The sequence below is a fragment of the Mixophyes fleayi genome, chromosome 4, assembly GCF_038048845.1.
Source record: "Mixophyes fleayi isolate aMixFle1 chromosome 4, aMixFle1.hap1, whole genome shotgun sequence".
Taxonomy (NCBI): Eukaryota; Metazoa; Chordata; class Amphibia; order Anura; family Limnodynastidae; genus Mixophyes; species Mixophyes fleayi.
The window spans coordinates 19,438,273-19,540,845 of record NC_134405.1 but is presented as its reverse complement, the minus strand read 5'-3'; the positions used below and the strand labels follow the sequence as shown (position 1 = coordinate 19,540,845).

Here is a 102,573-nt window from a genome sequence, read left to right as displayed (position 1 = left end):
GGGGCAGATACACAAAAGGGCCTCTGTGGTAAAAAGAGTAGTGGTTAATGGTACAGGGTAAGAAAGAAGGATCAGAGGAGAGATTACATAAGAGGTTAACAGAGGTAGTAATAGGGGATTGTTTAGGATAGTAAGGAGAAGAGAGTAGTGAAGGTAAAGAGAACAGAGACCATAGCATCAGTTATCTACAAAAGGCAGCATCACTGTAATAGCACCAGGATTACTGAAGAAGGTCAAAGTCCAGTACATGGACACTCAAAGCAACATTTGATAGAAAGTTCTGGGACACTCAAGGCCTTCAACCCAGATTCCGGCCAGCCTGTCGGATATGTGACAGCACAAAAATACTTGCTGGTGATTATCCAACCAACTTTGTAGCCAATAATAAGTATCTGCCAGATGAACAGTGCTATTTCATCTGTAATTTATTAACTAAATTGACATTGGAGAAGAGTAACCCAATTAAACAAACTCATGTAGAACTGACAAAGGGTTCAGTGGCTCTAAACTAAAAGGAACCTGGGACCCCTTTTGATTCAAAAATATAGTTTTGCTAGTAAATTATTCACTTTTGTCTTTATAATTTAAGAATACATAACTGATTAGGAATGATAATGAGTAATGTTAATGAAAGTATTGGTAAGTCTGTAAATTACTAGGTAATGATAATCTTTGTAGGATATATTGACATTCTTTTAAAAATATTTAGTTAGTAATCAATAAGTGTAATCCTGCTCTATTCAAACAAAATCACCTTCCCATACTTGTCCCAACTTCTTTCCCAGTAATGTAATAAAAGTCACACTCTTACCATGAAGAGATAAAAGAAAATACCCAACTAGAATACCATATTCATGGAAGTGTGCAGGGAATACAGGTCTTGAAAGACAGGATCTGCCCTCACAAAAGTAATCAATGATCTACTTACAACAGAGTCTAATGGTAACTTCTTCATACTCATCCTCCTGGTCCTCTCTGCTGTTTTCTAGACTGTTGATCAGACATTTCCCCTGCACACCCTTCGCTCTATTGGCCTTCTTGATACAGCTCTTTCCTGGTTCAGTTCCTACCTATAGAACCGCTCCTTCAGTGTCTTTACTTCTGGCACATCCTCCACTCCCACTATCTGTTTGGGTTCCACAAGACAATGTTCTTGGCCCTCTGGTTTTATCACAGTACTCATCTTCAGTCCATACAGTATCCCCTTTATGCTGATGAGACCCAATTCTCCTACCATGACTTCTGCCATTCTATACTATCTTGTGTAACCAATTGTCTCTCTGATATCTCCATATAAAACTCCCAATTCTACCAACATTTCAACTTATCCAATACATAGATTATCACCTTCCCTCAAATCTCCCTCACTGTCAATAACATCACAATTTCCTCAGTCCTCCAAGCCTTGGTGTCACACTTGACTCCACCCTCTGCTTTATTCCTCACTTCCAGACTCTCTCCCAGTCCTGACGCCAACTTCAAAATATTGCCAGAATACTCCTATCCATTCTCTCATAGTCTCAACTACAGAAACCTCCTATCTATTCCCTCTTCAAACCATTTATCCTGCTTCAATCCATCTTAAATGCCATACCACTCTGAAAATCCCTACACTGACTTTCCATTTCCTACAGAATCCAATTCATATTCCTTTCACTACCAGCCAATCGTACGTGTCAAATCTTATCTTGAAATAATTCACCTCATGTCCTCTTACATCTGCCTCTGACCAATATCTTGCCATGCTTATGTTAAATTCATTCTAGACTGTGGTTGGGCTTGACTTCCGTGTGGAACTCAAAAGGCCAAATTCAGTTGGAGAGATTAGAGCCAAATCCAAATATTCCAGTTTTAGATTTTTTTTACTAATTTACTTTATTTTTTTTAAAAAACCACCAGGTAGAGGCAATCAGGATGGCTTTTTTATGCTGCTTGGTGTGGCATATTGTGAACACTATTTATAACTAATATTATTTTTTATACACCATATCACAACTCATGAAAGAACCAGTTTATACAGGTCTAGATGTGGAAGCCTGAAGAAGGACACCTGGCCACCTTAATGAACAATGACCAGAGGAATCGACCAATGGGGCGTTGAGTTCTTGGGAGGTCATAACCCATTGACCTATGAATGTGGACCTTAATACTGTAACTGTGTATCTTTGTGATGTCACTGCATTTTATGACTGTAAAGTGTATAAAATGTTCAATTCTAGCTTTGGAAACCAGAGCGTTCTGATAGAAGCTTGTTGTTGGTGCTAACTACGCAGGCGTCTGCACGCGAATCTTTGCTTGTAATCTATTTTGCAAATAAAACTTTTGTGCTTTGGAACCACAGCGATCGCATCAGAGAAACTTAATTATATATGATACATATGGACGTAGCAGTAAATAAATGCCTTTACAGATATTGATATAGTACTTGAAATAAACCACTGGTAAAACAAAAAAATTGACAGCAGCAAGAAATTAAAATGAAAACTAATAACCAAAAATAAACAAACAGCAGTGTTCAAAATTCAATTCTTGTATGATGAATATTCAACAATCCCACGTGAAGAGAAGCTGCATTCCCAAAATGGGGTGAACCCTTATGGTAAGACACTTAAGGCTCATTCCAAAGATCACTTCCATTAAGTGAGATCTTTAGGAGTTGATGTGTTCTCCAAAATATATCTTCCCTTTCTTTAGCAAATGTTCTCATAGAATGAGTGTATATGAAAATGAAAAATGAAAATGAAAATCTAGTATGATATTGCTTAGAAATTTAACAAAATGACAAATTTGTAAGCAATATCACACTAGGGGGTAAATGTATCAAGCTGAGAGTTTTCCGGCGGGTTTGAAAAGTGGAGATGTTGCCTATAGCAACCAATCAGATTCTAGCTTTCATTTTGAAAAAAGGCACTAAATAAATGATAGCTAGAATCTGATTGTTTTTTCAAACCCGCCGGAAAACTCTCAGCTTGATACATTTACCCCCAGATGTGCCTTTCTTTTTCATTGGGAAACTAAATGAGTAAATGAGAAATACAAAACATTCCCAAAAGCAAAAAGCATATAATGTATCTTCATTGAAAATGACTTTATATTTCTTACCTGGTATAATAATATGACTTCTAGAATCAATGTAGAGAGCTACAATATCAGTTAATATACTTTATATCCCAGCCTCACACACTCCAGGGCATAATATCCCCATCTAAAGACACTAATCATTGCCAATTGTCAGTAGACTGATTAGTAAATGTTATTGTTTTTAAGACTATAATTAAAAGGACGTTTTGCTGTGTGCCTATAGAGAAATATTTGGGATTTTACTGTTTGTATAGGAAGAAAATGGCTCAATGCTCAATGCAAAGGCAGGATCCTGGTCTAACCCGAGTGCTGAGTATCAAACAGTGTATCCAGTATGAACCCATGTGTTTTAAACTTGCAACTCTGTTCAAACTTAAATAAGATCATTCATTCATTTCACCAAGATCATCATCATCATCATTTATTTATATAGCGCCACTAATTCCTCAGCGGTGTTCAGAGAACTCGCTCACATCAGTCGCTGCCCCATTGGAGCTTACAGTCTAAATTCCCTAATATAGCCACAAACACTGACAGACAGAGAGAGAGGGTCAATTTTGATAGCAGCCAATTAACCTACCAGTGTGTTTTGTTTTTTTTGAGTGTGGGAGGAAACCGGAGCACCCGGAGGAAACCCACGCAAACACAGGGAGAACATACAAACTCCACACAGATAAGGCCATGGTCGGGAATCGAACTCATGACCCCAGTGCTGTGAGGCAGAAGTGCTAACCACTAGGCCACTGTGCTGCCCAAGATATAGCACAGCAGAGTATAACAGGCAATTCAATCAGCATGAAGTCATTATAGTTGCTTGATGGAATGCTGAACTTCTACAGCTTCTACTCACTTGCTATAGTAAAATCAGTGTATATGTATGCAATTCTCCAAAGTATATGTCTGGTCAAACTATTATCTCTAAAAGGTAGATTTTATTAGCCTTAAGCAATTGTCTCTAATATTTTTGAATGCATGCAAGCACTGTAATAGTTTATGGTGTCTTATTTATTATATATTTCAGTTGATTCTTTCTTTCCTTTAAGTAACTATGCCAAACTCTTCCAAGTCGTCTCCTTTTCTGAATCCCTTACAAAACACACAAAACTGTGACTTTTTACAGACATCCTTCTGATGTAAACAAAAGTAGAAAATAAAAATGTCTTCAAAAACAAATGGAGAATTCTAACCTATCAATATGTTTGGCCAAATAAAATAAGTCTGACCTTCAATGCCCTGGACTAACAAATGGTTCTCATGAAGCATAACCAGAGCAGTTGGACGATGATCATTGGTTGACCATATTTTCCACTGGTCTGTAAGATACATACATACCATGTATATGTAAGCTCCAATGGGGCAGTGGCTGTTGTGAATGATTGCATAGTCTCTGTACAGTGCTACATAATTTGGTGGTGCCACATAAAGAATTCAGAGTCTGACATTTGTAGTCAGTACTGACAATACAATCCTTATAGTAAAACCATACTTGCTAACATTTGTTTTTCTTTTTCAGGGAGATGCCGGCTGGGACGTGGGCGTGCAGGGGGCGGGGCGCCGAAATCGCGTCATGTTGGCCCCGCCCCCGTGATGGAATGACGCAAATCGCGTCATTTTACAGTGGGGGCGGGGCTAAACGCCGCAATTCCGGGTGAATCGCGGCGTTTAAACCGAATTCTGCCAACTTCCTATCAGGGAGATTGCCACACTCGTCCGGGAGAGTCTCGCAAAATGCGGGAGTCTCCCGGACATTCCGGGAGAGTTGGCAAGTATGAGTAAAACATAACAAGCGATATGAGTGTGGCTAGGTACATGGAAGTATGGACACCTAGTTATGCCAGGGCCGGTGAAGAGTGATGTAAAATCTGTAGAGAAAATGGTCACACTCTTCCTGCTGAAAGGAACACTCAACTATTTACCAATTCATTCACTGAAATCCAGAGTGTCAACACCACCTATAAGGAATTCTCTTCCTTTAATCCAAAATATCCAGATCTCTTGACAGCTGAAAATAAGATATTTAACTGAAACCTAAAGTATGTAAAACTGAAATCAGGAAGTCCCTCTACACACTCATAGGTGATGGGAATTATATATATTTAGGTGTGGGGGAGAGCCTGTCTGTGTTTGCTCTAGACAAGGGTAGTCAGACCAGACCCATCTGCAGTGAGAGGATGGTGCATGTTCTGGTCAGATCTGCAGACCGGTATCTGTCAAGAGACTTCTTCAAATACTGACATAGAAGAATTTTGACTGCTCTAATTAGTGACATGTCGCAAATAAGACTTCTTTGATAAGTGACACAGAAGAATTCCGATGCAGGAACATACAGGCACTGCGATTGACGTCACTTGAAATGGGCGCAGTTACATTGGTGCTATTAAGGGGGCAATGCGAAGACCCGGCGATTGTATAATGTTTTTTACAAAGGCTTGTACATTATAGAAGCGCCAGACCTCGCATTGGGTTGGAATTCTTCTATGTCACGTATCAAAGAATTCTGATTTGCGGCACGTCACTAATTAGAGCAGTCAAAATTATTCTAAGTCAGTGTTTGAAGAATTCTGACTTTCTAAATGTTGGTAATGCCAGCAGTCGGCATGTTCATGTCGTTAACACTATTGTCGGAAATTAGTCATTCGGAATAATGACAACCACCGCCCTTAGTATGTCTTCTGGGATCCAATGTTAACAGTCTGTGAAGTTTTCCTCCAAATCCATCCAGTGGATGGCTCAGAAGAGGCTCCCAGGGTCAAAGTTCTGCCCAGTGTACACCAACGTGAAGTCCGACTGGGACCCTAACCCCCCTAAAACCTGGCCAGGATCCAACTGGACCACTTTGCATTGGTTTCATCCCAATTGGTGCAGGGGTGTCAAAGATATTTGCCAACAAACAAACAAACTTCTTTTATATATAGAGAGATGTTACGTTATTTTGTAGCTCAATTTACGGTTGTGTGTGTTATTCTGTGGTTGTGTCTAATTTATATTGCACATTTAAAAAAAACAAAAAAAACCCAAAACATTTTCATTGTGCACATCACCATCAGAAATGTTACTTGCGCATTTTCTAGTATGTTTTTAGAAAGGAGTTTAGTATAAATAGCATTTTTTTTTATCTCAGTTTTGCGTGTGTATAGATAGTAGGCAAAATGTATAAAACAAGCAGAGCTAACTAAATTGCGTGTTTTCTGATATCTTATTTTTTTTTTATAAATTATTGTAACATTTTTAAGAACCAAGCAAAGTGCTATGAAAATGTTACACAAACACAGAATAAATAAGTGAATTCAAAAGAAGGATGGAAACAAGGATGAAGTTTTGCCGGACTCAGAACTCAAAAGACGGTATCACAGAATATTTCTGCTTTCAAACAATTGTTTGTTTTTTCTTTGTTTGCATAAAAAAGAGAAGGATGATATAAGACTTTGCTCAAACCACCTGGGGACACCCATAGTAATTAAATAATAAGTATGTCAAAACATTTTGGGAGGGGGAGACAATTTTGGGACATTCAATCCCTAAATTGCCCTCAAATGACACTCTGGTTAGGACTGAATACATACTATTTGGGCATATTAGAAAACTCATTTGGCCAGCAAGCACTGTCTGCCTTTCTAAGTTTATGTGCATTAATAGACCCCCCCCCCCTGTTACTTGGTTGTTTGACCTCCGCTTAAAACAGCCGGACTTCTCGCTTTGGTCAATCATGTTTGTGGTCAGACTGAACATGTCATTTACGTCTAAGGCCGGTGCATGGACATCTTAGGACCATCTCAGGACATCTTCACCATCTCAGACAAAAATATTTCATCTCAAGGAAAGTCCCATAAACCAAGAAAAGTAAAAGCTCCCTAACTAATAAGACATATATTAGAAAAGCCGAAATTCATCAACTAATAGAGAAAACTATAATCTTCCCTAGTGCTAAGAAAAACAGTATACAGAAGCTTTATTGACGTGAGAATGATCCAGGTTTGTACCTAGACAGCATACACTACATATATTCACCACAACAGTTACAGGAACCTCCTCCCAATAATGGTATTTATGACGTTAAATAATTAAAAACAGTTAAAACATAGTACATGTGAAGTACACAATAAGAATATGCTCAGAAGATTTTTATTCTTGTCAGTACAGTACAAATTCCCTTCTTGCACAAGTTTCACAATTCTCACATAAGCAGGCTCTTAATGTCACCCTTACACATTGCTTTAACGCGCTAAGATCTGGCCCTTACAGCCTTCTGTAAACTAGAAAATATTTATTATTGAGACCATAAATTGCTTTGAAATGTAATATTAATTCAGAGAATGTCAATAATATTTACAGCTCCTTCTAAGGTGCTTACAGTGTCCCCAAAAATTTAGCAATGGTGCGTCTAATATCGTGGTTTCTTAGACTGTAGATGAGCGGATTGACTAATGGGGTCACCAGGGTGTAAAGTAAAGACAGACCTTTATTTGCATCAACTGAATTGTTGCTTGGTGGGAATATGTAAATAGATGTTAAGGTCCCATAGTACATACACACGACGGTTAGGTGGGAGCTGCAGGTGGAGAAGGCTTTCTGTCTCCCAATGGTGGAGGGGATCTTCAGGATGGTTCGAAGGATGGAGATGTAAGTGCCAATTATGAGCATAAATGGAATAAGTACAACAGGAAAAGATTCCAGAAAAGTTGCCAGTTCCACAGATGAGGTATCGGAACACGAAAGTTCTAATACAGGAGCGATATCACAATAGAAATGATTAATAATGTTTGGGCCACAAAAATCTAATTCATCTAAGAAAATATATACAATAAGTGACAACATGAAACCCATCAGCCAACAGAAGATGACTATCTGAAGTTGTCGTGTGAAGGTCATAATGATGGCATAATGTAATGGTCTACAGATGGCCACATATCGATCATAGGACATGGCTGCCAACAACAAACATTGGGTGATTGTTGCAGCAGCTAATAAATAGAACTGCCGAATACATAGGTCGACTGATACTTTTCCTCCTTCCACCAGTATAAGCCAAAGCATATTGGGCACAATATTACTAGCAAACAGGATTTCTGACAAGGACAACTGGCTGAGAAAGAAGTACATGGGGGAATGGAGACTCTGGTTGAACACAACCAAGACAACAACAAGGACATTTCCCGTTAAAGCCATGATATGAATGAACAGAAAGACAATGAAAAGTAAAATCCTGAGGTTGTGGAGTTTTCCGAATCCCAGAAGGAGAAATTCTGTGACTACTGTCCGATTCCTCTCATTCATTTCCTGAAGTCCAGAAGATAACTTATCATCAAAACATTCTACATGAGTCACATCAAACACTATTTTGTCAGAAAATTGATACCAGCTTGGATGACTTCTTGTAGCCAGAAACAAGTCTGCATGTCTCTCCAGACTATACACTAAATATTCTAGTGGTCTCCCATCTCACCCTAAACCGAGGAAATAAACATGATTGCAATTGCATAAAAATAAATTATTAGGACTCATAACAAATTTGATAGATTTCCCAATCATCGAAGGTACTCCTTAGCTCTGTCTACCAAGATCTGCTCATACCAAAACAATACTGGATACTGAAATGGAAAAAATATCATATTTAACAATCAAACAGTGACTTAAACACACAATTCTTTTCATATAAGTCTACTGAATGTGTAAGTATATTCCCAGACATATTGGCCCTCTATAGCAGTAGCATAGACTGTTCGGGACATTGGGACGGCTGCATTTCTGTCAGTGGTGGATTACCATACCAAGAGTGGAGTTATGCTGCATTTGGTTATGTGTTGTCAGCAATGTAAAGCTTAACAACATGTAAATAGGACATGTGGATTCCAGAAAAGCTGAAGAAACCTTGGGAGTCATAACTGTAGCAAAGATATAAAGATGAGACACCATCCTGAACTCTGTTATATAAGTATTTTACATTCAGGAAAAATCAGATTAACTCTGGGACAGATAGTGAAAGGGATGGTAGAAATCAGCGAGAAGAAGGCCAAGGCTTAAGAAAACAGGTAAAACAGGGCTAGCAAAGCAGGCCAAGAAGTACAGAGGGTGAAGGAACAGTAGAAGGAGCACACAAGGAAAGAGGGCCCTGCTCATGAGAGCTTACATCCTAAAGGGAAGGGGGAGACACAAAAAGGGTGGTACTAATTGGGGGAGAGAGCCAGGACAAGGAAGTTAGGAGGAGGACTGATAGACTTGAATAAAAAAATGAGTCATAAGGGCACACTTGAAGCCTTTGAGAGTATATGCTAACCTGATGGACTGTGGAAGATTGTTCCACAGCAGGGGAGCAACCCGGGCAAAGTCCTGAAGATGAGAGTGAGACGTGACTTATCGGGCATGGGGGTTGTCTTGGACCGTTCAAACTGATCAATTCACCAATACCACAGCATGTTTGGCCAGTGTTATTCATTGTCAAACTTCAACTTTCTGTAGTTAAAATAAACCTTAACATACTACACAGTGGGGAAAAATATCCTTCTATCTCTCCCTGAAAGATATTGAGTAAAAATTTTCCATATTTTCATATATATCAGACAAGACCATTACTCGAGCCTCTGATTTTTGTAAGAAATATCCAAGAAATGCGTTGGGCTGGACAGGAACAAATGAATTAAAAGAGACAGAGCCACAGCATAGAGAAAATAGAAAATCCCATAACATGGAAATATAACAAAACAGCATTTGTGTAGCACCCTACTGAGTTTTTGCTTTTTGTATGTGTGTCTGGAAATTTAGGAACATTTAGATGTGTTAACATGTAGTGTATAGCAAGTCCCTATGGAGAGTGGCACAGGCTATGACTTTAAATATAACTGTACCTCCACAATATTGATCGCAGGCACAAGAATCAACCAGCTGCTCATGGAGTGGACCTTGATCTCATGATGGAACCAATCTCCTATCATCCTCCTTATCTGCCACTATGAACTTAACATGAACCATGTTAGGTTCAAGCACAGGGAAACATTTGTTCTGAAACAGCTGATTCTGCTTCGAATCATTCAGTCTGAGGAGCTGCGGTGCAAAGAAAGAGCTACCTAAGCTACACTTTTTAAAACAGTTTAACTAAGTACAACTCAGAGCTTATCATCTTCCCTCCTTCAAGAGTCAGCAACTCGCTCAAATCTCCCTCATCATGAACAACACCACAATTTCCTCAGTCTTCTAGGGCTGCAAGGCTCAGTGCTAGGTCCTCTGCTGTTCTCTATCTATACCGCTTCTCCTGGAAATCTAATAAGTTCCTTTGGATTTCAGTATCATCTCTATGCGGATGATACCTAAATTTATCTATCCTCTCCTGATCTCTCGATATCTGTGTTGTCTCGTATAACTGACTGTCTTTCTGCCATATCATCTTGGATGTCCTCTCGCCAACTCAAACTCAATCTTTCTAAAACAGAGTTAATAATATTTCCATCCACCAACAAGAGCATACCTGACATTTCTATCTCTGTTGATAACATGACCATAAATCCAACCCCACAAGCTCGCTGCCTAGGTGTAATCCTCGACTCACACCTATCATTTGTTCCCCACATTGACTCTATATCTAAATCATGTTATATACATCTAAAAAACATTTCCAGAATTCGCACATATCTCACACAAGACACTGCAAAAACCTTAATTCATGCACTGATCATCTCCCACATTGACTATTGCAATTCCCTCCTTACTGGCAAAACAGACTCAAAACCCAGCAATCTCTTTTGCACGCAGTGGCAAATCGTTATTCCTCTGCTGAATCACTCTGTATGTCTCTACTCTGGTTGCCTGTTTTCTACAGAATCCAATATAAAATACTTTTACTAGCCTACAAGGCCATCAAAAAAGAGGCACCAACATACATTTCCTCTCTTGTCTCAAAATATCTCCCAACTCGGCAACTCCGTTCGGCACGAGATCTGCGTCTCTCATACATCCTCCCATTCCCGGTTATATAACTTTTTTTAGTCTGCAACCACTCTATGGAATTCTCTCCCTCGCACAATAAGACTCTCCTCTGGTCTACAAACTTTCAAGTGTTCTCTGAAAACCCACCTCTTCAGACAAGCTTATAATATTCCTCAACCACCCTCTTAACCTCGCTACATTACCCTATTACCGTCTGTTGCACAATTTCACACAAGACAACTACCCCCTTACCAACATTGTTGTGTGACAGGATCATTTAGCTTATGAGTCACTTTTACCTTTGCAGTCTGGCTGGACCGAAATGCAAAATGTAGACTTAACCTCATGTATCAAACTCCCATTGTCTCACAGATTGTGAGTTTGCGAGCAGGGTCTTCTCACCTCTTTGTCTTTTTACTCAGTTTGTTTATTAGATTACTGTGTTTGTCCCCAATTGTAAAGGGCTGTGGAATATGTTGGCGCTATAAATAAACAATGATGATGATGATGATGCTGTCACATTGACCCTTCCCTTTGCTCTATTCAACACATCCAATCTCCCACTGTTCTGACGTCACCTTCAAAATATTGCCAGAATACACCCTTTTCTTACCCAAGATGCAACCAAAACGTTTATCCATTCTTCTTATCTCACATAACAGTAATCATGTGGACTACAAAAATTAAAGCATTGTGTAACTGTAACGATAAATAAATGCCTTTACAGATGTTAATACAGTGCTGGAATCCAAACCAGGGGTAAAACAAAAAATCGACAGAAACAAGAAATAAAAAAAAAACTAAACCCAATATAAACAAAGAGCAAAGTCCAAAATTCAAATTGTGTGTGCTTAATATTCAACAATTTCACATGAAGAGAAGCTGCCTTCCCAAAATGCTACTAACCCCTTATGGTAAGACACTTACTGCAAGTGCTGTTTGGAATGAGACATATTTAGGACTCAATGTATTCTCCAAAATATATCTTCCCTTTCTTTATCAAATATTCTCATAGAAAACGTGTATATAAGAAAGAAAATGAAAATTAAAATCTAGTGTGATATTGTTTAAAATTTTTCAATAACAAAAAGTATATACTGTATCTGCATTTAAAATGACTATACATGTCATACCTGGCATAATAATGTGACTTCTAGAATCAATGTAGAGAGGTACAATATCAGTTAATATATTTTATATCCCAGCCTCACATACTCCAGGGAATAATATCCACATCTATACAGAAAGACACTAATCATTGCCAATTGTCAGTAGACTGATTAGCAAATGTTATTGTTTTTAAGACTATAATTAAAAGGATGTTTTCTTGTGTTTGACTACAGAGAAATAGTTGTGATTTTACTGTTTGTAGGAAGAAAATGTCTAATATGCTCAATGCAGAGGCAGGATCCTCGTTCAACCTGAGTGCTGAGTATCCAACAGTACAACCAATATGGACCCCATGTGCTGGAAACTTGCAACTCTGTTCAAACTTCAATAAGATCTTTTATGAAGCTGCATTTCACCAAGATATAGCACAGCAGAGTATAGCACGCAATTCAATCAGCACAAAGTCATCATAGTTAGTTGATGGAGCTCTGAACTCATAACAATTTTTACTAAGTTCTTATAGTAAAACCAATGTATATCAATGCAATCCTCCAAAGTATATGATTGGTCAAACTATTATCTCTAATAGGTTTATTTTACTAGTCTTAATAATGCCCTGTAATATTTTTGAATGCATGCTAACCTTGTAAGTGTTTATGGTGTCCTATATATTTTTTAATTCAATTGATTTTTTCTTTCCTTTATGTAAGTATCCCAAACTCCTCCTGCAAGTCGTCTCCTTCTCTAAGTCCCTTACAAAACACACTAAACTGTGACTTTTTACAGACATCCTGATGACTTAATCAAAAGTAGAACATAAAAATGAAGTGTTGCAATACAAATGGAGGATGGAGGTTTGTCATCTATCAGTGTGTTTGGCCAAATAAAAGTCTAACATTCAATGCCCTGGACATTCAAATGGCTCTCATGAAGCACAACAAGAGCAGTTGAGCAATAATCATTTGACCAAAATTTCCACTAGCCTGAAAGACATATAAAAGTGTTTGTGTTGCCCCTGTGTTTAAGTGGGGTCAACTCCAGTTTCTCAGGTTTCCTCCCACAATTAAAAAATATACTATGAGGTTAATTGACTGCTGACTAACAAAATATCTCTAATATGTATATGTAAGCTCCAATGGGGGCAGTGGCTGTTGTGAATGATTGCATAGTCTCTGTACAATGATACATAATATGGTGGTGCCACATAAAGAAACAACAATAATGACCTCATGAATTCATAGAGTGACATTTGTAGTCAGTACTGATAATACAACCCCAACAGTAAAACATGAAAAGTGATATGAGTGTGATTAGGTACATGGACGTATCTACACCTAGATATGCCGGGGTCAGTGAAGAGTGATGTAAAATCTGTAGAGTAAGTGTTCACTCTTGTCCCGCTTAAGGGAACACGCAACCATTTATCAATTCATTCACTGTAAACTAGAGTGCCAACCAACGCCATCTATAAGGAATTCTCCTTCTTTCATCCCAAATACCCAGACCCCTTGGCAGCTGAAAATAAGATATTGCAACTGGAACCTAGTATGTAAAACTGAAATCAGGAAGTCCCTCTACACACTCATAACTGAGGGGAATTATATATATTTAGGCATGGGGGAAAGCCTGCCAGTGCTTGCTCTAGACACTGTTAGCCAGACCCATCTACAGTGAGAGGATGGTGTATGTTCTATGTGTAATTGAAGTTCCTATTTCCCTGTTAATGGATAGAGCCCAGAAGGAAATATTATCCAAAATATGACTTATTTTATAAATGGTATATTTACAAGGGATCCACAGGAGACAGGAGATACGACTATTGGGGGTGTCTTATTGGCTAACATGTTCATGTTCTGTTCTCCTCAGACTTCTGGTGGAATTTGGGCTTTCACCTAAACTGCGGAGACAGCCAATCTGAGGGTTGAACTAAGAATGTATCATAATACATCCAGTTCATTGGGAACCAATAACATAACTGAGGTACTTCTTGTCCAATATTCATGAGGCACTAGTTTCTAGTAAAGAGATGTGTTACCAAACCATGTATTTCTGAAACATAATGGTTTTTAGTTTAGTGGAAGCTGATATGTCAACATTAGATGGTGCTGTTACTACCATGGTAAGATCAGGGATAGGTATCAAACTAAGGCCTTAGACCTTTTTGTATACTTGAAATTCTGGCAACATATGGGCTGATCCTGCCAGGACCAGTGTCCACACATGTAGGTGGCCTAGTTAGATGTTATCCATCTATAGGGTGGATAACTTCCGGGCCAGTTAGTGTGGCCAGGAGATAACAATGACTTGATCTTGCATCTACGTAATGCTGATAATTATCCAATCCTGCTGTTTTGGGTCTATGCTGTGTTTAGGTCAATTACTGGATATTATTGCAGGTTTCACGGTGTGCCTGGAGTGACTATATTACTCCTTCACTAGGGCAGTATCACAACCTCTGCATGATTGGTTTTCAACCTGTCAGATACCATGTTGACCCAAGAACGGAGAGATTTCTATGTTTTTTTTATTCACCTACAGTCTGTGCATTAGCCCAGTCTCTTAAAGACATGTTTTACAATCAGAATACAACAGCCAGCTAAAACAACCAGAGTTACAGAAACAATGGTCACCAACACCCACAGTTATTATTAATCTTTATTTATAGGGCGCCACAAGGCTTCTGCAGCGCCGTACAAAATACAGACAGTGGACCATACAGGGTGAAACATACAGAATAAACAAAAAGTACCAGGACTTCAAAGCTCCAAACATAGCATACACATTGAAGATGGAGCAGAAGAATAGGTAGAGACATGAGAGAAGAAGGCCCTGCTCGTAAGAGCTTACATCCTAAAGGGAGGGCGAACGGACAGGAGGCACAATGGGAGTCAGAGGGGAACAATCGCAAGAAAAGCGAGCGGCGGGACAGGGGATGAGAGGTGAGGAAAACAGGCATGGAGAGCAGGTTAGGAGGATGGTTGGTAGGCTTTGAGGAAGAAGTGACTTTTAAGTGAACATTTAAATGTGCACAAATTAGGGGATGGAGCATGGGAGGTCATTCCAGTGGAGGGGGTCAGTCTGGGATAAATCTTGGACTCTGGAGTGGGATGAGGTGATCAAAGTGGAGGCAAGGGTCATTGGGCAAGACGAGATGGGGTGTGGGTAGAGAGGAGGTTGGAGATGTAGGGGGCAGTGGAGTGGGAGAGGGCCTTGTAGGTGAGGGTGAGGAATTTGAAGAGGATTCTGTAGGGGAAAGGAAGCCAGTGAAAGGCAAGGAAACAGTTCTAAGTGTCCAGACTATGCTGTCATTCCGGAAGCCTTGACATGTTCTTCTCCAACCACAGGTAGAGGATCTATTGTTCCTCTGCAGATAGATGGGGTTGGACACAAATAGTGTAGCAAATAAAACATTAATTGTTCAATGTGGAGGCCAAAAACATGCATAAACCTAATCAAGAACCTGGAAATTCCTTGTGGTACAGGAGGACCATAACTGGCCTATATGTGTCATTACTTTCCAACCACACCAGAGGGTAGTCCTGCCAGAAATCATCCATCCACAGCAAGTGTGCCGAACAGCAAGATTGGCTTATGTATGGTTAGGTTTATACAGTCTATGGGGCATTGGAAGAGATCCCAAAGACAACCAGGTTTCTTATAAGATACAGAAGAGCAGACCTTCTAGTACATTTTAAGGGTTCATTCGTTAATTCAGCCCCTCAAGTTAAACTGCTTAGAGCCACTTAGACTGTCCACCCTTCCTACTCCCACACAAACTGGGCAGTGTCTTACTGGTAACATTGAAGTTCATGCCTTCACAATAATGGTTAATCCCTTTACATCAACATTGTATGTATTAAACTAATTCATCCCTTAGGATATCCCCTAGATGTGCCAAAAGATCCCTACTCCTGAATACCCCTATAAAAAAGAATAATCAAAGGCATTTGTACTATCTTCTAGTGAGCAGCTTAGCCCATTTAAATAACTTGCTGTAAGCATGTAACGCCCCCTGCGGGGAAAGACAGGGACAGACGCAACACAAAAGAACTCACCTTGAAAACGATGGTCACCTCCAGTCCGCTTCCGATTTCCCAGCTGCGATCCAACCCCAGCAGATCCGCAGCCACAGTCACCTCCAATCACGTCCCTCTAAGATAGAGACAGGGATTACGGCCGTGCCTACCAGGTAAGGGCTGTCCGAGACTACGGCAAAGAACAAGGACACGGTCAGTCCAAGCTCACTTGCCGCCTTCTCACTTTGTTCTTGCCAAGACGCGGGGGACTACAGGCACTGAAGGCCAAGACCAGTTCGAGGACTAATCCCGCCTCAAGTACCTCACACACCTGCCGGTGAGGGCCTAACCGAAGGGGGAAATCGAGCTTAATACTCACCGGGACACTCCCACTTCCGATCCGGTTCTCCTGCACCTCCCCGATACCTGCGGATGACAAGGACACACAGCCTCCCTCTGCACTCTCCGTGAGACTAAGATGGCACCCACCAAAACTGGACTAACTACAACAGCGACCCGACCCTAACAACGTTCTAATGGTCGGCAATGCAACTAAGTCAAAACACTAGGACTAACTAGGTGTGGTGCACTAACAGAACTGCTCACTTACACGCTACGGGGAACACCAGCCGGTGTTCACAGCCTAAACCGGAGGGCGGTTCCTAACCCCCTCACCCAGGTCGTACCAAGAAGCTGCCTTCTTGCTATGGGGTCACCCACGGACCCTAAGGACCGGTTCTTTAAGCCCGGCTGAGGCTCCGTAGAACAGCACACTAACCCGCGGGCCGACTGCTGCACGGAACAGCCGATCGAACTGAACCGCCCGACTGCCTGTACTCGGGTATCTCACACGTGTCCCTACGTCCGGAACCACAGGTCCACCTGCACGGAACCGGTCTTGAGGACCCTTGATCAGAACCACGGCCGCCCCTGGAACTGCCTCAAGGTGTGCTGCACTGCCACCGACTCACTCAGCCACCCCCTCTGGGTACCAGTGTGACCCCGGGGACCTAAGGGACAGGGAAACTATGTGTGTTCTCCCCTGACTATGTGTATGCTGGTAACTACACTTGTCCCCACAACACGGGTTAGCACAGGAAAACCACAGGAACAAGAGCCTACCTTTAATGGGGGCCTGACGTCTTGCCCCTGGACACAGTTATGTAGCACACCCAAAATACCGTAATGTAAACTATACTCGCCGCACAGACAGAATAAATACAGTATACAGTACTTTGCACGCTACTTACCCGAGCACACCGCTGTTAGCCAACCAGCAGGTTGCTACAGCACCACAGGAGCCTACGCTCTACTGTACCTCCTAACCACGTGTGCTCACCTCACACAGGACCGCGCCTACACTCACGAGGCTCCCACGCCTCTACCACACACCACCAGGGCCTTATGCCCTACACACCATGGGTCTCTGCCCAGCTACACACAGAGCCTTGTGCTCTGATTAATGGGCCTCAGCCCCCTCTCTACCTCAGGGCTCTGAGCCCACTCACTAGGGCCTTGTGCCCTGCTACCTAGGGGTCCTAGCCCCTGCGTGAGGCCTGTGGCCTCCCTAACTGACTGAGGGCCTTGTGCCCTTAATAGCCTACGGGCTACCAGCCCCTAACCAGGCCCTGCGGCCTTCCTATGGCCTCTAGGCCACTAACTACCTAAGGGCCTTGTGCCCTTGTACCTGGGCTCTCACGCCCCTGTCTAACTAATAGGGGCTTGTCCCCTTTATCATATTTACTAATGGCCTACTGGCCCACTAACTTCGTTGGGGCCTAGTGCCCAGGTCCCTGGGCCTTGTGCCCCTACTTCAGTGCCAACGGGCCTGGTGCCCGACTGTGCCCACGGGCCTAGTGCCCGAATTAAAGCTGAGTCACTTACCTGCTCTGCGCAGGAATCTCAGCTTGCCACGCCGTCTTCTGCTTCCTTCTCCGGGTTTTCCAGACCCTCCAGCCGGCGGCGCCTCTTCTCCTCTTCGGCGCTGTTGAGGGCTGCTTGGCGGGGGCGCTCTCAGCCCTTACAAGGGCTCCCCGCCGACGATCTCCGCTTGATTGGAGTCTTCGGGCGGCAGGGTAGCTCACGGCCCTTACAAGGGCCCCCTGCCGCCGCTGCCACTGGTCCTGTTGCTGGACGTCTTGCAGAGACGTCCTCCTTCTTCTCCGCCGACGGACTTCTGGCAAAATGGCGCCACCCGGCGACTTATATAGTCGCCGGCGTGACGTCATTAGCCGACGCGAGCGCTGATTGGCTCGCGTCGGCGCCAATCTTTTGAATGGCCGGGCGCGAGCCGCGATTGGCTCGCGCATCCGGCCGCTGATTGGCCAGCGGGGAAAGATGAGCCCTGATTGGCTCATCCTTCCCCCGCGCACAGGACCTGCAAGAAAGAAGCCACGATACTCACCACTGGATCGCTGGACGGGTGAGTACTTCTTCTCTTCTTTCTTCCTGCTGGGCACCATCGGGGACCTCTTCAGCCCCTCCAGGGGCACAGCGCAGCCGGACATCTTCGCCCTCTTCACGGGCACCGGCTCCAGCATCTTCTGTCCCTCCAGGGACACATCGCTGGCGGGGGTCTTCACCAGAGACACCCCCACAAGCAGCCATTTTATTATCCCAATCAAATGCTTTGGCGCTCACTGACTGAAATTTCGATTTTGCCAAATCCTCTTGGTCTCCTGACAGATGCCAGTCTGCTGCCCTGACCAGCACAGTTCCCAGTGTCACAGCATTGTCACTGCAGATCAGCTAGGGTTAAAAATGAGATCTCAAATTATTATAGTGGGAACAGCCTCAAAATTCCTTCCAACAAGTTCCTGGACCAAGTAGTATGTTAAAATGAAACAGTTCCTATATACAGTTATTTTATTGGCTGAACCAAATATTTGTGAATACATTCATCCAAAACCCCTGAGACACTTATGACATCAAAGTCTGTATATTGGTTCTGCTCACAAAATATCTGCCTCTGTTGATATCCACCTTAACAGGTTTTCCCAGCCTGGGATATTCTCTCCTTATAAAACATTACACAGGCTAATAAGGGGCACAGGTAATGGAAACAGCAAGCAGTAAAGGTAAATAGAGCGACAAGTGGACACCTCTCTGTTGGGTGATCTGGTACAACATCTTTGGCTAGCATCCCTCAGTCAAGCAGGTTGGCTGCTTGATCAATTTCTTTCGGTTTGATCAGCTTTGCCTGGTCAACCCCTGCTGAGTGAGACATGAGGGTGAGAGGGAGACAGACAGCTACGACAGATTCAGCATGAGATAGAACCTCTTCCTTCTCCTGTCCAGCAGCCCAGAAGGTAAATCTCCCAGCAGGGAACTAGCTCACGCCAACAGTTTGCTACATTCAACCCGATCCCTCAGCAATAATGAGGCCCCACCATTGCCAATGTGCATCTAGGAGTCAAGAAGAAGCGGAGATAGGCCAAGAAGGACTTCAGCATCTGCACGGCCTCTAGCAAGTATTTAAATGGAATGTGAGGTCTTCTTGCGACATCCTGATCAGTGTGTTTACCCAGTATTGACACCAATAGATCTCAATGACCAAGACCCTAGTCAGTGTATACATAAACATACAGACATCTTAAACACCATGTGAGAGGGCAGTGGCTATGAAAAATGTATTGTAGGGAGGTTACTTGGATGTTCTCCATATGGTATATCAGTGCCTGGAATGACCTGTGCTATATGGAAGTCATTTCAATTTACTAACATTTATTTTATGCTCTGTATTGCATAGAGTTTCTTAAGATGCCTACCATTGCATGTGGCATTGACCTTGCCTACCACCAATGTGGCTAGAAACAAAAGTTTGCCAACCATGCCCAATTGTGCATTGGCCCACCTGTAGTCATTTTATTTCCACCTACATGAGGCCACTTTAACTTCCAAATCCACCCCTGTACTCAAGCCTGCAGAACGATTGGTTAAACTATTCTCTTAAAAAAGGTATAGTTTACTTGCCTTAAGCAATGACCTGCAAGACACTTGCATGCGCGCTACTCTTGCAAGATTCTATGCAACGGATTTTCCTTTCCAAGCTTTCACCTTCTCCAAATCCCTTATAAAGAACTAACATGACAGACATTGTACAAAATTTAGAATTAGAATATAAAAATAAACCCCTATTTTGTTTTGGAATAATTTATTAATGTGTTTGGCCAAATACTATAAATCTTACATTTTAAACAGACAAGCAATTGGATCTTGTAGCATAACCAGAGCATGTGGCTGATGGTCACCGCCTGACCACAATTTCCAGTAGTCCAAATGACATCTAAACCACTCAGATATTACCCTTGTGTACACATGCTACACTAAGTTCCAATGGGGGAGGAACTTACCAATTACATATTTACTGTACAGTGCTGCTACATAAAGAGAAAGTTACATCCTGGATTCAGTCTGCCATTTGAAGTCACTATAGCGCATTTCTACTCAAATATCCATACCCCTTGGCATCTGAAAATGAGGTGCTTAAATTGAAATGCAGTGGGTAGCTGGTGTCTTTTCTATGTATATTTCAGGTTCCTACTACATTATGTAGGAGCAGGACCAAATAGAGATGTCCCCCACCATCTTGTGGTTGTATGTTGGCTTTAAGTGTAACCACAACAGCCATTCTGCAGGGTACGTTTCTTATAATGCATTCTATTCATGGGGAATGAGTGACATCATTGAGGTAGTGTCCAGTGAACAGATTCATGACCAGCAGTTTATCCCATAAGACATCCACCAATAGTGATGTGCACCTGTCCAACATCTTTAGGGTCTTTGCATATTTAGACATTTCTAGTGTGGGGTACATGGGGTAAGTCATTTGTTATTAAGTTATGACTCTCTGTAACATACCATGGTAATGAAAGCACCATCTAATGTTGGCTTATCAGCTTCCAGTAAATAAAAATGCAAGATCAGGGATTAGATATTTAGCCAAGGGCCTTCGACACATTGTATGCTTCACAAGCTGGCTAGATGTAGGCTGATACTTTTGGAAGCAATGCCAGGATTAGTGTCCACACATGTAGGTGGATAAGCTAGATGTAGGTGGATATGCATATATAGGGCTGGCTCACATTGGATTTCCAGGATACAGTTAATGTGGTCAGAAGACCACAGGTAGTCAACTACATTTACAAATGTTGATCATTTTAAAATCATTGTTTTGGTTTAATCAGCTTTTTTGACCAATTGCTGGATACTGTTGCAGTGATTAAATTAACCATGCACAAGAGCAGTACGACAACCCCTGTGTAGCTGGTTTTGAACCTGTCAGATAACATATGGACCCAAGAACAGAGTTTATATAAAGCTTTTTATTTCTCTACAACCAGTACATTAGCCCGTCTCTTGAGCACATGTTTTACAGTCAGAATAAAACATCCAGCTACAACAACCAGACTGACAGACACAATGGTCACCAGCACCCACAGTTCTATGTGTCCAGACTCAGCCGTTGCTCTGGAAGCCTGGACAGGTTCTGCTCCAACCACCAGTAGAGGACCCAAGGTTGCCAATCCATGTTCTTCTGTAGATGAGCCTACAGGGAAGAATAGCATTTTGTAAACTACACACTTTTAGTAGTGTCTGTAGTTGACATTATAGAGGAATGTGACAGATCACAATTTGTGTAGCAATTAAACAGTTGGACAGTGTTGAGGCCACAGGAACATGCATAAGTTCTAGCTAAACCCAGATTTAATTCCTGGAATGAAAGTCTTGTGCTGACAGTTAAAAAGCCTTGAAGATGTCAAAAGTATTCTTACTTTCTAAAAGTAAACATTTCAGACCCCCACCCAAATGTGCCAAAACCCTGCTAACTTACATAGCCACCCAGCCTCTTACTGCAAACCTAGTGAATGTCCTGCAATGCTGGACTGTCAAGGATTACATAGACCCAAGCCACACATTGCTTCTCAAAAAGCTACTAGTCAGAAATTTTAGGGTACATCCAGAGATGCTTTATTGAACCTAAGAAAGTATGTCGTGTTAAATTTAGGGAACATCTAAAGACATTTTCAATTACAAGGGCAATTACTGTGCAGTGAACACATGTTGATTCAACAGCCATATAACAGTTTCCTACTGTTGACTTCTAGCTGAAATCAGGTAACAGGCCCTAAAAGCAGCCTTAGCTATACAATAAATCTCATCCTTATAGATTAGGTGTTACCCAATATGAGGTATAATATCCCTACTCCTGACCACTGCCCAGTGCCAAGAGCAATCAGAGGGATGTAGGATCTTCTAGTAAGGTTAGCATATTTACACTACTTGAGGTAAGCAGCCATTTTTGCTTTGATCTCAAGCATAAGGTTCAGAACTCACCGGCTGCAGTTTCTCTCTTGCCAATTCTTGGTCTCCCACCAGATACCAGTCTCCTGCTCTGACCAGCGGCACAGTTCCCAGAGTCACAGCATTGGCAAATCGCACTGGAGCCCTCCACAGCAGACCAACTATGGGGGAGGGTTTGTAGATAGAGATCTCAAGTTATAGTGAGAACATTCCCAATACTCCAAAGCCCTGCACCAAATAGTGCTTTAAAGTGAACCAGTTCCTAGATATATTGGAGATATTTGTCCTGCCAGCAAAACCGAGAACACAGACAACATTCACCAGAAATAGAGACATCCTGACGCATAAGCACTTCTTGTGATAGGCTGTGTATTGGTTATGCTCGGAAAAAATTGCTGGCTCCAGTGATATTCACATTAACAAGTCCTTCCTAATGGTTACAGTTTCCCTACTCCCGACCCCCTGATGGTCTAGTGCAGAGAAACACATGGTTTCTTTGCTGTATACCTAGATTTCTGTACCATTACAGAGCATTCAGTTTTACCTGTGGCACAGCTTTTACCTCTTCAAGGACAAGGCCAGATTAACCAGAGGTCTAACTGGGCTACAATCACTGTAGTCTTTCCCCGGTGCTCAGTGATCGCCTTACTGAAGAGATCTCGCGAATCTCACCCTCACGAGATCTCCTCAGTAAGGAGCATACGGCATGCCGTGGAAGGACTACAGTGGCAGAAGAACAGAGGTAAGCGCTTGGGGGGGTGGTGGGCAGCTCACAAGGGGGGCCTCACTGGGGGGCCTTAAGCCCAGGGGCCTCTATTCCCTTAATCTGGCCCTGCTCAAGGATCAAATAATTTTACTGCTCTAAAGTATAAAGCTAGAGAAGCTGGAGGACATCCTCACCTGCTAGAAGTTTTCCTGTAGGAACAGGCTTTGTTCATGGGATCAGGGGTCTGGTTGACAGCAGCAGCTTTTAGATAACAAGTGATGTAGACCTAGGAGATTTGAATTGGAACAAAGGGAAAAATGCATAATATCTAGATATAAGGCCACTACAATGGAAGGAGCACCATCTCAGGTGTACAGTTATAAGCTAAATAAAGTCAATTCTCACCACAGGGACATCTGTCCCAATGAAGCGGAAAGCATCAACTGTAAACTGGAGCTTGTCTGACTGGGGTCTTGGGGATATGAAGGCAGAAGAGGAATCTTCTTGCTTACCATCCATCAGGCACCTGTAGAACAAGTTGGTTAGGCTCCTGGCTTAATCTATTGCATCAACCTGAACATTACCCTACATGACATACCCATTGGAAGTAATGATCTCATAGCGAGGGTTGGAGTTCACATCAGGAGACACAGTGGCCACACAGCGATCAATAAAGAGAATCATAGGGACATGATTCTGAGTGTCCACAGAGGCCTCTATAGAGAACATGTCCCCCAGCTGGAAGACAGATGAGAATCTGGGAGCACTCCAGTCATCTGTAAAGTAAACAGAAGACTGAAAGATCAAACCAAAACCAGCACCATCAAAACCCCTGACCCTCCCCCAACTCCACTTACCTGTCATCAACCGCAGGGAGAAGGACAACCTCTCTTCTGAGGACACTGTGGTACTGAACGGAATCCATGTTGGCTTGATGGCGTTACTGCTCACATTACCATGTCTGCATAAAAGAATTAGCCCCGACAACAGGGTTAAAGTATTATAGGCAAATTAGAGCAGAATTAACACAACACTAATTCTTTAAGCCACATAAGATAAACAAAAGTTATACAAATCAGATCTGTTTTAGCAAGATTTTTTGAAATACATCATGTGTATAAAGGTGAAGTCTATACACAGATTCTAGAAGTCACTATATGTATAGTAAGACAGCATTTTATTCTACAGGATTTGTTGGCAATACTTGGCAGACGAACCAAAAAAATGCTGTTTTGATAGACCATATTGTGGACCTTACATGGTAAGGCATTTCCTTCAAAAAGAGGCATGTTCTGCCAGGATATGCCTTCATAATTCCCTTTCTTTCCTGCTTTAAGTGTTTAGGGCGGTGGATGACGGAGGGAACAAAACCTCAACTCATGATTGGTAGTAGATCTGCACCCTATACTGCCAGCTGAGCATAGCTACTAGGTGGCAGGTACTTGCTCTCCTAATAAGCACAGTGCAGACATTTATTCTGGAGAACTTTGATAGACAGCCACATTACCAGTGACTAATATTGTCACATGGAGTCAGCACACCAGACAGCTCTCCACCTTCAGAGCAATAGGTTATAGCTCCATTTTATAAGTAAAAGGACTAACAAAAACAGTGGACAGGTACTAAAGTGATAAAGGTAATATATACCCAATGTAGCTACAGCTGGAAATGGGAATTGGTGAACCCACACTAGATAGGAGACAAAAAGGTAAAGGACCAGCGCAGCTTTGTTTATATTTATTTAATATATACATGCAATAAATTGTGTTTTATTTCCATATGCTGGTTTTTCATATTATTTTTAACACTCATTTCTTGATTGTATTCTTGTGCTGGTCCTTTACCTTTTTATAGCTCCATTTTTCCAGCATAAGAAAAACAGTGGGTATTCATAGGCTGGTAAAGGAGAGTGGTGTATAATTCTTGGAGGAGAAATCCTTTTAATTCTAGAAGACTAGTATCACTATACTGGTCTCACTTTTGTAGACAATGCAATTCTCTGGATTCTTAATGCATCAGAGCTTCAGGAGCTCTAATAACTATTTTGACACCTTTGTGACCAGATGTTTGCCAAGGCCAGAATACCTGCTCCATGCTTTGTTTCTGGACCCTCTTATCCTGCTCATCTCAGGAGTTTGAAATACAGAAAACTAACCCCCAGATGCAAGGTCTCTAGTTGCAAAGTCAGGATGCATGGGAGCCCCATATGAAAGATAGGGTCTCAAAATCAACCTATGGGATGGTTTCAGCCAAGAATCCAGTATATCCCGCAGTGATTTAAAAAAAAAGTTTATTCCAATAATGCAAGATTAGGTATGGTGGCCGAATACCAGTTAGATATACCCCTTAGTGTAAACTCACCGGGGGTAGAAACACTGGATGGGAACCACAGCAGGGTTGGTCCTGGTGATGGGGACACCCCTGGGAGATGTTGGACTGTATATCAGGTTGGTTATATAGATCAGCCAGTCTGGAGTCATCTGTAGATAAAGTAAAGATATTTCTTCATCATCAAGTCTACAAACACTTACAAAGCCAAAGTTATTGTAATGTGTCATCCATTTACAGTGACAAAGGCTTTGAAGAGTGTATTCATACATATCTATTGTTATGACAGACTTTTAAGGGGCAGGGGTACAGATAAGAGCCTGTTAGTTGGTATGATTAAATATTAAGTGGTGAATGAATTTAAGGGCCAATTAAATGGGTTATTCTCATACACCTAGAAGAGGGACTGGTGAAGGTCTTCTCCCCCTCAATGGAAAAGATAGACAATGACAAATGAGGAATTTGACATCTGAATGTCAGCGTTTCACTTGCTGGTTGAAGCGTATATCAAACATTACAAGCACAGAGGTGCAGCCTACTCTTGCTTTAGGCCATTAACCCATAACAGATAGTGGGATATGGCAACATATGTTCCTGGGGAAAGGACAAGTAGGTGGTGTAAAGGGGTTTATAGTCCTAGACATCACTGTAGTATTTGTAAACAGAGGCAGGGAGTATCAGTGTAATTACCAGGACTATAAATAAAAAACCACCTAGTTGGTAGGAAATATATAGAGCAATACATACCTGTAAGCTGTTCCCACATTCTTGGAGACCATTTTCAAAGACCACACTGGTAACTGTGCTCTGGGGGCCAGGCTTGCAGGACTGGGGACCTAGGGTTAGATCAGAGGCTTTCACCAGCTTCCCATTCCCATAGAGGTCTCTGGCCACAGTCACCACCATCTTGTCCTCTCCACACTGCACACTGATAGGAGAGTCCTGGGGTGGCTGCAGCTGTCTAGACTGAGCAGCTCCCCCATCATACCTAACAGAGGGGCCCCATCCTGACACAGGCCGAGCAGCCCCCACATGAGACCCTCTAGGAGAGCCCCACTGAGGTACAGAGGGCTGGTAATCCCTCCACCAAGCATCTGACTGGCGCCTAACCAAGGAATGCTCCCCGGCACCGCCAAATCCTGATCCATAAACCAGAGCCACCAACAGCAGCCAACTCCACCTCACCCACAGCCCCATTCTGACTGCAGGACAAACAGCACAAGGACAGGAGGGGTGAGATCAGCCCTTTATACCCCTCCCATCAGCTGCTAATACCTCCACCTGGGGCAGATAATGATCACACTCACCTGAGCACTTCTCTGACCACACACAGCCATCTAATGAGGACACCATAACAATACAGATATGACACAAGGGCAGGTAACATTCAGCTGACATTATGGGACTTTTAGTTCCACAACAGCTGCTGAGCTAACTATTGCCTATATCTGCTCTATAGCAAAGAAATAACCCTAAATATTTAAATCTTCAACTTCCCAAGTAACATTTCTCTCTGTAGTGTTATAGGATGAATAATATAAAACATGACACACATGTAAGACACAGGTTACATGTATGTATTACAAGTAGGCGACATACATTCTGCATGCTGGCACTAACAATGTTACATCATCTGATCTAATAGGAACTAAGCAGCTTGTGTATTGTACTTGTCTGGTGTAAGTGCTGACCTGTCTCTCCATCTATAGGTTGTCCTCTCCGGCCACATCCGCACTGACTCTGTCCTCAGGTGTGCAGGAAGGAAGGAGCAGGTGGGGGGTGACATATGATGTCTTCATGTTACCACGTCTAGGAGTGTGGAAAATGTATAATGTACTGGGAGATTTATAAAGATAAAGGCTCATAGTGATTTGTATATAGGACGCTGTTCTATTGGATGAAGTTGCATTATATAAATGTCTTAAGAACTTATAAGAAGTTTCAATGGGCTTCAAATATGCTCCAACAATACCAGTCTGGATGTATTCTTAGAGGGGTTATTATTATTGTCCTAGTCCACCCTTCATTATAATATTCCTTCGGGGGGGGGGGGGGGGGGAATCTCCCCATTGATCCCAACCATACAACATATTCATCCTGGTCTGTTATTCCCAACAGGGCTCCGCTAGGGGCAGTATGCATCATCTACATGTTTGTGGGGGGAAGGGGGAGTTTCTCATAGATTAAACCTGGAAGGCAGAAGTGTAACCCACCACGGATTTAGGTGAATAATAAATTGGTGATAGAGGGTTTTGTAGGGCCTTTAGTTCAAAAAATGTAGACACAGTGAAAAAAATCTTAAACTGTATTTTTTATGTTGCACTACAGGTCCTAGGGCATGCTGGTGCTTGTAGTTCTTCAAGCACATGCAAATCCAAGCAGTTTATAGCTGCTGGAAGCAGTAGTGTCATATATATATATATAAATACTGATGTATTACATTAATTACCACATCACCCACTGGCAGGGGTGTTGGGAAGGGCCCCAGTGCTTTGCCCCTTGCTGAACAGGCTGGGGCTATGCCACATTTTAACAAGGGGACCCCGCGCCGGCTGTCATAGCCTGGTGCTGATTGTGGATTGTGATGAGAGCAGGGTTTCTGGCTCATTATTAAAGGTTACACTCAGTGGACACTGCTCTAACACCAGACATGTAAGGGGGAAGGGGGGGGGGGGGGACATACTTATGTGTGTGCTCAACTTACCCCATGTGTTACATTTTCTATTTTGATACTTGCATTGCATTATTGTTGCATAGTAATTATTTACTTTTAAATGTTGCCAGGCGGGTTCTAGGTAGGGATGAGCGGGCTCGGATATCTGAAATCCGAGCCCACCCGACCCTTGCCGATCCGAGACAGATCCGGGTATTCCCGCCGATTGCAAAACTGAAAGCGAGGCTCCGAGTCATAATCCCGTTGTCGGATCTCGCGATACTCGGATTCTATAAATTCCCCGCTGGCCGCCGCCGTCTTCACTCAGGCATTGATCAGGGTAGAGCAGTGGTCAGGTAACAGGAGTAAATTACCCCAAATGGGGTAAAAATAAAAATCCTGGGGGTAATGCTGCCGATTCACATGCTGTCAGTTGGATTGTAGACCCCTTTAAATGCGAAATTGCTGTTGTACCAGAAGAGCTTCAAGGGTTGGCAGAGGTACTTCTTGAGCAACCTACCTTTGTGAACAAGGATTTTCCACTCTAATGAACATAAAAACAAAGCAGATAAATCGATTGGACGCTGAAGACTGTATTTAAATTGCTCTGACATCAAAATGTCCCAATATTGATGCTCTCGTATCAAGAATGAAACATTATTTCTCCAAAACCTGAAGTTTTGAAGTTGAAGCTTTCAAAGAAATTTTGAATAGATTCAATAAAAATTTGAATTCCAATAATTAATATATGATTTCCTTCCATTCAAATCAAGGGGGAAACGTTGGCGTATCTAAATATATTTGGGGGTAAAAGGTAAAAAAGTTCCCTGACCCCTGGGGTAGAGGGAGGTTGTGTTAGGTGGTCCTCTGCCCTGCTATATCCTGTGCTGTGCTCAGTCCTTCTGAGTTCAGTGGTGCTGCTGGGTCCTGTGCTGTGTCCTGTTCAGTCCAGTGGTGCTGTGTTACTTGGTGAGCCTTCTGGGGAATAGACTTTGGGCTTGATTCTTACCATATTGGTAGATGTTAGATTATAGGACCAGGTAGCTAGTACGAAGAGGCAAGAAAACCAAGCTGACTGCAGTACTTGGGCTAGTGAGCAGAGCCAAAGTGACTATTGACCCTACTGGGAATTCGCCCTGTAGGCAGATCGCTTGATGAGGCTGTGAAGCAGTGAAAGACTGTACAAATGGAGCTGCAGCAGGCCCTGCTCGGCTTATATGCAGGTCCTGTAATTGATTGCCTAGTCTTTTTTTCCATTTATTGGTAATGTGGAGGAGGAATGCTTGGTGCTTGATCAATTTCTCTGTGTTTGACCAGCTATGCCTGGGCAACACCTGTTGAGTGATTTGTAGGGAGAGACAGCTATGACACAGTCAGCTTGAGGTAGAACCTCTTCATTCTCCTGTCCAGCAGCCCATAAGGGAAATCCCCCAGCAGGAAACTAGCTCACGCCAACAAGTTGCTACATTAGACCCGGATCCCTCAGCAATCACAAGGCCCCACCATTGCCATTGTGCATCTAGGAGTCAAGAATAGGCCGAGATAGGCCAACAAGGACTTCAGCATCTGTACGGCCTCAAGCATGTATTTAAATGGAATGTGATGTCTTCTTGTTACATCCTGATCAGTGTGTTTCCCAAGTATTGACACCAATAGATATCGCAATGACCAAGACCCTAATCAGTATATACATAAAACAGACATCTCAGCCATTGACCTCTCACAAAGTGTATATGTAAGATGTATTGTACGGAGGTCACTTGGATGCTCTCCATATGGTCTATCAGACACTAGAATGATCTGTGTTATATGGAAGTCATAGATTTACTAACATTTTATATTCTATGCAATACAGAGTTCCTTAAAATGCCTACCATTGCATGTGGCATTGGCCCTGCCTACCACCAATGCAGCTAGACACAATGGTTTGCTAACCATGCCTGCAGTTTTATTTTCACCTACATGAGGCCACTAAGTTCCCAATCAACCCTGTACTCAAACCTGCAGAGTATATGATTGGTTAAACTATTCACTTAGAGGTATGTTTTGCTAGCCTTAAGAAATGACCTGTAAGACACTTGCATGTGTGCTACTATTGTAAGATTATATGTAATGGATTTACCTTTCACAAGTCCCTTATAAAGAAGCAAATTTAGAAGTAGGATATAGAAATGAACCTCCCATTTTCTTTTGGAATAATTTAATGTGTTGTCTGTTATGTAAGATTTATAGTATTTGGCCAAGCATATAGTTCTTGTAGCATAACCAGAGCATGTGGATGATGGTCACCACGATTTCCAGTAGCCCAAATGACATCTAAACCATTCTTCAGATATTACCTTTGTGCCCGCATGCTACACTAAGTCCCAATGGGGGAGGAACTTGACAATTACATATTTCCTGTACAGTGGTGCTACATGGAGACAATTGCCTCCTGGATTCAGAGTCTGCCATTTGAAGTCAGTACTGACATTATAAGCCAACCAGTGAATGATAAAGAGTGCAATGTACAACTAGTCTATAAAGTAGAAGTACAACAAAATGCCAGTCAAACATCTAGCCAATCCATACCGGCAGCAGTGGCCACTCACTACCTCCTGAAATGAATACCGTGCCATTTTTCAATTCATCCACTAAACTAGACAGCCCAAGTCTGGTAATGGAGATTTGGCCACACAAAATTAATTTCTACACAAATATCCATACCCCTTGTCATCTGAAAATGAGGTGCTTGAATTGAAACTAATCTGCAGTGGGTAGCTGGTATCTTATCCATGTATATTTCAAGTTCCTACTACATTGTGTAGGCGTAGGCCCAAATCGAGATGTCCCCACCATCTTGTGGTTGTAGGTTGGCTGTCAGTGTACCACAACAGCCATTCTGCAGGAGGTGTTTATAATAATGTATTCCATTCATTGGGAATGAGTGACATGGAGGTATTTTCTAGTGAACAGATTTATGACCAACAGTTTATCCCATAAGACACCATCAATAGTGATGTGCACCTCTCCAACATCTTTAGGGTCTTTACATATTTAGACATTTCTAGTTTGTGATTCTCTGCAACATACCATGGTAACGAAAGCACCATCTAATGTTGGCTTATCAGCTGCCAGCAAATTAAAATTAAAATGCAAGATCAGGGATTAGATATTTAGCCAAGGCCTTAGATCCATTGTATGGGTGACAAGCTGGCTACATGTAGGCCGATTCTTTTGGAAGCAATGCCAGGATTAGTGTCCACACATGTAGGTGAAGCTAGATTCTACGCATATATAGGGCTGGCTCACATTGGATTTCCAGGATCCAGTTAGTGTGGTCAGAAGAAGACTACATTTAGAAAATGTTGATCATTTTAAAATCATTGTTTTGGTTTAATCAGCTTTTTTGATCAGTTGCTGGATACTGCTGCAAGGATTAAATTATCCCTGCACAAGAGCAGTACGACAACCCCTGTGTAGCTGGTTTTGAACCCGTCAGATGCCACATGGACCCAAGAACAGAGTTTATATAAAGCTTTTTATTTTTCTACAACCAGTACATTAGCCCGTCTCTTGAGCACATGTTTTACAGTCAGAATAAAACAGCCAGCTACAACAACCAGACTGACAGACACAATGGTCACCAGCACCCACAGTTCTATGTGTCCAGACTCAGCTGTTGCTCTGGAAGCCTGGACAGGTTCTGCTCCAACCACCAGTAGAGGACCCAATGTTGCCAATCCATGTTCTTCTGTAGATGGGCCTACAGGGAAGAATAGAATTTTGTAAGCCACAGTTATGTCTGTAGTTGACATTATAGAGGAATGAGACAGAGCACAATTCATGTAGCAATTAAAAGCAGTTGGACAGTGTGGAGGCCACAGGAACATGCATAAGCTATAGCTAAACCCAGATTAAATTCCTGGAATGAAAGTCTTGTGCAGACAAATAAAAACCCTTGAAGATAAAGAGCATTCCTACTTTCTAAAGTAGACATTTCAACCCCCCCACCCAATTGTGCCAAGACCCTGCCAAGTTACATAGTAATCCAGCCTCCTACTGCAAACCTAGTGAATGTTCTACAATGCTGTACTGCCAAGAATTACATAGACCAAAGCCAAACATCACTCCTCAAAAAGCTACTAGTTAGAAAATTTAGGGTACATCCAGAGATGCTTTTTCGAACCTATGCAAATCTTTGTCATGTTAAATTTAGGGAACATCTAAAAACATTTTCAATTACAAGGGCAATTAATGTGCAGTGAACACATTGATCAAACCACCACATAACAGTTTCCTACTGTTGACTTCTAGCTGAAATCAGGCAACAGACCCTAAAAGCAGCCTTAACACTGCAATATTTTTCTGTAATTGTTGTAAGTGGCAGGAGAACCATTACTGGCCTTGCATGTACCAAAACTTTCCAAATACCAGAGCCCAGCCATGCTGGAAGTGATCCCGCCACAGCACTTATGCCAAGCCATAGGATTGTTTGGTGTGTGGTCAGCTTTAGATAGTCTGCAGGTTAGAGGAAGATCTCCCAGTGACTGCCAGGTTTCTAATAGGATACTGAATAACTGACCTTCTAGAACAGTTTATAGGTTCATCCTTTGAATTGAGGAATTAGTTTAAACTGCTTGAACCACACATTAGTCCATCTTCTACAGAGTCTTCACTTGTGGTGCTTCTTGTCTTATGGTTACAGGGGCAGCCAACTGCCACATCGTGCACATTGCATTGAGTTCATGTGGCATACCTTGAGGAAACACCCTGTACCCTCCCTCTGAAGCCCTCCATAGCATATTTACACTACTTGAGGTAGGCAGCCATTGTTGCTTTGATCTCAAGCATAAGGTTCATAACTCACCGGCTGCAGTTTCTCTCTTGCCAATTCTTGGTCTCCCACCAGATACGATTCTCCTGCTCTGACCAGCAGCACAGTTCCCAGAGTCACAGCATTGGCAGATCGCATTAGAGCCCTCCACAGCAGACCAGCTATGGGGGAGGGTTTGTAGATAGAGATCTCAAGTTATAGTGAGAACATTTCCAATACGCCAAACAAAGCCCTGCACCAAATAGCGTTTTAATATGAACCAGTTCCTAGATATATTGGAGATGTCTGTTCTGCCAGCAAAATAACTGAGAACACAAACCAACATTCACCAAAAACAGAAACACCCCGACCCAAGTACTTTTATTGTGATAGGCTGTGTATTGGTTATGCTACCTCCAGTGATATTCACATTAACAAGTCCTTCCTAATGGTTACAGCGTCCCTCCCCCACTGATGGTATAAAGCAGAGAAACCATTTGTTTTTCTGCTGTGTACCTAGATTTCTGTACAATTATAAAACATTTAGTTTTACCTGGGGCACAACTGTCTCCTCCTCAAGGATCAAATCATTTTACTGCTCTAAAGTATAAAGCTAGAGAAGCTACTGGAGGACATCCTCACCTGCTAGTGGTTTTCCTGTAGGAACAGGCTTTGTTCATGGGATCAGGGGTCTGGCTGACAGCAGCAGCTTTTAGATAACAAGTGATGTAGACCTAGGATTTGAATTGTGACAAAAAGATATAAAGCCTCTAGATTGGAAGGGGCACCATCTCAGGTGTACAGTTATAAGCTAAATAAAGCCAATTCTCACCACAGAAACATCTGTCCCAATGAAGCGGAAAGCATCAACCGTAAACTGGAGCTTGTCTGACTGGGGTCTTGGGGATATGAAGGCAGAAGAGGAATCTTCTTGCTTACCATCCATCAGGCACCTGTAGAACAAGTTGGTTAGGCTCCTGGCTAAATCTATTGCATCAACCTGAACATTACCCTACATGACATACCCATTGGAAGTAATGATCTCATAACGAGGGTTGGAGTTCACATCAGGAGAAACAGTGGCCACACAGCGATCAATAAAGAGAACCATAGGGACATGATTCTGAGTGTCCACAGAGGCCTCTATAGAGAACATGTCCCCCAGCTGGAAGACAGATGAAGATCTGGGAGCACTCCAGTCATCTGTAAAGTAAACAGAAGATTAGGATAACTAGACACAACACTATCTACCCCCAACTCCACTTACCAGTCATTAGTTGCAAGGAGAAGGACAACCTCTCTTCTGAGGACACTGTAGTACTGAATGGAACCCATGTTGGCTTGATGGCGTTACTGCTCACATTACCGTGTCTACATAAAAGAATTAAACCCAACAGGGGTAAAGTAATATAGGCAAATTAGAGCAGAATTACCACCACACTAAGGGCTAGATTTACTAAGCTGCGGGTTTGAAAAAGTGGGGATGTTGCCTATAGCAACCAATCAGATTCTAGCTGTCATTTTGTAGAAGGTACTAAATAAATGAAAGCTAGAATCTGATTGGTTGCTATAGGCAACATCCCCACTTTTTCAAACCCGCAGCTTAGTAAATCTAGCCCTAAGTCTTTAAGCCACATAAGAAAGTCACACACTATCAGATATGTTTTAGCAAGTTTTTATGAAGTATGAAATCATGTGCATAAAGGTAAAGTCTATACACAAATTCTAGAAGGCTGTATATGTATCTTAAGACAACATTTTATTCTACAGGATTTGTTGGCAATACTTGGCAGACGAACCAAAGAAAATGCTGTTTTGAAAGACCATATTATGGACCTTACATGGCAAGGTATTTTCTTCAAAAAGAGGCATGTTCTGCCCAGGATAGGCCTACATAATTACATTACTTTCCTGCCTTGAGTGTTTTGGGCGGTGGACGACGAGGGAACAAACATTCAAAGATTTATAGTAGATCTGCACCCTATACTGCCAGCTGAGTGTTGCCAGCATAGCTACATGATACTTGCTCTCCTAATAGGGTACAGACATTTATTCTGGAGAACTTTGTTAGATAGCCTGCCACATTACCAGTGACTAATATTGTCACAAGGAGTCAGAACACCAGACAGTTCTCCATCTTCAGATCAATAGGTCATAGCTCCATATGGCCAGCATAAGATAGCCAGTGAGGATTCATAGGCTGGTAAAGGAGAGTTATGTACAATTCTTGGAGGACAGTCATTTTTATTCTAGAAGACTACCATCACTGGTCAGTAGATATGTTATTCCAGCAAGACCACTATACTTTTTTCACTCCAGACAAGGCAATTCTCTGGATTCTTAATGCATCAGATCTGCAGGAGCTCCAATAACCATTTGACACCTTTGTGACCTGATGTTTGTTAAGACCAGAACACCTGCTCCATGCTTTGTTTCTGAACCCTCTTATCCTGCTCATCTCAGGAGTTTGAAATACAGAAAACTAACCCCTTAGACAGTAGATTTCTAGTTGCAAAACCAGGTTGCATGGGAGCCCCATATGAAAGTTATGGTCTCAAAAACAACCCAAAGGATGGTTTCAGCCAAGACTCCTGTGTATCCGGCAGTGATTTTAAAATGTTTATTTCAAAATACAAGGTTAGGTATGGTAGCCGAACACCAGTTAGATATACCCTGCAATTAGTGTAAACTCACCGGGGGTAGAAACACTGGATGGGAACCACAGCAGGGTTGGTCCTGGTGATGGGGACACCCCTGGGAGATGTTGGACTGTATATCAGGTTGGTTATGTAGATCAGCCAGTCTGGAGTAATCTGTAGATAAAGTAAAGATATTTCTTCATCATCAAGTCTACAAACAGTTACAAAACCAAAGTTATTGTAATGTGTCATCCATTTACAGGGACAAAGACAAGTATTCATACGTATCTATTGTTATGACAGACTATTAAGGGGATAGGGGGTATGGATAAATGCCTGTTGCCTGTTGGCTGGTATGATTGAATATTAAAGGGTGAATGAATTTAAGGGCCAATTGAATGGGTAATTCCCATACACCTAGGAGAGGGACTAGTGAAGTTCTTCTCCCCCTCAATGGAAAAGTTAGAGAACAACAAATGAGGAATTTGACATCTGGTTGTCAGCGCTTCAATTGTATATCAAACATTACAAGCACAGAGGTGCATCCTACTCTTACTTTAGGCCATTTCCCCATAACAGATAGTGGGGTATGGCAACATTATGTTCCTGGGGCAAGGAGAAGTAGGTGGTGTAAAGCTCAATCTCACCACCCCTACATAGGACATTCACTTATGGAAAGACCAGTGGGGCCCACTCAGGGCCACAGTTCTCAGGCAACCATGAGTAATAACCTATGAACCATCATGAGGGCAGATGGCAACCAGCATCTATAATTATATAAAGGAGCAGTATACTGCCGAGTGCCTAGAACTTCCTTATTGTGAACTGACTGTACTGCCAGTGATGTCCACCATTCAGTCACAACAGGCTATATACATAAACTGTTCCTCAGGGGCAGATCCAGAAATTTCTTACCAGTGGCGATTTAGTCCCCACCCCTTTTGAAAACTCTTGCTGCACACTCTATGTGCAGGTCCGTTCGGCAGAGAGGCAGGGAGAACACAATTAGAGCAGCACACTCTCCCTGCCTGTCTCTTACGACGGACCTGCACATAGTATGCAGCCGTCGGCCACAAGCCCCTGCCAGGTGGGGGCGATCCCCCCTCCTGGATCCGCCACTGCTGTACTTAGTACACCATCTTATTGTCTGCCCATGTCAAGGTGCCTTCCCTCCCCTGAGGATATTGGGCCTGTGGGGCAATTGAGCATATGCCCTTTGCCAGACTACCCCTGCAGACTTGGAGTTTAGAATTAAATTAAGGCATTGCAAGTATCGCATATGAGAGACAAACTAAGATTGATGAAGATAGTAATTTGTGTTTCCAATGATTTTTACTCTATAATGGTCATTTGTTTTTAAAGAAAACATAATCCAGTACACAGTGGTAGGGACAAGCCTGGCACACTGACAGATGTCATACATGTTACCAAGACTGGATTCTTTCCTGGTGGTACATTACACTGGCCAGTAGGAGGTGCAGGTAATGGAAACCACAAAGTGGGAACAGTAAAGAGACCTCAGGCAGGTTTGTGGACAAGTGTCATCAGTGGACACCTCTGTAGGGTTATCTGCAGCACATCCTTTGGGAACCTTCAATATTCTATCCTATACTGTCCACTGATAATGAGCACCTCTCAGCCAGTGCAGGACCCTTCACTTATTAAATAGCACAACAAGGGCACTTGTAACATTTCTGGACTAAGATTCCCTTCTGAGAGCATTGATAAGAGGACACATTCCTCAAGCACACAGATGTTATACCCACTGGGGTTTAACTTGCAGTGAATACCACCTGCAAAGAGGTTATAGAACATTTTATACATTCATCTGGGTGGTCATTGTTTGCTGTGCACTTAGCACATTGAATGGAACAAGCAGCATTTTGAATACTGCAAGAACTAACACAAGTAAATGCACAATTGTGTTTGCAGACATTATAAGCAGCTAGTGTAGAGAATACCAAGTATTTTATCCCATGGGCTGTATGAGAAAAACAAGCCCTGTTACAAAGCAAGAGGATAACACACACAGCTATGTTTTGTTGTAGCAAACAGAGGAGTACCAGAAGTTTAAGTGAAGCCCTAAGCTGAGGGCAATTAAAATTTTGTGCTATATTTCATCAGCACTGCATTAGGGGTTAAACATGTGGTGTCAGCCAGCCTATCACTCCTGGGGGAGTGGTTTGTCCAGGAGGGCTGGCTCTCTCTTTGTCCTGGATGTCAGATACCTCCCTCCCGCCCGGCATAAGCTGGTTATACTAAATTTAAGTCCTTGTCTTAGGACAAGGCGCAGTGTGTAGGAGAGCAATGCAGTCAGCGACTAATCAAAGGTACTACCGTTTAATTGGCCGCACGTCACTGCCCCTTTCGCAGTAACCTGACTCTTGGCCTCTGGGGCAGAGGATATCCGGTCGTATGCGACAATGTGAGTCCAGAAGGGGGGCAGTCACGATGACACCAAGTTTAGTACCGACCAATCGTAAAGACTTGGGATCCGTAAAGTCTTGGGACAGCGGTATTGTTTCACCTTACTCTGTATTGGTTTAAAGTTTAGTCGTTAGCTGACTGCTTCGCTCTCGTCGCCATTCAGAGTTTTAAAATAAAATTCTTCCACAAAATACGCCCCTTTTTGCCAAACTTATATCTGTTGTCCGTGTCGTTATTTTTAGATAAGAAGGTATTAAGTGTTTAATCATTAAGGTATAAGTGCAAGGATAAAAGGTATTAGCACTGAACATTTTAATGCAATAAATGGGGGGGGGGGGTGGTGTGTGCAGTGGGAGGGTCAAGGGTTTATAGTCCTAGACATCTCTAGTATTTATAAACAGAGGCAGGGAGTATCAGTGTAATTACCAAGACTATAAATAAAAGAACCACTTAGTTGGTAGGAAATATATATACAGAGTGATCTTGTTTCTTACAATGTAGGCAGATGCATTGGAAGTGATCCAAGAGTCATGAGAATGCAGCCTATAAATCAATTAAAATCCAGTGCCTCATGCTTTAAGGATTTCACCAATTACTGGGGAATTGACAGGCTGTATATTGGCTCAGCTCATCCCATTATGGTTTTAGGGAAATCTTCATAGGGCAAGTGTGTAACATGTCATACACACATACACTTCAACATACCTGTAAGCTGTTACCACATTCCTGGAGACCATTTTCAAAGACCACACTGGTAACTATGCTCTGGGGGCCAGGCTTGCAGGACTGGGGACCTAGGGTTAGATCAGAGGCTTTCACCAGCTTCCCATTCCCATAGAGGTCTCTTACCACAGTCACCACCATCTTGTCCTCTCCACACTGCACACTGATAGGAGAGTCCTGGGATGGCTGCAGCTGTCTAGACTGAGCAGCTCCCCCATCATACCTAACAGAGGGGCCCCATCCTGACACAGGCCGAGCAGCCCCCACATGAGACCCTCTAGGAGACCCCCACTGAGGTGCAGAGGGCTGGTAATTCCTCCACCAAGCATCTGACTGGCGCCTAACCAAGGAATGCTCCCCGGCACTGCCAAATCCTGATCCATAAACCAGAGCCACCAACAGCAGCCAACTCCACCTCACCCACAGCCCCATTCTGACTGCAGGACAAACAGCACAAGGACAGAAGTGGTGAGATCAGCCCTTTATACCCCTCCCATCAGCTGCTAATACCTCCACCTGGGGCAGATAATGATCACACTCACCTGAGCACTTCTCTGACCACACACAGCCATCTAATGAGGACACCATAGCAATACAGATATGACACAAGGGCAGGTAACATTCAGCTGACATTATGGGACTTTTAGTTCCACAACAGCTGCTGAGCAAACTATTGCCTATATCTGCTCTATAGCAAAGAAATAACTCTAAATATTTAAATCTTCAACTTCCCAAGTAACATTTCTCTCTGTAGTGTTATAGGATGAATAATATAAGACTTGACACACATGTAAGACACAGGTTACATGTATGTATTACAATTAGGTGACATTCATTCTGCATGCTGGCTGCTGGTACTAACAATGTTGCAGCATCTGATCTACTAGGAACTAAGCAGCTTGTGTGTTGTACTTGTCTGGTGTAAGTGCTGACCTGTCTCCCCATCTATAGGTTGTCCTCTCCGGCCACATCCGCACTGACGCTGTCCTCAGGTGTGCAGGAAGGAAGGAGCAGGTGGGGGGTGACATATGATGTCTTCATGTTACCACGTCTCATAAGACTTAGTTTATAGTACACTGTTCTATTGGATGAAGTTGCATTATATAAATGTCTTAGGAACTTATCAGAAGTTTCAATGGGCTTCAAATATGCTCCTACAATACCAGTCTGGATGTATTCTTAGAGGGGTTTCCTCATTAAATCTTAATATTGCCCTAATCCACCCTTCATTCTACTATTACTATGGGGGGAGGGGCTCTCCCCTTGGATCCCAACCATACAACATAATCATCCTGCTCTGCTATTCGAGGAGGTGCTCCGCTAGGAGCAGTAGGCGTCATCTACAAGTTTGTTTGTTTGTTTTCTTCCTCCTAGATTAAAAACTAGAAGGCAGAATTGGACCCCTCCACGGATTTAGGTGATTAATAAATTGGTAATAGAAGATTTTGTAGAGCCTTTATTTTAAGATCTTTTGTCACAGTGTCTGTGTTTCTTAAACAGTATTTTTTTATGTTGCACTACAGGTCCTAGGGCATGCTGGGGCTTGTAGTCCTTCAATCACCAGCATGTCCCAGCAGTTTATGGCTGCTGGGACCAGTAGTGTCCCATATATAAATACTGATGTATTACATTTATTACTGCAACACCCACTGGCATGGGATTTAGGAAAGGCCCAGTGCTTTGTCCCTTGCTGTGCAGGCTGGGGTTGTGTCACATCTTAACAGGGGACCCCGCGCTGTCTGTCATAGCCTGGTGCTGGCTGTGGATTGTGGTGAGAGGAGGGTTTCTGGCTCATTATTAAAGGTTATACTAACTAGACACCTGCTCTAACACCAGACTTGTATGGGGGGCATATACATATGTGTGTGCTCAACTTACCCCATATGTTACATTTTCTATTTTGATACTTGCACTGCATTATGACTTAGTAATAGTTTATTCTTAAATGTTGCCAGTTGGGTTCTGGGTAATTATTGGTATGGTCTCGATCACATATCCTGCAGAGGGACTGCTGTACAATGTCCCATACTCAGACAGGATCCCCTGATCATCTGGCAGCCAGATATTGGGGAAAAAATAAAGGACGGGTTTAAATTGTGAGTTTTCCTAGCTCTTATCTATACCGAGCCCCTTAGTTACCATAAGTGAAGCCCTATTGTTTCAGGCTGTGCCCAGCTAGATAGCTCAGAGTCAGACTGGAGGGGCACATGGTAACAAGCCCTGTATGACAACTTCCAATAGAATGGTTACTTCTCAATCTAAGATTCCCCCGGCCCAGCCCCATGAACATGGAAACCAAACTGTCCTTTAAAGGAGGTGGCTGCACCCACTTCTGGTGTGTGCTGTTTAGGACAGTCTATATAGTAATGTTTAGGCTTCTGATTATTCTGTTATTGCTGTTGGAGGTCACAAACTCTGAGAGTCCTGTTACTTTGTGAGCCTGCTGGAGAAGGGAGAACTTGGTCTCTACTAACAAAGATAAATGGTTGTGGGAGAAGCTGCGCTTCCATCTAGATGTATGTGCAGCCACTAGGTAGTACCTATGTAATGATGGAGGGAGTCCCCACCCTCCAGATGTAAATGCAATAAATACAGTGAAGCAGGTTCTAGGGCGCATGAAGGTGTATGGTATCTGGGTAAAGTATGTAGCAGATAATAAAGACTCCTCTCAGATAGTCACAATAAGATAAAGTCCAAGTATAAACAATAGTATCCAGACAAAAGTAAGTACTTCATCTTATTGTGACTATTTGACTTGAACTTCCTAGTCCTTAACAAGCAGCCTATCTTTATGTGTACCACCATTTATTCTTTATTTAGTGCTGCCTAGCATACTTGCTATCATTTAATGTGTCATTCTGGCCAGAACTGTGTTCCATGTTTGTCTCATTAATACTCATATATTAAAGTCTTTTTTATCTGCTACATACTTGTTCACCCTGATACCATACACCTTCATGCACCCTAGAACCTGCTATAGGGCCAGGGCTGGGACGAAGGGGCAAGAGAACTTAGGTGACTGCTGTACTTGGGCTAGTGAACAGAGGTGAATTGACCATTGACCTTACCGTGAATTTTCCCGGTAGACCGAAGACTCATGAGGCTGCGAACCAGTGAAAGACTGTGGCACATAGTGAGCTGCAGCAGACCGTGCTCGCCTATATGGAGGTCCTGTAATCAATTGCTGAGCCATTTTTTTTTCTTCATTTATTGGTAATGTGTCTGAGGAAGGGTGATTGTTAGATTGATTTCTCTGAGTTTGACCAGCTATGCCTGGCCAACCCCTGCTGAGTGAGACATGGGCTGAGGGGGGGGGGGGGGGGACAGACAGCTATGGAACAGTCGGAGTGGGGCAGATATGAGAGAGACAGACAGAGGTAGAACCTCTTCCTTCTCCTTTCCAGCAGCCCAGAAGAGAAATCCCCCAGCAGGGAACCAGCTCACTCCAACAGGTTGCTATGATTAAACCCAATCCCTCAGCATTAGGCCCCGCCATCGCCACTGTGCATCTATGAGTCAAGAAGAGGCTGCTATAGGCCAACAAGGACTTCAGCATCTGCACAGCCTCAAGCAAGTATTTGAATGGAACATGATGTCTTCTTGAGACATCCCGATAAGTATGTTTTCTAAGTTTTGACCCATTGACACCAATAGACATCTCAATGACCAAGACCCTAATCAGTGTATATATAAATATACAGACATGTTAGCCACTGATCTCTCACAAGGTGTATATGTAAAATGTATTGTAGGGAGGTTACAATACAGAGAGCTTGGATGCTCTTCATTTGGTAAATCAGTTACTGGAATGATCTGTGTTATATAGTAGTCATTTAGATTTATTTTTTGCTCTTTATTGCATAGAGTTCCTTGAAATGCCTACCATTGTCTGGTGCATTTGCCTTGCCTACCACCAATGTGGCTAGAGACAATGGTTTGCCAACCATGCATAGTTGTGCATTGGCCCACCTGTAGTTTTATTTCCAAGCGTCTAAAATATATGATGGGCTAAACTATTCTGTATATTTTACTGGCCTTAAGCAATGACCTGTAAGACACTTGCATGTTTGCTACTATTGTAAGATTTTATGTAATGGATTTTATTAATGTGTTTGTTCAAATACTACAAATCTGACTTTTAACACAGACAAACAAATGGATCTTGGAACATAACCAGAGCCTGTGGATGATGGCCATCACCTGACAACATTTCTCCAGTAGCCCAAATGATATCTAAACATTCATCAGATGTTGCCCTTGTGCCCACGTGATACACTAAGTTCCAAAGGGGGAGGAACCTACCAATTACATATTAATTGTACATTGCTGCACATTATGTTAGTACTACATAAAAATACAATTGCCTCCTGGATTCAGTCTGCCATTTGAAGTCACTACTGACATTACAATCCTAAGAGTGAATGATAGAGGGGGCAGTATACAACTAGTCTATAAAATAAAAATACAATGAAATGCCAGATGTGTAGCCGATCCATACAGGCAGTGACCACTCTACTTCCTAAGAGGAGTCCTGAACCATATCCCAATTTATCCACTGTAAACTAGACAGCCAAAGTCTGGTAGTTGAGATTTGGCCACCCAAAATGAATTTCTTCCAAAATATTCATACCCCTTGGCATCTCAAAATTAGGTGTTTAAATTGAAACTCATCTGCAGTGTGTAGCTGGTCTCTGATCTATGTATATTTCAAGTTCCTACTACCTTGTACAGGAGCAGGTCCCAATAGAAATGTCCCCCACCGTCTTGTGGTTGTATGTGGGCTTTCAGTGTAACCCGACAGCCATTCTGCAGGGTGAGTTTATTATAATGCGCTCTATACATTGGGAAACAATCATATATTTGAGGTATTGTCTAGTGAACAGATTCTCATGGCCATCAGTTTATCCCATAAGACATCCGTCATTAGAGATGCACACCTGCCCAATGTCTTTAGGGTCTTCGCATATTCAGACATTTCTAGGGGTACATACACAAGTTATTTGTTATTAAGTTATAACTCTGCAACATAGCTTTTAATTTACAGGAAACTGATAAACCAACATTAGATGGTGCTTCCAATACCATGTTCTATCATACCATCAGTGATTAGATATTTAACCATTGTATAGGTACCATGCTGGCTACACATAGGCTGATACTTTTGCAAGCAATCCCAGGATTAGTGTCCACATATGTAGGTGGCCTAGCTAGATTCTATACATATATAGGGCTGGATCATATTGAATTTCCAGGAGTCAGTTAGTGTGTTGTTGATCATGCAAAAACCATTGTTTTGTTTTTGTCAGTCAATTGGACTAGAGATGTTCACTGACCCCAGAATTCTGGTTTTGGCTTTGTTTTTGGATCCCTATTTTTTTCTAAAATCCCAATGTTTTTTGTTAAAATCACATAATCTTGCTTTTTTTTCCCCCTACAATTTTTAAATTTTACATTAACCTCAATATCACCAATTTCAAGTCATTTGCAAGTCAATTTTGACCATCTCACAGATCACAATGTTATTTTCATACACTTTCAACAAAAACTGCAGCGATCTGGCTGGATGCTAAGCGACAGAGCAACGACTGAAAAACACGGCAGTTCCTAGCACATCTAGCAAACATTGCCACACAGCAGTGGCAGAAAAGAAAATTGGTGCAAGATGGAATTGTACTTGGATAATAAAATCAGTTATGGTTCATTTGATCGCTCCACCCGTTCATTAGATAACTGTGGTAATTCTACAGCTAATACATGGCGACGAGCGCTGAACCCCCCCCTCCCACCGGAATGCATGGTTTTATCAGACTCAGACCAATCCAGGGTGCCAGACAATGCACTAAAAGAGCCATTGTAATTCACAGCAAAAAGCAAGTTCATCACTGAACTTCGAATCAGCCCCAATTCCCATAACAATATAATATAGTTAGGTACCTTTGACGTAAAGTGCAGATTACAAACACTTTGTGCAATACTGATGAAACAGCAACAAAGTGGAAGGTAATACATATACACGTCTATTTAGACATCCATGCTTACATTACTTCTGCAAGCAACGTTGTTCTTTGTTAATAAAACTGTTGTCTTTATGCCATTCAAAAAACATAAAAATAATTCTCCACCAGTCTTTGGATGTTGATAGTAGGATCAGATGGAGTTATAGCAGAGGTGTCACTATTTCTAGTCAGTTCATTTACAGTAGACAAGACCAGATGTCCAAATGTTGTGCTGAGCCATCTGCATCATCAATGGGTGTCTAAGATTTTTGCAAAGCACAGAACAGTATATAGCACATCTAGGTAACAGTGCTACACAGCGGTAGCTGAAAGGAAAAGTGGTGAAACATGGAATTGTCCTTGGGCCCGCCCACCCACCCACTCTTATGTTGGATCTTAAAAAGGACATGAACACTTTAACAAACCAAGCACTTCAGCCACAAGGAGTGCCAATATTGAGGTTGCAGTGCTCGGTTTGTTTGGGCCCCCACAAAACAAGCTAACAATGGCCTTAAGGCACCTAAGGTAACAGTGCTGTTAATGAACTCTACTGTGGCAAGATGTTGTTGTCATCATCCTCAGCCTCATCCTCACCAGTTTGTACATCATCCTCACATATTATTAATCCATCACCGCTGGAATCCACCATTACAAAAGTCTCAGTATTTTGATGTAATTGGCAGGAAAGGCCTTCCTCGTGGAAATTGAAGTTCATTTTTATGATCATCTTTTCCACATTTTGAGGAAGTAGCCTCCTATGCCGATCGCTGACAAGGTTCCCGGCTGTGCTGATAACTCTTTCTGTGTACACACTGAATGGTGGGCAGCTTAGGCAGTGCAAAACAAGTTGGTATATGGGTCTCCAAATTTCCATTTTTCCTCCCAGTATGTAAAGGGACTGTCTGATGTGTCTATTTCTATGCTGTCGTGAAAATAATCCTCCACCATCCTTTGGATGTTGATAGTAGGATCAGGTGGAGTTACGGCAGAGGTGTCACATTTTTTAGTCAATTCTTTTAGACCAGACCAGGTGTTAAAATGTCATGCTGAGTCATCTGCATCATCCCTGGGTCTCCTGGGAAAGCTAAGTTTTTTCCTAGCAGCAGTTAACTGAGAAACTGAAGGAGGAGACACCGTCCTGTCACGTAACACTTGAGCTGTTATCTTGTTTACCAGGAGCTCTTTGCATCTCTTCAGGTCTGGGTCAGTTGGAAACAAAGAGAAGACATAGTTCTTAAACCTGTGATCCGATTTCAAGATTTTGATAACTCTTGGATCCTGGCGAAGCAAATAAAGTACTTGATCTACAAGTCCAACACACTTAGCGCAATTGTTTTGTTTAATCTCCTCCTTCAGTTTTTCAAGCTGCTTTTCCAAAAGTCTAATTAAGGTAACTACTTGACTCAAGCTAGCAGTGTCTGAACTCACTTCACAGATGACTACTTCGAATGGTTTCAGCACCTTGCACAACACGGAAAGTATTCTCCACTGTGCATGAGTAATATACATCCCCCCTCCTTTCCCAATATCATGGCTTGTGGAGTAAGCGAGGATGGTTTTTCACTGTTCCGCCATCCGCAGAAGCACATACAGGGTGGAATTCCACCTTGTCACCATCTCTTGCATCAATTAGTGGTAGGGCAAATTAAATTGCTCTTGTAGCTGCTGCAATCTTCTACATGCTGTTGCCGAATGCCGGAAATGTCCAGATATTTTACGGGCCACAGACAGCATCTCCTGCACGTCCCTGTCATTATATAAAAAGCTCTGCACCACCAAGTTTATTGTGTGAGCAAAACAGGGAATGTGATGAAAATTACCCAGCCGTAATTCTCTTACAATATTGGTGTCATTATCAGAATTGAGATATCCTGAGGAGAGTCCAAGCAGGATAAGCCATGTTACGATGATATCCCTTAGTTTTTGTAACAGATTGTCAACTGTATGCCTCTTAGCGAAGCCGGTGATACACAGAGTAGCCTGCCTCTGACAAATAATATGTACTTGGGTACATGCTGCTGCTGTTGTTCCTGCTGGTAAAGGCAAATCATCAACCCAGTGGACTGTCAGTCATATAATCTTTCGTTTGCCCAGATCCACTTGGCCACATATCTGTGGTTAAGAGTACAGTGGGTAGAATGGCATTTTGTAGTCCAATAATTACATTTTTATGAACCTTCTGGTAGAGGTGAGGAATTGCTTTTCTAGTAAAATGGTGTTGTGATGGAATTTGGTAATGGGGACACAAGACCTCAAGTAACGGTCTAAAACCAGCTGCATTAATAATGAATATTGGATGCAGATCTAATACTGACATAGTTGCCATGGTGTTTGTGATCCACTTTGCGACTGGGTGACAGCTTTCATACTTTCTCTTGCAAAGGATTGTATAACTTACAATTGATGTAAACTACTAGTAGTCTTCTTGGTCTGCTTCTGGGATGAAGATCAACCCCCAGCAGCAGGTCTAACACTCAAAAATTCTTGAGGAATTCAGGATAGTGGAGGAGTCATCTAGCCTTACCACCTTGGATGCAGGACTAACTCCGATCTCTACTAGAGGACGATGTTGTGGGTGTAGATTGCAGGTGTTGGGATCTAGCCGAAAGGAACCTAGCTGAAGATTGACTCCGTTAATTATTTCGCATAAAAGTTTTATTTTCCCAACAGCTTGCCATGAACTCTCTTCAAATGGCATAACATGGATGAGGTTCCTAGATGGTTACGGTCCCTACCCCTACTGACTGGCTTTACAAATGGCTAGATAACTATTGTTGGGATTCGGGTAAAAATAATTCCACACAAGGTGGATTTTTTTGGTCTTATGCCTAGGCATAACAATGGTCTTTTCACTGGCAAGAACCGCTTCCACTAGGGCAGGACTTATAAACCGTCACCCTCATTAGTGCCTTCATCAGCTACACAAATATCCCCCTCATCCTGTTGCAATTCCAAAGTGGCCTCCTCAATTTGTGTGTCACCAGCTACGCTTGGGCTGTTCAGGTACACATCTGCATAAATGCTGAAAGGGGCCTTCTTTATGGTTACAATATGAGAAGTGTCAGGATTACACATAGTACTTGTGGATACTCTCCTCAGGGATTTGTGTCATTTCTGACTACATATTTTCCTCTAATGCCTTAGTTTTCTTCCAGCTCGGCTTTCATACGTAAAAGTATTTGGGCACCATTTGGAATCAGAATCACAAGGTCTTGCTTGGTCATGACTGACCTTATAAGAAGATGCCTCACCGACAGTTGCAGAACTAGCACTCAGAAAGGCAAAGGCCTCATTCTCTCTTTGCCACTGTGTGTAGAATGGCATGTTGGCAATTTTACATTTTTCTGCAGATAACTGCCTGGATTACAGGTCTTTTTTTCTTGACCAAGGTAAAAAGGTCTTTACATTTTGTTTCCCCGACTTCACACTATGCACTTTAATATAGGCTTTAGCAGATGACAGAGGGATCACCACCACGACTGGTGCCAGCAGCTGCTTGGTGCTCCTGGTCTTCTGTGAATCCATGTTGATAACAGTACAATGTGACTGCAGATTATGAACATTGCCAGTTCAATTTGTATTTCAACAATGACAATTAGCAATGGACCTCTCCTCTTTGTGTGTTACCTATATAACACTGTACAATTTGACTGCAGCTTTAGAGGACCAACCCATTTCTATTTTGGCATTGACGCTCTCCTGAATTTCACTGAAGACGAACATTGCTACCCCTCTTTTCTACCTGCACTAGAGACTACCAAGAACTGTGCTACCCCTTCTGTGTCCCTCTGAAATGGCGCTGGATCGCCATTGAGGGCGATACTTCTAGAATCCAAAACTCTAGAGATCCAACGTAATAATGACGTTTTGCCTCATTTTCAATTACGAGGGTGCGCAAAAGTGCCAAACCAGCTAGGCACTTGGATCCTAATAACTTTGAGTGTGTTCAGTTCTTGGGGAACCAAGTCTGAGCATCTCTAGTTTGAACCAACTACTGCAGTGATCAAATTAAACCTGCACAAGAGCAGTATAACAACCCCTGTGTAGCCGGATTGAACCTCCGATACCATAATGACTCAAGAATGGAGAGGTTTTTATAAAGCTTTTTATTCATTGACAGCCAGTAAATTAGCCCGTCTCTTCAGGGCATGTTTTACAGTCAGAATAAAGCAGCCAGCTACAACAACCAGACTGACTGAAACAATGGTCACCAACACCCACAGTTCTATGTGTCCAGACTCAGCTGTTGCTCTGGAAGCCTGGACATGTTCTGCTCCAGTCACCAGTAGAGGACCCAATGTTGCCAAACCGTGTTCTTCTGTAGATGGGTCTACAGGAAATAGAATTTTGAAAGATACATTATTTGTCAGTTATGTCTGCAGTTGACAATATGGAGGAATAGGACAGAGCAAAATTAGTGTTGCAAATAACAGACAGACAGTGTTCAGGCCAGAGGACCATGAATACACTAGAGCTTAACCCAGGTTAAGACCCTGGAAGGAAAGTCTCTTGATAGTAAGATGAAACTAAAAACCCTTGAGGGGGCGGGGGGGGGGGGGGGGGGGGATTAAGTATTCCCACTCTCTAAAGTAAACATTTCAACCCCCCCACCTAAATGTGCCAAAACTCAGCCATAAGTTATAGTCACCCAGTCTTACTGTAAGCCTGAGTGTCCAGCAATACTGGACTGACGAGGGATACATAAACCTAAGCCCCACATTGCTTCTCAAAAAGCTACTTGTCGGAAATTAAGGTACTCTAGACATGCTTTTTTGAACCTATGTGAAGTTCTGTCATATTAAATTTAGGGAACATCAATGTTGGCTGCTATTAAATTGACCTTAGTCTGTGTATGTTAGGGAATTTAGACCAAGTTCCAATGAGGCAGGGACAGATGAGTTTTGTACAGTGCTGCAGAATTATTGGTACTATATAGTCATCTAAAGGCATTTTTAATTATGAGGGAAGTTACTGTGCAGTGAGCACACAGTCATAATAGTTTCTTACTGTGGATTTCTATCTGAAGTTAAGCAACAGGCCTAAAAGCAGCCTTAAAGCTGCATTATTTTTCTGTAATTGTAGAAGATGTCAGACCATTACTGGTGTTGCATGCACCACTTTCCAAACACCAGAGCCCAGTCATACAGGAATCATCCAGCCCAGCACTTATGCCAAGCAAGTAGGATTGATTGACATGTGGTCAGCTTTAGACATTCTGCAAGACAGAGGAGGAGCTCCCAATGACTTCCAGGTTTCTAAGATACTAGAACTGACCTAGGACAGTTTATTGGTTCATTCTTCAATCTAATCAGTCAATTCAAACAGCTTGAACCACACATTGTCCACCCCTCCCCCTTATGGTTACAGCGCCAGCTGACTGGCACATCTTGACCTGTACACAGTGCAGAGAGGTCATGTGACATACCTGGAGGAAATGCCCTGTACCCTCCCTCTGAAGCTCTCGACCTTGTTCATGCTACCCCTCCCAATTGTTATATGCAATGTGAAGTCATTTTATTATCACATTTGTTTGATAGCCATACAATTACTCTCATCCCTTATAGTTGTGTTAACCAATGTGAGGCATAATATCATTACTCCTGACCACTCCCCAATGCCAAGAGTGATGTAGGATCTAGAGAGGGCAACAGTTCAACTTGAGGTTGGCAGCCATTTTATTTTTATGTCAACCTTAACATTCAGAACTCACCGGCGGCAACTTCTCTCTTGCCAATTCTTGGTCTCCCACCAGATACCAGTCTCCTGCTCTGACCAGCGGCACAGTTCCCAGAGTCACAGCATTGGCAGATTGCACTTGAGCCCTCCACAGGAAACCAGCTATAGGGGATAGAGAGATCTCAGGTTATGATTAGGGATGTTCACTGACCCCACGTTTAGGTTTTGGATTAACTTCATCTTTTGGTTTTGGCAAGACCACCCTAGCATGTTTTGGATCCCTATATTTTGCCAAACACATTTGGCTCTTTGTTCCTACATTATTGACCTCAACATTAGTTTCCAGTCAATTTTTGTCAAGTGACAAGACTACTGCTACCCCTGTTTGTGTGAGCAATGGCGCTGGATCTCCTGGGGAGGGAGATACTTGTGAAATCCAAAACCCGCAAGATCCAACGCAACAACGACGTTTTGCCTCCATTCAGATCAGATGCGTGAATGTACAAGCCAGCTTGTGCACCTACTTGATTCCCTAAGTTCAGGTGGGTTTGGTTATGATAGCGAGAATATTCCCAATACTCCAAACAAAGACCTGCATCAAACAGTGTTTTATAATGAACCAGTTCCTATATACAGTGAAGATAGATACTTAATCAGCCAAAAAAATAACACAACCGATCATTCAACCAAAACCAGAAACACCACTGAGACATAAGCACTTTATTATAAAAGGCTGTGTATTGGTTATGCTCACAAAATGGCTTCCTCCAGCGATATTCACCTAAAGTCCTTCCCAATGGTATAGTGCAGAGAAACTGATGGTTTCTCTGCTGTATACTTAGATTTCTGTACAATTACAGAACATTCTGTTTTACCTGGGGCACAACTGTCTCCTCCTCAAAAGAAGGACATTCCTATACTGTCCCAAAGTATAACGCTAGAGAAGCTACTCTAGGACATCCTCACCTGCTAGAAGTCTTCTTATAGGAACAGGCTTTGTTCATGGGATCAGGGGTCTGATTGACAGCAGCAGCTTTTAGATAACAAGTGATGTAGACCTAGGAGATTTGAATTGGAACAAAAGGAGAGCTGAATAAGGTCTAGCATTAAGCTACTACAATGGAAGGGGCAGTTTCAGGTGTACAATTATAAGCTGAATAAAGTCAATTCTCACCACAGAAACATCTGCCTCAATGAAGCGGAAAGCATCGACTGTAAACTGGAGCTTGTCTGACTGGGGTCTTGGGGATATGAAGGCAGAAGAAGAATCTTCTTGCTTACCATCCATCAGGCACCTGTAGAACAAGTTGGTTAGAATCCTCACGAAAATATAATAGATCAGCCTGAACATTACCCTACATGACATACCCATTGTAAGTAATGATCTCATAACGAGGGTTGGAGTTCACATCAGGAGACACAGTGGCCACACAGCGATCAATAAAGAGAATCATAGGGACATGATTCTGAGTGTCCACAGAGGCCTCTATAGAGAACATGTCCCCCAGCTGGAAGACAGATGAAGATCTGGGAGCACTCCAGTCATCTGTAAAGTAAACAGAAGATTAGGAGAACTAGACACAACACCATCTACCCCCAACTCCACTTACCAGTCATTAGTTGCAAGGAGAAGGACAACCTCTCTTCTGAGGACACTGTGGTTCTGAACGGAACCCATGTTGGCTTGATGGCGTTACTGCTCACATTACCATGTCTACATAAGAGAATCAAGCCCACCAACAAGGGTAGAATATTAGTGGCAAATTAGAGCAGAATAACCACTTAAATCTTTAAGCCAAATAAGCCAAGCAAAAAAAATCACCAACACTGTATCAGATCCATTTTAGCAAGTATGACATGTATAAAGGTTAAATCAATATACTCAGATTCTAGAAGTCACTATATGTATCTTAAGTATTTTATTCTACAGGATTTGTCGTCAATACTTGGCAGACCAACCAAAACCCCATTTTGAAAGACCATATTATGGACCTAATGGAAAGGTATTTTCTGCAAGAGGCATGGTTCTGCCCAGGATATGCTTTCAAAATTAAATTTCTTTCCAGCTTTGACTGCTTAGGGAGGCAGAAGATGAGGAGTGAACCCTCAACTCATGATTGGTAGTAGATCTGCACCCTATACTGCCAGCTGAGTGTTGCCAGCATAGCTACCAGGTACTTGCTCTTCTAATAAGCAGGATACAGGCATTTACTGTGGAGAACTTTGTGTGACAATATTGGTCACTGGGTACGTGACAAGCAGTCACTCTAACAGAGTCAAAACACCTGACAGCTCTCCACCTTCAGATCAATAGGTTATAGCTCCATTTTGCCTGCATAAGATAACCAGTGAGGATTCATAGGCTGGTAAAGGAGAGTTGTGTACAATTCCTGGAGGAGATAGTCCTTTTTATTCTAGAAGACTAGTATCACTGGAAAGTAGATATGGTATTCCATCAAGACCACTATTGCCCCCTTAAAGAGATAGCCCACTATACTTGTCACTCTTGTAGTGAAGGTAATTCCCTGGATTCTTAATGCATTGGAGATTCAGGAGCTATTTGACACCTTTGTGACCCAATGTTTGTTAAGGCCAGAAAACCTGCTCCATGCTTTGTTTCTGGACCATCTAATTCTGCTCATCTCAGGAGTTTGAAATACAGAAAACTAACCCTCAGACAGAAGATTTCTAGTTTCAAAACCAGGATGCATGGGAGCCCCATATGAAAGTTAGGGTCTCAAAAACAAACCCAAGAGTTGGTTTCGGCTAAGAATCCTGTGTATCACGCAGCGATTTTAAGAGTTTTTCAAAATACAAGGTTAGGTATGGCGCCCGGATACCAATTAGATATGCTCTGCACTTAGTGTAAACTCACCGGGGGTAGAAACACTGGATGGGAACCACAGCAGGGTTGGTCCTGGTGATGGGGACACCCCTGGGAGATGTTGGACTGTATATCAGGTTGGTTATGTAGATCAGCCAGTCTGGAGTCATCTGTAGATAAAGTAAAGATATTTCTTCATCATCAAGTCTACAAACACTTACAAAGCCAAAGTTATTGTAATGTGTCATCCATTTACAGGGACAAAGGCTTTGAAGAGTATTCATACATATCCATTGTTATGACAGACTATTAAGGGGCAGGGGGGTACAGATAAGAGCCTGTTGGCTGTATGATTGAATATTAAATGGTGACTGAATTTAAGGGCCAATTGAACAGGTTATTCCCCTACACCTAAAAGAGGGACTGGTGAAGTTCTTCTCCCCCCTCAATGGGAAAGTCGTTATTAGACAATGACAAATGAGGAATTTGACATCTGAATGTCAGCGCACTTCACTTGCTGGTTGAAGCGTATATCAAACATTACAAGCACAGAGGTGCATCAAACTCTTGCTTTAGGCCATTACCCTATAACAGATAGTGGGGTATGGCAATATATGTTCCTGGGGCAAGGACAAGTTGGTGGCGTAAAGCGCAATCTCCCCACCACTTACATAGGACATTCACTTATGGAAAGACCAATGTCTTTACATACCAATGAATTTACTTATTTGTTTTTGCAATGCATTTTTACTACTGTCTATAAAGGTCATTTGTTTTTGAACATAATCCACCATACAGTGGTAGGGACAATCCTGGCACACGTCACATGTAACCAAGCCTAGATTCTTTCCTGGTGGTACATTACACTGCCCAGTAGGAGGTGCAGGTATTGGAAACCACAAAGTGGGAACAGTAAAGAGACTTCAGGCAGGTTTGTGGACAAGTGTCATCAGTGGACACCTCTGTAGTGTGATCTGCAGCACATCCTTGGGAATCTTCAATATTCTATCCTATACTGTCCACAGATAATGAGCACCTCTCAGCCAGTGCAGGACCCTTCACTTACTAAATAGCACAACAAGGGCACCTGTAACATTTCTGGACTAAGATTCCCTTCTGAGAGCATTGATAAGAGGACACATTCCTCAAGCACACAGATGTTATACCCACTGGGGTTTAACTTGCAGTGAATACCACCTGCAAAGAGGTTATAGAACATTTTACACATTCATCTGGGTGGTCATTCCATTGTTTGCTGTGCACTTAGTACATTGAATAAAACAAGTAGCATTTTGAACACTGCAAGAACTGGACACAAGTAGATGCACAACTGTGTTTGCAGACATTATAAGCAGCTAGTGTAGAAAATAGCAAGAATTTTATCACCACCGAGCTACATGAGGATAAAAAATAAGCCCCATTACTTTCTAGAATGGAGAAACATTGAGACAAGGGGGAAAAAAAGTGAGTAATAAACAGAAGGGGGCTAGAAATGCAATAAAGTGGAGAGAGGTATTCCAGACATCTAGTATTTATAAACATAGGCAGGGAGTAAGCATTTACCAGGACTAATAGAACCACCTAGAGGTTATGAAATATATAGGGGTATATTCAGTTAGGTCCCAGGATCACAGTAATGCACTGGAACAGAGCACAGATGTAATACACAGAAATAAGGCTTATTTTCCTTCACATCCATAGGTTTGGGAAGGAAGATCCACATTACTGTGATACCTTATTCAGTAATACACACACTCCACACATTAGCATGATCCAGAACCTAATTGACTATGCCCCATAGAGTGAACTTGTTTCTTACAATGTAGGCAAATAAATGTTTTGGGAGTGATCCAAGACTCATGAGAATGCAGCCTATGGATTAGAATCCAACACCTCATGCATTAATGACTTCACTAGCTACTGGGGATTTGGCAGGCTGTATATTGTTCAGCCCATAAGAGGGACACCCCCATTGTGGTGTGAGAGTGATCTTCATAGGGCAAATGTGGAACATGTCACACACATATACACTTCAACATACCTGTAAGCTGTTCCCACATTCCTGGAGGCCATTTTCAAAGACCACACTGGTAACTGTGCTCTGGGGGCCAGGCTTGCAGGACTGGGGACCTAGGGTTAGATCAGAGGCTTTCACCAGCTTCCCATTCCCATAGAGGTCTCTGTCCACAGTCACCACCATCTTGTCCTCTCCACACTGCACACTGATAGGAGAGTCCTGGGGTGGCTGCAGCTGTCTAGACTGAGCAGCTCCCCCATCATACCTAACAGAGGGGCCCCATCCTGACACAGGCCGAGCAGCCCCCACATGAGACCCTCTAGGAGAGCCCCACTGAGGTGCAGAGGGCTGGTAATCCCTCCACCAAGTGTCAGACTGGCGCCTAACCAAGGAATGCTTCCTGGCAGTGCCAAATCCTGAGCCATAAACCAGAGCCACCAACAGCAGCCAACTCCACCTCACCCACAGCCCCATTCTGACTGCAGGACAAACAGCACAAGGACAGGAATGGTGAGATCAGCCCTTTATACCCCTCCCATCAGCTGCTAATACCTCCACCTGGGGCAGATAATGATCACACTCACCTGAGCACTTCTCTGACCACACACAGCCATCTAATGAGGACACCATAACAATATAGATATGACACAAGGGCAGGTAACATTCAGCTGACATTATGGGACTTTTAGTTCCACAACAAGCTGCTTAGACAACTATTGCCAATATCTGCTTTACAGCAAAGAAATAACCATTAATATTTAAGTCTTCAACTTCCCAAGTAACATATCTATCTGTAGTGTTATAGGATGAATAATATAAAACCTGACACACATGTAAGACACAGGTTACATGTATGTATTACAAGTAGGTGACATACATTCTGCATGCTGGCTGCTGGTACTAACAATGTTGCAGCATCTGATCTAATAGGAACTAAGCAGCTTGTGTATTGTACTTGTCTGGTGTCAGTACTGACCTGTCTCCCCATCTATAGGTTGTCCTCTCCAGCCACATCCGCACTGACGCTGTCCTCAGGTGTGCAGGAAGGAGCAGGTGGGGGGGTGACATATGATGTATGCATTATGGCCTTTAATCTCAAATGGTTCCTATGTGACCCTAAAGATTTATCAGTCACAGTCATTACAGAAGCAGTGCTTTATAATCCCTTTACAATTGTACCTGGTGTTTTCTATAGTGAATAGAGATGTATTATTTGTGCATTTCAGGAAAATAGTTTCAAAGGCCTTTAAATATCTTCCAAAATTGCCCATCTGAATGTATCCTTCAAGGGGTTTTCCTCCATATGTCTAATTTTGCCCTTTTCAGCCCATAACTAGGGTCACCTGGGACACTCACATATAACTGGGACCTCTGACAAGAGTATTAATAAAGGTAAAGCTCGCATGGGACCATCTCTCATTGGGAATAACTTTTGTGGCACTTCCCCAAGGTTCTTAAATGTATTATAAATTATAAACGTTAAACTGTGAGCATTGTCGTGGAAAGAGATTGTCGTACCTGGGGTAGGCCATTATGGCCATAGCTGTCCAGTGTGCACACAGTTCTTACCGACCATGAGTCACCAGGAATATAAGCTAAGTTGGCCGGGCCGGTCAGGGGTCACCATAAGCGCTGGTCAGCTGGAATGTTTCAAAGGCTTGAAAAAAGGATGGCACTGTGCCATGGTGTGTTTGGGAATGATTAAGCACCTCTGATTTGAAATGTTGACGACCCCATTATCTCAAGGCGTGTGTCGTAATATAATGTGTCAGCGAAGGGAAAAGGGGATCCTAATATAATGTGAAAGGGAAGGGGGAAGGTATTAATAGAATGTGTGAGAGAAGTGAGGGAGGGACTTTATATAATGTGTGATGGAAGTGAGTGGGGGTTCTTACTATAATGTAGGTTAGAGGTAGGCTATTCATTTAATGGTGGAATGTAGGCGGGGGCTATTTATTTAATGGGTGCTATTTTATTTCTTGGTTGATGGTGGGACAATTCAATTTATTGGAGGGGCTATTTAATTTAATAGTGGGGCCTCTTAATTTAATGCTGGGGTTATTTTGAGGGCTATTAATTGAATATGGGGCTGTTTAGGGAGAATGAGTTTTATTTATTAAATGAGAATATGAATTATTTAATGACGCTGTGGGTTGCCGGATATAGGTATATTTATTAAATGTAAATATGATTAATTTATTGCCGGGGGAGGGGGGAGACTCTTCTGTAGTTTGGATGAAAGGCAGGATATTAATTTGAGGTGGACTGTGAGTCAGAGTTAATTATTTATTGCTGTGTGCTATTAATTTATTTGTAGGGTGATGGTAGAGCTATATAATTTAATAATGGGGACTGTTACTTAAGGTGAAGTGATGGAGGAGGGCCATTTATTAAATGGGAAAATGAATTTATTTTGGGGATGGTTGTGGAAAATTGTTATATTTTTTAAATGTAAATGCTATTCATTTATTGCTGGGGCTTTTTGGAGGGAGGTAATACTATTATTAATTAATTTTGGGGCTGGAGGGAAGGAAATGGGTCTATTTTTTAAATGTGTATGCTATTAATATAATGTATGGGCTAGTTGGATGGATATAGATCTATATAGCAAATGTGAATACTATTATTTTAATTTTGGGGCTAGAGGAAAGCTTAATTATTAAACATGGCTGCTATTGATTTAATGCCTGAGCTGGTTGCAGTTTTTTAGATTTCATGAACTCATTTTTTCCCCAAATAGGGCCTCCAACATTCCAGGATCCAGAGAAGCAGCAACTGAACTAAAGACACCAGCAGCCACAGGGAGTGAAAGTGACAAGAACAGGTAGGAGAGAGCAGGACAGTCTGCCAACTGTCCTGAATCTGGTGGGGCAGTCCCGAATTTGGGTGACTGTCTCGCATTGTCAGGATTTGGTCCATATTCAAGGACTGTTGGGAGGTATGACCCTCTTCACACTTTACTGGTCATACAGAGCTGTGTGTACCTAACTGTAGTACACAAAGAATAGCCAATGTATTTGTCCAAAATATATCTAAAATGATAACCATTTTACATTATAGGGGACCTCTCTCTTAAGGGTATGGCAGGTAACCCGTGGGCATCCCAGCATTGTGGCACCGCTCAGTTTTGCCACGGCTGGGGTTTCTCCAGAGCAGGAGAGATCTGACGCAACAGTTGGCGATTGGAACAGACTATTATAGGTAAGCGGGGAAATGGGATATAAAAGATCTTAAGAGAAACAACCCTTCAGTGGTTTAGCCTCAGGTCAGACCTTTGTGTATCCAATACATATTTAAATTACTTTTTTTACTGTTTTTTAACTAAATCTGCTTGAAGTTGGTTCCAATGCTCCTCCAGTAACATAATATTTCTCATTAACTTTCCCAACTAATTTAAGACTGCATCTCCACATTCTTGGGCTTATTTTACTTTGAATGTACCCTCTACTTGATGGTATTAAGAGATGTGCACAGACCACAGTGTTTTGGTTTTCCTTCTAAAATCATCTTCGTTTTCTTCTTTTGCCCAAAAATCCTTATGTGTTTTGGTTCACAACTGTCAAAATTTTCATCAATTTTGGCAATATGCTGCAGCAATCTGGCTGGCTAAAATTTGTGACATGGCATTTTAATAAAAGATAGAATCCCTTTGATTCTATATTGATTAAACAGCAGCGTTAAAATAGAGTGCTTAGGTGGACAGCGCTCAAACTTAAAATAAACGCTAGTTTGGTGCAGCAGCATGCATATTTCAAGGTATCACTTATTATTATTATTATTAATATTTATTTATAAGGCGCTACAAGGCATCCGCAGCGCCGTACAGAGACAAACAAAATCACAATACAATGGGAGACAGCACAGTACAGTAAACACAGCAACTCAGTACGCTCAATGCACAGCTAGAGAGGGCGGGGAAGGGGGAGGGAGGATCCGAAAACGACGGGGCACTTCTTGATATTGTAAACATAAACAGATAGAAAACTGCGCTGACCCCAAACATACCAAGTGGAGGTATTCTACTGGGTTTGTATTAATGAATGTAATATCAAATTAGCCAGCAGTGGGAATAAAAAAAGACAAATTTATTGCTAAACTTATAAAACCTAAAATACACAGTACAGAATAAAATATTGCACAACCACAATGTGGATCATAGTTATAAATGCATCTTTTTGAAACATCTATAAACAACTGAAGGTAACCACATAAAAATAAAAACAGAAATAACAATTAAAATGAAATAGGTCTATGCCAAGAGCTAAAGGATCCAATAATGTGTCTTCCAATGAAGTTGTGTAAAATATGTTTGAAAGCAGTGTGCATAAAGTGTGGAATTCCACCTTGTTACTACCTCTTGCTTCAGTTGGTGGTATGGTAGGTAATTATTTTTTAAGCTGCTGCAATGATCTACATGCAGAAAATGCCCAGAAATTTTATTGGCAACAGATAGCATCTCCTGCATGGACCTCTAATTTTTTAAGACATTCTGAACAAATCACGTTTTGTGTGCAAAGCATTATACAATTCCTATGAAACACAGAGCACTGGCTGATAGGACTGTCATTTTAGACAAGTAGATAAACGAAGGTGGACTGCACCCAGAAGAAAAATGGTAAGAGTAAGAACATGCACTCTTTTTTACGTTAGACAGCATGCATCACGGAAGGTGAAGAGGCAGTGATCAGAGTACATTAGATGGACAGGAGCATCAGTAGACATTTAGACAAGTAGATAGATTAAGGTAGGCTGCACCCAGAAAAGAAATGGTGAGTATAAGACCATGCACGCTTTTTAACATTAGACAGCATGCCTCATGGAAGCGTGAAAAGGCAGTAATCAGTGCTCGTCAGAAGGATAGCAGTGGCATCAGTAGACCTTTTACACAAAATGACAGACCAATTGTTCTTGGTCCACCCACCCACCAATATGTTAAAAAGGTTGAATTGCTTTTCGGGAGACATGGAATTGAGAAGGAGTTTGGTAGCATGGCCTCATGACCTCAACTAATTGTACGCACATACAATGCTAACATAGCTGGCTTTATTGATCCGCTGTGCATCAGGATGCTGACTGTAATACTTGGTTCCTCTGTCAAATGATTGCCTCATAGACGATTGTGAAAAACTATGCTTATTCTTCTTGGTCCCCTGCTGTATAGGGATCGAGGATGTCTCTTAGGAATCAGGGATTGCAATAGGGAAGTCAGTTGGAATTTGAAAATTGGATGCTGGATTATATACTAATAATGAGGAGGTTGAAGATGAAGGTCTTGACAGTGAGGAATGCATGTGGTGTCTATAGATTTGGCTGCTACCTGATGCTGGGCTGCTTGTTACTATATACAATTATCTACCTTATGAAAAACTAATTGAAGGAAATTGCTGCAAGTGATGTAACAGGGAGGAGGTGCCTAGATGATCAACATCAACACTTCTAGTTATAGTGGCATCACAAAAGCTATTTCCAAACACAAGAGGTGCTTTTCTTGGTCACATGCCCTGACATTACAAATTTTAGCACTCTTTCTTACACTTTCTTCCCGCATGACCTTTTTTTTTACTAGTAGAGGTCGACCAATTACTACTACGGCCAATAATGGAACTGGGGTGCTCCTGATCTGTAGACTGATCCATGGTTGACAGGATGAGTGATGCTTCTCGAACAGATTGGAGCTACTTGTAGCTGCCACCAGGTGAAGGCCCAATGAGATAGGGAAAGGGGTCTTAAAAAATAAATATTGCTTTTTTTGGGGTGGGTGTGCTGATCGGAGACAAAGAACACCTTGTTTTTTGCCCGCTCACTAAAGATGTGACAGATACTGCCCTTAACAAAATAACTTTCAGCTCAAAATAATTTGGATTTTAAAATAAAGAAATATAATTGTTTTTGGGATGTGCTACTCAGAGTCTTACAGCACCCTGTTTTTCTTCACTAAATAGTTTAGAGGTCTATACTATATATTACATTAATAACAACCAATAACCACTACTCTTCACTCTCTGACACCCAAATGATCAGCACACAATTCCAGCAGACTGATCCATAAACTGCTGTAAAATCACAACCAATGCTATATACATTGCGTCTTTCACCCTGTCTTACCCTCTACAAGTGATTTTCTGAGCACAGCATTGCAGCTCCCCTCCTCCCCACATGCTGCCACTTCTAAGATGGCAGATGAGAATAGAAGGGACGGCTATACATAAAAGCATACTTGCCTACTCTCCCAGAATTCCCGGGAGGCTCCCAAATTTTCAAGGAGTTTTCCTGGACTCCTGTAAGAGTAGGCAAAGCTCCCGCATGTGTCGAAATTCACGGCATTGAATGGAGGGGGCGGGGCTTAATCACGTCATTAAGTTCCTCCCCCTCTATTCAACGGCGTGAATTTCGGCATTTTATAGTGGGGGCGGGGCTATGGTCACCATGCCCCCCTCCTACCCCCTGTCACATGACTTCTCCCCCGAATCTCCCGGGGGAGAAATCTTAAGAGTAGACAAGTATGCATAAAAGAATAAACAAATGGAAAAAATAGCACATAAAGGGGCGTATTCAACTGTCGGCGGAAATGCCAAAAATCCCGCGGTCCGCGCACGATTACCGTTATTACGGTAATCGTGCGTGGAAAAACAGTTAATACAGTAATTTACTTGCTGGATTTCAGCTCGCAGCTCCCTGAGCCACAAACTGAAATCCAGCTACAAATTACCGTATTAACTGTACTAGTTTTAAGCGCTACAGGACTTTCGGACAATTGAATATGCCCCTAAGTATCCATTCTAGATTAAATTACAACCATCCAAATTATCACCATTACTTGCATTATTTATTGTGTTAACCCAATATAAAATTTTATTTTAACCCTAGCCCAATAATCATCATAAAAGGGATTATCACCAAAATCATATACAGACTTAAAAAATATATATGTAGTGAGGGTGCACACCTCAAAACCAATATATCTTACAAACAATTTTTGCTGTATTCAAGGATCACTGTTGTTTCATATATTCGTCACTAGATTGGGGTATTTCACTTCAGCCATAGAATGAGCTCCGTAGAGAATATGAGGAATTAAACCCCAGTCGTCAGATCTCTTTAGTATCTTCATAGAGATATAGTAGATATATAACCACTCGCTCGTTCCAGGGTATAGTTCCCAAAATTGCATTTAGAAGAGGGGTGACATTAAAAAATAAATTGGCCCAGAGTTTGTTTAGGAGGGTCAAGAATGATGTTAGAGACCCCCAAGTAGAAATGCATACTTGAAATTGACTTCCCGAAAAACCGAGAGGCTATTATAGATGCAACAGGACAGGATGTATGACTTGCACATTTGCTGAAAATAGAAAGACTGAGTTTGGTTTGTTCATATCAAAAGATAAATCCAAAATTAAAGATTTTTTTAAACTGTCAGTTGACTTTTATTGTTTATGTAATAGACTGTGTTTGCGGCTTACAATAAGTAGACCGCACCACCAGAACATTCAATGTTAATTTTTTAAATCATAGAAGAAATATTCTTAAGGGAAACAGAGCTCATAGTCTCTTGAGACATATTGGACTTTACATAGAAAGATGTTACTCTCAACAGCACAGAACACATTCCTTTTAATTTGGCATTTACTCAAGTTTCATTTCTGGCATATGAGGTTTAATTTCCAAGAAATTGAAACTTAACAATTGTCACAGAAGGAAGTGCATATCACCATTCCTAAACATTCATTTCCTTCAGGAAAGTCTAGCCATTACGACCTTCTTTCGCACTAAAAAAAATTGTTTTAGAGACCATACATTGCTTTGAGGTGTAGCAGTAAGTCAGAGATTAGTAATAATCTTTGCAGCTCTTTCTAAGAAGCTTAACGGAGTCCCCAACTGTAGAAATATTTAGCAATGGCGCATCTAATACTGTGGTTTCTCAAGCTATAGATGAGCGGATTGAATAATGGGGTCACCATGGTGTAAAGTACAGACAGACCCTTATTTACATCAACTTAATTGTTGCTTGGTGGGAATATGTAAATAGATAGGTCCCATAATACATACACAATGGCTAGGTGGGAGCTACAAGTAGAGAAGACTTTCTCTCTCCCGATGGTGGAAGGAATCATCAGGATGGTTCGAAGGATGGAGACCAGGTGGAAATTGTGAGAATAAATGGAACAAATACAAAAATCTAATTCACCTAAGAAAATATATAAAAGAGTTGACAACACAAAACCCATAAGCCAACAGAAGGTGACTATTTGAAGTTGACGTGTGAAGGTCATAATGACAGCATAGTGTAATGGTCTACAGATGACCACATAGCGATCCAAGGACATGGCTGCCAGCAACAAACATTGGGATATGGTTGGAACGCCCAACAAATAGCTGGGAAATACATCGGGCAATTGATATCTTTCCTCCCCCCACCAGTATCAGCCACAGCATCGTGGGCACAATATTAGTGGTGAATAAGATTTCCGACAAGGACAACTGGCTGAGAAAGAAGTACATGGGGGAATGGAGACTCTTGTGGAACACAACCAACACAATAACAAGGACATTTGCTGATAAGGCCACGATATGAATGATCAGAAAGAGGATGAAAAGTAAAATCCTGAGGTTGAGGAGGAGAAACTCTGTAACCATGGGCGGGCTGGCCTGGGGGGCCGGACATAAAAACATTACTTCGGGCCGCCATGTTTGTACTCGGTGGCTGGCCCCTCCCCCGGGACCATCCACCTTCAATAGGCCGCGGATCCTAACGATCCATCCCCCCTCCCTCCCACTTTCTATGCTCGCGCGATGCACCTCGCGTGGGTGCCGTCCCATGACTGAAGAAACTGAGCCAGGTAAGTGTGGGGGGGGGGGGGGGGGAGTATATGTATGTATTGTGTGTTTGTGGGGGCAGTATATGTATGTATTGTGTGTTTGTGGCAGCAGTATATGAATGTATTGTGTGTGTTTGTGTAGAGGGGCAGTATATGAATGTATGGGAGGGGCCAGTATATGAATGTATTTGTGTGAGTGTGGGGGCCAGTATATGAATGTATTTGTGTGAGTGTGGGGGCCAGTATGTGAATGTATTGTGTGTGGGAATGACCAGTCTAGGAATGTAGTGTGTGTGAGGGAGGGGGTCTTAATATAATGTGGGAATTAGGCTATCAATTTAATTGAGGAGTGCAGGTGGAGGCTAAGTATTTGGTGCTATTTTATTTGTGGGGTGATGGTGGGACAATTTAATTTAATAGTGGGTCCTATGAATTTAAGATGGAGTAATTGCACCTTTAAGTTAATGCTGGGGTGGTGAGCTATTAATTGATTGTGGGGCTGTTTGGGGAGAATGAGGTCTATTTATTTAATGTGATTATGAATTATTTAATGCCTGGGATTATTGTGGGAAATGGTTATATTTGTTAGACGTAAATGCTATTTAAAATAATGCTGGGGCTGTTTGAGGGGAGGGAAATAGGTTTATATATTAAATGTGTTTGCTATCTAATGTCAGGTTGGCTGGAGGGAAAGAGATCTCTTTAGCAAATATGAATATTATTATTTTAAATTGTTGTAGCTGAAGGGAGGCCTAATTATAAAACGTGGGTGCTATTGATTTAACACTGGGACTTGTTGGAGTTTTCTAAATTTTATGTACCCATTTTTTCCAAATAGGGCCTCCAATATTCCAGGATTCAGACAACCAGCAAATGAGTTAAAGTAACCAGCAGCCGCAAGGGGTGACAGTGACAAGAACAGGTAGGAGAGAGAAGGACAGTCTGCCAACTGTCCTGAATCTGGTGAGACAGTTCCGAACTTGGGTCACTGTTTCCCTTAGGACAGTTGGGAGGTATGTCCCTCTTCACCGTGTACTGCTTGTGAAGGCAGAACTGTGTGCACCTAACAGTAGTGCACACAGTATTGCCTGTGTATTTGTCTAAAATGATAACCATGCTACATCATAGGGGGTTACACTGTCTAAAGTGCCCAGGCCCCCCAGAGCCTTAATCCAGGTCTGGGCCTGGGCATAAAAATATATATATGGATTAGGCAACACTACAATAGCCTCTTTTTATATAGATAAATATATATTGCACCAAAAACCACCCTTTAAGGATGGGCCACTGCTGTGTGCTTGCCCCCTGGGCTGAAATCAGCCAGCCCTCCCCTGTCTGTAACCACTGTCTGATTCTTCTCATTCATTTCCTAGAAGTCAGAAAATAACATATAAACAGAACATATCACAAGTTAAAGCCGTCACTACTTTATGATTAGACAGAGCTAATATTATTCTGTGATATATTTATCAAGAAACAAATACTGTTATCTGAAAAGTGTCTGTAGATGATCTGTCAAGTATGTTTAAAATATTGGAGAATCAGAATAACAGCCAACCATGTCTGCCCTAAATGATAAACATAAACGTCCATTGGACTAATGTTTGTAGCCATTATACATATCTCTACGCATATACACTGAGGATTCTGCCTCTCTCCCTTATTAACCGGGCTCGAGGAACTGTATACAGTTCATAAATAGGGACATTTTATATTGTTTTTAACTTTGGCTGATACTTACCCTTCACAGAGAATTGTGCACTAGTGTAGGTGATTATTAGTCCTCGGTGCAGCTTGCCTGCTACCAGTCCCTGTTTGCTGAAGCTACTAACATCCAATCAGTATCTGGCCATCGGTTGGGCGTTTCATCAGTGGAGGATTTGGGTATTTTCTCCAGCTCATCTGCTTAATTTCTCCAACTCACTGTTAAAGTCAGTGGAATTGGTTGTACACTTCAGCATAGAGGACGTGAGAAATCAGCATTGTTATGATTGGATCAATTTATCTCATGATTTACAGTTTGAATACTAACTATTATTTGTTCAACGCTATTCACCAGTGGTAATCCATGGAACAAGGATTCATACACTATATCACAACGTGGATCCCCGCCAGCATACACTATGTCTATATAGTGTACGGCACCGTTTTCTGTCTCCTCTTTTCTAACTGTAACTATATATCACATAGTTCCATTGTGCACATGATGCATTGCTCTGGAGTTTCAGACCCGGCAATATTCCAGCTACTTGAACCCGGGAGATTGCCGGGGGACAGAGGCTCCTACGGAGAGAAATTCCCGGGTAGACCCTGTTCATACTGAACAGGGGTCTGCCCGTGTCTCCACGGCAACATCACAAGAGAAGTTCTGTTTGGCTCTTGTGATGTGGTTTTTTTTTTTCAACTTTATAATTGTGTTTGGCGAGGCCCAGGTTGAAAATCCCGGGTCTCACCATTCATAGTGCAGGGGACTCGGGAATTACCAAACAAAAAGTCCCAGGTCTAACTCCCGGGTTTTCAGACCCGGGATTTTTCACTAACACCATTCATACTGCGCCTAAACCCGGGTCGTCTGGACTTGTCCTGGCAAAAACCCAGGTTTTTCATGCAGTATGAATGGGGTATTGTACAGCTGTTTCACCACCATGTTAATTATTTGAATTTGTACACATTGTTACATGTGCCGGTTTTCAAGGGACTTTTCTTTCTAAGTTCATAAAAAGAATTTACTAGGACACCTAGCAAACTGTTTTAGATCACTTGACCCTCCATGGCACTCCTTGTCTCTGACTACAAAGATCTGTTCATCCCAATAGTTTACTATGTAAATAACCACTGATAAGTCTTCTGGTGCTGCTGTTCCTTCAGTCATCCACAACCATGAAACGATCAACCCGTAAGTCTACAAGCTGATTACTAATCCCATGTGGATGAGGTTCTTCATTTATGGTCCAATGCAGCCTTCCTGTCAGATATCAATTAGGGGGCATTCAGTGAATGGACCAGGTAGACCATAAAATTCCTTCCAGACCCAACATTTCTATGCTCTGTTCTTTCCCTAGATTCAGGAGACTTGCGATAGCTTTCACCTGAAAAGTTTTTCCACTACTTTCAGCTTCAACATTTGTTTGCCTCACTATTCTCCTTACACCAAACTTCAGACGTCTCTGAGTCGATTTGCCTATATAGATCAAATACAAAAGGCCTAATATCCATTTTATATTGTTTATCGCTTACTCATGGCCAAGACCCAAGGGTTCTACACAAGTTCAAATCGGATGACACAATAAGAGAGATTCGGGCACCTGAGATTTGGTATCAAATCAGTTTACCAGCAATCAAGAGCTATATTTGCATTCGATATTAATGGAAATATTAATAACATTTAATATAGGTGGCACTTGGTTCCATCTCATCTCTGTGCAATCTCTTCACCTACTTCTGGTCGTTGTCGGAGGGAATGCGGTCAGGATGGCACCTTATCTCATATTTGGTGGAGCCGCCCTAAGATTACTAATTACAACCTCATCTACTCGATCATAAAAGTTAGGATCTCAACATTTTAAGTCAGTTGGACAAAGCTGGAGCTTCCTCAGAGGTCATTAACAAAACTTGGCAAGTACACCGTATGAAGTCCATAGCTCTTAGTCTGCTTGGACCAACTATTTTGAGACACATTCCCATGTCATTTTCTTAATATTAGAACCAAACCGCACCAAATCTCTGTAATTCTCCCTTCTTCCCATCTTCCTCTACTAACACACTCATCTCCCCTGTTAAGTCCGTTTTTTTGGCTCCCTACTATTATATATCTGTTGAATTTTTATGTTTGCTATGTTTATAATTGTATTTAATGTATAATTTACTTATGCTATACATTTTTCAATGTCATTTTGCACCTGGTATATCTTGCACCTGGTTATATGTATTATGACCCTCTTAAAAAGTAGATTTAGGAAAAGATTAAATAGGGAAGAAAAGCACAGACAGAATAGTACATTAACGTGCAGCAAACCCAAATCTGTGATAACAATGTGTACATGTAAAATATGTCTGTGCTTATCTGGGCTGTACTATTACTCCGCTCTGAGCAATCGCTGTCTCTAATATGTCACAGATGTGTTCTCTGCGGAATAATAGTAGACAAACAAGCCACAAATAGTATAGTAAAAAAAGCTATTTTAATACCAGTTAAAAGATAAATAAATCATACAATTCAAAATAAGGCTCCAAGTTTATCTGGAATAGTGGCGGCCAGAATAAAATAACTGTCTTACTCCTACCATATATATTTTTATTTTTAATATTTCATATACACAGTATATATAAACAAATCTCTCCATAATATGAATATGTGTTAGTTATATAGCATTGCAAAAATAAATTAGTATTTTACAGTAATCTTATTTATTTAATTTAGATATTTGTAGAAGGATTATAGGCGTTATAGTTAGTAAGCCAACCTAGCACTAGTATAAGGCTAAGTGTACAATTCTTTTGAGCATATTTGAAGCACTTGTGCATGGTTGAGAGATATTGAGGCAAGACTGCCAATGCCATTTTTAAATATTTAGAAAGTAAACCTGAACGTAGTCTAAAATCCACAGACTAAATAACTGTGCCTCATTATAGACCATAACATTTATTTGCTATTATTAATCGCGTACTCAGAAATAAACACTTTTTTTGTGAATATAATGGCATTAAAATAATATTCAACACTTTTTTTTTTTTTTTTTTGAGTGAAAATCAATGGGTTTTGTTTTTCTGTAAACATGATAATTTCTTGGCACAACAGAGAAATGGTTATATGTAAATTCCATCTACTTTTAGTCACAAACCCTCGTGGCTCTTCATCGGAGGAGTGGCGAGCCGCGTTCTTCAGCATGAAACTAGTTAGGCAGCCGACCAACCTGTCAGTCCAATGTCACACATTGCTTTGGATTTTTGTGAATAAAAGAATAACACTTCACTACCTCAGCATTGAACATACCCAGCTACTTTGTTTATTGTATATACTGTTGAATTAAAGAACACAAGCCCTAGTTTAGTGCTCATAATGGCCAGGACCAACTAAGTACGGCCTTACAGCCAGGTAAGAACGACTTTTGAAAGTTTTCGCTAGGAAATCTGCCACAACATGTAAACCATACTTGCCGACTTTTTAAATAAGCTGTCTGGGAGAGAGTCCATATAGGAGGCATGGCCATGCAAACAGCGTGGTTAGGCCCCACCCATCAATCTTTGACGACTAATCACAAGCAGTGAGCAGGCCACAATGACGCTTTTAGCCCCGCCCCTCCACTTGATCAACGGAGATAGCTGGCTCCGGGAGGTTTGCCTGCTTTCTCGGGAGTCCGAGAGAATTCCCAAAAATACAGTAGTTTCCCGGACACTCCAGGAGAGTAGGCAGCTATGATGTTAACCTGTGTCTTGGCTCGCCCTGTCCTCCTGGTGTAACTGAGGAAGTTTAATTTATCTGCCCAAAAGTTCAAAATGTTCATATTCTTACCTAAAACTGGATGAATAAATGATTGATTAAAAGATACAGTGCATCTAGACCAGAGGTGTCCAACTTCAGGCCTCACGGGCTACCAACAGTTCATGTTTTCAAGACTTCTGTCTGTAGAAACTGGTGGGATATTTGCCAACTCAGCCAAATAGATTAACTCACTTGGGTGTGATGAAAGAAATCCTGAAACCAAGGACTGTTAGTAGCCCTTTGAGGACTAAATTACATAGTTTGAGGACTTTATCTTCATACGTTTCTCTGGTCAGTATCTCGCTAAAGCACATGGTTTTATTAGAATCTCAGCAGAAGGAACCTATTCATGGTTTAATATAAGAGTCTCCATAGGAAATACAATAACATCTGTTTAGAAACAAAATCCCACCTTAGGAAACTAAAAAATGAGAAATACAAACCATTTCCATAAAAGTATAAACTGCATGTTCATTTAATGTTTCAATATATTATTTATCTGGCATAATAACAGATTTCTAAAATCAATGTAGAGAGCTACAATTTCAGTTTAAACACTGTATCTCAGCCTCACACAGTCCAGGGAGTAAAATCCCCATGTGTACAGAGAGTAAACTAAACATTGTCTATTGTCAGTAGGCTAATTAGGGAATGTTACTTATTAATACTGTAATTAAAATATATGTTATGATGTCTAACAGAGAAAGCTTTGCGATTTTACAGTTTACAGGAAGAAAATGTCTAAACTGCTCAATGCAAAGTCCGGATTGTTGAATAATGGAGACACAGTAGGACAACACCTGGGACACACAGATGGAGTAGTCGGATAGTGGTCATCGTCTGACCACAATTTCCCCCAATCCCGAAAAACATCCAAATATTCCTCATCAGGCGTTTATTGTAATTGGCAATAGTCTTGTGCCCACAAGCTGCAATTTGGCCTAAGATTTCCTAATTGACCATCATCACCATTTATTTATATAGCGCCACTAATTCCACAGCGCTGTACAGTGAACTCACATCAGTCCCTGCCCCATTGAGGTTTACAGTCTTAATTCCCTAACATACACAGACAGACTAGGGTCAATTTGTTAGCAGCCAATTAATCTACCAGTATGTTTTTGGAGTGTGGGAGGAAACCGGAGCATCCAGAGGAAACCCACGCAAACACGGAGAGAACATACAAACTCTTCACAGATAAGGCCATGGTCAGGAATTGAACTCATGACCCCAGAGCTAACCAATTAGCCACCATGCTGCCCACATGATCCAATGATCTAGCTGTGAGAGACCCAAGAAGAACTTGTTATTACTCAGGAGCCTGGAAAAGGTTGCAAGAGCATTTCTAAAGACATTGCCAACCAGTACTCATGTCCTGTAGAAGTGGAGAAAATGTATTACTCTTATCAAAAAAGTTACAAGAAGCCCGAACACAGATTCATGTGTTTTACATTGGGTCTGTCCATTAAAGTGTCCCATTTGTAGCTGTGTGCTCCTCCCACTTGTGACACCAAAAGTCTTTGTTTGCGGATGTCATGCATCCTCTTATACAGGGGTGAATATACAAAAACACCAAATATAAAAGGGGACCAAGAAATCTTCTGCTAAACCAATAAAAATACAGAAGTATGAATGTAATTGTTAGACCATTAGGCAAGGACGTTTACCGTTCATCATTGCATTTTCTCTAGCGGCACCCACTATCAATTTTATTATTCTTGCCAACAGCAAGTGATGTACCTGAATAGAGATGGCTGGAGAGCTGATATTTCATGGTTAAGCCATGCCTACTCTTACTGAAGAGTAACCACTCTCCTTTAGTAAGAATTATGCCAGAATTCACTATATATATACGTTTTAAAGTTACCAGTTTGACTGTCTTATTTCTACATGTCACTGTGTATCAATTGTTCCCAGCGCATGTTCTTACCATTCCTTAAATTCATGCAATACCTTATTTGCTGTCCAAACAGCCAGTACAAAACAATCTAAGGAAATATTATTTAAATATGCCAGTGCTCACAGATTTTAGCCTAATTAGCTTAGTTCAGCAATATATAACCTTCCAGGTATGAAACAAAATCTTTTTGGCTGTCTGGAAGCTTAGAGATTGCTTTGCATTTAGTTATAGTGTATTGTAATCTTCAATTCACACTGCAGGCATAGGATGTTTTCTGGTATCAGTACAAATGATTCAACAGATCAGCTGGGATGTTGTGTCCACTGGTACTACATTACATAGTCACCTGCTCACTGCGAGCAGTGACTTGCCTTATGACTGAAATACATTCTTTATGAATGCCATTTAACCCCATCCATTTTCAGATCATTGCCAACAGCTGCCTGAATTGTGTTGTAATAGAATGTTTGAACACCAGTAGCTACTGTCAAGGAAACAAGGTAATTGTTAGAATTCTGCCATTAACACATAGGTTTTATGCATTGGACAACGGAACTATTGCTTACTCAGTCACAGTTCAAGTCAACATCCAACGGATGAGAACTCAGTAGTCCCATGTCACTCAGTTCACTTTAGATCTGACTGGAACGCAGATGTGCCACTTCCAGAGAAGCTATCGCTGGGGTAGAAAGTAGAAGACACATACTTCTTGACTAAAGACTCCATCGTAGGAGCAACAGTAACAATGGATGATTCCATAGCCAAAGGTTTGGAGGGCAGCATAGTGAGGGATGCAAGCTGTATAGTGCCCATGACCACTGATTGTGGAGATGTGTTTGGAAAACAAATGTTGCTCCTCAACCCTGATTGCCATTACCAGAAGTCCTTTACAACACACTGGTGTCATCTAAATATGTCAGAATCTAATACTTGTATCTCTGGTGTGGTTCCAGGCTGGCCACTGCCGGTATGGTGTCAAGTACATCTTGAAGCTAGGGTTTGACTATAAAGCAGCCTATCCATTAATTAGGATGATTCTTCACCAATATTCATTAGGCACAAATGTCAATATTTTTCAAGGTTAGCAATTTAGCCCACAAAACATCTGTCAATATTGATACACACCCATCAGGATAAAGAGAATTTTTGGGTCCTTGCGAATCTTCCATCTCTAGTATGGGGTGCATACAAATGGTTTTAAAGTTCTCCATGTCTGCAATGCAAATAGTTCCATTTTGTGCAGGTAATGGAGCCAGGATTAGAAAGTCATGTTATTACCATGGCCACATGCCATGATCGCTGATCCTGCATTTTAGAATATATGTAGGTGGTCAAGTTAGTTATCCAGCTACAGGGCTGGATCACTTCTGGCTTCCCTGGGTCCAGTTAGTGTGGTCAGGAAATACCAGCACAGTGGAGCAGTCAGCTATAATTACAAAATGCTGAGAGTTCTCTCATTGTGGTAGTTTGAGTATGCAATATTTAGGCAAAATGCTGGATACTGATGCAGATTTTATAGTGTGCCTACAGCTCGAATTAAGCCTACATTAGAATTACAGCCTTTGTATAGTTAGTACTGAACCCAACATACATCATTGACTCAAGAATGTAATTTCATGAAGCATTTTATTTCTCTACAACCAGTACATGAGCCCGTCTTTTCTGGACATGTTTCACAATCAGAATAAAACTTCCAGCTATGACAACTACACCGACAGAAACAATGGTCACCAACACCCATGGTTCCAAGTGTCCAGACTCAGCCGTTGCTCTAGAAGTCTGGACACGTTCTGCTCCAACCACCAGTATAGGACCCAATGTCGCCAACCCATGTTCTTCTGTTGATGGACCTAAAGGAAAGAAAAGCATTTTGTAAAATACACATCTCTCCATTTATGCATGTAGTCTTACCAAGTTGGATCTGTGGCCTCCACATAGTACATGAACAAGTCACAACTTAACCCTAAATGTAGAGACATTCTAGATCTTCTATTTAAAAGGGTGAAATATGAAACCCTTGAGGCATACCTACAAGCCTACTTGCAAATTGACACTTTAAACCCTATCCTGGTTTACCTAAACCATGCCAAGGGGCTCAGCCAAACTTACTGCAGAATTAATCCATGTCCTGAAATTCTAGACTGTTGAGATATGCCTAAACCCAGGCTACACGGCTTTATGTAAAGGCTACTAACAACATTATAGCATACATCCAGATGAAGTTTTTGGAACCCATCTGAAACTCCAACAACAATATCTACAGACATGAACTATTTACTATACAGCAAGCACAAGTTGATCACACATCCATGTAACGCTATCATTGTCTGTTCCCTTCGATGGACTTTGACAAAAGATCTGAAGGGAAGCTCTGTGCCCCATAATTAGTCATGATTTTCAAGAATCATAATAAATATGGACTAACATGTATTGGTCTGTATCCTCAGGTGCCTTCCAACTACACCCAAGCACAGTAATGCTCAGTGATCCTGAACAGCCAGAACATATGGGTAGCAGGAATGGTCACTGTGGACAGTTTTAAACAGTATGCCGTACATAGGAAGCTCAGTACAATTTATAGTTTCATTCTTCAACCCAGCCCTCATAACTCAAACTGCTTAGAAGCACTTAAAGACCCCTTGCACAGACTAAGTAGCAAAGCCTTATTGATACCATGGTTAGCTTAGCTTTAAACACCTTGGCCAACTACACCAGTGTGCCACCTCTAAACTATTCTGTTTAGTTATTAAAATGCCTATACTCCCGCCCATCCCCAGTGATCAGAGTGGTCCAGGAAGATGGTTGGTTTGTTTCATCTTCTACTGATTTGGTTACCCCATTCAAATGACTTGTGGTAGGTAGCCATTTTTGGCGCAAGCAAAAGTTTTGGCACTCACTGGCTGCAATTTCTCTTTTGCCAAATCTTGGTCTTCCAGACTGAAGTCTTCTGCTCTGACCAGCACAGTTCCCACTGTCACAGCATTGGCAGATCGTATTGGAGCCCTCCACAGCAGACCAGCTAAGGAAACAGATCTCCGATTATTATAGTTGGAACAGTCTGACATTTCCTCCCAAGTCCTTGGACCAAGAGGCATATTAAAATGAACGTATTCCAACATTGAGGTAGTCTTGTTATTAGCTGAACCAATAGTTACGAGAACACAGCCCATCAAGTAAAAAAACAACCCACAATTGAGGCATGAGGCACCTATGATAGGCTGTGTATTGGTTCTGCTCACAAAATGACTGCCTCTAGTAGTATCCATCTAAACAAATTTCAACATACTTAAAGCATTTGCTTACTCAAAATTACTTTTCATACAACTACATTATATTCAGTATTACCCGGGGCACAACAGTTGCTTTCTTATGTTATTGCACAACTACACTAAAATCTAGAGTTAGAGAAACTACTGGAGGATATCCTGACCTGCTAGAAGCTTTTATGTAGGAACAGGCTTTGTTCATGGGATCAGGGGCCTGAGTGACTGCAGCAGCTTTCAGATAACAAGTGATGTAGACCTGGGAGACAGGAAAGGCTTGTTAGGTTGTGATATAAGCCACTACACAATGAAAGCCTAATTTCAGCACTCACGTATACAAGTATAAGATAGAAAAAGATTCCCACCATAGAAACATCTGTCCCAATAAAGCGGAAAGCATCAACCATAAACTGAAGCTTGTCTGGCTGGGGTCTCGGGGATCTGAAGGCAGAAGAGGAATCTTCTAGCTTGCCATCCATAAGGCACCTATTAAACAAGTTGGTTTTAGCCAAAAGCCAGATCCATTAGATTAGCCTAAATGTTACCCTGTGTAACATACCCATTGGAGGCAATGATCTCATAACGAGGGTTGGAGTTCACATCAGGAGACACCGTGGCCACACAGCGATCAATAAAGAGAATCATAGGGACATGATTCTGAGTGTCCACAGAGGCCTCTATAGAGAACATGTCCCCCAGCTGGAAGACAGATGAAGATCTGGGAGAACTCCAGTCATCTGTAAAGTAAGAGATTTAAAGAGACCAAACCAAAACCATCAAACACTCCTATGCACCCCCTCCCTACTCCACTTACCCGTCATCAACCACAGGGAGAAGGACAACCTCTCTTCTGAGGACACTGTGGTACTGAACGGAACCCATGTTGGCTTGATGGCATTGCTGCTCACATTGCCATGTCTACAGAGAAGCATTAAGCCCAAAAACAAGGGCCAAGTGTAAGAATCATATGCAGAAACACCAACACATTAAACATTTACACCAAGTGTTAGTGATCACTTCTACTGCTCATCTTAACACTACTTTGTTTCCTCAAGTATGAAATCATGTGGATGATGGTAAAGTCCACATAGCCTATCTAGAAACCACAATATATGAAGTTGACCTAAAGACAAGATAGAATGAAATGCTACATGCTTTCTATTACAGAATTATTTTATCATAGCATTTTTCCTCTAGTCTATGCTAGGTTATAAGACCAAATTATGAACCTTTCATGGTAATGGAATTACCTCTATGTAAAGGGAGGTGTGGTGCTGCTTGGGTTAAACTATATGGTCACTGTTTTTTTCCATTTGCAAGTTTTGAGAGGCAAGTAGGCAAAAAGACAGACTTCTAAAAGAAGCTTTCCTCCATCGTCTCCTGCAAAAGTCTTTTGGCAGCATAGCTTCTAGGTTACAGATGTACTATACCTTTCTCGTTAGAACAGACATGTTGGAGGACTCTGCAAGACTAATTGTCACTTCTCCAATGATCTTGCTGCAAGAATAATCCCTTTACCCATCCCCACTACTTTATAGGCAAACATTTAGAGCCAAAGCTGCTGGTGTCCTTACATCACATCTTTCCACCTCAAGATTAATGGGATACATCCCCATTTTACCAGCCCAAGAGAATCAGTGACCATTTGAGGCTTCTTAGGCTGCAAAAGGAGTATTGTGTATAATTTTTGTATGAGCAAAGACTTATTCCAGAAGCCTGGTGCCAATGGCCAATATATGCTTTATTTAAACACAGGCCAATATTGCCCCCCCCCCCTTACATAAACAGCCCATTTTAATGTAAATGTTCTTCCCCTGAATTCTTACCAATGCATCAGAAAAGAAAATTTCAAGTAAATCTTGAGTTCATTTAAAAATATATTTGTCACCCCTATCAACTGTTGCTTGCTGTCATCAAAACAGGTTCTAAATACTTAATCTCTGGAGTTTGAAGTGCAGAATGCAACACCTCAGATAAGAGATTTCTAAATGCATCATACAAAGTATCCCCATTTTGAGGTTAGTGCCCTGAAAGAGGAGCCAGGTGATGGGTTCAACCAAGACTCCTTTGAGCTCCCAGCATTCCCACTAGGAAGTCATCCATATGCCACAATGGTCTAAACCAAAACATTAATCTTCTTACAATACAATAACTTGGAGACAAAGCTGTCCTGGATCTCAGCCGACCATCACTGGTGTAAACTCACCTGGGGTAGAAGCACTGGATAGGAACCACAGCAGGGTTGGTCCTAGTGATGGGGACACCACTTGTGGATTTTGGACTGTAGTTCAGGTTGGTTATGTAGATCAGCCAGTCTGGAGTCATCTGTAGATAAAGACTTTTACCATCCACTCTACATATTCTTGTATTCCCAGAAGGGATTCCTAGTTTGTCATTTGTTTAAGGGGTAATGTCTTTAAAAAGGTTGTTACTTGATAATTCAGTATACATTATTCTAACAGTTTTAGAGCCAAGAAGTTCAGCAGCAAAGAGATAGATGTGGTGGTTTGGTTACCAACAAGGGCATTTGGCATGGCATAATACAACAGATGAATGAGTAAGCCAGTGGCAGGGTGGTTATGGAGATCTAGGAAGTAAAGGGACATCCCACCCATGGGAGAATAGTTTTAGTACATGAGTCTCCATCTGTTCAAAGCATATAGATAGCTGCTTGATAAAATGCTGCAGGATACAGTATCATGTTCTAACCTAGTTGGACTAGGATAGAGTCCTAATCAGACAGTTGAGGACTGAGCTTCTGGTTTAGGGTACAAACACTCAGCAACAGTCACATGTAGAAAGACAACTCAGAACATGATTCAGATTAAAAGACAAAAAAAAAAAAAAAGATCATGGGACTGTCATGTGGGTACATGGTAACACAAAGCTGTATTGTGGGGAGCACAGGAGTCTATCAAGTGGCTTTACATGTATTTACAGGAAATGGTATGACTGCCATGCTAGCAATAGCACAACTGTATACATAGAGAGTGGAACATTTCAGTGTCTTTAATAGATTGTCCCCATCCTGACAGACTGAGCAGCCCCGCACATGAGAAGAGCCACACACTAGTAGAGAGGGCTGACAATTCCTCCTCCATGTGTGACTGGCACCTAAGGTATTCTCCCAGCACTGCCAAAGGCCATCATTCAGGGCAGTTAAGCCTCTGCCATCTACCCAAGATTAATAAAGTTACTCTAAATATTTTGTCTTGGAGGATAACTAAAATGGCATAGTTTCATTTATGCTATATACACACACACACACACACACACTACTGTGTGTAAATAAGGAAGTGTTTAAACTTTAGAGAACACAAAATCCTACAGTGGTTGGGACTGTAGTGTCTTACATTGGCCAATAGGAGGCCCAGGTAATGGAAATAATAATAAAGTGAGACTTCTGGGCAAGAGTCAGTGGATACATATGAGGTTGTTTCATTGACTAGAGAGCATTTAACACATTAAATGGAGCAAGAAGCAGCCTTAAACCTGCAGCTGGATACAACACAGGGATTTGCATTTTACTTTGGGAGCAATGGGTTCCATTGTCAAACTTTCACACGTGTTATACATTTACTGTTTTCAACACTAGTATTTTATCTTCCGTGTTTACAAGGCATAAACACACATTGCAACTTGTTACCGTCTCCCACAGAGAAATAGCAAGTGAAAAAAAAAACAAAACACAATTCTGGCAGCCTGACATGTCTTGCCACAACTTTTAGGCAAGAAGCTGGAGCACAGAAGTTACCCACAATAGACTGAGGGGTGATACAAGACTTATGATAATACAGCCTATGAAGTCAAGGGACCAGGGACTCATGCCTCAATGACTCCAGTAGTTTCTAGGGAATTGACAGGCAAAGTCCCCAAAATTTCTGCCTACATTGTCTTTTGTATCCCTGGCACAATCAAAGAAGATGTAGAACATGTCACACCAGTAGAGTATGCAGTCAAGCTTTACCTGTAAGCTGTTTCCACATTCTTGGAGACCATTTTCAAAGACCACACTGGTAACTGTGCTCTGGGGGCCAGGCTTGCAGGACTGGGGACCTAGGGTTAGATCAGAGGCTTTCACCAGCTTCCCATTCCCATAGAGGTCTCTCATCACAGTCACCACCATCTTGTCCTCTCCACACTGCACACTGATAGGAGAGTCCTGGGGTGGCTGCAGCTGTCTAGACTGAGCAGCTCCCCCATCATACCTAACAGAGGGGCCCCATCCTGACACAGGCCGAGCAGCCCCCACATGAGGCCCTCTAGGAGAGCCCCACTGAGGTGCAGAGGGCTGGTAATTCCTCCACCAAGCATCTGACTGGCGCCTAACCAAGGAATGCTCCCCGGCACTGCCAAATCCTGATCCATAAACCAGAGCCACCAACAGCAGCCAACTCCACCTCACCCACAGCCCCATTCTGACTGCAGAACAAACAGCACAAAGACAGGAGTGGTGAGATCAGCCCTTTATACCCCTCCCATCAGCTGCTAATACCTCCACCTGGGGCAGATAATGATCACACTCACCTGAGCACTTCTCTGATCACACACAGCCATCCAATGAGGACACCATAACAATACAGATATGACACAAGGACAGGTAACCTTCAGCTGACATTATGGGACTTTTAGTTCCACAACAGCTGCTGAGCCAACTATTGCCTATATCTGTTTTACAGCAAAGAAATAACCCTAAATATTTAAATCTACATCTTCCCAAGTAACATTTCTATCTGTAGTGTTATAGGATGAATACTATAAAACCTGACACACATGTAAGACACAGGTTACATGTATTTATTACAATTAGGTGACATACATTCTGCATGCTGGCTGCTGGTACTAACAATGTTGCAGCATCTGATCTAATAGGAACTAAGCAGCTTGTGTATTGTACTTGTCTGGTATAAGTGCTGACCTGTCTCCCCATCTATAGGTTGTCCTCTCCGGCCACATCCGCACTGACCCTGTCCTCAGGTGTGCAGGAAGGAAGGAGCAGGTAGGGGGTGAAAAATGATATATGCAATATAGCCTTTATTCTCAAATGGTTCCTATGTGACCCTAATGACATGTCAGTGACAGTCATTACATAATCAGTGCTTTATAGTCCCTTTACAATTGTATCTGGAGTTTTCTATAGTGAATAGAGATTTATTATTTAAACATTATAGGAACATATGTGAATTTGCAAAGGGCATAAAATATCCTCCAAAAATGCCCATCAGAATGTATCCTCCAAGGGGTTAACCTCCATAAATCTTATTTTGACCTAGTCTGCCCTTACCTAGGGTCACCTGGGAAACTAACATATAACCGAGACCTCTGCCATTTGTGATAAGAGTAGGGTCCCCGGTATTATTACTAAAGCTGAAACCCGCAGAGGACCTTCTCTCATTGGAAATAATGTTAGTAGCACTTCCCCAAATTTCTTAAATGGAGCCATGAGGCTCATGTACTGTAAATTATAAATGTTAAACTGTGAGCATTGTCATGGAAAGAATTTGCAGTATCTAGGGTAGACCATTACAGCCAAAACTGTCCAGAGGGCACATAGTTATTACTGACCACAAGTGACCAGGAATGTAAGCTACGTTGTCCGGACAGGGATCACCATAAGCTGGAAGGGGACAAAGCTTAGAAAAAACACCAAAAGGATGGCACTGTGCCATGGTGTGTTTGGGAATGATTAAACGCCTTTGTTTAAAATGTTTAGGACCCCTTAGGCAATCAGCAGTTGGTAACACAGAGTTTATGGGCAGAGACTAAGTGCTATCAAACCCTATTAAATATGTTGCACTGTCTGGGCATCAAATCATTTGTTCCCCTCCTCCTACCCTTTTTGACATTGTGGAAATCAGAGAGGGGATGAAAGGTAACACTGTGTCCCAAGAGATGATTTGGAAGACAGAGCTGACTGGAGATCTTCATTGGAATATTACGTGCCTGACTTCCAAAGGACAGTAACGGGAGAGTAAGCATTGCCGTCTGCACATAGTGGAACCTTGCCGGTCTACAGTGTATTGGAGGTCTACAGAAAGGGAGTAACACAAGGCTAGACTCCTGCCTAACTGGCAGAGAAATGGATAAAAGATTGATGATACCTGGATCATGCTCTAGAGATTGGCCATTAGCAATGATCTGCCTTTGACCTGCGCCTCTTCTCCAAGCTTATCAGATCCACTCATTTCATGACTTCTCCTGAGCTGCCCCAATCTAAAATTCTTCAAACGCTCCCTCAAAACCCACCTCTTATTGGTCGCTTTCCGTCCCACCTCTTAGACTCCTGCTTTGAAATCTGCTTCCTCCTCACACATCTACTCCTTCTGTCTACCCCCTCCCTCTATATTTTAAACTCTCACAGGTAGAGGTCCATGCTACCCTTTGGGCTTGAGTCATTAAGGAGAGCAAGGCAAAAAAGGGAGTCAATTTGATCCTGGACAACCCATGTTACAATACAAGGGGTGCAAATTAGTTTACTATTTTGCATGTAAGAAAATTACTGGCTGCATTTTAATGTAGCACACACATACTTGATATTGAATGTTGATTTAGGACATGCCCTACCCAAGCTATAATTCTGTCCCCACATTTTATATTCACCTCCCCCTCCAATGCAACATAGTTTTGCCCAGGTGCAAAGTTACTCCTTTTTAATTTTGCTTAAAGATACAGGACCTTTGTCCATATGTCTCTGCTAGCTGTACATGGCTTGCCGTTTGGTCCTATTTACTATGTTAGCTAAGCTTAGTGCTATATTTGCTAATATTATTGTATTAGCATATTATTACTGTATGTATTTGTGTTGCATTGTATTGCCGCTGTGCAACGCTACGGAATCTGTGGTGCTAACTACGATATTTCACTATCCACTAGTGGGTGTTGGCAAGTAGCCTGTGGGCATCCTAGCATCGTGACACCACTCAGTTTTGCCATGGCTGGGGTCTCTCCAGAGCAGGAGAGAGCTGATGCAGCAGTTGCTGATGGGTGCAGACTATTATAGGTAAGGTGGGTAAGGGGGAAAAAAAGATCTAAAGCTAAAAAATCCCTTCAGTGGTTTAGTCTCAGGTCAGAACTCTGTGTATCCCATACATATTTACATGTATTTTCTACGTTATTCCATCAAATCTGCTTGGATTTTCTTCCAAGGTTCCAATCCTTGTTCAGTAAAATAAAATTTCTCATTATCCTTCCCATCTAATGACTGCGTCCCCACATTCTAGTTCTTATCTAACTTTGAATTTACCCTCTACTTGATGGTAATTGTCCTTTTCCTCAACCTCTTTGAAACCTTTTCTGTACTTTGTTTCAATCTTCTGGATCTTCTTCTTTCATCCAAGTTGTACATTAATGTTACGTATACAAGGACCTTCTTATTGGGTATGCTGACAAATTGGACGTGGTTGTCATTCGGATACAGTGCATGCTCAGTTTGTGTAGACTTTTTTATTGCTATAAAATATAAACCCATTATCACACTGGAAAAAGCTATTCCTTAACACCCTAGCACATATCTATTTGATGACAATCTTCTAAAGTCAAGGTCTACAAAACTAAAAACAATGCTATTTGCAAGTGATGTCTAACAGAAGCCTCTCTATAGTGGATTCAAGACCACTTCCCTTCTACAGTAAATCCAGTTCTATTTCATAATCCAGCAGTATTTTTATGGTTGCAAACAGTTAGGGGCCTTAGACAGGTGAGCCTATTAGGCTTATCAATTTGAATGCTTCCCCAGAGAAGAATGAGCATCAGGCACTGTTCCAAACCCTGGCTTTTGTCATACCTAGTAGGCAGCTCCTGTATGCTGACTGAGGGAGGGGGGGGGGGGGGTCTGGCTATTTACCAATGAGAGTGTTGGGAGGCTCTGACACACTAATTGATGGATGGCTGGAAATCGCTACCAATCAGAGCACATGATGATGTCTACTGACTATGAGAACATCAAAGCCATCAAAGCACAGTTAAATGTGTTCTCCAGCATGTCGGGAGACAGTGCGGGGATAAGTATGTGTAAGTAAATTTTTTGATAGACAAATGAGATGCAGGGTCTGAATTTTACCACTAACAGAGATTGGTTTCTGTAAAGTAAAGTATAGTAAATCTATCGTAGGTCTAGAGTTTCTTTAGTAAAGCCATCAGTGATTTTGGGTGGTCTGCACTGTGATACCAAAATATATTAAGGGGCATCCACTGTAAAAGCACCATAGGTTTGGGGACTTGTACTTCATGGTGACCTCCAGAATGGGTTTGACATTGTATAGTAGTTACGAGTATGTGTTATGTTTTGACTAGTGGTCACAAGAATATTCTCTGCACCTCCTCCACCTTTCTGCCTGAAAGCCCATGATTTTGCCACGTACTTCAAAGACAAAATTGATGAAGATATTTCCTTATGCCAAATTCCACACTCTCCAGCCACTCTACCCACCTTCATCTACACTCCCCATTCCATCCTTAATTCATTCTCTCCAGTAACTGAAGACAAAGTCTCTGCACTCATCTCATCATCTCATCCTACAACTTGTCCCCTGGACCCTATTCCTTCCCAAGTTCTACACTCCCTCTCCTCCACTGCATGCCCACCGCTAGCTCAACTCTTCAACCTGGCACATTACCATCCTCCTTTAAACATGCGCTCATCTCACCAATTCTAAATAAACTGTCTCTCAATACAGCCTTTCTCTCCAACTACCGCCCTTATTCTCTCCCTCTCTTTGCCTCCAAACTACTTGAGTGATTAGTGTACAAACGCCTCTCTCACTTTCTCTCCTCTCACTCTCTTCTCGACTCTCTGCAATCAGGCTACCACCCCCGACATTCCACTGAAACTGCTCTCGCAAAAGTGATTGATAATCTACTTACTGCAAAGTCTAAGGGGTATATTTACTAAACTGCGGGTTTGAAAAAGTGGAGATGTTGCCTATAGCAACCAATCAGATTCTAGCTGTCATTTTGTAGAATGCACTAAATAAATGAAAGCTAGAATCTGATTGGTTGCTATAGGCAACATCTCCACTTTTCCAAACCCACAGTTTAGTAAATCTAGCCCTAAGGGTCATTTCTTCTTACTCATTCTCCTGGACCTCTCTGCTGCTTTTGACACTGTGGATCACCCTCTTCTCCTACACACCTTTCATTCCATTGGCCTTCACGACACCGTTCTTTCCTGCTTCACTTCCTATTGAACTGCTTCTTTAGTGTTTCTACCTCTGGCACATCCTCCCCTCCACTCCCACTATCTGTTGGGGTCCTACAAGTCTCTCTTCTAGACCCTTAAATTTTTAGATTGTGCACTTCTTCACTTGAGGAACGAATTCACTCATTCAGACACCCAGTGTCACCTCTACACTGATGACACCCAAATCTATATCTCTTCTACTGATCTCTCCCCTTTTATACTATCTCGTATAAACTACTGTCATTCTGCTATTTCCACATGGATGTCCCAACACTACCTAAAGCTCAACATGTCCAAAACAGAGTTTATTATCTTCCCTCCTGCCAGATTCATCACTTACCCTCAAATCTCCCTCACTGTCAATAGCAACACATTTTCCTCATTTTCACCACATTTTTACAGTCTCCCTAGTCTGCTGCCTTGGTATCACACTTGACTCCGCCCTCTGCTTTACTCCTCACCTCCAAACTCTTTCCTAGTCCTGTTGACCCACTTTAAAAACGTTGCCAGAATATGCGATTTTCTTACTCAACATACTACCAAAAATGCTTATCCAGTTTCTCATCATCTCCTTTCTTGACTACTGTAACCTCCTGCTATCTGGCATTCCCGACACCCATATGTACACAATTCAATCCATCCTAAATGCTGCTCCAAGACTGATCTTCCTTCTCATGGCTCCACATCTGTTGCAACACTATGCAAATCCCTGCACTGATTCCCTGTGCTGTACAGAATCCAATTCAAATTAATCACCCTTACCTACAAAGTGTCAGGCGCCGCCTGAATCCCGAACGGGCGCCCCGCTGATCCGTGCGTCTGGTTGCCTAGCAACCAGACGCGTCACTTCCTCCCCGCTCAGCCACCCGGCTGCCGTGCAGGAAGCGTTTACGTTGCTAGGCAATGGGACGCCACATCTAGGAAGCGCTACGGAGCTAATAATAGGATGGCGCTGCGGCGCTGAAGCTGATTGGGCACCTGTGTTATTTAAGCCTCTCTTGACCCCACTTCCAGTGCCAGAGTTTCAGGTCTACCTGTCCTCCAGCGTTTCCTGTGTACCTGTGATAACTTGTCTCCTGACCTTTGCCTGCCTCCTGATTATCTGTCATTTGCCTGTGACCCTTGTGACCCGGATTGCCTTGACTACTCTTTTGGATCTCCCTTCTGTACCACGCTGCCAGAACGCTACCGACCCGGCTTGACTCACTACCCCTTTGGATTCTCCCCGTGTACCTGCCTTGCCCGCACTATTGCTGAACCGGCCTGTCTGACATTTCTCTCGTGCTTCGCTATCTGACTCGTGGAAGGACCGCGACCTGCGTGTTCCCTGCAGTCCATACCTCCTTGCAGGGGTCCCAGGTGAACACCAGGGGCACATTAGACTCCGCACCTTCCTTCGAGTAGTGCCAACGATAGCAGGTACGCTATACTCGGTCGTGACACAAAGCCCTCAAAAATACCACCCCTTCGTACATCTCAAATCTCATATCAAAATACTCTCACTCCCACCCTCTTAAATCTACGTCAGACATGCGATTTTTATCATCTCTGATAACCAACTCTTACTCCCGCCTACAAGACTTCTCCCGTGCTGCTCCCCACTTGCGAATTCTCTACAATGCCCAATCAGGCTTTCACACAGCCTTCAAATCTTTAGACGCGCTCTGAAAACCTATCTCTTTTTTGGAGCTTACTTTATCCCCGATGATACTCACACTAATACACCTTCACATCCATCCCAAATCTCCACTCAAAGCCACATTTGCTCCCCTTGTTTCAGCTGTGACCTCTTTCACTTCAAATGTAAGCACTCTAATGAGCAGGATCCTCCATATCCTTTGTTTTCATGTCTAAATTTTATTTTGTCTGCCTTGTATTTCCATGTTTTAAGTATGTCCTGTAAGGCGCTGTGGACCACTGTGGCGTTTTGCAAATCTTTAATAATAATAATAATAATAATAATAATAATAATAATCTCATTACTGCATAAAGGTCACTAGATTACCGTGTATATTATATACAGTCAAGTCCATAATTATTGGGACATCGGCACAATTCTCATATTTTGGGTTTTATAAACCACCACAATGGATTTGAAATGAAACACATCCAAATCAGGTGAACGGTGTAGGAAGTACAACGGTTTCTATATGTGCCTCCCACTTTTTAAGGGACCAAAAGTAATTGGACAAACTAAACAATTCTACATCAAACTTTCATTTTTTAAATACTTTGTTGCAAATCCTTTGCAGTCAAGGCCTGGCACATATAGAAACCGTTGTAATTCCTACACCGTTCACCTGACTTGAATGTAAATACCCTCAAATTAAAGCTGAAAGTCTGCAGTTAAAGCACATTTTGTTACTTTCATTTCAAATCCATTGTGGTGGTGTACAGAGCCCAAAATATGAAAATTGTGTCGATGTCCCAATATTTATGGACTTGAGTGTATCAGTCACTCTTCTCCCCTTAAGATGAGAGTGGACATTAGCATCGTACCCTTCCCCTACACAATCAGAACAAGCTTCCTGAAGAACCTATGAGTTTTGTTCAGAGGAGAAGACTCTGCCTTGTAGTGTATCGGTCACTAGAATAGTTTTTGCATTGAATATCATGATTCGTATTGCTTGTCCTTTGTGTTGAATGACACTTCCATTTGTCCCATCCCAGAGACAGATAAGATTATAGGATCCTCCCAGACCAGGTTAGAGAAGACCATTGCCTGATGGAGCCTTTCGAAAGAGGTCAGATATCAATGCGAGGCAGTACTGATTCTTGATAGTGATTTCATTGAGCCCCCTAATAGTTGATGCACGGTGTTTGAGAAATGTAATGAACAGAATAGGACAGAAGAGAAGAGGGTCCTGCTTGAGAGAGCTTACAACCTGTAGGGGAAGGGGCAGACAAATGGGTGACACATGGGGTGAGTCAGATTTAGGGGATCAAGAAATCAGATGGGTGGGTTTGAAGCAAGAGTGGGGTAGATGCTATGGGAAGGATGAAAGGGGGTGAAGTATACTTTGTAGGGAAGCGGTTATATTTTTCCCATATACAGTAATACAACATATGGCACATGATTTCCCCATACCTCCCAACCTTGGTCTCGCTGGCAGCGGAACTGGAGCATGGCCATGGCCCACTAGAGGCGTCTAGATAGATAAAGTAGAAATTAGGGTACATGTTGAGAGGAGTTGTAAGTAAAATACATTTAGACATTTAGATATAAGTTGAAAATTGTTAGTCAGACAGTAAAATATATTTTCTTAGACAAGCATTGTTAACCATAAAGATGGGTGAGGAGGTATAGAGATTAGGAAGAGGAACGGACAATCAAAGGGAGAGGTTTTGATAAATAGAAAAAAACAAGAGTAGTAAATAGGCTCTATGCAACCGGCAGGACTTTAAGAGGCCTCATCCAGCGCTGCTCCAGAGGAGGAAAGGTGTCGAGAGCATCCACTCCAGAAAAACAGGAAGAGAGAGATCTACCGTTGACTCCAACTATCATCAATTAGATAAATGGTATCACCACAGATATACATTCCCAAATATGACATTTTAGTGCACACTTCTAAGTCCTGGCCAGGTACTGACATTTAAGGTCAATAAGTCAGATGACATAATAGAGAAACTCACCCAAAGTGATTACTTCAGGTATGCGAAGATCCATGCAGGAATCACTCTAGACAAATTGTAGTAATTATATAATCTTTAGTTTATTATAGTAAGAATGCCCCCTGATAATTTACCATTCTGTAATCTAGCAATCTTTTGTGCCCCTTACTACTGAACCACCACCATCATAGTTCCTACAATGCTTACCTCCTCTTTAATGCTGACACTTCCTACATCTCTGAACTTATCAAGATATTGTCAATGACCTTCGTCTCTCCTTCTCTTCTATCACCACCTCACACTCCCGCCTTTCAGGACTTTTCCCACACTGCTCCCCACCTTAGAAACTCCTTGCCCCATTTGACCAGACTCACGCCCACCTTCCAACTGTTTGGGGGCTCCCTCAAAACTCATCTTTTCACACTTGCCTACCATGCCCAACCCTAAGACATCCCCTCCTCATGCTCCACCTGCCCATTTTTTCCCTCCACCCCTATCGTCTCCATTTGTTTCCTACTCCTTCCTAAACAACTCCCTCCTCTCACTCCACCTACCCCTTCCACTCGCATCTCTCCACCCATATCCTCTCTGTTTGCTTCCTTGACCCTTTTGATTATGGGGTCTCAAGAGCTTGGCCCTCTGTACTTCCTGTCTCCTCATCCACTTTGAAAAGTTTTCCACTGTTCCAGTTGTGTCTTCAAAAGTAGTTGCTTTTTCTATGTTCTCATCTTGTATTGATTTTTACTGATGCTATTGTTTCTCTTGCCCCTTGCTTATTTGTATTTTGTTCTGTTTGTATCTTGCTGACTGTACGGCATATTCTAAATTAACGATGATGATGATGATGAAATATCCCCTAAAAAATATAATACCTTTTAAAAGACACCAGTTTATTTAGGGTCTCATGTTGGTTGGGATCTCACCTCACTCTGTGAAGGGGTCAGTTGCATTTCCTCTAAAAAGTCAGAAAACAAACTTGGGGACATCACATGGATACATGTATAATGAACATCTGAACCCGATCCTAAGCAACATGGGCGGAAAGTGAAAACCTATGGCCAGGTAGAAATTGCAGCAGCTGAAAGAAAGTGAGGGCCTGTAGTGTTAACTTTATTGTGAATCTCATGACATGCATGGAATTCTGAATTAAGAAAACTCTAAGGGGTATATTTACTAAACTGCGGGTTTGAAAAAGTGGAGATGTTGCCTATAGCAACCAATCAGATTCTATCTGTAATTTTGTATAATGCACTAAATAAATGAAAGCTGGAATCTGATTGGTTGTTATAGGCAACATCTCTACTTTTCCAAACCCGCAGTTTAGTAAATCTAGCCCTAAGACTTAATGTCAGCTTACGATGACTTTGATGCTATACTAGAAAGTTAGCGACTAGGTAAAGGGGAGATGATGAAAATTTAGAGGCTCAGATATATTTGGACATATTTGCATCCAAAGTACAGGAATAAATGATGATGAGTGTTTTTTTGTTGTTAAAAAAGATGAACATAGAAGAAAAATTTTTTATTCAGACCCAAAAAGTGATCTATGTACCATCGCTCATCAGGGCCGGATTTCCCACTAGGCAACCTAGGCAATTGCCTAGGGCCCAGTGGTCCCCAGAGGGCCCTCCCAGGGCCAGCAGTGAAACCACCCTTTAAAAATGGGCCGCTACTTATGGGCCAATGCTATGTGCTTGCCCCCCTCAGGCTAAAGTCTGCCAGCCAGCCCCTGAATAGTGGTATATGTTATGCTAAAAAACTATAGTGCTATGGATTTTTTCAGGGAGGGGGCCCCAAACCATCATCTTGCCTAGGGCCCCATGAGGTCTAAATCCGGCTCTGCCGCTCGTAGCCTGGGCTAGCTGTGGTAATTGCTTAGGGACAAACTTCATGGGGTCCCCTCTGAAAAGACATGTGAGGATACCAGGTTTAGTTTTGGCCCACTTAATGCTGGTTGGCCACCCGGAACTACCTTATGTGCAACATGATGATACCCGATACCTGTTAGGGGTTTGTTGCTACTCAATCAAAAACAGTTATAAAGTACTTCAGTACTTTCCTTGTGCAAAAACAAATTCTAGAAAATACAATGTGAACTAAATGCCAGGCAGGTTTACCACACTCATTGTCCCTTACCTCACTAGCCCGAGAACTGCTGTCACTTTAGCTCATTTGTCCCTTCGTTCTGGCCAATTGGCCCAATAATCTCCCCTCTACCAGCTTTAAAAGAGTCAAGTTCAATGTCTCCCTTGTCCAGAGGACTCACCAAGTACCAGGACTCACAGGTTTTCAGTGACCTCCAACAGTAAAAACAGGATAACCAGAAGCCTAAACTTCAATGCATAGACTGTCCAATACAGCACACAGCGCAACTGGGCACAGCCCCCTTCTTTGGTTTGGTTTCCATAATGCTGGGCCAGGGTAATCTTAGATAGGGGTCCAACCAGAGATTGGCAGCTGTCATAAGGAGGTTGCTACTGGGCTGCCTCTTCCCAAGCCCACCCATCCAAGGGCCCCCTGTAGCTCTGAATTCCACTGAGCTATCTAGCTGACCGCAGCCTGGAATAATGGTGCCCCACTTTGGATAACTAAAGGGTTGGGTATGGATGAGAGCTACGAAAACTCCCAATGTAACCCCTTCCTTTACTTTCCCCCAAAGTCTGGATGAGATAAGTTGAGCACACTTGCTTGTATATGCCCACCTTACGGTGGGTATACAGTGAGTGTAATCTTTTATAATGGGCCAGAAACCCTGCTTTTGCCACAATCTGCAACCAGCAACAGGCTATGACAGGCAGTGTGGGGTCCTCCTGTTAGAATAGACAGGAAACCCAGCCTGTTCAGCAAGGGGCAAAGCACTGGGGCTCCTCTCAGTACCCCTGAAAGTGTGTGTTGCAGTAATAAATAAATGTAATACATGAGTATTTGTATATGTAACACTACTGGTCCCAGGAGCCATAAACTGTTTGGATTTGCTGGTGCTTGTAGAAATACAATTGCCACTATACCCATGGCTGCCAAAGCATGCTGGGTCTTGCGGAACTACAAGTGTCAGTATGCCCTAGGACCTGTAGTGCCACATAAAAAATACTGTTAAAAAAAACACAGCGAAAAAATATTTTATCAAAGTAAAGATCCCAGAAAACCTCCTTGTCCAATTTATTATTCAACTAAATCCACTTCTGCCTTCCAGCTTTTAACTCATAACAGGCAAAAAACACAAACATATAAATAATGTATACTGAGAATAACAGACCAGGATGAAATTAATGTATGGTCGGGATCCAAGGGGAGAGCCCCCTATATAGTAATATGATAAAAAAGGGTGGATTAGGGCAATATTAAGATTTTATAAGGAAAACCCTCTATGAATACATCCAGACTGGTATTGTTGGAGCATATTTGAAGCCCATTGAAACTTCTGATAGGTTCCTAAGACATTTATATAATGCAACTTCATCCAATAGAACAGCGTCCTATATACAAATCACTATGAGACTTTATCTTTACAAATCTCCCAGTACATTATACATTTTCCACACTCCTAGACGTGGTAACATGAAGACATCATATGTCACCTCCATCTGCTCCTTCCTTCCTGCACACCTGAGGACAGGGTCAGTGCGGATGTGGCAGGAGAGGACAACCTATACATGGGGAGACAGGTCAGCACTTATACAAGACAAGTACAATACACAAGCTGCTTAGTTCCTATTAGATCAGATGCTGCAACATTGTTAGTACTAGCAGCCAGCATGCAGAATGTATGTCACCTACTTGTAATACATACATGTAACCTGTGTCTTACATGTGTGTCAGGTTTTATATTATTCATCTTATAACACTACAGATAGAAGTGTTACTTGGGAAGATGTAGATTTAAATATTTAGTGTTATTTCTTTTCTTTAGAACAGATTTAGGTTATAGTTGGCTCAGCAGCTGTTGTGGAACTAAAAGTCCCATAATTCTCTGTCAGCTGAAGGTTACCTGCCCTTGTGTCATATCTGTATTGTTATGGTGTCCTCATTAGATGGCTGTGTGTGATCAGAGAAGTGCTCAGGTGAGTGTGATCATTATCTGCCCCAGGTGGAGGTATTAGCAGCTGATGGGAGGGGTATAAAGGGCTGATCTCACCACTCCTGTCCTTGTGCTGTTTGTCCTGCAGTTAGAATGGGGCTGTGGGTGAGGTGGATTTGGCTGCTGTTGGTGGCTCTGGTTTATGGATCAGGATTTGGCAGTGCCGGGGAGCATTCCTTGGTTAGGCGCCAGTCAGATGCTTGGTGGAGGGATTACCAGCCCTCTGTACCTCAGTGGGGCTCTCCTAGAGGGTCTCATGTGGGGGCTGCTCGGCCTGTGTCAGGATGGGGCCCCTCTGTTAGGTATGATGGGGGAGCTGCTCAGTCTAGACAGCTGCAGCCCCCCCAGGACTCTCCTATCAGTGTGCAGTGTGGAGAGGACAAGATGGTGGTGACTGTGGACAGAGACCTCTATGGGAATGGGAAGCTGGTGAAAGCCTCTGATCTAACCCTAGGTCCCCAGTCCTGCAGGCCTGGCCCCCAGAGCACAGTTACCAGTGTGGTCTTTGAAAATGGTCTTCAAGAATGTGGGAACAGTTTACAGGTATGTTTAACTGTACATGTGTGCATGTTATGTTCCACATTTGCCCTATGAAGATCACTCTCACACCACAATGAGGGTGGCCCTCTAGTTGGGTGAGCAATATACAGCCTGCCAAATCCCCAGTAGCTAGTGAACTCAATGTATGAGGCATTGGATTCTAATTCATAGGCTGCATTCTTATGAGTCTTGGATCACTCCCAAAACATTTATTTGCCTACATTGTAAGAAAACCAGTTCACTCTGAGTCATAGTCAATTAGGTCCTGGATCATGCTAATGTGTTTTACTGAATAAGGTATCACAGTAATGTGGATCTTCCTTTCCAACCCTATGGATGTGAAGGAATATAAGCCTTATTACTGTGCTGTGTATTACATCTGTGCTCTGTTCCAGTGCATTACTGTGATCCTGGGACCTAATTGAATATACCCCTATATATTTCATAACCTCTAGGTGGTTCTGTTAATTACAGTCTTGGTAAATACTTACTCCCTGTATGTTTATAAAGACTAGATGTCTGAAATATCTCTCTCCACTTTACTGCATTTCTAGCCCCATCTGTTTATTACAATGAAACCTAGCAAGCAGGCAGCCACAACTGTGACACAGCAAACAATGGAATGACCACCCAGATGAATGTGTAAAATGGTACAGAACATCTTTGCAAGTGGTATTAACCAAGTCAAACCCCAGTGGGTATAACAACTGTGTGCTTGAGGAGTGTGTCCTCTTATTAATGCTCTCAGAATGGAATCTTAGTCCAGAAATGTTACAGGTGCCCTTGTTGTGCTATTTAGTAAGTGAAGGGTCCTGCACTGGCTGAGAGGTGCTCATTATCAGTGGGCAGTATAGGATAGAATATTGAAGATTCCCAAGGATGTGCTGCAGATCACCCTACAGAGGTGTCCACTGATGACACTTGTCCACAAACCTGCCTGAAGTCTCTCTACTGTTTCCACTTTGTGGTTTCCATTACATGCACCTCCTACTTGCCAGTGTAATGTAATCAAGCCTAGATTCTTTCCTGGTGGTGCATGTATGGCATCTGTCAGTGTACCAGGCTTGTCCTTACCACTGTATGGTGGATTATGTTCTTCAAAAACAAAATGACCATTATAGACAGTAGTAAAAATGCATTGCAAACACAAATAAGTAAATACATCAATCTTTGTCTCCCATATGTAAAACGTGCAGTAACTTTATGTAATATTAAACTCCATGACTGCAGGGTAAGCTGGCAAAGGGCATATGCTCAATTATCCCACAGGTCCAATATCCTCAGGCAAGGGAAGGAACCCTGATATGGGCAGACATTTATATGGTGTACTAGGTACAGTTCATGTATATAGCATGTTGTGACTGAATGGTGGACATCACTGGCAGTACAGTCAGTTCCCCATAAGGAAAGTCCTAGGCACCCAGCAGTATTCTCTTCCTTATATATTTACAGGTGCAGGTTGCTATATGCCCTCATGAGGGTTCAATGGTTATTACTCATGGTTGCCTGAGAACTGTGGCCTTGAGAGGGCCCCACTGGTCTTTCCATAAGTGAATGTCCTATGTAGGGGGGGTGAGATTGATCTTTACAACACCTACTTGTCCTTGCCCCAGTAACATAATGTTACCATACCCCACTATCTGTTATGGGGTAATGGCCTAAAGCAAGAATAGGATGTACCTCTGCTTGTAATGTTTGATATATGCTTTAACCAGCAATTGAAGCTCTGACATCCAGATGTCAAATTCCTCATTTGTCATTGTCTAATGATTTTCCCATTGAGGGAGAGAAGGACTTCACCAGTCCCTCTTCTAGGTGTATGGGAATAGCCCGTTCAATTGGCCCTTAAATTCATTCACCATTTAATATTCAATCATACCAGCCAACAGGCTCTTATCCATACCCCCTGCCCCTTAATAGTCTGTCATAACAATAGATGTGTATAAATACTCTTCAAAGCCTTTGTTCCTGTAAATGGATGACACATTACAGTAACTCTTGGTTTTGTAAGTGTTTGTAGACTGGATGATGAAGAAATGTCTTTACTTTATCTACAGATGACTCCAGACTGGCTGATCTACATAACCAACCTGATATACAGTCCAACATCTCCCAGGGGTGTCCCCATCACCAGGACCAACCCTGCTGTGGTTCCCATCCAGTGTTTCTACCCCCGGTGAGTTTACACTAATTGCAGGGTATATCTAACTGGTATCCGGCAACCATACCTAACCTTGTATTTTGAAAAACTTTTTTAAAATCACTGCAGGATACACAGGAGTCTTAGCTGAAACCATCCCTTGGGTTGTTTTTGAGACCCTAACTTTCATATGGTGCTCTCATGCATCCTGGTTTTGTTACTAGAAATCTTCTGTCTAAGGATTTGTTTTCTGTATTTAAAACTCCTGGGATGAGCAGGATAAGAGGGTCCAGAAACAAATGGAGAAGGTTTTCTGGCATTGACAAACATCAGGTCACAAAGGTGTCAAATAGTTATTAGAGCTCCTGAATCTCTGATGCATTACGAATCTAGAGAATTACCTTCACTACAAGAGTCATCATTTATATAGTGCCAATATATTCCGTAGCGCTTTACAATTGGGGTGATATAAGTATAGTGGGCTATCTCTTTAAGCGGGCAATAGTGGCCTTGATGGAATACCATATCTACTGACCAGTGATGCTAGTCTTCTAGAATAAAAAGGACTTTCACCTCCAAAAATGGTACATAACTCTCCTTTCCCAGCCTATGAATCGTCACTGGTTATCTGATGTTGGCAATATGCATCTATGACCTATTGATCTGAAGATGGAGAGCTGTCTAGTGTTCTGACTCCTTGTAACAATATTAGTCACTGGGTATGTGACAAGCAGTCTCTCTAGCAACATTCTCCAGAGTAAATGCCTGTATCCTGCTTATTAGGAGAGCAAGTACCTGGTAGCTATGTTGGCAACACTCAGCTGGCAGTATAGGGTGCAGATCTACTACCAGTCATGAATTGAGGGGTCACTCCTCGTCTTCTGCCTCCCTAAATAGTCAAAGCTGGAAAGACATGTAATTTTGAAGGCCTATCCTGGGCAGAACCATGCCTCTTGCAGAAAATAACCTTCCATTAGGTCCACAATATGGTCTTTAAAAATGGCATTTTTATTTTGGCTGGTCTGCCAAGTATTGACAACAATTCCTGTAGAATAAAATGTTGTCTTAAGATACATATAGTGACTTCTAGAATCTGAGTATATTGATTTAACCTTTATACATGACATACTTGCTAAAATGGATCTGATACAGTGTTGGTGATTTTTTTGGCTTGTCTAATGTGGCTTAAAGGTTTAAGTGGTAATTCTGCTCTAATTTGCCTCTAATACTCTACCCTTGTTGGTGGGCTTGATTCTCTTATGTAGACACGGTAATGTGAGCAGTAACGCAATCAAGCCAACATGGGTTCCGTTCAGAACCACAGTGTCCTCAGAAGAGAGGTTGTCCTTCTCGCTGCAACTAATGACTGGTAAGTGGAGTTGGGGGTAGATGGTGTTGTGTCTAGTTCTCTTAATCTTCTGTTTACTTTACAGATGACTGGAGTGCTCCCAGATCTTCATCTGTCTTCCAGCTGGGGGACATGTTCTCTATAGAGGCCTCTGTGGACACTCAGAATCATGTCCCTATGACTCTCTTTATTGATCGCTGTGTGGCCACTGTGTCTCCTGATGTGAACTCCAACCCTCGCTATGAGATTATTACTTCCAATGGGTATGTCATATAGGGTAATGTTCAGGTTGATCTAATAGATTTAGCCAGGAGTCTAACCAACTTGTTCTACAGGTGCCTGATGGATGGTAAGGAAGAAGATTCCTCTTCTGCCTTCAGATCCCCAAGACCCCAGTCAGACAAGCTCCAGTTTACAGTTGATGCTTTCCGCTTCATTGGGACAGATGTCTCTGTGGTGAGAATTGACTGTATTCAGCTTATAATTGTACACCTGAAACTGCCCCTTCTATTGTCGTGGCTCAATCCTAGACCTAATTCAGCTTTCCTTTTGTTCCAATTCAAATCTCCTAGATCTACATCACTTGTTATCTAAAAGCTGCTGCTGTCAACCAGACCCCTGATCCCATGAACAAAGCCTGTTCCTACAGGAAAACTTCTAGCAGGTGAGGATGTTCTCCAGTAGCTTCTCTAGCCTTATACTTTTAGAGCAGTAAAGGTATGGGATCCTCTTGAGGAGGAGACACCGGTGCCCCAGGTAAAACAGAAAATTCTGTTATTGTACAGAAATCTAGGTATACGGCAGAGAAACAATCAGTTTCTCTGCTCTATATCATCGCGGTGGAATGTAACCATTTTAAAGGACTTAAGGTGAATATCACTGGAGGAAGACTTTGTGAGCATAACCAATAGTCTTTCATAATACAAGTGCTTATGTCTTAGTGGTGGTTTTGGTTGAATGATAGAAGATACTTTTTCGGCCAACAAAATAACTGAACACATTCTATCTCCACTGTATATAGGAACTCGTTCCCTATAAAACACTATTTGTTGCAGGTCTTTGTTTGGAGTATTGGGAATTATATCGCTATCATAACTAGAGATGCTCTTGCTTTGTATTCTGAAAACCAAACTCTCCCGAACTTAGGGGATCCGATTTAGGCGCGCAAGCCGGCTCGTACTTTCGAGCGTCCTCGGATCTGAATCGAGGCAAAATGTCATTGTTGGATATTGCGGGTTTTGGATTCCATAAGTACCACCCTACCCAGGAGATCCAGCACCATGGCTCCTACAAACAGGGGTAGCAGTGTTATGATCACTTGGCAAAAACTGACTGGAAATTAATGATGAGGTTAATATTGTATAATATATTATCATAACCTGAGGTCTCTCTATTCCCTATAGCTGGCTTCCTGTGGAGGGCTCCAGTGCAATCTGCCAATGCTGTGACTCTGGGAACTGTGCCACTGGTCAGAGCAGGAGACTGGTATCTGGTGGGAGACCAAGAATTGGCAAGAGAGAAATTGCAGCTGGTGAGTTCTGAACCTCAAGCTTGACAAGAAAAACGGCTGTCTACCTCAAGTTGTTTCACTGTTACCCTCTCTAGATTCTACATCAATCTTGGCATTGGGGAGTGGTCAGGAGTGGGGATATTATGCCTCACATTGGTTAACACAACATCTATAAGGGATGAGAATAATTGTATGGCTAACAAACAAATGTGATAATAAACTTACTTCACATTGCATATAACAACTGGGAGGGGCAGCATGAACAAGGTGAAGAGCTTCAGAGGGGGAGGGTACAGGGCATTTCCTCCAGGTATGTCACATGACCTCACTGTACTGTGTACAGGTCAAGATGCGCCAGTCAGCTGGCACTGTGACCATAAGGGGGAGGGGTGGACAATGTGTGGTTGAAGCAGTTTAATTGAGGGATTAGATTGAAGAATGAACCAATAAACTGTCCTAGAAATTCAGTTCTAGTATCTTATTAGAAACCTAGCAGGCATTGGAAGTTCCTATGTCTTGCAGACTCTCTAAAGTTGACCACATGTCAATAAATCCTACTTGCTTGACATAAGTGCTGGGCTGGATCTCTCCCTGTATGACTGGGCTCTGGTGTTTGGAAAGTGGTACATGCAATACCAGTAATGGTCTCCTGACATTTACCACAATTACAGAAAAATAATGCATCTTTAAGGCTGCTTCTAGGCCTGTTGCTTAATGTCGGATAGAAATCCACAATAGGAAACTATTATGACTGTGCTCACTGCACCGTAACTGCCCTCATAATTAGAAATGTATTTAGATGTTTATATAGTGCCAATAACTCTGCAGCGCTGTACAGCTCATCTGTCCCTGCCCCATTGGAACTTAGTCTAAATTCCTGAACATACACAGACTAAGGTCAATCTAATGTCAGCCAACATTGATGTTCCCTAAATTTAACATGACAGAACTTGGGTAGGTTCAAGAAAAGCATGTCTGGAGTACCTTAATTTGTGAAGTAGCTTTTTGAGAAGCAATGTGTGGCTTGGGTGTTATGTAACCCTCGGCAGTCCAGTATTGCAGGACACATTAAGTTTACAGTAAGAGGCTGGGAGATTATGAAACTTGGCTGAGATTTGGCATATATATATAGGTGGGGGAGGGGGGGGGTTGAAATGTCTACTTTAGAGTGGGAATACTCTTGCCTGACCCCCCCCCCCCCCCCCCCCCCCCTAAGGGTTTTTTTTTAGCTTCGGTTTACTATCAAGAGACTTTCCTTCCAGGTTCTCAATCTGGGTTAAGCTCTAGTGTGTTCATGTTCCTGTGGCCTCAACACTGTCTATCTGTGTTTAATTGCTACACTAATTGTGCTGTCCTATTCCTCCATATTTTCAACTGCAGACACAACTGAAAGGATATTTTTCAAAATTCTATTCTTTCCTGTAGGCCCATCTACAGAAGAACATGGATTGGCAACCTTGGGTCCTCTACTGGTGGTTGGCGCAGAACCTGTCCAGGCTTCCAGAGCAACAGCTGAGTCTGGACACATAGAACTGTGGGTGCTGGTGACCATTGTGTCAGTCAGTCTGGTTGTTGTAGCTGGATGTTTTATTCTGACTGTAAAACATGCCCTGAAGAGACGGGCTAATGTACTGGCTGTCAATGAATAAAAGGCTTTATAAAAATCTATTCGTTCTTGGGTCATTATGGTATGAGATGTTCAAACCAGCTGCACATGGGTTGTTGTACTGCTCTTGTGCAGGGTTAATTTGATCATTGCAACAGTTGGTCCAAACTAGAGAACTGAACACACCTGAATTTAGCATATCCGAGTGCAGAGCCGGCTCTGCACTTTCGCGCATCCTCGGAAATTGAAAACGAGGCAAAACTTCATTGTTGTGTTGTCAGATCTCACAAATTTTGGATCCTATAAGTACCACCCTCCATGGCAATCCAGCGCTATTTAAGACAAAAGGGGTAGCACAGTTATTGGCAGCTTCCAGTGCAGTTGGGCATTGTCATTGGTAAAAAAAGAGGAGGGTTAGCGGTGTCCAAAGTCTCCAGTGGCATTCAGGAGAGCTCAATTGCTAATGGTCATTGCTGAAATAGAAATGGGTCTGGCAGGCTTGGTCTTCTAAATCTGCAGTCAAATTGTTACCTATATAACACCCTACAAAGATGTCCATTGCTAATTGTCACTGCTGAAATGCAAATAGGATTGGCAGTGTTCTTAATCTGCAGTCACATTGTACTGTTATAAAAATAGATTCACAGCAGTAGACTGAAGACCAGGAGCACCAAGCAACTGCTGACACCAGTCATGATAGTAATCACTGTCATCTGCTAAAGCCTATGTAAAAGTGCATAGTGTTAAATCGGAAACAAATGTAAAACCCTTTTTACCTTGGTCAAGAAAAAAAAGACCTGTAATCAAGGCAGTTATCTGCAGAAAAAAATAAATTGCCAACATGCCATTCTACACATGCAGTGGCAAGGAAAGAATGTGGCCTTTGCCTTTCTGAGTGCTAGTTATGCAACTGCCACTGAGGCATCTTGTAAGGTCAGTCATGACCAAGCAAGACCTCTTCAATCTGACTCAAAGTGGTGTCCAAATACTTTTGTGTAAAAGCCGAGCTGGAACTAAACAGTAAGGCATTAGAGGAAAATGTATGTTCAGATTCAGAAATGACACAAATCCCTGAGGGGTGTCCATCCACAAGTGCTGTGTGATCCTGACACTTTTCATAGTGTACCCATAAAGAAGGCCCCTTGCAGCATTTCTGCAGATGTGTGCCTGAACAGCCCAGGTGTAGCCGGTGTTACACAAATTGAGGATGCCACTTTGGAAATGCAACATGATGAGGGGGATATTTGTGTAGCTGATGAGGGTGCTAATGAGAATGATGTTTGTGTGAGTCCTGCGCCAGTGGAAGCAGTTCTTGCAAATAAGGCCATTATTATGCCTGGGCATAAGACCAAAAAATCCACCTCTTGTGTGGTAATTTTACCCAAATCCAGCCATTTGTAAAACCACGGTCAGAGGTAGGGACCTTAACCATCTAGGAACCTCATCCATGTTATGCCATTTTGAAGCAAGTTCATGGCAAGCTGTTGGGAAAATCAGAAACTAACAAGCAGTCATCAGCTAGGACCCGTCTCTCACCTACATCTCCGATGCCTGCAATCAACAACCACAACAGTGTCCTCATCAATATTCTCAGTAGCGATCCGAGTTAGTCCTGCATCCAAGGTGCTAAGACTAGATGACTCCTCCACTATCCTGGATTCCTCAGAAGAATTTTTGAGCAATAGTCCTGCTGCTGGGGATGAATCTTCATCCCATAAGCAAGCCAAGAAGACTACTAGTAGTTTACAACAATTGATCCTCAATCCTTTGCAAGAGGAAGCAAGTATGAAAGCTGTCACCCAGTTGCAAAGCTGATCAGACGCCATGGCATCTATGCTAGTATTAGATCTGCGTCCACTATTATTGCAGCTGGTTTTAGACCGTTACCTGCGGTCTTGTGTCCCTGTTACCAAATTCCATCACACCATTTAGAATCACAACATACTAGAAAAGCAATTTCTCACCTCTACTAGAAGGTTTGTAAAAAATTGAATTATTGGGCTAAGAAATGCCATTCCCACTGCACACTTAACCAAAGATATGTGGCCAAGTGTAACTGGGCAAAGTAAAGATTATATAACTGACAGCCCACTGGGTTGGTTATTCGCCTTCACCAGCAGGAACAGCAGCAGCATATACCCAAGTATGTCACATTTGTCAGAGGCAGGCTACTCTGTATCACTGGTTTTACTAAGAGGCATACAGCTGACAATCTGTTGCAAAGACTAAGGGATGTCATTGTAACATGGCTTATCCCACTGGACTCTCCTTAGGATATGTAATTTCTGATAACGCCACCAATATTGTGAGAGCATTACAGCTGAGTGAATTTCATCACATTCCCTGTTTTTCTCACACATTAAACTTGGTGGTGCAGAGCTTTTTAAATAATCACAGGGACGTGCAGGAGATGCTGTCTGTGGCCGTAAAATATCTGGACATTTCCGGCATTCGGCAACAGTGTGTAGGAGATTGCAGCAGCTACAAGAGCAATTTAATTTGACATGCCTCCAACTGAAGCAAGAGGTGGTGACAAGGTTGAAATCCACCTGGTATATGCTTCTGCAGATGGAGGAACAGCGAAAAGCTATCCACGCTTACTCCACAAGCCATGACGTTCGGAAAGGAGGGATGCATTTTACTCAAGTGCAGTGTAGAATACTTTCAGTGTTGTGCAAGGTGCTGAAACCATTCGAAGTAGTCACCTGTAAAGTGAGTTCAGATACTGCTAGCTTGAGTCAAGTGATTCCCTTAATTAGACTTTTGGAAAGGCAGCTTGAGAAACTGAAAGAGGAGATTAAACCAAACAATTACGCGAAGTATGTCGGACTTGTAGATCAAGTTCTTTATTCGCTTGGCCAGGATCCAAGAGTTTTCAAGATCTTGAAATCTGATCACTACACTTTGGCGACTGTGCTTGAACCTAAGTTTAGGAGCTATGTCTTCTCTTTGTTTACAGCTGACCCAGATCTGAAGAGATGCAAGGAGCTCCTGGTGCGCAAGATGACAGCTCAAGTGCTACGTGACAGGACGGCGTCTCCTTCAGTTTCTCAGTCAACTGCTGCTAGGAAAAAAACTTGGCTTTCCCAAGAGACCCAGGGATGATGCAGATGACTCTGCACAACATTTTGACATCTGGTCTGGTCTAAAAGTATTGACCAAAAAACGTGACACCTGATCCTAATATCAACATCCAAAGGATGGTGGAGGATTATTTTAATGACCGCATAGAAATACACATCAGACAGTCTCTTTACATACTGGGAGGAAAAAAAGGGAATTTGGAGACCCATGTACCAACTCGCTTTGCACTGCCTAAGCTGCCCACCCTTCAGTGTGTACACAGAAAGAGTTTTCAGCACAGCCGGGAACCTTGTCAGCGATCGGCGTAGGAGGCTACATTCTCAAAATGTGGAAAAGATGATGTTCATAAAAACGAACTTCAATTTCCATGAGGAAGGCCTTTCCCGCAAATTAGATCAAAATACTGATACTTCTGGTGGATTCCAGTGATGAATTAATGTGTGAGGATGTGGCTGAGGATGAAGACAACATCTTGCCTCAGTAGAGTTCATTAACAGCACTGTTACATTAGGTGCCTTAAGGTCATTGCTAACTTGTTTTGTGGGGGCCCAAACAAACCAAGATCACCCTCAAAAGTGGCCCTCCTTGCTGAAGTGCTTGGTTTGTTAAAGTGTGCAGGTTCTTTTTAAGATCCAACATGTGGGTGGGAGGTCCCAAGGACAATTCCATATTGCACCACTTTTCCTTTCAGCTACCACTGTACCAATGTTACCTACATGTGCTATATACTGTTGTGTGCTTTGCAAAAATCTTAGACAGCCATTGATGATGCAGATGACTCGGCACACATTTTGACATCTGGTCT

The 102,573-nt window shown here is 42.2% G+C and overlaps 4 protein-coding genes across 4 annotated transcripts; 1 reads left to right on the top strand and 3 right to left on the bottom strand.

The window, feature by feature from the left end:
- Positions 1-7,428: 7,428 nt before the first annotated feature.
- On the bottom strand, positions 7,429-8,355 carry LOC142150519 (olfactory receptor 10A3-like). Its single transcript, XM_075205717.1, has one exon. It carries the CDS (start codon positions 8,353-8,355, stop codon positions 7,429-7,431), a length of 927 nt encoding a protein of 308 aa, XP_075061818.1.
- A 13,082-nt stretch (positions 8,356-21,437) lies between these two features.
- On the bottom strand, positions 21,438-26,666 carry LOC142151081 (zona pellucida sperm-binding protein 3-like). Its single transcript, XM_075206380.1, has 8 exons — positions 26,209-26,666; positions 25,495-25,613; positions 23,991-24,094; positions 23,732-23,909; positions 23,539-23,659; positions 23,328-23,419; positions 22,461-22,588; positions 21,438-21,672 (listed from the first exon to the last, which is right to left on the bottom strand). Exons 1-8 carry the CDS (start codon positions 26,656-26,658, stop codon positions 21,449-21,451), a joined length of 1,416 nt encoding a protein of 471 aa, XP_075062481.1. The 5' UTR covers positions 26,659-26,666; the 3' UTR covers positions 21,438-21,448.
- A 4,949-nt stretch (positions 26,667-31,615) lies between these two features.
- On the bottom strand, positions 31,616-79,104 carry LOC142150518 (uncharacterized). Its single transcript, XM_075205716.1, has 17 exons — positions 78,640-79,104; positions 76,879-76,997; positions 75,487-75,590; positions 75,232-75,409; positions 75,038-75,158; positions 74,840-74,931; positions 74,307-74,428; positions 73,051-73,259; positions 55,796-55,825; positions 55,236-55,691; positions 53,246-53,364; positions 51,981-52,084; positions 51,739-51,916; positions 51,545-51,665; positions 51,337-51,428; positions 50,405-50,532; positions 31,616-31,859 (listed from the first exon to the last, which is right to left on the bottom strand). The coding sequence occupies exons 1-17, from the start codon at positions 79,087-79,089 to the stop codon at positions 31,636-31,638; spliced, it is 2,847 nt and encodes a 948-aa protein (XP_075061817.1). The 5' UTR covers positions 79,090-79,104; the 3' UTR covers positions 31,616-31,635.
- A 12,524-nt stretch (positions 79,105-91,628) lies between these two features.
- Positions 91,629-98,746, top strand: LOC142151084 (zona pellucida sperm-binding protein 3-like). Its single transcript, XM_075206384.1, has 8 exons — positions 91,629-92,083; positions 94,138-94,256; positions 95,486-95,589; positions 95,654-95,831; positions 95,904-96,024; positions 96,141-96,232; positions 96,972-97,099; positions 98,504-98,746. Exons 1-8 carry the CDS (start codon positions 91,634-91,636, stop codon positions 98,725-98,727), a joined length of 1,416 nt encoding a protein of 471 aa, XP_075062485.1. The 5' UTR covers positions 91,629-91,633; the 3' UTR covers positions 98,728-98,746.
- Positions 98,747-102,573: the final 3,827 nt, after the last annotated feature.

Coding starts and splice junctions, on each gene's coding strand:
- LOC142151084 (XM_075206384.1), top strand. CDS start 91,634: ATGGGGCTGTGGGTGAGGTGGATTTGGCTGCTGTTGGTGGCTCTGGTT. Junction 95,590..95,653: donor CTCGCTGCAACTAATGACTG/GTAAGTGGAGTT, acceptor TTTACTTTACAG/ATGACTGGAGTGCTCCCAGA. Junction 97,100..98,503: donor CAAGAGAGAAATTGCAGCTG/GTGAGTTCTGAA, acceptor TCTTTCCTGTAG/GCCCATCTACAGAAGAACAT.
- LOC142150519 (XM_075205717.1), bottom strand. CDS start 8,355: ATGAATGAGAGGAATCGGACAGTAGTCACAGAATTTCTCCTTCTGGGA.
- LOC142150518 (XM_075205716.1), bottom strand. CDS start 79,089: ATGGGGCTGTGGGTGAGGTGGAGTTGGCTGCTGTTGGTGGCTCTGGTT. Junction 75,410..75,486: donor CTCCCTGTGGTTGATGACGG/GTAAGTGGAGTA, acceptor CTTACTTTACAG/ATGACTGGAGTTCTCCCAGA. Junction 55,826..73,050: donor AAAGACGGGCTCATGTACTG/GTTGTAGAGAAA, acceptor TGTCCTCATTAG/ATGGCTGTGTGTGGTCAGAG.
- LOC142151081 (XM_075206380.1), bottom strand. CDS start 26,658: ATGGGGCTGTGGGTGAGGTGGAGTTGGCTGCTGTTGGTGGCTCTGGTT. Junction 23,910..23,990: donor CTCCCTGCGGTTGATGACAG/GTAAGTGGAGTT, acceptor TTTACTTTACAG/ATGACTGGAGTGCTCCCAGA. Junction 22,589..23,327: donor TACAGGAAAACTTCTAGCAG/GTGAGGATGTCC, acceptor CCTCCCCCATAG/TTGGTCTGCTGTGGAGGGCT.